Below are 144,179 nucleotides of genomic sequence, written 5' to 3' on the forward strand. Positions count from 1 at the left end.
TTCCCTGAAGGAAATAGCTCTAAAACCCTAATTTGAGAATAATCGCCTTTATGAGACTAAAAACAATGATGATCGGTTGTTTCACTTTAATTGACCTGCAATGGCATCAATCTGTTCACTTGTATACCTGCGATGATCCCAAAAAAGGAAATTTTCCCAAATAGGATGAGAAGCTTCGTGATCTAGAAGCTTCTAGAGCAGAGAGATGGAGGTTGTTCAACATAGATGAGGTCGAATTCTCCCAACTTGGTCTCTTGGTCTTACCCTTATGAGCTACCTCCTTGAGATAAGGGTCTACTCCTATCTTTGGAGAGATCCTAACTCCCTTTCCCAGCCTATATATTCATCCTCTCCCATTCCCAAATTGTTGGTCTATGTCTATTTGCACCCTTATGCTAAGATTGTGCCTATATTCTACTCATTTGGCTTGGAGAAGGAGTGCTTGGAGAAGGAGTACTTGGAGAGCTTAGCCTGGACTTGGATATTCATTCAAGGAGATCCTATTGACATAAAGGCTTGGTTGTATACTTCCTCCTTCATTCTATTAATATACAACTACCGGTTCATTTTCCATTGATGTTTATGCTCATGTATCATCTATCTTAACATTCCTTGATCATTTAAGTAGGTTTCTTTTGAATATGCTATTTGTATTTTCATGCCTTGTTGTGTCTTGGTATCTTGTGTAGGTGCATAAATGTTGTGAACAATAGGGAAAAGCCCATGACGCTAGTGATTCAAGGTCGTCAACAAAGGCAATTGAGATATCATCAGAATGAGGTAGGACATATTCTTCGTCTCTATTTTCAATTGTAACCTAGGAAAGTGTCTGGTAGATTTTCACTTAGTTTGCTAGTCCAACACATTGGGATAGAGGGATCGTCTCTGTCTGCAAAGAGGATTTACCTAGACAACAAAATGATCACTCTTGAATAGGCAGCATGTCGCTCTTGAACGTGACACTCATCTGTTTCTCGTGTCGGGTTTGGGACATCCTCACTTAGTCACTTGTCATTTCGGGTTTGGGTAATCCATTTTCCCTCTCATTTATGTCGAACAACCTCCAACTTGCTTCTCTGGAAGCTTCTAGATCATGAAGGTTCTCATCTTATTTGCGAAAATTGCCTTTTTGGGATCATCGCGAGTATAAAAAGTAAACATAGCAATGCCATCATGGGTCGAGTATGATACAACAAGTGACCATCACGGTTTTTAGTCTCATAAGGGTGATGACACTCAAATTAGGGTTTAAGAGCTATTTCCTTCAAGGGAAGCTCAAGGATTTTTCCAATCAATGTCTTAGGGAGGACCTGAGCTACATATATGAATGCGTACACTGCATAATGGTCATGTTTTGGGCACTTCAGGGTATGTCACAGGGAAGTGCAGGAGGTGTGAAAAAATAATATATAAGAGATTCCCCCTAAATTTGTCTAGGTAAATCCTCTCTGTTGACAAAGACAATCCCTCTAGCCCAATGAGTGGGTCTAGCAACCTAAGTGACAATCTACCAAACACTTTCCTAAGTTGCAATTTAAAAGGGAGACGAAGAAGATGGCCTACCTCTTTCTGATGCTATCTTGGTCTCCTTTGTTGAAGACCTTGAATCACTTGTGTCACAGGCTCCTTCCTACTTCTCTCATCGTTTATGCACCTGAACAAGAGATCAAGACACAACAAGGCATGAAAATATAAATAGCATATTAAAAATCAACCTACTTAACTGATAAAGGAATGTTAAGCTAAATGATACATGAACATACACATTTAGGGAAAATGAACCAATAGTTGTATATTAATAGAAAATAAGGGGAAACATACAACCAAGCCTTGATGTTGATAGGCTCTTCTTGAATGAATATCCAAGTCCAAGCTAAGCTCTCCAAGCCAAATGAGTAGCATATAGGCACAATCTTAGCATAAGGATGCAGAAAGACATAGACCAACCTTTTGGGAATGGAGAGGATGAATATATAGGTTGGTAAAGGGAGTTAGGATCTCTCCAAATAAAGGAGTAGGCCCTCATATCAATGAATTAGGTCATAACGATAAGGACCAGAGGCCAAGTTGGGAGAATTCGACCTCATCTATGCTGAAAAACCTCTAGCTTGCCACTATGGAAGCTTCATTATCATGAAGCTTCTCATCCTCATTGGGAAAATTTCCTTTTTGTGATCATCATGGGTATACAAGTAAACAAAGTGATGCCATCGCAGGTCGAGTATAATGCAACATGTAGCCATTGTGGTTTTTAGTCTCATAAGTGCGATGGTTCTCAAATTACGGTTTTAGAGCTATTTCCTTCAAGGGAAGCTCAAGGCATTTTCCAATAAATGTCTTAGGGAAGATCTAAGCTGCATATATGAATGAATACACTACATGATGGTCATGTTTCAGGCACTTCGGGGTATGTCACAGGGAAGTGCAGGAGGTGTGACAAAACACTGTGTAATAGATGCCCCCTAAAGCATGAAGGTAGAACATGGAGTGATGGATGAGATGCTTTACGAGCTTTTGCAAGGACGAGAACAAACACTATTAGGAGACCTGCAAATCAAGGATGCATATACATATACATATATGAGATCAAAACATGAATCCATGGTATGGATGCAACCATCCGAATAATAAGGACTATATGAAAGGATCCATGGCATGGGTGCAACCATCCAAATGAAAAGGATCATATATAAATCTATGATCCAAGGTATGGATGCAACTATCCAATATAGAAGGATCATCATAAATTTAAAGTCCCATGGTATGGTCACAACCATCCGCATAGCAGAAACATGCGTACAATCATGAATAAGAAATAACTTCACGCAGCCTAAGTCATATCAGACAAGACTTAGAGTCTTGCACTCCATCCCAACCCAATCAAAGTATGTTTTCTAACATGTGAATGAATCTGTCGAAGTCAAACATGCTAGAAAGCCCCCTAATTACTAGCTAGTGATTTGGACCATTAACAGGTACGAGAGAAGCCACCAATAATGATAATGGCTCTCAAGGTACGACAGTACAATCCATGAATGTGATAATGAAGCTAAAGTCGAACACTCGTGGAATCACCCGATCGAAAATCGATGATGAAAACCTTTCATTGGAGGTGAAGAAATTTGCATTAAGGAATGCAAGCTCTAAGGTATTGAAAGGGCGTTTCTAAGTCTTCTTCCTGGATAATGAGCTGAAGTCGACAGGAAGTGACCCATCGAAGGAGGGTCATAATGAGTCCCCCATCATTGACATGAAACAAGGAATAAAGTGGAATGAAATGAGTAGGATCCAAGACTATAGAAAAGAGTCAAACAATGTATAGGTAATAGACTGCAGATTGGACTTCTCTTGAACATATCGGCGACACGACTCCAGAGTGTGGAAACATTTGACTCAACATAGGACCAAGGGTCATAATGACGAAGTGGAATAATCAAATGAGAGGAAAAATGGATTACCCAAACCCGGAAGGACAAGTGACTAAGTGAGGATGTCCCAAACTCGACACGAGAAATAGATGAGTGTCATGTTCAAGAGAGACATACTGCCTATACAAGAGATGTTTCACTTTCACTTTTTCCCTTACTATTTCTATCGAGTACCTCTTTATTTTTACACAAGCTTGAAGAGGATACCATATTCTTGTCATATAAGTTCACCCTTCGGATGAATCCATCCTACTAAGTTTTACGAGTCCTAGGAAGGAGAAACTCGGTCTCATCACGGTGATGAGTCTTTTGTCATAAAAAATTTAATGAGTCTGACGAAGTAATAAATTGATATATTTTTCATATTTAGGGAGTTTGAAAAAGAGACAAAAAAGAAAACTCCATCACGTCCCTTTTCATAATTTGTTTCTCGAACCTGAAAAGGTAGAAAACAATATTCAAGAGAACCTCTTGACCATATTGACCAAGGTGTACCTTTTTTGTAAATAGTCAATATCAACCCGAAAAATGGGTAAACTTATACTGAGACGACGTAAATTCATTTACTTTAATGAGTTTGAAATGATAAGTACTCGGAAACCTTTTCATGTTTTAAGAGTCAGAAAAGAGTTGAAAGATGACTCTTCCTAGAGGAATGAGTGGTATAAAACAAGGGTAAAACAACCAAGTGAAGGCATATCATCGGCCAAAGAGATAGTGACGATGGATTGAAAGAACTAAGACTCATTTGGAAAAAGCGGTTGATAGAAATGGCAATCAAGAGATGTAAAATGGGAATGGTTTCATTTTTACACAAGATTGAAGCATGGAAAACTATGCTTGAGTATATTTGAAGATGGTTTCATTTTCCATAAGCTTGAAACATGAGAAAAACTATGCTTGGATTTGGTTTGCATGCCCCCTAGCATGATGACTCAATTCAAGGTACATGTCCCCCAAGATTCATTTCATTCACCTAAGTAGACTATTAGTTACTAATAGGTGGATGGAATGAATGTTTACTTACGAGATCAAGAGAAAGACTCGATTAGGATTTTATGAGATCTAATCAATGACTCGAATTGGAAGGGGATTTGTTTCATTTTTTAACGAGATTGACACAGGAAAAGAACGATGCTCATGACACCTTGTTTCATTTTTTAACGAGCTTGACACAATTAAAGGAACTATGCTCATGGGGACTTATTTCATTTTTTAACGAGGTTGAAATAGTAAAAAAACTACCCTCATGGTCTTTGTTCCATTTTTTATGGAATGTGACACAAGACAAGGAACTCTGCTCCATATACCTTGTTTCATTTTTTAAGGAGCTTGACATAGGACAGGGAACTCTGCTTCATGGTCCTTGTTTCATTTTTTAACGAGCTTGACATAAGACAAGGAAATCTACTCCATGGTCCTTGTTTCATTTTTTAAGGAGCTTGACACAAGATAACGAACTCTGCTCCATGGTCCTTGTTTCAATTTTCAAGGAGCTTGACACAAGACAAGGAACTATTCTCCACATCCCTTGTTCATAGAACAAAAGAGCCATGGATTCCAAGAGGTTATCATCAGATGGGATAACAACACTCTGGAAGGGATATATGTCTAGGGATCAAAATGAAAAATAAGGCTCCAATGCCCCCAGTAGATGGTGTACTACATCACCTACTAGATCATCTATAGATGAGGGTATGGAATAGGTGGCCACATAATTAACCTGTGGCGGGGGTGATACTGCTTGCATATGATAACCATTTAGGGATGATGGTTGAGTGGGAGTTTATTCAGGACCAATGAATGTAAGCTGATCAATGATCACAATGCTTCCTTCATGCGGGAAACACATCACTCGAAAGAGGGAAGAGACAAGATCTCCCATGACGTAAACATAGTCACGACTAAGGAGTAGATTAAAATCTAAAGGGCCTTGGAAAACCATCATGTCTATATAGACAATCTTTCCTCCCAAATAATAGGTAACTTAGGAAGGATCCCTAATGGTTGATTGGTTCCTATGTTAAAAGATAACATATTTTGGGTGACGGGGACAAGCTGAGGAGAACCTAAAGCCTACTAAGCAGTTGAGGATAGAATGCTAATAGATGCATCCTCATCTGTGACTATGGTAGGTAAAAACATATGGTAAACTTGTACTGTAATCTAGAAAGGCACATAAGAAAAAAGACGATATCATGCTAGTCAAATCCAATCAAACGAAGTGACCAAACTACTTGGAGGGGGCATTGTAGGAATGTGATAGATAACCTCTTGCTCGATAGGAATAGGATAAATGCTCTCATGCACCTTGGGAATGGGAGTATTTCCATCTAATTCATTTGAAACTGAATAAACCAAAAGAACCCAAGCAATATGAGGATCACTCTCTACAAGAAAGGTATGGTTAACTAAAGGTGGATTCAAGTCTATTGGTTTCTCAACCAATGGTTGGTTGAGGACGGACTCATGAGACTCACTTTCAAAGAGAGTGGGGTTAACCAAATATGACTTTTGATCTATCTCTGGATCAACTAGTGAAGGATCAGGGGAAAGCTTTCGATACCCGGTTGGAAGACGAGGTTGAGAACCTATAAGGTTTTCTAACTCTTTGGAAGCTTCATCCATAAGAGGACAAAGGTGAATGGGATGATTCCCTTACACAACTTATATGTAAATTTGAAGTTTCCCTTTTTCACATAGACCTTGTTATTACTAGTTGAAGGTTTATCACTGAAATGATCACTATAGGCTGATGACAAAGGTCGATGTGAACCTATAGACCACACTTTTAAGACCTTGGAAATACCGGGACAATTTCAAAGAAGGTGGTCACCCTTACATAACATGCAAGGGAATTTTACTTTCTAGGGCTATTTGGAAGTTTTTTCTGCATTAGTTGATCGGTGACAATAGTTGATTGGTATCCCCCTTGCTTATTTTTCTTCTTCTTCTTCGTCCTCTTCTTCTTATTCTTAGCTTCCTGGTTACTAGAATCTAGAATTTCACTGGGCGAAGAGGAAGAATGAGGTGAAGAAATAAGTGAAGAAGGCAAGGGGTCAACTTTATGATCAACATGTGGTTGATGTTGTTTAGGTGGAGGAGAACTTGGTTGAAAAGTAGTTTGGACACTTGGAACCACCAAGGTCACAAATAACCAAACTAGCATACCAATGGTCAATCAAGGAAGGGACAATGTTTCCATATAAGGAGCACCAATATTTTCAAAAGAAGGACAAGGACTAGGATTCCCAATAGAGACGTTTCCTTGACTAGTTGACTCAGGAAATGTTTCCATTGGTATCAACCTAAGATATCATAAGGAGTATTTCCACAAGAAGGATGTTGATCCGCAATCGATTAATTTTAGAATTTGAAAAAAAAACTTTGCCTTTTCATGTTTTAAGAGTTTAGAAAAGGACGAAAAGGTGACTCTAGTCACTTTTGTTGGTTTAGCGAGCTTGAAAGGATAAGTGCTTGATGATATTTTCAAGTTTAAGGAGTCAGAAAATATTGAATTGACTACTCAGGTTACTCCAGGAAAAAGGGATTACCAAGTAACCGTGAACTGCAATATACACCTTAGTAAATAAATTTACTAAGGAGTTGTGTACGTGCAAGCAATCTCCCTAAATGCTGTGTTCGACGTATCACGTTTACAGGGAAACAGACTCGACTTCCTATGGATAAAGGTTTGCAACGGATGAGGGTCTCCTTTTATATACTCGACTATACAGGGAGCACAAGTCCGTGCTAGCACTATCTAATGCAAGAGTATTGCGAACAAAAACTGTTGAGTTTTATAGACGCCGGAAGACGTCTCTAGCCTATACCACTAAGTATGAACATTAATGTTTCAAATGCTCCTTAGATTAATTGAGAGATTTTAACGTTTATCTTCAATTATATTTCAGTTTTAAGTCTCAAAATGATGTCACTTGAACACTTATGATGCAACTATATGAGAAAAAGAGAACTTTTCATTTCAATGAAATCTAGACTAACCAAGGGAAGGAATTTCAATCAATAATGCATCAAACAAAATGCATCATTCAAAATTCCTTCCACTAACTTTCACTTTTGTCTTCCAAATGCAATGCCAAAAGTAAAAAATATTTTCACTTTTCACTATCCTAAATGCAACTTTTTGAAAGGAAAACATTTTTGACTTTACTAAGATGCACTTATATGAATTATGCTTCTCTTTTCATTTTGAATGATTTTATGCACCTAATAAAATTTTTAGCTTTAAAATAGCGAAAAATGTGATCTATTTTCGATGATGAATCTCAAAAAATAACTTTTCAATGCAACTAAACGAATGCATTTTCATGAAAAGTAAATTTCAAAATACAAGCTAAAACAAATGCAAAACGATTTTCAATGATTTCCACATAAAACAACACTCAATCAATCAGAAAAACAAACATCTAAATGACACCAAGAAGCAGCAAGTGATGATCAATTGAATAGAAACCCTAGAACTCAATCAGATTTCATTTCAAATCTAATGAGACAATTTTTGCAAATTAATCAAGACAATCAATCAAAAACTGACAAATCCAAGCATACAGGATAGGAAAATACCTTAGGGGCCAAGACACACTGGATTCTAAGGAAGAAACCTAAAAAAATTCTCACATTCAAGGATCATCGCTACTTTATATAGGCAAACCTGCGATAGTCGGGGTCATCATCACTACTTTGTATAGCAAAAGTAGTGATGATTTCAGTGCGACCAAACAATGAAAATTTTGTTTTCCATCACGATTGTATAGTTAAAAAATCCATCGTGGTTGTAGGAGCGAAACCCGTGATGGGTGAGGAATATGAGAAAAAACAAAAAATATTCCAAGAAAAAAATCTAGACTTAGCACTCTAAGGCAGTAATCAGTGATGGTATAAACCCAAACTGATGCAGACAAGTCGAGAAATCGATGGTTGGTCTAACTCAATAAAAAGCAGAATGAAGGATTGAATGGAAAGGATCATAGGCTCCCTAGTGGAGTCACCATTTTGTTGTCTAGGTAAATCCTCTCTGCGGATAGAGAGGATCCCTCTATCCCAATGAGTGGGTCTAGCAACCTAAGTGACAATCTACCAGACACTTTCCTAAGTTGCAATTGAAAAGAGATACGAAGAAGATGATCTACCTCGTTTTGATGCTATCTCAATCTCCGTTGTTGAAGATCTTGAACCACTTGCATCACGGGCTCGTTCTTTTTGCTCTTAGAATTTATGCACCTGCACAATATATCAAGACACAACAAGGCATGCAAATACAAATATCATATTCAAAAGAAACCTACTTAACTTATCAAGGAATGTTAAGCTAAATGATACATGAGCATACACATTTAGGGAAAATGAACCAGCATTTGTATATAAATAGAAAATAAGGAGAAACATACAACCAATCCTTGATGTTGATAGGATCTCCTTGAATGAATATCCAAGTCCAAGCTAAGCTCTCCAAGAACTACTTCTCTAAGCCAAATGAGTAGCATATAGGAACAATCTTAGCATAAGGGTGAAAATAGGCATAGACCAACCATTTGGGAATGGGAGAGGATGAATATATAGGTTGGGAAAGGAAGTTAGGATCTCTCCAAAGATAGGAGTAGGCCCTCATCTCAAGGAAGTAGTTCAATGGGATAAGGCCAAGAGGCCAAGTTAGGAGAATTTGACCTCATCTATGCTGAACAACCTCCAGCTCACCACTCTGGAGGCTTCTAGATCATGAAGCTTCTCATCATTTTTGGGAAAATTTCCTTTTTGGGATCATCGTGGGTATACAAGTAAATAGAGAAATGCCATCACAGGTTGAGTATAATGCAATAGGTGATCATCGCGGTTTTTAGTCTCATAAGAGCGATGATTCTCAAATTAGGGTTTTAGAGCTATTTCCTTCAGGGGAAGATCAAGGCATTTTCCAATCAATGTCTTAGGGAGGATTTGAGCTGCATATATGAATAAATACACTGCATGATGGTCATGTTTCAGGCACTTTGGGGTATGTCATAGGGAAGTTCAGGAGGTGTGACAAAATACTGTGTAACACTCCGCTACGACCTCATTTACCTGCACAACCAAATTTGAATCCAAATAACATATGTGTGCAATTTTTTGAAATTCTGTAAAATTCGGATTCCCCCCCTTCATCTTTGGAATGTAATGAACTACGTCTAAGATCTAGGAGAACCATCTTTCCAGAATACCACTTTAAAAATGAAGAGAAACCAGGAAATGAAAAAACTGCTAAGGAGAAGTCTTCGAGAAAACATTATCACCCTACCATAATTATTGCTAAAACAGAATGGTCTAGTAAACCAACTAAAAAACATGAACCCATTGAGATTACTAAGACTGATCCTCCGTTCCTTGATAGGTTAGCCATAGTAAAATCACCTATCTACCCTGACTTTGATCTCTTAGGGGAATTACAAAATTTATGTATCAAAATCCCTCTCCTACAGGCTATTATAGAAATACCCATTTATGCTAAAACCATTAAAGAATTATGTGTTAAGAAGCCTGGTAGGAAGCCAAAAGACTCTCCTATAGTCCATGTTTTAGGGAAACTCTCTAATCTCATCTTGGGAAAACAAATATCCATTAAATATGATGACCCTGGAAATCTTGTAGTGATTGTCCAAATTCAGGGATATAATTTCCCAAACACTTTAGTGGACCTGGGACTGGCCATAAATATTGTAACACTTGAAACGTGTGGACTCCTTTGAATAACCAGATTTAAATTAACTCCAACCATGCTAGAACTAGCTGACAAATCTGTAGTAAAACTGGAGGGGACTTTAGACAATGTCATTGTTTCTGTAGAATCCTGGGAATACCCAGTGGATTTTTTGGTCCTCAATCCTAAAAACAAACTAGAAAGACACCCTTTTATATTAGGCAGATCATGGCTTTCCATTGCAGACGCATACATCAGGTGTTGAACTAGAAGTATGACAATCATAAAGGAACATATATAAAGAATCTTATCTTATACCCTCCCGCTAGATCTAGCATGTTGACTAACAATTTTATATGTTCCCCACCTGAATATTAGGAAGGAAATTTACGCTCTCCTCTTATTGTCGACAAAGCTCTTATCTTTAAAAGATAGACCGAGGATGATATAATTAATGGGTTTATTAATCAACCTTCCACTATTGGGAACCCAACTTGTCAAATGATGAAAGCTGTGCTTGAAAACGAAGCCCAAGGAGATCCACTAGAGGACTTGAACACTGAACAAATACACACCATTGGAGTTCACAATAAAATTCGCACTAAAATTGAGCCTAAAAAGACCCTAAATATTAATGCCAATATTAATGATCTTCAACGTGAAAGGTTGATTTAAATTCTTCAAAAATATAAATAGGATTTTTCTTGGGAATATTCTGATATGAAGGGCATATATCCACAACTCTGCACACATCATATTTATATCAAGAATGATGCTCAAACTATTTGATAACCTAAAAGAAGACTAAATCCAGACCTCAGGAGACATAGTAAAATAAGAACTTCAAAAACCTCTTGATGTTAATTTCATATATCTTATTTTCGATGGTTAATGGGTTTCACCACTGGTGGTAGTCCCTAAAAAGAATGGAAAATGGAAAATTTGTGTCGAATATAGAGAACTAAATAAAGCTACGCAGAAGGATCATTTTCCCCTTCCATTTGTGGACCAAGTCCTTGAAACTCTTGCTATAAATAAATATTTTTCTTTCTTGGATGGGTTCAACGAATATAATCAAATACAGATTTCCCCTGTAGACCAAGATAAAATCTACATTCACCTGTCTGCAGGGAACGTTTTCATATAGAGTCTTACCATTCAGGCTGTGCAATGCATCGACCTCTTTTCAAAGGTAAATTATTCGTGTTTTATCTGATTTAATTAATGAAATACTTGAACTATATATGGACGAATTTACTCCTTATGGTAATGATTTTAACCAAGCTTTTCATAATCTTGTGAAGGTTCTTTCACAATGCATAGCTACCAGGTTGTGCCTTAGTCATGAAAAATGTTATATGATGATGGAAAAGTGATAGTTCTAGGAAGTCTTATTTCTGCTACAGGAATTCAGGTAGACCCAACAAAGATCAAGGTAATTCGTAAACTCCCTACCCCTCAAATGCAGACTAAGGTACGCAGTTTCCTTGGTTTTGTTGGTTATTATCACTAGTTTATAGCAAATTTTTCATAATTTACAACACCATTGTGTGTATTAACTGGACATGTGGAATTTGAGTGGAATGATAAATGTTACATTGCTTTTGCAAACCTAAAAAAGTTGGTCTCAACAACTCTTGTGTTGTGAGGACCAAACTAGAATTTACCATTCCATATATCCTCAGATGCATCAAATATGTCGATAGGAGTAGTCCTTAGGCAAGAAGAGGATAACAAGCCTTATGCGATTTATTACATCAACAAAAACCTTAAGTTGACTGAGTTAAATTTTACTGTGGTGAAAAATTAATTTTTGGTCGTTGTTTATGCCATAAATAAATTTCACCATTATATAACAGGATACCCGATTTTTCTATACACTGATCATTCTACCATTCGTTATTTAGATAACAAACCTATTACCAATGGTATAATAAATCAATGGTTGCTGTTATTTTAGGAGTTTGAAATTACTATAAAGGATCGGCTAGGAAAAGAGAACCTTGTTGCAAACTTCTTATCAAGAGTTCCAGTTGTAGTCAATTCTTCCCTAGTTGAGGACCAATTCCCAAATGAAAAATTATTTGATGTAACAATCAAAACCCCTTGGTACGCTGATGTTCCAAATTGTCTGGAAGGCAGGAAATTACCATCACACCTGTTATCCCATGAAAAACATCTTATCATTCAATGCATCACACACTTTTCATGGATGGGCGATTACATTTTTCATACAGGGGTTGATCTTCAAATTCGAAGATGTGTTAGAAAATATGAAATTTATGATATCCTTAGGGCTAGTCATGATGAACCTTACAGAGGTCATTTTTTTGATCAAAGAACTAGATAAGGCATTATAGATGGGCTATTTTTGGACCACAATATTTAAAGATGCAAAGAAATATGTCCAGAGTTGGGATAGCTGCTAAAGGATGGGTCATCCCATTCAAGATGGCGAAATACCCCTTCAACCACAGATTTTATTAAAACTATTTGAAAGATGGGAAATGGAATTTGTAGGCCCCTTTAATCCACCTTCAAATAAAAAAACATATATTCTACTTTGTACAAATTATGTGACTAAATGGGTGGAAGTTGTAGCACTCGCAAGGGCCACATAAGAAGTAGTCATCAATTTTATGTTCAAACTATTTGTTTGATATGGGATGCCTCGAGAGCTTGTAACAAATGGGGGATTAGAGTTCTGTACTCATAAAATTTCAACCATGCTACAAAATTACCACATTAAATAGATAATCACTTCTCCTTACCATCCACAAGTGAATGGGAAAGTGGAAAGCACCAATAAAGTCTTAGAGGTAACTACAATAATATCTATAGATCCCCGATATTGGGATTCCAAGCTTCCAGAAGGCTTATGGACCTATTAGACAACCTTGTGCAATACCATTTTCTATTCACCTTATGAGCTTGTTTTTGGTAAGGAACCCATTTTTCCAATTGATTTCGAAGTTAAGACTCTCAGAACTACCAAGGAAGTTAGATTGGATCTTACAGAAGCACATAAATAGTGCTTACAACAGCTCAATGAACTAGATGAAATGTGTCTTCTTTCTTTACAATATACTACCATAATTCAACAATAGAGAGCTAAATGGAATGATCGGTTGATTAAAAAAATTGTTTAGAAAGGGGATTGGGTGTTGTTATACGACTCCAGATTCCAAGACTTTCTAGGTAAACTTCAAACAAGGTGGCTTGGCCCTTACAAAATTACCGAGGTTTATGAAAATGGAATGGTATGCCTTACCACAATTGATAATTATGGTATTTCGTTCCTTGCTAATGGGCATTGACTCCATCTATACCATCAACCACTTACTCAAGAATGTTTCCTTCACGAAACTGATAATGACGCTAATTTGCAGGTTATCACTGACTGGGGAAACTTCCCCGCGGTCACAACTAGGTAAATTTTTCTTTGAAATATTTTTTGTTTTGTACATAATGTAAATAATTTCATTTTGTTTTTATGATAAATATAGAAAAATCATTGATATTTCAATTACAGTCATTTTTTCTTTAGTCTTAGATGTTGTTTCCTTAGTTATAGTTGTTGTTTCCTCAGTCACAATCGTTGTTTCCTTTATCAAGTTTTTGTGTCCTTAGTCATAGTTGTTGTTTCCTTTATCATAGTTGTTGTTTTCTTAATCACAGTTGTTGTTTCCTTTATCATGATTGTTGTTTCCTTCATCTCAACTGTTGTTTCCTTTATCACAATTGTTGTTTCCTTAGTGTCAATCATTGTTTCCTTCATCTCAACCATTGTTTCCTTTATCACAGTTATTGTTTCCTTAGTGACAACCGTTGTTTCCTTTTTCACGGTTGTTGTTTACTTCATCTTAGTGGTTTTTTCCTTAGTCACATTGTTGGTTCCTTAACCACAACCGATGTTTCTTCACATGTGGTTATCATTTCCATTAGCTTATTAATGTTTCTATTTCTTTAGGGTAAGGAACTTTTTTTTAGCCTTCCTTTCGTATGATGGTGGAAAACTAACTTGTTTAATGGTTATCATTAGAGAATTCTTTATGAGAAATCATTATCAGAATTCTGAAATTTCCATGACTTTTAATCCCTTTTGGTATTATAGAAAATTCATAAAAATTCTCATGATTCATTCCTCCCATCGCCACTTAAGGGAATTCTTTCACTCCAATATTTAAATATTATACAATCATAAGTTTTGAGGACAAAATTAGCAAGCTAAAAAATTAAATATTATAATACTTTTTACACCATCCCTAGCTCTTAAGAAATTGATATGCCACCCCATTTACTAAGTAATCTAGTAAGATCAATAAAAATCACAATTTAACAGAGGATAGGAGGTCTCATCACGAACCGAGCTACCATGATCATGGGATCTAGTGTAGTGACATTACCACTCATGGTTACCAAGCTAGGGTGGTGGTCTTTGTCCTTCAGGTCAAAGGACAAGAGATCTCATCATGAGAAGGATTGTTCACCTCATTAGCTCTAGTGAATGGCATTGTTATTAACTGGTTACCATGCCAGAACAATGGCCTTCTATAAATTCCTAAATATATATATAATTTTTTTTAAACTTCCTTATTAAATGGGACAATGCCATATCAAAGGGTTAAAAAGAAAACGTTGTCGAGGTTATGGATGCCTGCTGGTAGCAAAGGACATGCCTGTGGTATTGAAGTAAAATTGGAAATGACATTATAGCTTGGATATTCTTTTACTTCAATTAATAAGGAAATATTGTTAAATTTATTACGGGCATCTATAAAATATTTCTACAAAGCAGTGATGTTTGGTTGTCCATGAGTAATTTATTATAATTCTACATACTAGCAATACTTTTTTCGAAATTCAACATTCTAAATTAATCTCATTTATTTTCTTTGATGATGTACTTGATGAAACTATTGTCTCCATCCATATGTTATTTGTATAAATATCTACATGCCTTTATTTTGTCAGCAACCTCCGTGGATCATAATAACTTGAGTTATCATTACATCACACGAGTCATAAAAATCTCAATGATTTCCTTGCATGTCACAGATACACTCTGATTTCTATATTTTCCTTTTGATGGTTACTCTGTTGCAATGCATTAATACACCCTTATCCTCTAATCATGCCAAACCTACCATCTTATTAAAACCTGATTAACGACTACGAATGACCTTTACCTTTACTGGGGGGACTATTTGGCACTGACAAATGACTTTTTATCCAAATTTTCAAATACCATTGCATATGATGATCACCGAGTCTCTATACTATGTGTAGAATTACTATTATCATATATCTTGAATTTTGTTGTTTCCAACTGCAAAATTGCATCATGTTGAATAGTAACAATGGGTGGCCACTTGGTCCGATATGAACTTAGTCAATTACAGGGTTTAAAATAGGTGCATAACATCTTGATTCAAGCTGGATGGATGGAGTATTTTGAATGGTTATAGGGTTTCAACAATGAGGTAGTATTATAATTCACAAAAAATTTGGACAATGGTACAATAATAGTGAGAAATATACAGATACAAGTAAGTGAAGGGGCAATAGAGGAAGTACCAGGTCTTCCAACATAAGGAGAAAAGTGGTACAAGATACACACTTCTCTCCAGAATTCGATCCTCTTGTTTCTAAACATCGTTGATGAATTGATCAGAAAAGGAAATGGGTATAACCTTAATTCATTGCTAGAACCATGGAAAGAAGTAGCAAGGATCATCCAACGATACATTACATGTGACAGAAGGTACGATGTGGTGAGAAGATGTCATCTCAAACTAATGGTTTCCCTAAGGTGAAAGGTAATTCTAAACCTTCCCTACTTTCTCAATTCACTGTTGCATGAGACCGTTTCTCAGTTAAGAAGGTCCAAGGACCAAGTCTCAGTCATAAGTCACCATGGAATTATCAAGTTATTAATCATAAGGAGTCTTAATGAAGTTCAACAAACTTAGGAAGGGTTCCGTGGAAACCCTGACATTGGTCAAGACATTCCTTTGGGGGATGAAACAATCACAGGAACATCTGAGAACATTTTAGTTAGTAATGAGCAACTAGAAAAAGGAAATGAGGAAAATTTAAACGAAATTCTAGAAATAGAAGATATCATACAGGGAATTACAGAAATGGTAAAACCTCAAAAACTTAGTAGAGCAGAGAAAAAAATGGCATTGATTCTAGCTTCACTACCTAAGAAAAGAGGGAGGTCACCTAGATTTGTTAAGCAAGGTCCAATTTCTTTGAACCCTCTTGAGTAGCGACTAGAAGAAAACTTGACTGAAGGTTTCATCAATACATAAGAGATGCAAGAAGAAACCCTTGGAGAAAAATCAGTTCAAAATTTACCAGCTTCAGAATAGATAGAGCAGGAAACAAAAATAGCTCAAGTGTTAGAAGGGATAGAGAGTTTACTGGAAACTACGAATTTCATAAAGGCCATGACCACTTTAGTAGAAGAACTGGTAGCTTATTCTAAAAATCCTCCTGACCAGGGGACTTCACCTAATTCACCAAATGTAACCTCTCCTGTTAATTCTTTAGCTATTGTTATTCTGGAATTGGATAATGACCCTGAAGTTGTTCCTTCTCAAGAGTGTTATGGAGACTCTGTTGCTACTTTACTGGAGCCCTCCTCTTCGGAGGGTACGATTCCAAATTCTTTTGAAGATTTGATTGATGAAGGACAAGATGATGGAACTAGATTTTTAGATAAAACTCAGACTAATTTTCATGATGAGGAATTCCTGAATTTTGGAACTGACAAGTTGACAAGGGAAGTTGATAATTCATTAACTGATACATTGACAATCGAAACTACTCAAGAAATTATTGTTGAAAAGCTTGAGATAGTAGTTGTTGTTTCTTCTCCTTTTATTCTAGACGCTTTGGTTAGTAGTTTTGATAGGAATACCACAAGTACCAAATCTGTGAGGAATAAGGGAAAAGGAAAATTTCATGAGGAGATTGATAAATTGAAGAAAGAAAACAAGAAACTGCAAAGGAAGGTACAACAACTAAAAAATTGGCTGCATGGTAGTAAGTAGTTTCATAAAGGTCATGAGAAGAGACCTAGAAGAAAGAAGGAAATTCAGGAGATGAAAGCCCAAAATGATTTCATATCTGTCTCTAATGAAGAAAGCACCTAGACGAACTTTGTTCTTATTTCTACTGAAGTAGGAACTCGGACTGACTCTAAGGTATAGATGATTTATGTTGCTTCTAGCCTTGTTGAAGTAGGAACTCATACTGATTCACCATTTACCATTAATGAAATAGGAGTACAAACATATGATGTGCCTCCATATATCACTTGATTGTAGAAGAAACCATTAAATTATTGCACAAAACTATGGAGAAACAACAAGAGACCATAACAAGATATCAAGGAGAAGTGGTGCCTTGGAGGGAACATCAGGAGTTGCTCCAATGATTTATAGCACTAACAACAATAGAATATGAGACCTATGTGCAACTGAGGGCATCTGAGAAGGAATTCCATAATTTAAAGGACCACCTTCACAAGGATGTAGAGAAAATGAAGGAAATCTACTCCATTTTTTTAGATGCCTTGGCATGCAGGTCCCCAACTCAAAATTATGCTTTGTATTTACTTGAGTGATATTCGTTTCTCAAAGATAAAGCTATAAAATTTGGAAAAACCATACGAGTTTAGAAATGTACTGGATTTTATTTCTACTTTCCACAAACAGGATGAGTATACACAGTATCTTCTATGTGAATTATATATGAATAATTTATTTTTAGAAGAGCATGTGGAAGAAAATCCTGTCCCATTTATTGGAGACTTTTGATTTCAGGATTTTATATCATTTTCTAGACAACAAGTGAAATGGGTAAAATATTTTTGCACCTTCCAAAGGAGAGAACATGGTCTTGATATTTGGGTCAGAGGGGAGCCTAATAACCCCTTTTGCACACAAATTCCTCATGGCATATTTATAGGAAAACATGGTGTTGCTTCTGCACTTGCACAAATTCATTATGATGTCTTTCATTTAGGGATGGAGTATTTGGAATATATCAAGGATGAGGCTCTTCATGGAGCTAAAGTGAGATGGAAGGCATCACATAATGAAGTCAAGAATAAAGAACCCTTTTTCTACTACAAATTTTAGTATGCCATGAACATACTAGAGGACTATGTTCACTTGGTATTGGAAAGAGGTATTAACTGGATAGGATGCATGTACATGTGTCCCATGATTGGGTGCCATCATTATTTTTATAAATCTGACTATGAATTATTAGAAGCAAGTAAGTATGTGGATTTTGAAGAACTACAAAAAATAAATGGATTCAGGCATAGAGGAGAGGAAGCTTATGAAGCTTACTCCTTGACTTCCTTACATGTTAATAATTTGTTTGCATGAGGTTATTCAAAAAGGTTAGTTGGGGGGGTGATGTTGGGCCTCATAATTGTCTTAAATTCCTTGCCTTACTTCTTAGCTTTCATATTATTTAAGTATTTTTTGTAAATAGCCTATGATAACTTACATAGTATGGATTCTAGTATTATTTTATATGCATTTATTATTTTTTTATTTTTATGAACAAATTTGACCATTAAAGTGTTATTTACTTACAAATGGATCCTTATTTTGGACAGGAATCTATTGACGCATTCACATTTGATGCTTCTTCTTGGAATGATCATAGGAGATAAGATAGCCTCAGAATGTTATACTTTGTTTGCAGAAAATTAGTTAAAGACAAGCTTCCGACGTGGTCCTCTGGATGCATTAAGATATTTGTAGCTTAAATGAACGTCAAGAGAATCTTTAGAATCTTAGGATTGCTCATTATCAAAAATAGATTCTTTGTCCTTATCTTTTATCAACATAATATAAAAACTCACATTAAGCCTCAAAAGGGGTTTTTCAAGTTGTAATATTGTTTTGACATAAGCTCAGACTTGCGAAGACATTGATTGTAATTGGTTCTTTGTAATTGAATGGAAGCGTTTATTACTCAAAGTTAATTTGTTGTGCTGATTCTTTTCATAAGGAAGTTCGATTCTGGTGATTTGGGCCCGATCTTAGAAGCAACATTATCTTCACTTGTATAATTAAATTAGTGTTTGATTCTCCTGTTTCACCTATCTCTCTTTGCACAATTATTCTCAATTTCTCACTCCTTGTTTATTAAATCAAATGATCTGTTTTGAATAAGATTTATCAAGATTGTTACAGAAACAATTTGTTGTAGTTAATATATTAAAAGCATTGTCATTTCTTGTCGTTTCCTGTAGATTATCATAGATCATTATCTTTCTTACTTAATCGCTTTTGATGTTATGATTCTTTAACACTGTTTTTTTATTTTGTAGTTGTTGTTACCTAATAAATAACTTGATGTCCAATAGGTTTTTTTTTTGTTTTTTCCTTAGAAGCATTTAGAAGTTAATTTTTTAATGGCTTGTTATAATTAGAAATTGCATTCTAAGTTGATTTCTTTGATATTGCAACTTTTGTTTTCAATAGGATAGCAGAAACTAGTCACATCAGCATTTGTCTTGCATAAATTGTGCTGATAACCTTGAAATAGGAAAATGAAACCTCAAGTTGATAGATTAATGTGTAGTAGTTAATTGATCCTTTCAGGAACAATTAATTGTCTCAACAATAACCAAGCACTCCAACTCCAATGACACCATCACATCAACCTTTCATGCCTCCACCACCTCTACCACAACAACAACCACCTCCATAGAGTAAAGTTTATGATCAATAGAGTGTTATCATTCCCCCCAAACCCAAGAGAAGAAACAAGGGTAAATGTAAATGGAACTAACAACTTCAAGGTAATCAAGGCAACCAAGGTAGACACCCTAATGCCAATGATGGTGACTAGCTTAATCCCGAAACCCAGAAAGAGGGTGTGTCAGGTGGAAAGAGTCGATTGTGCGGACACAACCAACCTCCCTAGGAGCCTAAGACTCTCTAGTGACAAACAAGACAAACAAGAGAAATCCTTCTCTAAACATGCATTTACTATACGGGAAATCAAGTGTTTAGATCCTACCTGTAATCCAACGTTGTTGTAGCAGTCCAGCTTCGCTGATCCGGATGAGCTCCTCCACTTTGAAACCTGCATACACTAACAATCAAACGATTAAATAGCACTTGATGATCTCATAGAATAAAACATATTTAACACATAGACCAAGGAATACATGAAACAACTCATAAATAACAAGTTATTGAGAAGAATGGACTCATTTGCATTAATAGGTAACAAAAGGAACAAATACAACCTGAGCCTTGGTGTTGTGCAAGTCCCTCCCAGGGTCCATCAAGAGTTCTCCTTTACTTTGACAAAGCTCACCCACTTCCAAATAGAACAAGCAAAGATGGCAATCTCTCCTCACAAGCTTCTAAATGGGAGTCCTAATTCCTGCAGCATTTACCCTTAGAAATGTATAGCTTTCAACCTCTTCTCCTTCTGGCCCAATGCCTGTACTTATAGTGCTCAAGAGGAAGTTAATCAGGTCCACCATCAATGGGATAATCCCCTCTTTGGATGGGATAGCTCCCCTATTGATGGGATAAGTTCCTCTTTGGTAGGAGTGCATGAACCATCTGGAGGCGCTCAATACACGTCGAACAACCTTCTAGAATGCTCTAGAAATGACCACAAGTGACTTTTTAAAGATGAAACTTGCACATTTTAACCTTTTCAGGGGGACGCACCTGCACCTTTACATACAGAGCGTCCAAAGACGCAGTTTTTGTGAACATTGGGTGCGTCCCCGCAGGTAAGGTTGAGAGAACCTGCATCCCCAGAGATAAATACATTTAGAAAGACTTTCTCTCTTTTTTGGAGTTTGACATGGAAAGCAGAGGCATAAGACTTGCCTAAGAGGGTAGCATGACTGTTGATAGAGTCATCCTAACTGTAAATGGTCATGGTGACATTTTTTAGTGTAACAGATTGCCCCCTAAAGTGCAAAGCCTGAAATAGATTAGGGTTTTGTATTATCTAGGAAGGGTGAAGCGCTTTATCATTTCAAGGATTATCTCGTGGAGAGCCTGGTCAGAACCTGCAATTTTAAACACAAAATACATGTATAAGATTATATCATCACTGAGGTAGGCATTCCCATACTCAGATTAAAACTTTATCTAACAGACTAACTACTCTGATACAGGAATGATCTTGCAGTACATCATAGTCATAGACTTTTGTAGACACAGTATGGGCGCAACCATCTGTTTGTGATTAGTCTACTTAGATAATGAATACAAAACTCCTCGCAACCTGGATGGTAGAAACTAGATCCAGGGTCTTCATTTCTACTTCTCGAATTGGTACGATTCTAGCCATGCGAATAAATGAGTTGATGTCGAACATGGTAGAAACCACTTGATTACCAGTCGATGATGTAAACTATTAACAAGCGTGAGAGAGACCACCAGTAATGTCAATGGTTCTCAAAGTACCCAGTACAATCCATGAGATGTGAATGAATGAGTTGATGTCGAACATTTCACGGAATCCTTTGATCGAAAGTCAATGATGTAAACTGACGTCAAAGGCGAGAAACCTGCCATTGATGCATGCAGACTTCAAGGTACTGACGATCTCTAAGTCATCTCTCTAGATAATGTGCTGATGTCGATAGAAAGCGACTCGTTGCAGGCAAGCCTGCAACGCGAAATCATTGTTCAAGTTGAAGAAATGTTGCTGTAAGGACTGACTCAGGGATGGTCAAACGGATGACAAGTATTTTGCAGATGAAAGTTTTACTTGCAGACCTCTTGAACACATAACGACACGACAGATGGCTTGGTGATGAATAATTCAAAGTTAATCCCCGGAACCCGGTTAAAGACTTTCAAAGTGGTTTGATCAACTGTGAGGTAAGGATTTCCCAACCCAGGTGAATGAAAAAGTGTCGTGTTCAAGAGTGGTAATAAAGTTTCTTCTGAGACAAAAGGTAACAAATAGGCTCATTCTTCTCTCTTTTCCCCCACCATTTCTGGCAAGTACCTCTTTATTTTTAACAAGCTTGAGGAGGATAACATATGCTTGATTATAAGCTCATCCTTCGGATGAGTCCAACCTAGTTTTGATTCGAACCCTAGGAAGGAGTGGTTCGTTCCTGTTTGTAATTGAACAGGTCCTTTACTGTGAAATGTTTAACGAGCCCAGTATAGGAGAAACTCGGCGTTTTTCAATTTTAGAGAGTCTGAAAAACTTAAGAAGACTCCAAGTTGAACTTTTTCGTTGATTTGTGTCCCTCAAGCCCGAAAAAGTATAAAATAATACCTGGGGGAACCGCTTGATCTTGCGACCAAGGAGTACTTTCATAATTAGTGTCACTGACCTGAAAAGTAAAAAGCGATCAAGGACACGTCGTTTTATTTCCGTATCGAGTTTGAAACGACAAAAACCCGGCAATCTTTTCCTGATTTTACGGTCAGAAAAGAGCTATAAGGGGACCGTCTTTTAATTCCGTTTTAACGAGTGTAAAAGAAATGCTCGGCAATCTTTTCATTTTTTAGGAGTCAGAAAAGGGCTTAAAAGATGACTCTGATATTTTGGTTCGTGAAAAATGACAATTTTCCCTCTAAGTCCCTTTGTCCTGCACAAAAGCAACACATTACTCATACCTGTTTAAGATAGGCAAAAATACATCGAAAAACATCTTTCCGTGGTGAAAAATGAACAAATTCATCCAAAAAACCTATAAAAAGACTTTTTACAATATCATTTTTACCATTTTACTGTTGAGGTTGAAAAAAGGGCTTTTGGCAAGAAACTTCCCGTGGTTGCTGCGGAAAATCCGACCGTCAGAATCGAACGCCGTCTCTTCCAGGTATTTTACAACATCCTACTCTTCAATTTCATCCGATTAAAATTGATTTTTAGGTTTTAGTTTTGTTTTTTGGGGGGGTTTAGGTTTCAAAATGCACCCCTCGGTGGACGCAGGTGCCCTTCGGGTGACCTGCGTCCCCCGACTTTTTCCTATACAGGAAAATGGTCGGGGGACGCAGCCCACCTTCAGGCCAGCTGCATCCGGACGCCTTGTGTTGTAAACGCGGGGTGCGTCCTCCGTGAAAGGCGGATTTTAAAACCCCAATCTCCACAAATAACCATTCAAATTTCCCCAAATCAGTTCTAATCATTGTTTCTTGGTGTGTAGGGCATTTACCATGTTGGATTGGAGAGAAAGAGAGCACGAGGACGTTGATTTAGCTGCAATTGAACATCAACCTTCCATTGATGCCCTAAAAGAATGCGGGCTATATAAATACTGGGCCATACCTGGCATGAGAGCTCAGGTGAGATTCTTAGAATGGCTGGTTGAGAGATGGAACGTTCAAGAGCAATGCTTTTACATAGGAGGGCACCAGCTCGAGATAGAGCCCTCTGATGTATACTTTCTCACTGGCTTGCCAAATAGAGGTGAGCAACTCAATCTAGCCAGGACTAGGCCGGGTGGCCAATCCCTTGTTAGTCTCCGGGAAGATTGGTGCACACCTGGTGCACACCATTCAAAAGGCGTGGAGATCAAACACATCTCTCTGCGTAAGCTCAAAGTTATAGCGTTCACGGTTACCAGAATTTGCGGCGCAGCCGCTTTACACATTGCTTCCAGGTCCCAAATGCGGATGGCAATTGACTGTTACCAAGGCACCATTTTCAACTGGTGTGATGCTGTGTCGGCTAATGTGAAGAGCCAACTGACTAAGGCAAAGAACGGACGACTGAAAACTTTTGGATATGGGCCTTTAGTCGTGAGCTTTGCCTTAGAGAGAGTTCCGATGCTGATCCCTCAGCAACTCACTGTTGATATCTTGGGTCCTCGGGAGCCAAAGCTGGTACGATGGGTTGCGGTGATGGCCCGGCATCCTGACGAGGGCGCGGCAGTTGTTCGATTTCCTGATAGTTACTTTCACTGGTTGGAGGACCAGGTTTTCTCTATCTAGGACTTTCCGTATGCCGGAGTAGATTTTCGACATGATCCGGACATGGTTCTTCCACAGGGAGAACAATGGGATGACAGAGGTACTTTATTTTTCACAAGTTTTCAAATTATGTATTTTTTTTGTTTTTATATATATCGTCTCAAGACTGACAGTAAAAATTTTCAAAATGCAGATGTTGGTCCACAGTGCCCAACCGACCTCCGGCCTTTTGAGAGGAGACATCCAGTTGCACCGGTACCGGCCCCACAGGACGCGGCGGCTGCAGAGGTACTGGCTGAGTTGGAGCATGATCTAGAGCGTCTGACGGCGGATATGCCTGAGACTACCATGGATGATATTCCTATCAGGCTTCAGCGCTATGTAGTCGCAGTCCCTGGACCGTTTAGGAGATTTTTGCGTAAGGTAGCCCGTGCAGTGGTGTCATATAGGGAGCACCACTAGTGATTGGCTAGTCACTTTGTAGACACATGTGACATTTTTGACTTTTTTGTACTCTATCATTTTTGCCGATCATAAGGTGTTTTTCAACCTATGATCGAAGACGATGTATATTTTTTGACACACTCCTATCTATATATATATCACTATTACCGGCTTATCTTGTTTAACATATGTGATGAAATGTTTTTAAATTTACTTGCATGATTATCGTAAATGTCTGTCCAACATTCGAGAAGCAATTGCATCTGCTAATGTATTTAAAGACCTTGGAATATGCTGATATTCAATGTAATCAAATTCACGTTCCAAGAGACGCACTCTCAAAAACAACCTTAATAACACAGGATTTCTAATGGCATAAACTCTATTAAGCTGTAATACAACAAGTTCAGAATCTAACCTCACTATCAAACGTCGAATTCCAAATGAAATAGATTCAGATAATAATTCAACCACTGCACTGTATTCTGCAATGTTGTTCGTTGTTTGACCGAGGCTTACCCCATGCATAGAAACTAACTCGTCAGAGGGTGAATAGATAACCCAAGCTGCGGAAGAGATATTCCGTGTACTACGACAAGCACCATCAACAAATCCAATGTATGTTTGGAGAGGCGTCGACATCTGCAATATCAAGAGTAAAACCAAGATAAGCCAGAATAACGACGAAAAACACACTCTCTAAGCTAAACACACTGACTAACTAACAAGCATACTAGCTAGAAAGAAAACCTAACCTAACTAAAAAATTCTCCATACCCACCATTTAAGCATAATACCTCTTTAGGTAAAGTCCATTTCTGGGTTTACCCAAAGAGTCCCCATCAAAATCAACCAGCTCATAAGCCCCTTTTGCTAGCTTTCGCTTTACAATGTAGGGTCCATGCCACATAGGAACGAATTTTCCAGCACCTAGCTTATCATTAGTTTGATCATATAATAGCACTAGGTCTCCCTCCGAAAAACTTCGAGGGGTCACATTTCTATCATACTGAGCTTTCATTCGCTTCGCGTGAGTCTCGATTGCTGATGTAGCGTCACGTCGAGTCTCATCTAATTTAGCTAAGTATAATAAACGTTTCTCCTCTTCGGAAGTAGCTGGGAGTAATTCGACAGCCATTTGAAGTGATGGGATTTCGCATTCAATGGGTAACACAACTTCCAAGCCATAAACTAGCTGGAAAGGAGTGAACCCTGTTGAAGTTTTCACTGAGGTTCGGTATGCCCATAGCGCCGAAAATAACATGTTGTGCCAATTCGACTGATGAATACCAATGGTTCGTCAGATCATGATAACTAGAACTTTGTTGATAGACTCAACCAAACGTTGGCTTGCGGATAATAAGGAGTAGAGCTATCGTGGCGCAAACCAAGCTGGCTTGTAAGCTCAGTCATCATGATGTTTCGAAAATGGCTCCCATGGTCAGTAATGATTGCTTGTGGGACACCAAACCTAGTTATAATATGATTGAATACGAAAACTGCAGCTGTTTTGCCGCTTGCGTCGAATGTAGGCATCGCCTCGGCCCATTTAGTAAAATAATCAACCGCGAGGATGATATACGCATGCCCCCCGGCCGAGTGAGGGTTACAAGTAATAAAGTCGATACCCCATTTGGCGAATGGACCAACGACAATTATAGGGTGGATAGGAGCAGGTGGTGCGCGCATCTTTCGATCAAACACTTGGCAGTTGTGGCACTTCCGGACTGCAATGATACAATCTTTAAACATAGATGGCCAGAAGTAACCAGCGCGCAACACCTTCTGAGCTGTGGCATACCCAGACATATGACCGCCACATGCTCCAGAGTGACAATCATTCAAAACCCTCTCAGCCTCTTCGTGAGTTAAACAACGTCGAAAAACTAAGTCTGCCCCCCGGCGATAAAGTGTATCTCCAATAATTTTATATTGCTGGGATTGAAACCGAATTTTTCGACGGTCCGCTTTGGAAGCTTCAGGCCGAAAGGTTTGGGTTTGGAGATAGATGATTATATCTCTGTACCACGGATCTACAGTACTGATAAGAAACAAATATTCGTCCACAATGGACTCCTCTGCCACAGTTTCCGTGTCAGCACACGGGAAATCACACATCAATTCCGCAAAAACTAAGGATTTCTTAGACTTGGACTTCTCGAACTCCAAGTCGAACTCTTGCAGGATAACGATCCATTTAGAGTACTTGCCCCCTAGCAGTTGTTTTGTCAAAATATAAATCATAGGGTTGCAATCCGAAATAACTGTAGTTTTACGGAGAAGATTGTAGTGACAAAAACGCTGGACAGCTTGAACGGCTGCCAGGGCCAATTTCTCCACATGCGAATATTTTAACTCAGTGGGATTTAAGGTCCTACTAAGATAATATATCACATGTTCCGCTCCGAATTCATCTTCTTGAACTAACACCATTCCAATGGTGGAATGCGAAGCTGCGAGGTATAAGAAGTAGTCCTGGTTGTAGTTGGGAGGATGCAACAATGGTGCATGGGTCAACACATGTTTTAGTGCATCAAAAGATTGTTGGGCAATCTCGTCCCAAGAGAATTGAGCGTTTTGTTTCAACAACCGTGTAAAACCTTTAGTGACCTCGGCGTAGTTTGGGATGAATCGGCGTAAAAAGTTCGCTTTCCCTTGCAAACTTTGGAGTTGGCGCAAACTCGAAGGAGGAGGCAATTTGATGATAGCTTCGACCTTCGAGGGATCGACGCGAATGCCGGCTCTTGAAACAACAAATCCCAGCAATCGACCTGTTTCTATACAGAAAACACACTTGTGGGGATTCAACCTAATTCGTTAATGCCTACACCTCATAAAGATTGCTCGTAAGTGGACAAGGTGATCAGCTCGATGTAAAGAATGAGCAGGCAAATCATCGAGGTACGGTTGCACAATGTGCTTGATGTCATGAAATGCGTAAGACATCGCCTGTTGAAAAGTGGCCCCGACATTCTTAAGCCCAAAAGGTAATTTTCAATAAGCAAATGTCCCCCATGGACAAATGAATGTCGTTTTTGGTTGGTCGGCAGGTAGAATATTGATTTGATTATAGCCCGAAAAACCATCCATAAAGGAAAACATTTCACTCCCGGCACAATCATCAATAATTTGATCGATATAAGGCGTAGGATAGTTGTCTTTTGGACAAGCTCGATTTATATCCCTATAGTCGATACAGATTCTTATTGTTCCTTGTTTCTTGTTGACCGGAACAATATTCGATACCCAATCCGTTAACGGGATCGGATATATGAAACCTGCTTTCAACAGCTTTTCGACTTCTGCTTTAATCGCAGCCGCTTTTCGAGGGTGAATCTGACGCAACCGTTGCCGGACAGGTTTAGCATCCGGGTAGGTCTTTATTTCATGAACAACAATGGCAGGATCGATTCCCGGCATTTCCTCGTAAGACCAGGCAAACACATCGCGGAATTCTTGGAATAGGGCCTTGTAAGTTTGGATTTCATCTTTTGTACATGCGGCACCTATATGAATGTTTTCCTTAATTCCGGGCTTCACTGAAATATCAATGGGAATAGGACAAGAAATATTCCCTAAATTCAACTCTGAATCAGAATGTTTCGTTGGATCCTGAGCGTCTTTGACATATTCAGCGGTAAAGATAGATGAAAAATCATTTTCAAAAGCATCATCCTTAGGTAAAAACGAAGATCTGTGATGGAGATCTTCCCATGGTAGATCGTCTACACTTAGGATTTCGCGAAGTTGTTCGTCAGATGACACGACTTCGGGAAACGCTATCCATTCTAAGGTTGAGGTGAAAAGTGATTCTTCACTGACCACATTCATTTGGTCGATTTCGGTTGAACGCGAGTCGGTAAAAGACATGACAGCTTCATAAGCAATTTCATATGGACTCAAAGGCATAGCATCACCGGATGAGTCTATCTCAGATTCAGATGGGACAATCCAAGGATCATCATAAATAATGTTTTCTGATGTAATCATATGAATTGTTGCAAATGAAGGATCTACGCTGAGTGGAGGGAGAGGAAAAGTTCCCAGTAAACCGGAATCTTTAACTAAACCTACACCAACGTCCCTATAAGGGATTGTCGTCTTACCGACATGCTGGATACTCTCTGAAGAGGCTGGGTCGGATGAAAAGTATGTCAGCTGATCAATAGTCACGATCTTACCGTTATGTGGAAACTTAATTACTCTGAAGACCGATGAAACGACCGCTGTCATAGCATATGACCAACTTCGACCCAAAAGAAGGTTGTAGTCTAGAGGGGCATCAACCACCTCCACATCCAGACTAACGGTTTTACCTTCTACCCCTATAGGCAATTCCTGTAGAATACCAAACGAACGGAACCCACGGCCATCGAAGGCCTTAAGGATGGTGGGGGATTGGTTCAACAAAGGAGAACCAAGAGATCTCCAACATTGAATCGACATAATACACGTAGAGGCTCCTTCATCAATCACAGTCCGATGAATAGGCCTGTTTTTGACTATCACTGGAATTTGGAAAGCCATTTGATGGGGGAGACGTGGTGTACTATTTTCTAGATCGAAGATTATCAGGTTCAGGTCCTGAACATCAACAGCTCCGATAGCCGACAAAAGTAATTTTCGTTGTGCTGGGCATGATTGCAGCACTTCTAACGCCGACATTGTTGAGGGTGAAACAGCTAAGTCCTCAACAATGTTGTAATTCTGGGCTGCTCTCGCATGTGGATTGAAAGCAGACCTTCGAAGTACACCCTTGGTGGGCGGTTTAATTACTAAGTCCGGGTTAGGTTTTTCGATCTGTAGTGGATCGGAACCAGGAGCTGAAGTTGATGGGTTAGAGTGAGAAGATTCTGCTTCCTTACCATCAACAGGAGCCTTACTACCATAATCTTGCGATCGAGTCGCAATCCGCACATGAGACATCATCAAAATGGGTTCTTCACTGGCATTTGAGGAAGAACCTATCATCTTATTCTCCTGCTCCGGAAATGGATTTTTTAACACAGCAGGAGTGGGAGAACCTTTGACTATTTTCACAAACCCCGATGAGGGCAATCTCTCGTAAAATGATCCTCTTCACAAATAAGACAAGGATATCGAGGTTTGCGTTTTTCGTCATTGGTTTCTGACTTTTCCGTTTTCTCCTTCGGAGCCTTGTCTGCTTTAGCCTTCTTCTTTCCTTTCTTCTTTCCACCGTTTTTTGATTTGGCCGTAGATGTCTCTACAGCGTGAATATCGGTGGTAAGTTCAGGAGAAGACTCTCCTGTCGGGGAATCAGGCAAAGTGATAATAGGAGTAGTTGAAGCCTTGGAAGACTTCTTCTTGCTCTTTGTATTCACGATACCAATCATACCATTAGCGGCATGAGATCCCGAAGGAGCAGCAGCAATTTGATTCGACTTTGGAAGATCCAGAATCTTCTCGTGTAACGTACCCGACTGAGTATAAACTAAGTCAAGGTATTGCGCCTGAGCAATGACTTGCTCCTCAGTAACTACTCCGGCCTTAGCTACATCTTCAGTAATCTTCGGTAATAATGATTTAACAAACCATTCAGCTAAGATTTGGCCCGGGATAAAAACTTTCACTAGCCTTCTTCGACGTCTCCACTCATGAATGTGATCAGAAATATACGTGGACGTTGATTGTTTTAGTGAAGTTAATAACTCCGTGCCGTTATCGTATCTGACCGGCAACTGAAAGTGAGTTAAGAACGAGGTAGCTAACTGGCTAAAATTGTAAAAAGAGGCCCGTGGTAACTCAATGTACCACTTGGCCACGAGACCAATGAGTGTACGCTGGAAAAGACGTAAGCGGATCGAATCATCCGAGATAGAATTTGAAGCACACCAGAGGTGGTAAGTCATCACGTGATTGGACGGATCCTCTCCAGACTTACCTTCGAACTTGGGTATATCACTGGGCAACTTATTTGGCATTGGCAGCCAGAACTGAAGATATTGAATTGGATCGTTCGTTAGGCGCGTCAAGTCTGGTAAATCCAAAGTTGCGATAAACGGTAACTGCCGGTTAGGATCTCTAAAACTCTGGGTCACAATACCGACCCCAGGAGGAGGATATCCAGGATAACTAGGAACAGGAGTCGCATTTGGGATATTATATCCTCCTGGAAAACCAGGATTAACTGGACCATACTGGGGTTGTTGAGGTTGTTGATAAGTGTACCCAGGATATGGTTGATACTGGTAAACCGGTTGTTGGACAGCTTGCCCAGGTTGGTACTGTCCCTGGTACGGTTGGTGAACAAATTGAGGTTGAGTAGTGACAACCGTACTTATACCAGGCTGACCTACAGGCATCTGGACCGTGGTTTGAATCGTAGATCCAGACAACGATAAAGATGTCTGAGGAGTGGTTACAGAGACAGTAGAAACCGGAGCCGTCGATACTCCAGAAGTAAGTATGGTAGATGTGGCGGTAGTTGCAGCAGCCGTTTGAGATGGAGTACTAGGTGCAATTGGCGGCTGAGTAACTACCGAAGTTATAGAAGTTTGAACATTTGACTGGACAGGTTGCGGTTGCTGGGGTGGACCAGAAACTACGGATTGTCCAGCTTGAGGTACCAACTGCATACTTGGCTGCAACACCTGTTGACCCTGTGACGGATCCCACACTAACATTCCAGGGTATTGACCCGTAACAGGTTGAGGATACTGAGATCCATAGCCGGATTGAGGATAGGATTGATAATTGTAAGGTGTAGTTCCCACATTTTGACCATATGATTGACCTTGAGGTGGTTGATAACCTTGACCTGAGTATTGACCTTGAGGTTGATAACCTTGAGGTAAATACGGATACTGGGGTTGACCTTGACCTTGAGGTTGGTACCCTTGAGGTTGATACCCTTGGGGTTGATACCCTTGAGGTTGCCATCCTTGAGGTTGCCATCCTTGAGGTTGATATTGATACTGAGGTTGACCCTGGGGTACATATTGAGGCTGGGGTTGACCTTGAGGTATGTATTGCACCATAGGCATGTACTGACCTTGAGGTTGCTCCCCAGACACAAATGATGTACCTTGAGGTTGCCCCCCAGGCGTTAACTGAGGCTGCCCCCCAGGCGGTAATTGGCCACCTTGAGGTTGGGAAACGGGAACTAAACCTGACATCATGTAAATGTCTCCTACACCCAATGGTATATTACCACTGTTTCCAACTAATAACCCATGATCAACGGGTTGAGGAGATGCCCCCGCAAAAGTACCAGAAAGAGATTGATACCCGGTGGGAACAGAAGGACCGCCGTGTAAGAAAGATTCAGGACTTTGAGTAAACACGGACGACTGACCAGACATATTTACAGGAGTATGAATAGCTCCAGGTGGAAAAGGAGTACGAGGTGTAGAAAAACCTAGCCCAAAGTTGTCTAAATAATTGGTTAACGAAAGGTACCAAGTAGTACTTCTAGGAGGACTGTAAAAGATAGATTCACGCTCCCTTAGATCAATAGTAAGTTGATCTTCAAGGTTAGAGACGCCTATTTCTTCCTCTGGAGCAAGTTCTTCAATAGCAATCAAACCAGTAGGAAGATTTTTGGTGATAATTCTTTCTATTCTCGGTGAATCAGGAACACTAGAAGTCGGAGTAACAGGTTCAGATATTTCTGGTTCTTCGTCTGTATCACTAGCAGACGAAAAACTACCAACAAGCTCAGAAACTGTAACAGCTTCGGGATTATAACCTGTCTCTAAACTTTGGTAATCTGGATGGACTACCAAGGAAGATTCTCCTTCAAGTGAACCTACTCTACTGCCACTAGGAGGAGTTACAAGGACCTTCAACCCTTCGTACTGACCCGGAACGTCTTCAGGAGATCCACCCCGCGATCTACGGAGTTTTCTTAACAAATCTGTTCCGGTAACAATTTCAGGTGACTTGCCCCGAAGTCTACGGGACTGTCTCGGTAATTCCGCCACAGCTAAAAACTTTTAACTACTACACACGAAAACAAAATAAAAATTCAAATCAAACCACCTAAAGTCTCTAAAGAACCAAACAAATTTGAATCACACGCCTAAAGAATCTAGGGCGTCAAACCAAGCACAAACAGTAGCCTTCCAGACCGAAAGCGCTAGTTGGTGATGAAGCCCAACATCGCTGGATTCAGTACAGAAGTGGCGGGTGGAACAGTTACCCCGGCAACCTGCTTAATGAATAGACTGGACCAAGTTCCTCCACTTTAACCGTCTCGAGTGAAGTGAACCCCCCAGAAAATCCAAGTGAGTCTAGCCGACGTCTGCTCCAGGTACAGTGGGACCTTCCCTCCACCGTCACCTCGGTAGAATCCTAAAGATAATGGTCACTAAGGTTACCAATCACAACAAATGCACCTGGGGGAACAGTCTAAACTCTGACAGCACGCAAGGGCAGAGTAGCAAGCTCAATCCCCTTGCCGGCTCCTTGACAATAATCCAAGGTTTACCGACAAGTGACCCCTGGCTCCTCGACAATGGTTAATCCGAGGTTTACCGTTTGTAATACGTGCGTGTCTGGCGTCGTTCCCAATGAGGGGGGATTGATCCCCTCACTGGTTCGGACACGAGCTCGTGCTTCTCCTTTAAGAGGAGCTTTCCCAGAGTACAAATGAGACAAATGGATTTAATCTATCACAAGATAAGCTACTTGTTTGGTTTTGTTGTCTTGGAGAGTTAATTACTCACCTACTCCAAGACACTAGCCTGATCTAAATTGGTGTTTCAGAGCCCTAGTAAATAAAAATTACTACGTCGATTTTACTTTAAGCGTTAATTTTATGGTTTTTCTTAAAGACAAAAGGTAGCGGAAGTGAAACCAATGGTGTGTAGACTCGACTCAAACCACTACAAAGATGCACCTAAGATGATTTACGCTACTTTTCCTTTTTTCAATGAAATTCTTAACTAAGAGAGTTGAGAGAATGCAAATTTTAGAGAAAACAACTTTCTTAATAAAGACAATCAAAGAAACAATTCTCTTATCTTTTCAAGCATACAAACATGACCACTCTTTACGTGCACGAAAAACTCTTTTTCTTTCAAAACTTTTCAAAGCTACTTGAAACAAAACTTTTCAAAGGAGATGTTTTTGTATTTTCTCTTTTTAATAAAGCATATAAATCTATTGTAACGAAAATCAATCTTAAAAGCTATAAAAACTATGAAAACTTGACTCACAAGCAAATCAAAAAGGAAATTACCCTAAGCAAACCTAACAAGGCAAAAGCTCACAAAGATGATTCTAGGTTGTTTTACTTGACCAAAATCAAATCAAGGACCAGCTAATGCAGAATCAAAAGACTAGTCAAAACAAAACTCAAATCTTTTTGTTCTTTTTGTAAAATGGAATTCAAGACTTAAACAACAAGCACTTCGAAATTTGCCCAAAGAGACAACTCAATAGTAAGTTTCTCACACAGGTAGACTTTACGAAAGGTCTGACTTCTTAGAATGCTGACAAAACAAGAGAGATTTAAGGCTTGACAACTTCTACCGCCAAAGTCACTACAAGACCTACTCAAAAATCAAACCCTAGGGCTTACACTTCGATGAAATCCACTAAAACACTCAATGCTATCGAAACAAGTTCAGGTGAAGATCTCTGAAAAAGGACTAATGAATCTGGGCAGTAAAAACTAAGAAAAAACTAAATCTAAGAGCAAAAATGCAAAAAATGGAATTTTCTCAAATTTTAGCAGGGGACGCAGGCGACCCGTTAGAACAGGTGCGGGCCCGCTCTGTGCGCACAACGACAGTGCGTCCAGGGACGCACTGTGCAACACTCAGAGGGTGCATCCTACTGAAAAACTCAAGAAAAACCAAAAAGAATCTAATCCTAAGCTAACCCACCCAAAGACAAAGTCACAGAGCCAAAACCAGAAAAATAAACCAATTTTCTCAGAGCAAAGTTCACACAAAGGAAAAGACTTTTCACATCAATGGTGTCCCCAGCGGAGTCGCCAATTTGTCAGGCGGAAAGAGTCGATTGTGCAGACACAACCAACCTCCCTAGGAGCCTAAGACTCTCTAGTGACAAACAAGACAAACAAGAGCAATCCTTCTCTAAACATGCATTTACTATACGGGAAATCAAGTGTTTAGATCCTACCTATAATCCAACACTGTTGTAGCAGTCCCACTTCGCTGATCCGGATGAGCTCCTCCTTCACTTTGAAACCTGCATACACTAACAATCAAACGATTAAATAGCACTTGATGATCTCATAGAATAAAACATATTTAACACATAGACCAAGGAATACATGAAACAACTCATAAATAACAAGTTATTGAGAAGAATGGACTCATTTGCATTAATAGGTAACAAAAGGAACAAATACAACCTGAGCCTTGGTGTTGTGCAAGTCCCTCCCAGGGTCCATCAAGAGTTCTCCTTTACTTTGACAAAGCTCACCCACTTCCAAATAGAACAAGCAAAGATGGCAATCTCTCCTCACAAGCTTCTAAACGGGAGTCCTAATTCCTGCAGCATTTACCCTTAGAAATGTATAGCTTTCAACCTCTTCTCCTTCTGGCCCAATGCCTGTACTTATAGTGCTCAAGAGGAAGTTAATCAGGTCCACCATCAATGGGATAATCCCCTCTTTGGATGGGATAGCTCCCCTATTGATGGGATAAGTTCCTCTTTGGTAGGAGTGCATGAACCATCTGGAGGCGCTCAATACACGTCGAACAACCTTCTAGAATGCTCTAGAAATGACCACAAGTGACTTTTTAAAGATGAAACTTGCGCATTTTAACCTTTTCATGGGGACGCACCTGCACCTTTACATACAGAGCGTCCAAAGACGCAGTTTTTGTGAACATTGGGTGCGTCCCCACAGGTAAGGTTGAGAGAACCTGCGTCCCCAGAGATAAATACATTTAGAAAGACTTTCTCTCTTTTTTGGAGTTTGACATGGAAAGCAGAGGCATAAGACTTGCCTAAGAGGGTAGCATGACTGTTGATAGAGTCATCCTAACTGTAAATGGTCATGGTGACATTTTTTAGTGTAACAGGGTGCACAACCCAAGAAAAACAAGGCTATTAGAACCAATAAACCTTGTACTTGTTGGGAGAATTATGGCCATTACACATGAATTTACCCTTTTACCTCATATGTGTTAGGAATGGGAAGCTCAAACAACTGCTTCTAGAGGACCTCAGCCCATTGCTCCACGTCCTCCATCTTCATCACTTCCTATAGTGTTTACTAACCCTTTCCCTCATCAAGGATATGTGGCCGCCCAACCCACCCAGAATACTCCAACCCCCCAACCTTCACAACCTGGGAATGGTAATTATCAAATTCTCATGATGAATTCTGAAGACTTCAACTTCTGAACTCGATCGTACCATTACAACAATCATCTTGATAAGTCAGTGACTAACTCTCAATCCAAAAGTTCCACTGAGCCTCTATTGTCACCAAATGGTACCTTACTGATCCCTCTGTCTAAGGTATAATTTCACCCTAATATCACCAAAGAACCATTATGTCGAATCTCTACTTCTTCTAAAGCTACCCACACTTATAGTATAGTAGATGACTTGGTGTAGTTTCCTTCTGCCATGTCAACGCTGGAAGTTCTCCAGATTTGTCCATCCCAAAGGAAAGCTCTACTACCTTATTTGAGAACTGTGGATCCCTCTGATGATCGTTTGATCATCTTTGATGTTGACAAAGTGGAAAATCCCCCCTCCCTTCATCTGTTTCCTTTTAGATACCAGTCTCAATAAAAAACTCCACTGTTCAACAATGTATAATTGACAAAGGAGCCTCTACCTGTGTGATGGCCTCCAGTGCCTGGAAGTAACTTGGTTCCCCTAACTTATCACCATCCACTATCACTCTTTGTGCTTAGGATGATCACCCCTCACAACCACTACATTTATATAAGAATATCCCCATCCCCGTTGTTGTCAAGATGCTCTTGATTGATATCGAAGTCATCGATGCCCCTTTAGATTATAACATCTTTTTGGGTCATAGTTACACATATGTCATGTCAGCTATCACATCCTTTGTCTTTCATAAGATGTTCTTTCCTTATAATGGAAAGATTGTCACTATCGATCAATTGACTTACTGTGACCCCCAGTTGTAAACCTATCCTCAAACCATTATTTCATTGATGGTATGAAATAATACCACCCCTTCCCTTACTAATGTTTCCCGAGGAGTCTATAAAGATTCCACATTGATTGGGGCTTACAAAGGCCCACTGCCTACTCCTTCTAAGCCTAGCTCTTTGATTGTTTGCATGCTTCAAGCGTCATGGGCCATTGGAAAGTAGTCTAGTACATCTTCCCAATAGCCATCTCTTCAACAATCCATCGCCCAAGACTCAAATCGTCCTTCAGGAATCATTCCTCCAGGCTAGTTCCCTTTAGATGGTATCCCTCCAGATCATCCTCCCTTAGAAGGAGTCCCTCCATGTCATTACCCTTGTGGTTAGTTACATTTCTTATTTCCACCACTCGAAATATTTTATACTCCTGTAATGGCCATGTTGAGTCTTCCAAACATGACTTTGGGGATCCTATTTTGGTACATAAATCCTACTACAAATACTCCTCCTGGATAGCTCAAACCTTACATGGTGTTGAATTTGGTTCAACCTGTTCCTACCTCCCCATCGTTTGCTTCAATTCCACAACAACCTCAATAGGAATCTAGTCCTATTGTGAAAGCATTTGGTGAGGGGGGAAAATCCCATAAAAATGGGGTCAAAGACAAGGCAACCCAAGTGCCTACCACTCCTCGGAAACTTCCAAAGCCTTCTCCTCCATGTGATTTATGTGATGTTCCTAGGCATGCCACCAATAATTGTCTTGAAGTCCCTCATATTAAGGTCATGGTTTTAAATACTCTACTCGATCCTAACATTCATGAGGTCCATGTCACCTTACTTGAGTTTGCCAAGAAGAACAAATTGTTATGCACAAATCACCCTTGTGATTTGTGCAATAAATACAAACATTATTCACATCATTATCCTCATCTTGAAGAATTTCGTGATACAATTCAAGTGCCTCGTGTTGAAATATGGTAACAAGAATATTCCAATTTAATTTTTCCTTGAATTAATTTTGAATTAAAATCGAATTTAGTCTTAACAGCTACTTGGAAATAATTAATTAATTTATTTTAAATTAATTAGTTGGAGAAATTCAAGTTAGAAGTCTTTTTGAAGTCATGCAAGAGTTATCCCTTAAATTAAGGAGATACGATTGAGTTATATTTGAGTTGTAATTTGTTAAATCAGTGTACTGAGTTAAGTCCAGTTAAATTAGTTCCAAACTTTTTGAGGAACTAATAGTGAGTTAACAGTCCATTGATGCATTAATGCAATCAACTAGTGCTACTCCAGTTAACTAAAGATTCCCTCATTAGAAACTCATGCATGTCTATTTTGAGAAAGAACCAATTAAGATTAATGTTCAAGGACAATGCACTATCAGTTGCATGTGTTTTCTCATGGAGAAAACTCATGCATGCAGTCAAGGATTCATACTTGAGGATTGTGCAGTTTTTAAGGTTTGGTTTTCCACTTGGTAATAGGCTAATCATCCATAAGGCACAACGCAAGGAAATAGGAGCTTGGAGAGTAGAGAGGAAGGCTGGAGAGAAGCCAAGATTTCCTGTGAGCATATGTGAGGATTGTACTGAGAGTTGGCTAGCTGTGAGAGCTAATGATTTGTATAATTCCTATGTATTTACACCATGTATGATAATACAACAGTGTGGGGTTTTTATCTGAGACTTTCCCCAAAGTATTTTCATGTGTATTGTGCTATTGATTCTTATTCTTCTAGTTATATTGTTCAGCTCGATCTTTAAGCTTCCGCAAATTGATAGTAGAAGTAGGTTATAGTATTCTGATTTGATTTATATTGCATTATCAGGTTAACCTATCACAAATTTTCTGCATGGTATCAGAGCTATGAACAGTATACTGAGAAGAGAATTCAAATTTTGAAGTTTAGGGTTGTAGGTGCAAATCGAATTCATATCATACTTCAAGGTTGGCCAATGGTGTTCTATGGCTTGAGACTCGAGTATGCCTTGGAAGGTAGCTTGAATTACATAGCATGGAAAGATAGAATGGAAGTTGTATTAGAAGACAATGGCTTGAAGGAAATCATTGATCAAGAAATCCCAAAGCCAACTTCAACTAATGCACAAGAGTTGGTTGAGTGGAAGAAGTGTGTGGCGAAGGTGAGACAGATCATCCTTGAGGGAGTTCGAGACCATATTGTCTCGAGTCTCCATGGGAAGGATACTCCATTTTCAATGTGGAAGACATTGAAGGACCTCTACCAGAACAGTAGTGACCAGAGGAAATTGGTGCTCAAGGATAAGCTTCGAAGAATTAAGATGGAGAAGGGTGATACTATTTCCACATATCTGAACGAGCTCACCACTTGCAGAGATGAGCTTGGCAGTGTGGGAATAAATACTACCAATGATGATATGCCGAGCCTCACTCTTCTTGGCCTTCCAAAGAGTTGGAATAGCTACCAGGACTCTGAGAAAGGAAGGGAGAAATTTCCGGATTGGGAATGACTATGGTTGAATCTTATGCAAGGGGAGATCAGGAGGAGCACACGAGATGGTTCTTCATCCAAGAATGATGATGAGAATTTGGCCTTAGCAAGTAAGGCAAGGAAAGAGAAGGGGAAGGCTTCCCATTTCAAATCGAATTCTTCTCATGGAGGGAAGAAGGGTGACATGTCTAAAGTAAGATGCTTTAATTGTCACAAGATGGGACATTATGCGACTAATTGCCCATCGAAGAAATCTAAGAAGGGATCCTCGGAAGGATCGGAAGGTGAGACATTAACCTCTCAGTTTGAAATTGAATTTACCCTCATCGCAGGCATGGTGTCATTGATGATGGGTTGTGTCTGTTATCTTGATAATGGAGCCTAATTCCACATGACTAGTGATAAAAATTTATTCAGTGCCTTGGATGAGAAAGACCTCAAGATGCGCCTAGAGATGGGTGATGATGGAAGGTATAGTGTTTCAAGGTTGGGCACGATTGCTTTTCAGAGGGAGCATGGATCTCCTCTCACCTTGACAAACATGATGTATGTGCCTGGACTGAAGAAGAACTTGGTACCAGTCGTAAGACACAAAGCCACGGGTTAGACCAAGAGGGTAGGGATTCGGGTGAAGAATCTCTATAAACTATAGGTAGATGATTGTGCAGCATTGAGTACGAAAGAAAAATTGGTACAAAGCCAAGACACTGACGAGTTGTGGCATAGGCAGTTGGGCCATTTGCATCATGGGGCTTCAAAGATAATGCAACAGATATCTACAGGATTTCCCAAAGGTAAACTTGAGCAAGTTGACACATGCAAAGGTTGTACCTTGGGAAAGTACACCAAGTCTTCCCTTCGTTATTGAGACAGTTGAGCAGAGGCTATCTTAGAGCGAGCTCATAATGATTTGTGTGGACCATTCTTGATGACATCCACAACGATAAAAAGTTATTATGTGATTTTAATTGATAACTATTCTCGTAAATGTTGGATTTATTTCATGCAGAAGAAGGATCAAACTTTCACAAAGTTTTGTGAGTTCAAATCTTTGGTCTAGAAAGAGTCAGCGAATAAGATCAAGGCCTTGAGAAGTGAAAACAATGGAGAATATGTCTTTCAAGAGTTTAAGGACTTATGTCCAGCGGAAGGAATTAAACGAGAGTTAACGGCACCTCATAACCCACAACAGAATGGGGTGGCCGAGAGGAAGAACAGAACTATTGTAGGGGAAACACAGGCAATGCTGCATGACCAAGGCCTACCACTTCACTTGTGGGATGAGGCATGCAACAAAATGATCTATTTGTAGAATAGAAGCCCACATAGCATACTTGTGATGAAGATACCAAAGGAAGCTTTCTCCAGTAAGAGACTAGATGTGGGTCACTTCAAGATATTTGGCTCATCGATATATTGCCATGTGACAAAGGATGTATGAAAGAATCTTGAGCCGACAACAGAGTTGGGGATATTTGTGGGGTACACTGATACACCTCACAACTATCGGGTGTACTTTCCTACCAGTCAGAGGACAGTGGTTCAAAAAGATCTCAAGTTTGATGAGCAAAAGACCATGTGAATTTCTCTTGAGAGGGAGCTCCAACTACAGGCTGTGGAGGAACTATTGGTTCCTAAGGAGGAGGAGCCTCAGACTGATGCGGAGCATTTGCATGCAGAGGTTCTAAGAGTGGAGACATCCACTCAAGTAGAGTCTTCCAGAGATGGGCGGAAGCACACAAGAGAAGTTGACAGATTATTGGAGGATGTGAGAGAGAATGTGGGAGCACTATATTCTCAGTGCAGACAAAGGAGTTCACCTGAGAGGTTCACTAGATACATGGCCCTTCCTAGGGAATGTGTTGAGACCGAGCCATCTTCCTTTGAGGAAGCAGTGTAGTAGCCAATTTGGGTTGATGGTATGGTGGAGGAGTGTGACTCCATAGTTCGTAACGGTGTTTGGGATGTGGTTCCGAGACCAGAGAACAAGTCAGTTGTGAGTTCCCGTTGGCTTTACAAGGTAAAGAAAGCTGCTGATGGTAGTGTGGAGAAGCATAAGGCAAGATTTTTTGCCCATAGCTTTTCATAGGTCGAGGGAGTGAAGCTACAAGGATTCACTGATGCAGATTGGCCAAGGAGTCCATCAGATCGGAAGGGCACATCAGGAGGGATTTTCAACCTTGGGTTAGTGGCAGTTTCTTGGTACATTAAGAAATAGAGGTTAGTTGCACTCAGCTCGGCAGAGGCAGAATACATGGATGCGAAAAATCCTAGTTGGTTTGTTTGATCAAAGGATGGATCCAACTGTGATCTATTGTGATAATCAAACTCTTTGAGAATCCAGTATTTCATGATATGTCCAAGCACATTGACATTCCACATCATCATCTCAGAGACTGTGTAGCGAGGAGGATCATGTTGCTGCAGTATATTTCAATAGAGGAGCAAGATGCTGACATTTTGACAAAGACATTGTTAAAGTGTAAATTCGAGTTCCATAGAGACAAGATCGGGGTGGCAGATAATCTCTTTCTTGTTGAGAGGGAGTGTTGAAATATGGAAACAAGAATATTCCAATTTAATTTGTCTTTGAACTAAATTTTGAATTAAAATCAAATTTAGTCTTAACAACTATTTGGAAATAATTAATTAATTTATTTTAAATTAATTAGTTGGAGAAATTCAAGTTAGAAGTCTTTCTAAAGTCATGCAAGAGTTATCCCTTAAATTAAGGAGATAAGATTGAGTTATATTTGAGTTCTAATTAGTTAACTCAGTTTACTGAGTTAAGTCCAGTTAAATTAGTTCCAAACTGTTTGAGGAACTAATAATGAGTTAACAGTAAGTTGATGCATTAATGCACTCAACTAGTGCTACTCCAGTTAACTAAAGTTTCCCTAATCAGAAACTCGTGCATGTATATTCTGAGAAAGACCCAGTTGAGATTAATGTTCAAGGATAATGTAATATTAGTTGCATGTGTTTTATAATGGAGAAAACTCATGCATGCAGTCAAGGATTCATCCTTGAGGATTGTGCAGTTTTGAAGGCTTGTTTTTCCACTTGGTAATAGGCTAATCATCCACAAGGCACAGTGTAAGGAAATAGGAGCTTGGAGGGTAGAGAGGAAGGCTGGAGAGAAGCCAAGATTGCCTGTGAGCATCTGTGAGGATTGTAATGAGAGCTGGCTAGCTGTGATAGCTAAGGCTTTGTATAATTCCTATGTATTTCCACCATGTATGATAATACAATAGTGTGGGGTTTTTATTTGAGACTTTCCCCAAAGCATTTTCATGTGTATTGTGCTATTGATTCTTCTTCTTCTGGTTATATTGTTTAGCTCGATCTTCAATCTTCAGCAAATTGATAGTGGAAGTAGGTTATAGTATTCTTCTTTGATTTATATTGCATTATCGGATAAACCTATCACAAATTTTCTGCACTTCGCAAGTTAGATGCCACTTGTACTGATTCTAATTATCCTCTATTGGTAAGTTCCAGCCCGAGTACTTCACGAGGACAAGAGGTTTCTCAACCCACTATCATGATTCCCCCTTCTGATGTCGAGATGATGGATAATTCAACACCCATTATTTACCTATTATCATCCATGGGATTTATATATTCAGACTCTCTTGGAGTTTCCTATTGTGCTTCCTTCAAAAAAAAATTGGAAGGCACTTCGGTCTCAAATCGGTGGATGTCACACCCACTAGTCATCAGTCTCCCACCATAGACGTTGCATATGTGAACCATGTCTCCCATGATGATTATTGGTTCCATCACCCCTTACTTCAAAACAAATATTTTGAACAACATACACATTATGGCCATTACATAGCCACATAATTTTTGGGTAAGGGCGTATCCACTTTTGAGAGTCTAGTAACTCTAGTACCATTTCCACCATTTCGAATCTAGTAATGGAAACAACATCATAAAACCATGCATAATCATATTATGTATACAAACATCCATCATAAGTGTTTAGAGTCCACTATGCTAAATACATATGACATGTCCTTAGCATGTTATAACCATACATACAAATTTGGGGGGACTTGTGCCCCTACATCTACTTATCATTCTATAAAGGATCTTGTTCTTGTAGGGTTGAATGCTTGAATCCCTTATTTGAGCACTTGGAACACAATGGTGCTCCACAAAATCATCTAGCTAGGGACATCATTCCCACCTTTCCATACACAATAAATCCCTTCCATCATGATATGTTGGGGGACAATATATCATGCTTGGGGGCATGATGGCCCCTGGCCACCTTCTCACTAGATCAATATGAACCTTGACCTAGATCTCAACGATATAGGTCTAGTCGATTATCCTTTCATTCCTTGGATATTTTGTCCTACCAACCTCTTTGGCAAGCCATATACACATTGCATATCGTAGATGCTTGATACCATTTCTTCAAATATTCTGCTTGATACCATTTCTTCAAATATTCTACTCTATGTGATAGCACACTTACCACTTGGTCCCCATGTTTGACTTGCTAATTAGGGATGATTCTAGACCTCTTCTAGTCTCCTCTCTTTCCTTAATTATTCACTAGGAACCATCCTTCCAAGAATCATTAAGGCCATCCTTAGAAAAGTAAGGCCACCTACATGAAATTCGCAGATCCAAAGTCCGATGGTCGGTTTTCTACCACAATCTTGCGAAGATTTAGGGCTCTCTCCCTCTCTCCAGATTATCCAATGACTCAATTCGCAAATGAAATAGAATTGGGACAAATAAGTCATTTTATAGGAAAAACCCTAGTTTTTTCCATTGGCCATTACCAGAAAAATGTAGTTCAGTTTGACAAATCATTAAAACCATTGGAAAGGTCTCCCCAAGCTTTATAATGGGTCTCCATTTCTGGTAATTTGAAACTTCACTAGGAAGTCATTTTTCCACGAGGTCTCACTTTGTCGCCTACCAAAATCAAATCTCTTCATATGAGTCACCTCTACTCTAGTACCACTTTTCCTTTGCATTTGTTGACTTTCGTGTCAAGTTTTGTTGTGAGTAACCAATATTTACTCATGTTTTTATGGCCCCCTATGGGCCTTTCCCATGTGGAAACATCATAGAGTCACCCTTGTTCAGAGAATCAGAGATGAGTCACCCTTGCATCCATGGAATTTGTTCAAAGTTTCATTGAGTACTGTTATAGTACATTATCCCTCTATGCATCAAATTTATCCCATTTTTCTCGCATTTGGCCTCCAAATATTCTGATCTGTCTTTGAAAAGCCTTTGTCTAAGTAATTGACCATCCCCTTTGGAATCGAGTCAGTTGTTTGCAGGTCAACCATGCATATGTTGCTCTAATAAGGGAAGTCATAAGTCCATCGCCCCTATTATTCCCCCCCTCATCAACCTTAGTGTCCGTCTATCAGTCACATGACTATATGCCTCATGCCTTTATTTAGGAATCCTTTTTGCCTCAACTCAGGTAGACCCTCTTCTGTCGACATTGACACATCCATCCTTGTAAAGAAATCTAGATGGAAATGTAAGTTGGTCCTAGCCTTCATCATTATTTGATACCTTGGATCAAGAAATGAGAATCATTATTTCCCTTTAACTTGATTTTTCCTTGCATACTCTACTTTAGCACATCATTGCACATTCGAGAATCATACAATCAATAATCCAGTGATCTAGTAGATTGTACCAGCGTTTACCAGGTGTGTGTGAGATTTCCTAGAACTCATGAGGGGTTGGCCCTTCACGTAGCCCCCCACATGCCAGGATGACAACATATTATGATCCAACCTCAAATGTTGTTCTATTTATTTCACTGGCTTAGTTCCACTGATCACAGAGGCCACAACATGCATGTATCCTTCATATGGTCCATTCATATCTTCAGAGCCCTTTCCTATTCAATAGGGATTCTTTGGTCGTGATCTCCCCGTCCTCTTAGTTTTGGGGTCATTACGTCTCATGTAATCAGATCAACAGATGCTATTTTATCCATACCTGCCCTCTATCTTCTAGGAACTTATGTATATGGGACTCATTGTATCATTGTGTCACTTTTTAGCCCATCACTGACAGCATACCATGTATCATGTAGTTTGTTTCTTAGACCCACATTGCTTGGCATGTCATTATCATTTTTACTTAGTCATCTCGACGGGTATGGATATGCCTACCCTGTCTTGTTGGCTTAAGGGGGCTTGACCCAAGTTTAGAGTTGTTCACGCCAACCAACAAAAACCTAACTTCTGTCATTTTCAGAAACAACCCTCATAGCACGGGTTGCAGTCTCACCCGAAGCAGTATTGGGAGATGCTAGAACCAGGTTTCCGCATCTAGGGATATGTGATAAACAATTCTTAGGCTATGAAAAATCAGATATTCCTTCGCACAGGTTGGTATCCTTCTAGGGCTTATCACTATAACTAAGTTAAAATGGCTTCCAGACCTTTGTGAAGGTCTACGATCAATCATTGCATACCTTAAATAGACGATTTATCTATTTTCGTGCATCAATAAAAAAACCCTAGATCTGAGTTCACGCAGATCTATCTAATTCATTAGAAAACATACCAGAAATAACTTTTAACTTCATGAAAGTAGATAACTACTCATATCATGCATCATTAAAATAGATTCAGTGATTTCGCGCAACGTTCATTCATTATTTCATAAAACCATATCATTAAGCGACATAATATAACATAAACATATTCGATAGAAATTAACAATAAGTCTTCAAAATCAGTCTTTATTGATCTTCAATGTTCAGATTACAGACTCTTCTACCCCGCGCACTCAGTTGCAAGGGTCCACGCACTCAGCTGTAGACTTGCCAAGGCCTCTTGCACACTTTGCTAGAGGAGCCTTCCCCTTCTCGCCTAAGTACAAGAAGCAGAGCCTTCCTGCCTTAGCACTCACCCAAAACAATTCCTATCTTGACTTAGCTTACTTCTCTGCTATTAAGTTATCTCTAAGACTTGCTATGACTCGAATATATAGACTTTTCAACACAATACCATGTTCCACGGACCATGGGTGAGTCTCAAAATTTACTTAGCTATCTATCTAAACAAGGGGCTAAGGCCCCTTTGAATTCTATCTATCTGCGCATTCCACACCCACATTTCATGGAGACTTTGCATCTTTTACAAAAAATTATACAACATTTGGGTTAACTAACCCCAAAAATGACCCTAGGGACCCTATCCCAATAGGCCCCCAACACAAATATCATGATCTGCCTTCGAGCCACTTAGCTAGCACCTCGATCTTGCTATGAAGACCACCTAGCTCAACCTGCATCATTGCAACTTCAACATCACTTTGTGCCACAGCCTGGTGTACCTATTCGACCAATTTCTCAAATTTTGATCCCTCCACTGCTAGGCACGTTGTCTGTTGTGTCTGCTATAACCCCTTGATCTTGTCCCAAAGTGATAGAGTAAGCTAACAAGATTTTTCTAGCCATGGTTGTAATCGGGATTTTAGCACAAACTCTTTCTTTTGCAATTCTTCCACCTGTGCTTATAGCTGCTTACTCTCTTATAACTTCACGAGGCATTGCATTGGTGCCAAGGCGTGCATAGTCACTCGAATCTCATCATACTATCTGTGTGTTTCTTGAACATTGGTAGTCAGCTTCTGTAGGTTCGGGTTCTCCTGCAGGTTTTTCCATATTTCCATTGTTGCATCAAACATCGAGGAGTAATGATTGAATGCAATATCTAATGTGTTCATTCCATCCTTGATTGCTGCTCTGCGTTGCTCCCGAACCTCTCGTGGAGTCATTGGCTGTAACTTCAACTGTAGCTTTGATATCTTCATCTAGAACTTGAAGGTAACCCTACCAACTTCATCCTTCGATGCGAAAATTGTGACAACCAACTTGCTTACTTTCGCTGAGGCTTCAACATCCCCCGAGAAATGAAATTTAGGCACTATTTTGTAGGCTTGCTCTATCGTCATCTCTAAGTTCTGAATGCATTATTGTATCTACTCCTTGGCCTTCAGTACCTAGGTTTTCTTTGCAAAAATTTTCTCATTGTTTACCTTGAACTCGCTAATGACCATGAGGGTGCATTGCTCTCAGATCCAAAACTCTTTTGAAACCCCTTGATGCAATGCATGGAGGGTCTAGAGCGGTAGTGCTGCTACATTCAGGCTCATGTCCTTTACTATGCTAATCACAACACGATCCTCATCCACCTCTACATGGACTAACCCCTCTAGCAATGGTATGAATCTGAGGTCTAGAGTCTTTTCTAGCTCTACCATTGTGCTACTCCCTGTGTCAGGCTTGCTTGTGCTCTGCTCACTTTCTTGACACCCGCCTAGATCCTATTAGCCTAGATCTATAGCTCATGTAGATCCTTTTGGATGCTCCACATTGTCTGCATATATTGTTGCTCAAACTGCTACAACAGTTCAGTTGTTGTGTCTCTCACCTTGTCCCCGCTCATCGAGATCACCTTCCATCAGCACCATTGGGTCAATATGTGTCTGCCTACTAGACTTGTGCTTTTTGTGTTGTCAAAAAATCTTCTCCTGACCTCGCCGCTTCAAGGTGAATAGAGTGCTTTTCTCCTCACCCCACCTCCTTCCTGTATGGACAACTCCTGTTCGTTTGTGTGCTTGGAAGTAGACTTTTCACCTTCATTTGTTTCCTAGTGTTCTTTTTCAGTCTGCTCCTTTTCAACTCACTCTTTTTCCATTCGTTCCTTCTCCATAGCTACCTTAGTAGCTTCCTTCTTCTTCTGCTTAGCCAAGGTACACGTGGCCTTCTGGGCTGCATCCTTTCACTTTTGTGCAGCAAATCTCTCTGTGCCTTTGCTTTTTCCCACATCAAACGTCGTGGGTTCGCACCACTTTGCTAGTCAATACCCCACAATTTCTTGCACACTTGTCTCAAATACCAAATAAGGCAATTGATGCCATGTGTGCTGTGGATCATTTCGTGCTTTGATTGAAAAACTGTGGAAATCGGCCTTGATCTCCACGTAGGCCATTAATTGCTTGAACAATGTTGGTGACAACCTCAACCTCCGATTAATAACCATGCGAAGTTCCACCTTCGTCAGGATCCAGAAAATCTTTGACTCCTTAACTCATGCCAGATCCTTTGTAGACCATAGTGAGGTGAATCGTGCTGCCTTGTGTAAATCTTCCTTGTGTGGGGGAAACTGACTGTCCTCTAGAAACCTCCAAGCAACTAACACAATAGACAATAAAAGGCAAGCATAATGAAATGGCTTGATTTCTTCTTGGTCTTCTCGGCAGTTTACGAGGAACTCGTGGCATAGATACTTTGCCTAATTGTATTGGACACCCTTCGCGCATTGTGCTACAAGTGACACTACCAACGCCGAAACTTCATCCACATGACACTTCCTCATGATTTTTCCCGCAAGAATATGGGTAGCAAACTATACTGCCCAGTCTTGAATTGAGAGGGTAGAGTATCGCGCGACTTTTTAACAAGGCCATACTCTTTCTTCATTTTGTTCACTAAGTATTTTTCTCGGTTTTCCCTCCAAACACCTCAGCAAGGTCCACTCTGTAAGGAAACTTTGTTATCCTGTGGGTCAACATGTCTGTAATTGGGATGGGCTCCCTAAGCCATAGACCCCCATAGTGCACTAGCGTGAAGAGCTGGCACACACAGGCTATGTTGATAGTTGAGGGATGATAATGTGACACATAGAGCATATGCAGTAGCCTTGCCTACTCAAAACCGCAGACCCACTTCATGGGCTCCAACTGCATAACCCCTGTCTCCTCCTAGTATATCTTTGTCATATATTTATTGGTTGCTAAATGTAGGAACCTCTCATGGTCCACGAGGTCCTAGTCCTCCATTTTCAGTATTGGAATGCGTGCTAACCTAGGACCTTCAAATTCGACCTGCTCAGGCAGTAGGGGTGTCGAAAATGTGAATTTCCTAGAATCAGGATCCTTGGTTACTTTGTTTCTTCCCTTCTGTGAATAGATATACTTAGGAAGCCTAGAGATAGGTTCGATCTCTTCGACATCTACTTCTTCGACACCGTAGTATTCCTCCTCTTCTAAATCCATCACTTTCTCTGGTTGTTTGTCTTTTTTCTTCTTCTGCCGCACCTCCCGATTCTTCCTCGATGACATTCTCACAGAAACCTACTTCTTCTACTTCTCCTTTGCGGCATGTTGCTTCTCTTTTGCGGTTGGTTTCTTCTCTTTTGCGGCTAGTTGCTTCTCTTTTGCGACGGATTTCTTTGGCCTCAATGACCTTGGTACAGTAGGTATAGGGGTTATAGCTTCCATACTTGATATTTCAGGGCCTGTCATGTCAGAAACAACGGCTTCAGAACTCATGGCTTTGGCGGGGTTGGTGGCAGTCATTTGTTGAAGAATGACCTTCTGGTTCCTCGTAGGTAAGGCAACAAATGCTCAACTTGCCATGAAATCCTCCCAGAATTGACGACTCATAAAACTCAAACAACAAATCACCTAGACATGTATCAGAATGTAAAGTGTTCTTCGGTGGTCCAACATGCGAGATTTATAGGGATTTTTGAATTCAAATTTGACCATTCCCCCAAGATTTTGATAATAAATGCCTTTTTTGTAGCATATCTTCCCTTATTTTTTCATAAATAACACACACCCGATCCTCTTAATTTTTTGGAAATCAAATCATGAATATTAACCTCAATGACTGTGACACCATCCTCTCTGGCACAACTAATGCATCACAGCTTCACCTGTTGCACCCCTGTCATCCATCGCACAACCTTTCTTCCATGTTTTCCCCTTAAGCAGGTAGTGTAGTTTATATTCCCAAAATCCCTTGTAGCTGCCTGGATCACTGAGACTGTCCTGCTTCCATATAGTCATCAAGCAGGGGAAGGATCCCCTATGTACAAATTAAATCTACTTCTGTTCACTTTTCCAGGGAATGGTTCCCCATTCAGCTTCACGAGTTGAACTGCACCACCATTTGTGATCTCCTTAATGACATATGGCCCCAACTAGTGCATTTGAAATTTTCTTGGAAACTTCGTGAACTTGCTATCATACAATATCACCAAATCATCTACTTTGGATGTGTGCAACTTAATATATCGATCATGCCATGCTTTCTCGCACTCCTTTTGCACTTGCTGATGAAATCCTACAAGGAAGAAATATTTTTCTAACTCCATGATTTACGCGAGTCATTCTTCCAAGGTCTCGTGGTCCGCCATCTCAGTCAAGGCTACAATCCTTAAACTAGGCATAATATACTCCATCGACATGACTGCTTCAATTCCATAGACCAACCTAAATGGCATTTCTCTTGTTAAATTCTTGAAGTTCGTCCTATAAGTCCATAATACGATAGGTACGTGCATGTCCCAGTCATTCCTTTACACATTGCATAACTTTGTCAATGCATGCTCCAAAATCTTATTAAAATCTTCCACTATTCCATTCACCTGTGCGTGATAGGGCATGCTCTTCTAATGATATACCTGAAATTATTCCAACATCGTGTTGATCGTTTCGTTCAAAAAATGCATACCCCTATCACTCATCAAAATCTTTGGGCATCTAAACCATGTTAAGACATATTCAAACAAAATTTTTGCAGCAATGGCCATTATACAATCCCTCACTCGCAATGCTTCCATCAATTTGGTTAAATACTCTGTTGCAATAGTAATATACTGTGTGCCTGTATTCTTTCTTGGTGTTTGTATCAGACCTATAAAGTTAATGACCCACTTATCAAATACCTACAACGAGACTTGAGGATTTAAAGGCAATTCGTCCCTTCACGAAGGCTTCTTCATCCTTTGGCAAGCATCGTACACTTTGCAGTATGTCTTAGAATCCTTGTGTAACATAGGAAACCATAACCTAGTGCGTAAAATATTTTGTGTGGTCCTTTCCCTGCATAGTGGCCTCCTTCCACTCCTCCATGAGCTTCAGCTAGGATACAAGTGCATTCAAAATTTGGAACATACCTACACAATATCTCATACATTCCCATTTTATATAAATGACCCGCAATTATGGAAAAATCTACAGCGCAAACTACTAGCTCCTTCTTCTGTTGAGTGGAATTGCTTTCTGGAGTTGTTCCCGTAGTTAAAAACTGAATAATATCGGCAAAATGATCGTCTGCGATGCACATCGCAAAGAGCTACGCGTTGGGCAGTCCTTCCTCCAAGCTATTGGGTTCCTCCCCTATTTCAATTCTAGATAGATGTTTTGGGCCTGCATTCAGCCTTCTAGGCTTCAAAATCACCTCAAAGTCATACTCCTGGAGTAATCAAAACCATCATCTTCAGTTATAGGAGGTCCAAATGCATCCTTGATCCTGAATCACTCAAGCTAGTTCTTCTCTAAGGAATCAGGGAGGACATGCTGGAAACCATCAACATGCTGTGTGGGGGAGATATCTATCAATTATCCTATGATGAGATTAAAACAATGTTAAAAAATCAGTTTAGGGCTACTAGAAAGAAGGACGGGGATAGTCAAGGCTTGATCAGATTCTCTCCCTCCAAAACGTCCATCAAGAATGAGATTGGGAACATGTTGGAAGACTTTAAAAGCGAAATGATGCATACCTTTTCTTTGCAAATGGATAGCACACATATCAAGAGGAAACAAGAGGAAGCAGAGAGAGCCCTAGCTATTTTTTACCCTAAATGCACTAGAAGGCACCCCAGAAATGAATGCCCACTAAATGTCATAGAGGTTTGCTCAGTTTGTGGTGAAAACCATGCCACAGATAAATGCCCTTATTTTCCCGGTTTAAAATTTTTATACTAAGTGGCAGAAGGTTGGGCTGAGAAACTCTACTTTATAAATCAAAGGAGGCCTCAAGGACCTTGACCATACTAGAAGGAAATGCAAGGTGCATCTTATTCTTATTACCATCCCAACTGGAATGCATGCTTTCCACCCTGGTACTCTTCCACTCATCCATCATGGTCTACACTTCCTTCTTGGCCTTATGTTCCTCAATATCCTCCCCAACCTTCCAATCAACCATTTCAGTCATATACTTCTCAACCTCCTCAATAGAATAACCCATCACAAGGGTAGAGGCCTCAACTTAACCAACCCGTGCTTTACTACCTCCACCTCCACTTCAACCAAAACTCACTCATCCTGCTCCACCCAAACAACTTCATATGCTTGCTCAACCCAATTTGAACCTAAATAACAAGACAACATCTCTACAATGGAGAGACATCTTACCTTGATTATGCTGTGGACATCCAATAAATAAACCTTAGGTCTAGAAGAGTGCTTCTAGATAACCAACTTCCATATCCACCTGAAGAACTTGAAGAGGAAAAGGAAGAGAGTACCCCTCAAGTAAATCCACCTCATTTTCCTGACAGATTGATCCATCCTAGCCAACACACCCCAGAAGAGATTGAACTTCGGGGAGAATTGAAGAATATGTGTGTTAAAATACCCCTCTTCCAAGCTATTAAGGATGTTCCCATCTATAATAATCTTATCAAAGAGAAATTTTTCAAACACCCTAGGAGGAGAAAAAGAGACACCCCCACCATCAATGTTATTGGTCAATTATCTGATTTAATTTTGGGGAGAGTGATTTTTCAAAAATATTTAGACCCTAGAAGTCCAATAATAGATGTGCATATTGATGGAATCATTGTCCCTCATACCCTGATTGATCTTGGGGCTGCCATCAATGTGATGAATAAAGAAACCATGCTAAAACTAAACCTCCAAGGAACCTTGAGAAATACCACTACAATGTTGCAACTTGCATATATATCCACAATAGCTACTAAAGGAGTTGTTGAGGATGTAATGGTGTCTATTGACTCCTAGGGGTATCTTGCTAAATTCTTGGTTTCTCCAACCCAAAGCCAAATTCAATGGCTATCCTCTCATCTTGGGAAGGCCATGGTCAGCCACTATTGATGCTTACATTAGTTGTAGGGTCAGGAACATGACCATTAAGAATGGGCATTTGTCCAAATAATTGGTATTGTATCCTCCTACTTAGCCATCCATTGAGCATGGCTTACCCTTGTGGCTAGAAGAGGAGGAGGAAGAGGAAGTGTATTATACAACATCCCATCCAATCTGTACCCTAGATGTTGTTATAGGAGGGGGGCAACCTGATGAAGATGAACTTATTAACCAAATCCTCCAGAACCAAACCTCCAATACCATGCCTCTTGATGAGTGTGTGAAAGAGTATGATTGGAATGAAATATGATTAGTTGACCCAAGTCTTGTCCATGTCAAAGTTGTAGAATTTAGCCCATCTAGAACCTTGAATATTAACCCCTCTCTCTTGGCCAACCAAGAAGAGAAATTTTACAAGATGCTGAGAGAGCACTTAGATTTCTTTGCTTGGAACTATAAAGAAATGAAGGGGGTGCATCCATCGGTTTGTACTCATCACATCTACATCAAGGAGGGATGAAAACCTATGTGCTAACCTCATAGGAGAATGAACCCAACCCTCAAGGACATAGTAAAGGAAGAATTGCAAAAGTTTTTGGATGCAAGTTTCATAGACCCCATTTCAAAGAGTGACTGGGTGTCCCCTCTAGTTTTGGTCCCAAACAATAATGTAAGTGGAGGATCTATGTGGATTACAGAGAATTAAACAAATCCACTAAGAAAGACCATTTCCATTTTCCTTTCATTGAACAAGTTTTAGATAGTCTTAGAGGGAATAAGTTATTTTATTTCCTGGATGGATTCAATTGTTACAATCAAATCTAGATCAGCCTAGAGGATTAAGAAAAAAACTAAATTCACATGTCCTTGGGGTACCTTTTCTTATAGGGTCCTCCCTTTCAGTCTATGTAATTCCCCTGCCACTTTTCAAAGGGAAGTTCTGAGCATCTTTTCTAAGCTTGTCCATGACTCTATGGAAATCTACATGGATGATTTCACTCCCTATGGGTGTGACTTCCTAGAGGCTCTCTCTAATCTGGGAAAAATCTCGAGGAAATGCATTGAAATGAACCTCTCACTTAGTCCTGAGAAATGTGAATTATTAATGAATGCAAGGATCATTTAAGAATATATGGAAAAGTAGTGTAGTGTGATTCTTCGTTACTTGATAAAAATTTGTGAAGTCTTTTTACTTTTCTTATTAGCTTAATCTTCTTCTTTTTATTATTAATGCATGTGCGTGTACTTCATCTTTGCCAGGGTCAAAACCTCTCTTCTCTCGAGAGGAAAACCCTTTAGTGAATTTCTCTTATTGAAGCTTATATTGATGAATGCCAAACCCTAGACCTCTGACTAAGAGATCCTCTAAGCACAAGTCAAGTTTTTGATCCTTCCTACACCATATACCCCGACACTTCTTCTGGCACTTTTTCTAGCACTTTGTTCTCTGGCACTTTGTCCTCCTTCTTATGACACTTTGTTACTATGAATATTGTTCCTATTCTTCGAGTCTTCTAGATGATATGTTCTTCTTTGATCCCTTTCTCAAGTATACTTTAACTTTGACCAACCAAGATCCTTCTTGAGTGCATGGTTGTTTATTTGTTCTATTGCCCTAGTTTCTCGCACATGTGGAGAGTATCCTTAGTGTATTAGGTATTTATTTCTTCTTTAGAGAGAGGGTCTCCTTCGCTTGTCTTGAGAGACCTTGTGAGTATAGTATCAAACCCAAACAACACAAAATTATGTCCTATTTTTCCCTGCTGTAGCATCCACAGATTTCTCCTCCTCTTCCTCGAACGTGTGACTGTTTCTAGCCCAAGGAATAGTCCTTTATCTTCATTGTCCCTTCTCCTTTCTTCGTTGCACCTTGTATATCCTTTCTTCTTGTCTTTGTTTGTTCTCTAGTCTTATTTTCCTTGCGGATTTCAGAGCACAATTTATGTGTTTCATTTGGAGTGTGTTATCACCAAAAAATTGATCATCTAACCTAATTTAATAGATGGATCAAAGTACACCATGTAAGGCAAATTTTACCATAGTAAAAATTCTTTCACTGTGAGAAATTACTTAATAAACCACATTTGTTAAGTAATTTATAATTAAACCCACGAAGAATAATTAAATAAATAACTATTTATTTAATTTTCTTCTAGGAATAATTAATTTAACCATTGATTAATTAATATTCCTTGTCATATTTGACCCAGTTATGAAAAATAAACAGATAAATTATTAATTATCTTATTTTTCTCTAGGAATAATTAATTAATTACTAATTAATTATTATTCCTTGTCAAATTTGACTTAATCCATTAGGAATAATTAAATAAGTGATTATTTGTTTATCATTCCTTAAACCAATTTCTTGAGATGATAAATAAATCATTTATTTATTTATTATTTCTAAATAAAATTTTAAATACTTTTCCCTCCTAACCAAATATAATAAAATATTCCAAGTGGTTATTCCTAGAATGGGGTTAATAATATTTTATTATGGCCCATTATTCAAGGATAACTCAATTTTTTGTTATAAATAGAAGGGTTTTCCATTCATTATTCAATTTTGATTATTTTCATTGCTGCACCCACTGTTGTAACTCTGATTATTATCACTAATGCACACCATTTTTCTTCCATTTGAGTTCCCATTGAGCTCAAACATTTTATTTGCTGGGTTTACACATTATAGAGGAGAGAGACTCTACACAAGTTGAAGGCATTTGAGGATAGTCAAGTACCCATCCCATTGAGGGGGACTTGTAAAATTTATTTTTCCCCTTCATAGGTGTTATAATAAAATATATTCTTTGTAAATCTAGTTTCCATTGGATTTTTGGAGTTATTATTATTGTTTCATTTTGTTGTTTAACTATGATTATGGCATAGATCGGGGATTTGGCAGGTTTTGTTTCTATCAGTTGCTAAGATCTATAATGTTTAGCAACCATTTATATTGTTGAAACTATTTTTCATTCACAGTCTTAGGTTATTTCTTTTCGTACACCTTTGAGAAGAAAACATTATAGCAAAATTGGTGACTCCACTGCTTTTTACTTCAGATCCAGAAACCTGGGTGACCTTCAGTTTTTAGCTTAGGGTTTCTTCTTTTTTTAGTCTCTTAATGTTGTTTACTATCTTTCTAACCCTAGATTTGTCAAATTTCTAATTTTCGGAGGTTTTCTGGTCTTTTCCGTAGGTCACAAGACCCAACCGCGATAGAGATGACATTTTTTCCGAGACTTTTTGACCAGGAATCAAGGAGAAAAAAGCACACTTTTTTGCCCAAAAAGTGAAATATGGAGGTGCAGAGCGCACCTTTCAGCCCCAAAAAGTGCGATCCCCCTAAAATCAGGCCAGTTCCTGCGATTTTAGGATTTCCGGGCTTTAGTCAGACCTGTTTCTGGCTTTTTTTGAGAGCTGTCTATTGGGTTGGTTGACCACTATCCTATATTGATTAGGCCTTGATCTACTATAATTTACTCGTCGAAGTGGAATTTAGCCCCTTAGGGCTCCTAGTACACTTCCAACTTTATAGGATGATTTTAGCTGAGTAAGAAGTCTGAGTTTCTGCAACACTTTCAACCATGTTATTTAGATATGCACCCTTCTGTTTCAAATCTTCAAAGATAGGTTGTTTCCATCCATAGTTTCATATTAAACCTTGTTTGATCATTGGCTTCAGGGTCCCATTGGTTTCCCTAGGTTTTACACCCATCTCCCTATCTTTTTGCATTGATCTTCCTCTCTAGTTTTTTGTTGTTGTTGCACCACTTTCTAGCAGCCTAATCTCATTTGATCCCAGTCACACCAACACTTAGATCTCTTTACCTTTTTAGTGTGTTTTCAGTTGATTTCACCACTAGCTAGCATAGTGTTTGAAAACCTAGTTTGGGTGGGGTTTAGTTAATTGATTTTTTTGTTTTCAATTCCAGTTTATTTTCAGCAATATTTTTTTTTTTCAAACACGATCTAGGCTTAATTAATAAACACACTTGCAGACACAAGCACACCTTAAGTGAAGGGAGCTTGGTTTACACCACCAAGCCAAGACTTAACATAATAAATTTATCTCCCCACACAGAGACACATGTAAATTATTGATCTCCCTTCACCATATTATGTCACTTGTGTCTTACCACCATTGTGCCACCGAGGCATTTGTCACAGAGACTCTTAGGCCTTTGTCCCAAGTTTCCGCTTGGGAATATTACTCCTCCCCATAGGGTTCGAGTTCATAGTCCCCATACCGACTCCTCTCTTGGTTCATTTGATTCCTCATCTGATTTTGAGCCTCCTTCATTGCATATGGTCACCATGTCTGGACCCACTGCTAGTGCAGGAACTTAACCTGGTTTTGGTTTCGGTTCTACCCCGGTGGTCAGATCTAGCGGAATTGTCTTAGGAACCATTCCGGCATCCCCGATGCTCCCTTTTATGGTTGGGTTAAGTCTCCTGAATTTTATCCAGTTGATAAATGAACCTATACACCATGATGCTAGTTGGCCTATTATGCTGACTAAGCTTCCCTTTGACATCCCAAAGTTTGAGGGTAATTCTAGATAACACCCTACCAATCACGTCTGCTCGTTCCACATATGCTGTTCATTAAAATTTCATTACTGATGAATCCATTCATCTTCGGCTATTCCAATGAATGCTCATTATAGATGCTGCAAAATGGTATGTAGACTAGCCCGCCACATCTCACTCCATTTTCATGATGCTTGGTAAAGCGTTCCTTTCATATTTTCAGTTACCTCTCTGATACAACATTGGTACAGAGCTGTTGACCTCATTCCATCAGTCCTTTGCCACTCATCTTTCCGATCATGTTCAGGAGTGGCGTAGAAGGAGGAGCACATGTCGTGCTCCCCCTCGAAGACCGTGCATATCTAGATTGGTTTCTTAGGAACCTTTTATCACCCATTGGAAAAAATGTTGCATCCCATTTTCCTCAAACAGAGGAATAATCTATCCAAATTTCTCTAATATATGACTTGATTTATGCACAATCCAGTTATGTCTATACTGTCATTCCAAACCTCTCCCATCCTAGGGGTGCCAATGCACTGGGGCCATCTCACGTTGTCGACGGTATTGTTGGAACCCTTTCACACCCATTTCCATATACTCAACAAAGTTATGGTTATCCACAGGGGGCACTAGTTCCTCCAACACTTATGCCCCTCTTGCTAGCAACATGTTTTCAGGGCCAACCAATGCTCAAACTATCTACCAAACTATTTCTCCTCCTTATGCACAACCGAGTGCTCCAACCCCTCAAGCATTAGCGTCGTAGACTCCCATGCATCCTTAGCCCCAACAGCCACCACCCCCTGAGGGTCAAGTGTTTTCGCACCAAAGTGTGATCAATACCCAAAATTCGAAGAAAAAGAATAAGGGGAAGGGTAACAAGGGTAACAAGGGTAACCAGGGTAATCAAGGTAATCAACCTAGTGAACCCCAGGGGAACCAGCCTAACAATAACAACTAGCAACAGAGAAGTCAACCCAAAAAGAACAAGGTTATTCGTACGAACAAACCTTGTGTATGTTGTGGTGTACATGGCCATTATACACATGAGTGTCCTCTCTTACCTTAGATGTGCCAAATGTGGGAAGCTCAAGTAGCTTCTAGAAGTCAACAATCACCTCAGAATTCTGTGCCATCTCAACCGGCAGTGCTTACAAATCCTTTCCCTTAGCAAAGTATTTGTTGCTGCTCAACCTCAACTAGGTCAAGCAACCCATCCCCCCAACCTTTTGGTCATGGTGACTACCAAATCCTTATGATGAATTCTTAAGAGGTTAATCCCTCCAATATCAACCTTCAAACTTGGTTGTGTCAATATGACAAGCGATAGAATCCGTCCGCCACTGAGTCCAAAACCAAAGCATCTACTGAGCCTCTTACGACACCAAATGGTCCGCTACAGATGCCTCAGCTTAAAGTTGAGGCAATTCCAAAGATACCAACGGGAACATTACGATATAGCGTGACTTCTAACCGAGCTACCCATACATATAATATAGTAGACGACTTGGCACAATCACCTGCTGCCATGCCGACGCTAGAGGTACTCCAATAGTGCCCATCTCAAAAGAAATCTCTACTAATTGCTTTGGGCACAGTAGATCCTTCGGACGATCATTTGATTGTCTTCCCAGTTGATACATCATAACATCCCCCATTACCTTCATCCGTTTCTTTCCAGATACCAGTGCGAGTCCATAATGCCACCATCTCTCGATGCATTATTGACGAAGGTGAATCTACCTGTGTGATGTTCGCTGCTATTTGGAAACAACTTAAGTCACCTGAGTTGTCCCCATCCACCATCACTTTGCGTACTTGGCACGGTCACTCCTCCTAGCCTCTTGACATGTATCGCAATTTTCTAGTGATGCTTGTGGAAAAGACTGTCCAGGTAGACATTGAAGTTATTGATTCCCCTTTAGATTACAACATTCTCTTGGGTCATAGTTACACATATGCCATGTCAGCCATCACATCTATGTTTTTCTGCATGATGTGCTCCCCCCATGAAGGGAAGATCGTCACCACCAATAAGTTGACATACTACAAACCGACATCGGTGACCTACCCTGAGTCCATTGTCTTGTCGATGTTTAAAAAATAGTCCTCTACCCCTCTCACCAGTGTTTCACCCAAAGTCTACAAGGATTCCTTATTGTTGGGTTCTTTCCCTGGTCCTCCCCCTCTCATCCTTGAGCCTAACTCTTTGAGTGTTTGCATATTAAAAGCGTCACAGGATGCCCTCAAGCAGTCTGGTACATCTGATCAACAACTAGCTCCTCAACACCAAGTTGCTACCCTCTAAGCTGAGCCATCCAAATCCACCCCCAAGAACCTCCGTCATTTGTGGGTGCCTCTCTTATGTTCCCACTAGGAATGGTTCCTCTAGGTCTCAACCATATAGGATTTGTTCTGCTAGGACATTACCCTACAAGCCAGATACCTTTATTGTTTCCTCTTTCGGGAATCTTTTTTGTCCCTGTCATGGCTTTGTTGGTTCTCCCTAACATGACTTTGGGGATCCCAGTATGGTACATTTATCCCCCTACAAGCACTCCACCTGGTTAGCTAAGACCTTATCATGATTTAACCCTGGTTCAATTGGTCCCTACGGCCCCTCTACTACTCTAGTTCCATCAAAATCTAAACAGGAACCCACTCATGTTGTAAAAGCATCTAGATAGGGGGGAAAATCCAAGAGGAAAGAACCTAAGGACAAGGATCCCTAGGCTCCTCGAACCCCCAAGACCCCAATGCCGTCACTTCCATGCACTTTGGGTAAAGTTGTTGGGCACACCACCAATAATTGTCCTAAACTCCCTCATCTCAAACCTTTGGTTCATGAAACATTCCCTGAGTCAAATATCCCTGATGTCCATGTTACCTTATAGGGTCTAGCCAAGAAACTTAGAATGTTATGCACAAATCACCCTTGTGTCTTGTGTGATCATCATGGTCACTATTCCCATTGTTGCCCTCATCTCGACAAATTTTGCAATTTCCTTGAGGCACTTCGCGAATACGAGACCAGTCATAGTGGATCACCTACTCCTCTATTCGTGGATTCTGGTATCACTAGTAAACTAGAAAAGGGGGACTCTAGTCCCTCCATCATGATCCCTCCACTCGATTTCGAGATGATGGACTCCATGGGCCATTTCATTTACCTATCGTCATCCTTGAGTTCCTCGTAGGAAAACCTTTCTAAGGTTTCCGCGTGTGCTTCTATCGAACCCCTTTCGACAGAATACCAAGTCTCAACATTCATAGATCCTCCTCTATTCGCTCGTCATCTACCATTCTAGATGATGTGTATGTGAACCTTCTCTCTCAGATTGATGCACCGCCTCCACATCATGTAGTCAGTCCTCCCTTCCGCCCATCTGCCATTCTAATAAGGACATCATGGAAGCTATGTCTACCCATGATTACCCTTGCACTTAGGCAAGGGGCATATTTTTTGGAGGATTCTAAAGGCCATTTCCTTCTTAATTTCTCCTAATGCACTCTACCTCAAGAAATTTTTCTCATGGCATATCCCATTGATTTGCATGTATTTATTTCTATCATAAATTTATGTAGGTTTCATCATCTCATCTATTGTCTTTTGCACCTTTAAGATGGATCCATCATCCACACCGTGTATCAGTTATGACGACAGTGTGAGTCGCTTCTCCAGGAATCTAACCTCGGCAACCTGGGCCATTTTTACCCCCTTGCATACATTAGTCCTTTAAAATGGTGTGTGCATTGGATATTCCACCAATAATTGGATGAATATGACACAGTGATAGGTTTGTTAGTCGATACCCTCGCTCATTGCATCCTTCATCTTCATGTTCGTTTAGATTCCTTGGTACTTGTCATGCAATTGAATGGTGTGTATCAAGTGCATAACCAAGTATTATTTAGAAAATATCTACAAGTTAGGATGTTGGTACGTGAGTTTGAAACCATCACTTTTAGTCATGTTCCTAGAGCCCAAAATAACTATGTAGATACCATTTCAAATAACATTCTAGATTGGAATTTATCACATGTATACCACATAATACAACCATAAACACAACACAAGGTGAACCATCATCGTCATATAAAAGATGCGTCATATGTATCACATAAAACATATAATGTGTTTGGAGTCTACCACTCTAAATACATCCAGTATGCCCATAACATACTGGGGGATCTTGTGCAAAGTTGGGTCGAGATGATTGAATCCCTTTTTCGAGCACTTGGAACACAATGGTGCTTCACAAACTCCTCCTGCTAGGGGGCATCATTCCCACCTTTGCATACCAGATCAGTATCCCATGATTGGGGGCATGATGGTTTTCCCTTGGCCATCTTCCCAATTGATTAACATAAGTCTCGACCTAGATCACACCGGATCTAGGTATGGTCAATTATCCTCTGATTACTTGGATATTTTGTCATACTGACCTCTCTGGTGAGCCATATTCACATTGCATATCATAGACATTTGAAACCATATCTTCAAATATTCTACTCTATGTCCACATAGTTCCCATGTTTGACTTAGTGGATGAGAATGATTCTATACCTCCTCTAGTAGTTCATTCCCATTTTCCTCTTCCCTAGATTCTTCACTAGGAACCATTGTTCCAAGAAACATTAAGTCCATATTTAGACAAGTAAGGCCAGTTTCCTGAAAGTCACAGATCCTGATTCCGATGGTCTGTTTTTCCACTACAACCTCCACAAGATTTAGGGCTTTCTTCTCCTCTCAAATTGGAGGGAAAATTCCCTTTTATAGGAAAATTGTTGGGCGCGGGATCCCCCAAGGAGAGTTTTGGGGCTAAAAGCCCATATTTTTAGCAAATTTTGTAATCCAAGTGTAAAGACTCCGCATTTTGTGGTCGTGGAGCGCGTAGATGTTAAAAAGTCATAGGGTTGTCCAACCTTATTTTGAAATGTAATGTCGGTTGTAAAAGATCCACCCATGGTCCGCAGACCATGGGAATTGGATAAATAGAGCGAAGCTCTAAGTAGTTTAAAGGGGAGATCGAACATGTAAGATAGTCATTGTCTAGAGTAGTAATTCTAAGTCTAGGATCATAGCGTAGGTAAAGGCTTTGCAGCTGAGTGCGTAGAGGCCTAGAGTAGAAGTTTGCAGCTGAGTGCGTAGAGGCCTAGAGTAGAAGTTTGTAGCTGAGTGCACAGACCCCCGCAACTGAGTGCATAGGGCGGGTCAAGTTTGTAATTGTCTAGAATTATAAATAAAGAGAAGTATTCTACAATTCCTATGTCTTTACTTCCTATTTATGCATCTTGTTACATTGGGTATGAAGTTCACTTATAATGTTGGTATGATGCGTGAATATATGTAAATGTGTTGGTTAAATAAACGCGAGAACATCTATTTACAAGAAGCTAACAAGATAGGTTAATAAGATAAGTGAAACACTTAGGAAAATTAAGGAATCTGCGCGACCCACTGCCATATCAGTGCGAAAGTACCTAAGCCCCAGATTAGGGTTGTGCAAGGGTTGATCATATACTTCCATGAAGGTATTTAAGGACAGAATAAAGGGTTTGTCCTACAAGCCCTAGAGCAAGATCACCTACGCAAAGGTAGGGATAGAAGATATCAACTACATCACAACCATCTCAAGGGTGTGGAAACTTGGTTCCAACATCCCCCCATACTACTTCAGGTGAGACTTTAGTCTGCACTTTGTGGGATGATGCCGAAAGGGCCAGTAGTATAGGGATCTGTTTGGCTAATTAACGCTGAACCTGGGTTAGGACCCCTCAAGCCAAAAAATGGTTCCATTGCCGGGATCAGAATCTGCATAAGAGATGTGAGATGTCGTATTACTGGAATCCAACTAAGAAAGAAATCAAAGGTTGGTTGGACATAAGGATTCATGAGTTTTCGGCACAAGAAAATAAAAACCCACGATTGTCAAAAGAACAGTGGTTGGACCGATACCCATATACAGAGATCCACAAAATCTTTTTCACCTCCTTTCCTACTAAGCTATACGAGTGGATTGTGAAGCTAGTAGATAGCTAAGGAAGGTGGAAACCTGACGGTCCTATTGTGTGGACCCTAGAGCTCATGCGATGGTTGGAAGCCTCAGAGGATAAGATCACCCATGCTGTCGATCATGGGCTCAATCACATCATAGGAGGATTTGTTACTGAATTCACGGTCGACACCTCAGTCAACTATAATGAGGCAGAGCGACACTTTGTCAAAGGACCGCGAGGTAAGTACGTAAAATATTTCAATACTTGGATTAAAATGTTGTTTTAAGAAAAAGGGTTATGAAGCTACCTTGATGTTTAGGACTACGCGAAGTAGAAAAAGTTACAGAAATGAAAGAAATAACGGTTCAGAGTATATCCCCTTGATTTGACCTTCGTGAAGAGATGAAGAAGGAATAGCGAAGGTTTCTCCACGAAGCACTATTTAGTTAATAAAACAAGGATTCTTGCAAATACCACCTTCACCCATGCCACCTCCGACTTCACTGCCATCGCCTCCAACTTCACCCATACCACCTCCACCTCCACCATGGTTCAGTATGGAAAGCATAATGAAGTTTCCTTTGTTCAAAGGCTTGCGAAATGAGGACCTCGACCAATTCTGGTTCATTGTGAGGATTGTATGGGAAGCTCAAAGTGTTATAGATGACCACATAAAGAAGGCGACACTGGTTAGTGCTTTGCAATATCGTGTGCTAACTTGCTATATTAAGTACTCTAACGATAACCCGAATGCTGGAGTAGCAGACATCCAGATAACACTAAATAAGGAATTTAGTAGGCATAAAGCAGAGGCATAGTCGATCATGGGATTCAAAGAGATTGCAATGCAACCAATTGAGACACCTTGGGAATTGGATCAAAGATTGAAGTGTCAAATCCAAGAAGCCAATATGAATTTGACAGATGGACAACATCGCAAGTGGTTTGTGGCTTCACTACTACCCCACTTAAGGAGTGCACTATCGCAACAGAAGATAACAACTTAGGCCAAGGCCTTGGAGATTGCCATGAGACTACATGATACTCTGATGTAAGATCCTAATCTAGGAGTTCAATAGATACATGTGTAGCTACAGAATTTGTGCCTAGAGATGCAAAGTCTGAAGCAGGACAGGAGGTACATGAGGAAGTATGGTGCTTGAAATGCAAGAGTCAGGGTCATGAGAAAGACAATTTCTCTGTCTTTGCGAATTACCTTGCAGGAGGAGGACCGATGCCTTTAAGGCCAAAAGCTTAAACAGGACCTAGCGCGACGTCTGCTCTATGGTGTGTTATCTGTCAGGTAGCCGGAAAAAATTCCACAGATAACTATCACTTGCTACAAAAGTATGTACAAGCACCGCAACAGCTATTCTGCAACTTTTGTAAGTCGGTAGGACATGATGAGTGTACTTGCAGGAGTTATGTATTAATGATGGATAAAACTCCTACCTATAGGGTTTAGGCTGAAACGTGACCCCTTGAAAAAAATGCAGGGATGGCGTGAACAAGATTTCAGGGGCGTGGATGAGGCCGAGGTGGAGGAGGACCTGGTAGAGGTCGTAGCCAGTTGATTTGCTACAATTGGGGAGGACCAGGCCACTATGCCCATGATTGCACTAATCCAACGTGCCCATCATGAAATTATTACACATTGTTTGATCATGAAATAGAAGACTGTCCTATGCTGATAGCTAGGATACGAGACAAAGGGGCACTACCAACTCCATCAACTTAGAACCTTCAGATGATGAGGTTTTAGCCGTGCGAGGAAGATTCAAATGTAAATATAGTGCTCAGGACTGGGATCACAATAGGGGATGACAAGGGAAAACAACCCAAAGATAGTACATGGGTTCGCAAAGCTCCGACGAAAGAGGTTGAGTTCGACTTAGAGCATGCTCATGAAACCTTCATGGAAGCTAAGAAGAGCTTTGTTGAGGCCTCCGACTCAGGAAGCAAGGATAAGATAGAGCCGAAAATGGACCCCTCTATGCTCAAAACTTTCCTGGGAACCTGTATGAAGTTACTACACAACAGTAAGGCTATAAAAGGGTTACAAGAAATAATCAACAGATGTACTGGGACCACACTAGGTGAACCGTGTGTAGCTCGAAAGATCAGTAAGCATAAGACATGGACGGGGCATGAAATGAGACTCACCACGTAGATTAGAGAATATGAAATGGATCAAGTAATTCTGGATTTAGGGTTAGATGCGAATGTCCTACCAAAACAGACATGGGAATGAATAGGGAGACCTACACTGCAATGGTCCCCAATTCAGCTAAGGATGGCAAATCAGCAAAAAATCATCTCCATGGGGTGGCTGTAGGGGGTGACTGTGGACATTGAGGGAGAAAGCGCGCTGGCGGATTTTGAAGTAATAGAGATAGTGGATGATAACAATCCCTACCCTGCACTCCTGTGAATTGACTGGGCTACTGATATGAATGGGGTAATCAATTTAAAGAAGCGAAAGATGATCTTTGAGAAGAAGTCACTATGCATAATAATACCCCTTGATCCTGCTGAGGGATCACGCTATACGAAACTAGTCAGTGATTATGAGAGTGATGATGATCTAGACTGCATCTCTAAGATAACGGCATGAGACCAAGACTGGGTGAATCCCACCATGGATGGATAGATTACATGTGATAGCGAGAGTTCCTACACTTCAGATTCCGATGAGGAGATGGAATGCTGGCAAAATTGGTTACACGAAGTAACTACACTGAATTGCAACATGATGACCCAGTCGCTGCACTGTGTATCATCAGAGGTAAGAACTCTACCTACTTATGATGGATTGAATGAGGTAGATATCTTTCTGTATGTATTTGAAAGGGAGGTACCAGAAAAGTAGTGCTTCCAAGCCTTGGATTGGGCACTATGCGCTACACTTGCAAGATGGTGGGGTACGCACAAAGGAAGCTTTGATGATTGGCACAACTATAGGAGGATGATGAGAACACGATTTGGGAAGCCTAAAATGTGACTGATAGACAAGTATGATGAGAAGAATTATTTGTGCACGCATCTGGCCAAATGGATGGAGGCTTATGGAGAAAAGACCCAACCTGAGTGGGTGCACATTTTCTGGCATACCCTGGATGTTATCCCATTGAATTGGTATATAGAAACATAGCTCCACCATGGGACAGGTGACTGGGATATCTTATTCGAAGGATTCATGATGACATTCATTTTTGAGGACGGGTTTGACAGTATTGATGAGGCGCTACAAGAGGTGAAAGCAACCATATTTAAGATACCAAAGGATCCTTTAGACCTAGTCCAGCCTGAATGGGATGCTTAGTTGAGTGACAAGCTTGAATGTTATAATGTAATTGCTGAAGATGAGGATGAGTATCCATGGAAGATTAACATTCTAGAAACAAAAGGCCACCATGGGGTTCAAGGACCGCAGATTGAGAACCCTGATATAACTGTGCTGGTGAAAACAAGACAAGTGAACATTGGCACAGAGGCATAACCCAAATTCGAAAAGATTGGGGATTACTGGGATGATGTGATGGTGGATAAGGTCGCTGAATTACTCCGCAAAAAACAGGACTTATTCCTGACCAAGTTTACAGATCTGAAAGGAATAATTGAAAATCTAGGAGTGATTAAGATCATGCTAAAGCCCGACAGAAAGCCAGTTAAGCAGAGGCCTTACTGCCTCAATCCAAAATACAAGGAAAAGGTCTGCTTAGAGCTAGACAAAATGATAGCAGCAAGCATCATTGAGCTTGTGTAGGAATCCGATTGGGTAAGCCCAATGGTGGTGCAAGAGAAGAAGTAGAAGGATGAGATAAGGATATGCATGGATCTCAGAAAACTAAATGACACTTGTGTGCATGATCCTTTCTCGACTCCGCTCACGCATGAAGTTTTGGAAAATGTAGGTGGCCAAGAAGTGTATTCCTTTACTGATGGGTTCTCTGGGTACCACCAAATCAAAATCGCACTAGAGGATAGGAGCAAGAAAACCTTCGCGACTTAGTGGGGTTGTTTTCAATACACTGTAATTTGTTTGGGTTGAAGAATGCGCCTGCTATCTTTTCGTGCGTGGTTTTTGCGGAATTCAAGGAATTTATTCATAAGTTCCTGGAGGTCTATTTTGATGATTGGACTGTATTTGGGATGGTTAAGTACCATGTAGCGAGCTTGCGCTTGATGCTGGATACCTGTTGAAGATACCAAATCTCACTCAACCTCAAGAAGTGTATGTTTTGTGTTCCTTTTGGGAACTTATTGGGGCATGTGTTTTGCAGACAATGGTTGATGGTAGACCTTGTGAAGATTGCAGTGATTCTGAACTTGGAAGCATCGAGGGGTGTGAAATAGCTACATGCTACTCTGGGACATACGAGCTATTACATAAAGTTTATCCAAGGCTATGCCCAGATCACCACACCAATGAAAAAATTGTTGAAGAAGGATGTCTTGTTCTGTTGGAACAATGACTGTAAGAAAAGCCTGGATATATTGAAAGAAAAGATGGTTACCGCGTCGATTATAGTCTTCCCGAACTGGAAGAAAGAGTTTCATGTACATGTTGATGCGTCATGTATAGCGCTGGGAGAAGTACTAACACAGGACGATGGAGAAGGCTTGGACCACCATATCGTGTTTGCAAGCCACAAATTATCCAAAGCAGAGAAGAACTATTCCACCATTGAGTGTGAGGGCCTAGCTATGTTGTATGCACTCCAGAAGTATCGACACTACTTGCTAGGAGGCCACTTTAACATGTATACAGATCGCTCCGCCCTGAAGTACCTGGTCAATAAGCCTGTGTTGGGGGTGCTGATGAGCCCCATAAATGGGTAATTATATGGGCTCATTTTGCCTCCTAAAATAGTTAAATCAACCATTCTCTTAGCTTATTGCATGTTTTTTGATTATATTTATGCTTATGGAGTGAGTTGGGTTAGTTATGATGCCATGAGGTCTAATATGTGTTTAATGCAAATTTTTGTTGAATTTTGAAGACAAAGTCAAAGATTTAATGGACAATTGGTAGCAATAATTTGAAATGAACAAAGGAGAGGATTTATAGGAGGGAATCCCCCTCATTTATTACTCCCCACTTCGAATTCTCCTTCATGCAGCTCGGAGCACAGACATCCAAATCCATGCACTGGGAGGTAGCCAAGCAAGTGGAGGATAACTTATGTTTATCTCGAGTTTTGGGAGCTGAGCATCCCTGATTTTAAGGAAGCTATTGGGAGCTTCAATTGTATAAGTAGAGAGGCCTAGGGCCTCACTAGGGTCGAATTTTTGTTGCAGTTTTTCTCTGCTCAACTTTGAGCTTACTTTTGGTGACAGTTTCATGTAATCCTATTACTATTTTGATAATAAGGATGAGATTCTTCTTGAGCTAGCACTGAGTTACCTCATAGGGCTAAAGCTCTTGGGTTAGGGCCCAATCCAAGTAGCCAAGCTCCTTTTGTTTGTATTTATATGCTTTGTTTTAGTTTATGGATTAGTTGTTGTTAGATGAATTTCTTTCTTGGTTAAGAATAGGTTGCTTTTGGTGATTTCAAAGTTTGTTTCCATTTGTGTTTTCTATAGTAGGGTAAACAGTGATAGAAAGAAGATACAAAAGGCTAGCAGTAGTGCCTTGTCCTCCTTTCCTCCCTTTGGGACCATGAACTGAGGCCAAGACCATCTTGCTGCCACAAAACACAACTTTTCCTTCTCCATAGGATTTCTAGTGTTGCAGTTTGTTAGAAGGTTAATGCTTTGGTTTAGATATCTTTCACCAAGCTCATTTCTGTCTTTACAATAAGTCTTCTTCCATGCTTTCTCTCATTATAACATTTTTCAACATTTCTTTCCATAGCTCATAATGTAGATTAGCTTGATGCAAAATTCTGTCTTTTTTTTTTATGTACTTAATTTCCTTGCTTGCTTGATTTCATTGTTTGACTATCAGTTCTTTTGCATCAGATTTCTTCTCACAGTAGGTCAGCCTATCAGCCATCACATTCTCTCCCTGATCTATGCCTTACAGGTCGCCCAATGTTCACCTCAAATCTACCTTAGTTTTCTGCATTTTTCCATAGGATTTCTTCCTCTCTCCCAACCATCTTTCCCTCTCTTAGTGATCCTTATGTAGAATTTTTCTAAAAATCATATAGCTCTAATACCATGTAGAACTTTTTCTACAAATCAGCTAGCTCCGATACCATGTAGAAATTTTTCACCTGTAGATCAACTTGGTAATGCAATGTACTAAAGCAAAACACTTGATCTACTTCCACAAACAATTTAGTGGAAGCTTAATCAACCAGGAGCAACATCAATAAGAACACATATAATTGATAAGAAGGAATTGATCAAACATAAAACATAAGAATTTACCCAGGGAAAACACCTGCCTAAAACCCCATCTCTGTATTATCATACAAGTGGAAATATAGTTTGGATTACACAAAGCCTTAGCTCGGAAGCTATCCAGCTCTCAGTAAAATACCTCTGCTACTCATAGAGAGTCAAAGGTTTCTCACAGACCTTCTCCTCTGCCCTCCAAGCCTCCTATTTCTATGCACAGTTTTCCTGGGTCCTCCAGCTGCAACCTATGTGATTCTCACCTCACACACAACACTGACCTCTGAAATAACTGCACAAACCTGAAGGAGATAAATCCTCATCATGGATGAGCTTCCTTTACAGGAAAAATATTCACCCAACTGATAGTACACTATCCCTTCTCTGATCTCAACCGGGTCTCTATCTGAACTGCCATGCATTAGTTATCCATGAGAGAATACTCAGTTATCTGAAAATAATAGTTGTCACATGCATGCAAGCATTAACAAACTATATCTCATTATTTTAACAACTTGTTAAAATAATCTAACTGGACATGACTAAGGTAAAATAAGTCAACTGATTCTCTCATTATAGAACTCATACTTAATTCCTCCATCAGTGGAGAGAATCAAGGATAAATTCCTCAATCAGTAGGACAACTATCTGAATGTTCTCACAAAGACTTCTAGTTTAATTTTCCATAACTTAACTCATGGAGATTAATTAATTAATATTTTAAACTGTTGTTAAGACCAAATTCATTTTTACTTCCTATAGTTAGACCAAGGAATCTTAAAAATAGGAATGGACCATGAAATGCTATTTTTAGAAGATGCTATTTTTAGTAGTTTCACCTCTCACCCAAGGTGGCCAAATGCTCATTGGCCAAACTGCTATTTTTAGACATGATATTTTTAGTAGTTCTATTTCTATCACTTTCAAAATTTATCATTTCTTGTTGCACACTTTTCAACACTCCCTCTCAACAAGAAAGACTTCCTCTCAAACCCGATCCTATAACTCTGGAATGTTCTACATGCAACACATCTACCAAGTGCAATTGCTCCAACAACACTCGGAACAAAAAAACTCCCAACTGACCAGTTTGTTGGGCTAGAAACATACTCTGATGCTGAAGCTCTACTTGCTGCTGACAAGTACTCCCTCTCTGACCTCTACACTACTGCAACATCTCCATGCATCTCACACTATTGCACCCTTCTCTGTGCTACCCTGCACAGTGCAACACACTTGTGCCTCTCGCATTTCTGCGGCTTGCATGCTTTGCGCTGTCCTGGGATTCCCTGCACTGTAGCTCTCTCTTCCACTTCATCTGCATCTATCTCTACCCAATTAGTCAGTTCCTACTACTCCACATCGAGGCTCCCATAGCAAGGTCTCATCCAAGAGGTTGGGTACCTCAAGGATCCTGCCCCTCCTCCTTGGGACAATGACTCTACATCGCCCCACCTCCTACCGGGAGGTATGGCTGCATGTGATCCGTCTGCCACTTGGCTCGAAGTTTCCCCCTACTAGAGTTCTTTGCATGAGTAGATGTCTCTACTCAATCTCCTCTCAGCTTCCTTAGTTGTGGCTGCTCCACAACGTCTCGAAGCTGCTGCAGCAATCATGGCTCCTCCACAATCGTCTGAGACTTCCTCTGGCGCTGCATGTTGAGAGGTGATATACTTTCCCTCTCAACCACCAAGTATCTAACCTTTGCCTTGCTCCTCAAGGCTTTGCATGCATCTTGTACTTCATATAGGTTCTTAGCTAGCACACCAATCTATTTCCACTTTCCCGCCGTCACAAAATTTTCTAGAAAAAGAGCTAATTTTAAATCAACGATATCTCCCTCATCCGAACTCCGATTCAGGTGATATTTTTTTTTTTGATTTTAGGTATTTTTCTGCAAGGAATCCAAATCTGCTATTTATTTCTGAAAATTTTGTACAAAAATTTTCATATATGATCTGCAAAATCTCGGCCTAAAACTCAAAATTTTGAAATCTCCTCTCAATATACTATTCTCTCCTTGATTACCTGTGCTCTGATACCATGTAGAATTTTGTAAAATTTTTCTACAAATTAGCTAGCTTTAATACCATGTAGAACTTTTTCTACAAATCAGCTAGCTCTGATACCATGTAGAAATTTCTCACCTGTAGATCAACCTGGTAATGTAATGTACGAAGGCAAAACACTTGATCTACTTCTACAAACAATTTAGCAGAATTTTAATCAACCATGAGCAACATCAATAAGAACACATATAATTGATAAGAAGGAATCAATCACACATAACACATAAGAATTTACCCAGGGAAAGCACTTGCCTAACACCCCATCTCTGTATTATCATACAAGTGGAAATATAGTTTGAATTACACAAAGCCTCAGCTCAGAAGCTATCCAGATCTTAGTAAAATCCCTTTGTTGCTCATAGATAGTCAAATGCTTCTCAAAAACCTTCTCCTCTGGCCTCCAAGCCTCCTATTTCTATGCACAATTTTTCCTGGGTCCTCCAGCTGCAACCTATGTGATTCTCACCTCACACACAACACTGACCTCTGAAATAACTACACAAACCTGAAGGAGATAAATCCTCATCATGGATGAGCTTCCTTTATAGGAAAAATATTCATCCAACTGATAGTACACTATCCCTTCTCTAATCTCAACTGGTTCTCTGTCTGAACTTCCATTCATTAGTTATCCATGAGAGAATACTTAGTTATTTCAAAATAATAGTTGTCACATGCATGTAAGCATTAACAAACTATATCTCATTATTTTAACAACTTGTCATAATAATCTAATTGGACTTGACTAAGATAAACTAAGTCAACTAATTCTCTCATTATAGACCTCATACTTAATTTCTCAATCAATGGAGAGAATCAAGGATAAATTCCTCAATCAGTGGGACAACTAATTGCATGTTCTCACAAAGACTTCTAGTTTAATTTTCCATAACTAATTAACTCATGGAGATTAATTAATTAATATTTTAAACTGTTGCTAAGACCAAATTCATTTTTACTTCCTATATTTAGACCAGGGACTCCTAAAAATAGGAAGGGACTATGAAATGCTATTTTTAGCAGTTTCACCTCTCACCCAAGGTGGCCAAAATGCTCGTTGGCCAAACTACTATTTTTAGCACTTTCTAAATTTAACATTTCTTGTTGCACACTTTTCAACACCTTGGTGAACCCTAGCCTCCCAAAAAGATATTTTTTGCTCATTTACTTCTAGAAATAGCTTGAGTAGATGTTGTTTACTTCCTTGAGTAGGCAATGGCATTCATTTCATGGTTTTCATAGTGCTTTCTGTAAAAGTAGGATTAGTTGGTCAAGTGGGGTTTGCTAGGTTTACTTTACATTTCAGTCTTTTTCCTTTCTGCAATTAGAGTAGCCTTTGTAGAGTAAGCTTTCCTTTCTTTCATCACTCATAAAGCTTCTTCTGGAATCCATAGAAGTTGGCTTGAGCTCCTAGTGATCTTGCCCCAGCTAACCAAGTGATAGTCTGCAGTAAGAACTAGTACTTGTGCATACAACACCATCGCTTCCAAGTTTGTTACGAACTACCGGGTTGATAAGAGTAAAGTAGGTAGCCCAGGAGTTGCAGCATTATTGCTACAATACTGGTGCTCACCACTTTTTGGCGCCATTTTTTGGGAGCATCAGAGTATTTTGTGATTACTGCTTTCTTCTATTTTCTATCACAACATTCTGCTAAGTAGTTTATTTCAGCAAAAGTAGAATAGTTGTTTCTTTCAGTTTCTGCATTTTCTTGCTTTCCTTCTCAATTCTACAAATTTCATTTCAGCAAAAGTAGAATAGTTGTTTCTTTCATTTTCTTCATTCCCTTGCTTTCCTTTTCAATTCTACAAATTTCATTTTAGCAAAGTTCATTTCAGATAGTTTCAATTTGTATTGTTCAATCCATTTCATTTTTGTAGGTACAATCAGTGAAAAAAACAAAAACCAACTAAAAATATTTCCTTTCATGCCTCGTAGGAATAGAGATAATTCAGGAAAATTCTTGCCCAACACCCCCACTACATCACATAGCCAACCTTATCTCTTCTTCGGTGGCAATGATCAACAAGAACCTTTAGGTGAACAACTAGAGATATTTGAAGAACCTATAGGGGAATAAGAAGAAGAAAACATCCCTCCTGAGCCAATGGCTGAAAACAAAAATGCTAGGGGAAATGGAGAAAGAATAGAGGGTACCTTTCCCATTAGGGAGACCAATGGAGACACCAAAATGAAGAATATAAGCCTTTCAACCATACCTCACTTCCATTGTTTGACTACAGAAGATCCTGACACCTTCTTGTTTGAGTTTGTTGTCATCTGTCGAACCTATGACTGTGTAGAAGATGAGAAAAAGTTGAAAATATTCCCTTCTATGCTCAAGGATGTAGCATTGCACTGGTTCATGGGGTTACCTGGCAATAGCATCACAACTTGGGCTCAGATGTAGTATGCCTTTAATAACAAATATCAAGACTACTGTAGGTCAAAAGATAACAAGGAAGAAATCTACCGAATGGCCATGGGAAATAATGAGTCCTTGGAATATTATGAAGAGAGGTTCCAGTTCAGTTACAAAAGGGCTAGGTGCACACTTGACCCTGAATCTCTAAAGTTGGTTCTGATCAGGGGAATTTCAGATGACCTTCTAAACACCCTCCATCTACTGGCTGGGGGAGACATCTACCAACTATCTTATGAGGACATAAAGACTGTCTTTAGAAACCATTCTACAGTAGCCAGAAAGAGAGGTAGGGGGAGTCAACCCATAGCCAATACCTCCTCTTCCAATTCATCCATCAAAGGTGAACTCAGAAACATGCTAGAAGACTTCAAAAGTGAGATGTTGCAGACTCTTTCCATGCAAATGGATACCTTTCATATAAAAAAGAAACAAGAGGAAGCAGAGAGAGCTTTGGCCATTTTTTGTCCTAGATGCACCAGGAGGCATCCTAGGAGCGAATGTCCATTGAACTCTATAGAGGTTTGTTTAGTTTGTGAAGAAGATCATTCTACAGATAAGTGCCCTTCCTTACCCGGACTTAAAGCTGTATACCAGGGGGTCGAAGGAGCCACTGAACCACTCTATTTCATGAACCAAAGGAGACCGCATGGATCCAGACCATACCAACAGGGGATGCAAGGGAAATCTCAGGCATACTACAACCCCAACCAAGTCACTTCCATACCTTCTTGGGGCCCTCCTGCTCATCCTTCCTGGTCCACGCCTCCTCCTTGGTCCTTTCCATCTCAATATCATGCCCAACCAGCCACTCATTCATTTCAATCCTATGCTCAGCTGCAACCTTAGTGGAATGCATCTCATCAGGGGTGGAGGCCCCAGTACAACTCTCCTCCGGCTGTTTTTCCTCCAACACTTGTTCAACCGCAACCATTACCTCTTGCTTCACCAAGGCAACCCAAAATGCCTGCCTAGCCGAACCCGAACCCGAACAACAGACAGGCTCAACAAGTATATAGTGGGAAACCATCATGCCCCACCTATGATGTGGAGATTCAGGAGATTAACCTGTGATCTAGGAAGGTTCTCCCAGATAGCCAGCCTTCACCTAGGGAGGTTGAGGAAGATAAAGAGGAAAGTGAACCTAAAGCAATTCCACCCTTTCCTGAGAGACTATCCAGGATAACACAACCTACCCCAGAGGAAAATGAACTTCTGGGAGAACTGAAATAGTTATGTTGAAGATACCACTTCTCCAAGCCATAAAAGATGTGCCTATCTGCAATAGGTTGATCAAAGAGAAGTGCTTTATGCATCCAGGAAGGCGCAAGAGAGATGCCCCAACCATCAATGTCATAGGACAAATGTCCGACCTAATGTTTGGGCAGGCAATCTGTTCGAAATATCTGGACCCTGGAAGCCCAGTAGTGGATGTCCACATCAATGGCACCGTGATCCCACATACCTTGATTGATTTGGGAGCTACCATTAATGTGCTGACAAAGGACACAATGCTCAAACTTAACCTCTAGGGCTCCTTGAGGAAGACCACGACAGTGCTGCCGCTAGCATACTACTCCATTGTGACCCTTGAAGGGATTGTGGAAGATGTGATGGTCTCCATTGATTCTTGGCAGTACCCTACTAACTTCTTAGTTCTCCAGCTGAAGGCAAAGCTCACTGGGTATCCTCTCATCCTGGGAAGACCTTGGTTGGCAACTGTCGATGCCTACATCAGCTGTCGAGTTTGGAACATGACCATCAAGAACGGGCTTATGTACAAACAGTTAATCCTACACCCTCCTACCCAACCCTTGCTAGAACATGATCTACCCCTCTGGTTGGAGGAGGAGGATGAGGATGAAATCTATTCTGCACCACTTTGTGCATTAGAAACTGCCATGGGGGGGAACTGCAAGATGAAGATGATATCATTGAAAATTTAATTTAGAATCCACCACCCAGTATCTTACCATTAGAGGACATAGTGAGAGAAAACCAAAACAACCCCTTAACTGATCTCTATGTGGCTGACTCGCCCTCTCTCCATGTTAAGAATATAGAGTTCGACCCAGAAAGAACCTTGAAAATCAATTCATCCCTATCCACTTCCCAAGAGAAGGAGCTGTGCAGCTTATTGAGAAAACATTTAGATGCCTTCGCCTGGAGTTATAAGGAGATGAAGGGAGTGCACCCTTCAGTATGTACCCATCATATATATATTAAGGAAGATTGCAAACCAGTTAGGCAGCCTCAAAGGAGGATGAATCCAGCACTTAAAGACATTGTTAAGGAAGAGGATGCAGGATTCATCTACCCCATCTATGACAGTGAATGGGTCTCTCCTTTGATGCTAGTGCCAAAGAAAAATGGCAAGTGTAGAATCTGTGTCAACTATCGAGAATTGAACAAAGCCACTAAAAATGACCATTTTCCTTTGCATTTCATAGATCAAGTGTTAGATGATCTGGCAGGCAAAAAGTTTTGTTCCTTCCTAGGTGGGTTTAGCGAGTACAATTAGATTCAAATCAGCCTAGAAGAGCAAGATAAGACCACTTTCACTTGTCCTTGGGGTACCTTTGCATACCGGGTCCTTCCTTTTTGTTTGTGTAACACTCTAGCCACTTTCCAAAGAGCGATATTGAGTATATTTTCTAAACTGGTTCATGATGCAGTGGAAATATATATGGATGATTTTACTCCTTATGGTTCTAACTTTCAGGAAGCTTTATCTAGCCTAGGAAAAGTTTTGGACAAGTGTATTGAGATGAACTTGTCTCTCAATGGGGAAAAATGTGAATTTTTTATGACTGAAGGGACCCTGCTAGGTCATGCAATATCTCAACAAGGATTGGAGGTGGACCCCAATAAAATTGCCATCATCCAAAGGGTCCCACCTCCTCAAAAGGTGAGAGATGTCAGAAGTTTCATAGGCTTAGTTGGGTATTACTGAAGATTCATTAAAGATTTCAGTAAGCTAGCCTCTCCTTTGTTTGGTGTTCAAGGCAAAGATGTTGAATTTTTATGGTCGGAACATTGTCAAGAAGCCTTAGATACCTTGAAGAGTAAACTTGTGAAAACCCCAATTTTGAGTTTCGGCCCTACCTTTCCACATTCACATAGATGCCTCGAAAAAAGAAATAGGAGCAGCCTTAGGACAAATTGATGAGAAGTTACCTTATGCCATATACTTTATAAGAAAAAATTTGTCAAAGGCAGAGTTAAACTATACAGTGACCGAGAAGGAACTCCTAGTTGTTGTACATTCTTTAAACAAATTCAAACATTATATCACAAGCTATCAGACCTTCATGCACACTGATCATGTTGCAATTATATATTTAATGAACAAACCAGATGTAAATGCTCGCATTATTAGGTGGTTGCTTTTATTGCAGCAGTTTGATTTGACCATTGTTGATAAGCTGGGTAAAGAAAATGTTGTTACTGACTTTTTGTCTAGAGTACATTTGCCTGCAGGTGAAGAAGGAATGGTGGATGAGAAAATTCCATATGAACACCTATTTGCTATCTCAATACTCTCTCCATGGTTTGTTGATATAGAAAACTACTTGGTTTCAGCACAGTTCCCACCACATCTGTCCTCGAAGGAGAAGAGAAAGATAGTGAGGAAAAGCGCCCCTTTCACCTGGATTGGGGGTAATCTCTTCAAGTTGGCCCAGATTAGATCTTGAGAAGATGTGTCAGGGAGGAGGAAGTTTTTGACATCCTCCTAACCTGTCATAATGGGCCATGTGGAGGTCAATTTGTAGCAAAGAGAAATGCATTCAAAATCTTGCAAGTAGGCTACTATTGGCCCACTCTTCATCAAGATATGAGGAGATACACCAACCAATGTGATCGGTGTCAAAGGATGGGGAAACCTACTCCAAAGGATGAGATGCCCATGCAACCTCAAGTGACCTTCGAGCCATTTGAGAAGTGGGGCATGGACTTTGTGGGTCCTATCAACCCTCCTTCAAAACAAAAGCAATACACCATTTTGTGCACCGATTACTTGACAAAGTGGGCAGAAGCAAAAGCAACCAAAGTAGCAACATAGGAAAATGTAGTTGAGTTTTTGAGAGAAAACATATTCTACATGTTCGGGTATCTAAGAGAATTGGTCATAGATCAAAGCAGTCAGTTCACTTCCAATTTGATTGAAGACCTGCTCACACATCATAAAATCAAACACATGACTTCCACCCCTTACCATACATGAGCCAATGGGAAGGTGGAAGTCACTAACATAGCTTTGGAAGGAAATCTGACCAAGGTAGTGAGAAACAACAGAAAATATTGGGCAGACAGATTAGTTGAGGCCACCTGGGCTTGCAACACAACATGGAAGACCACCACAGGGTTCACACCCTATGAACTGGTCTATGGGAAGAAGGATTTGCTGTTAATATAATTTGAATTCAATACACTAAGGATGGCAGCTCAGCTGGACCTAGACCTCAGCCATGCACAGAAGGAAAGACTACTCTAGCTCAATGAATTGAATGAACAAAGATTGCAGAACTTCTCCACACAGAGGCAGTTCAGCTTTAGAGGAAGATATGGAATGACAAAAATATCAAGGAGTAGCAATTCTGAGAGGGAGATTGGGAACTGCTCTATGATTCAAGGTATAAAGACTTCAAAGGAAAGTTGAGGACAAGATGGCTGGGACCTTACACTATGGAAAAATGCAATGACAATGGTTCAATTCTAATCAGAACCATTGATGAGGGAGCCATCCCTCATCAATAAGATAGTGATGGCAGTGGAGCATGTCTTAGCCTCCACTTTACCCACTCACTGAAGAAACAGAGAAGAGAAATAAAAAATAAGGACTCAAGTGAAAACCTCCACGAGGCGCTTGAGTCCCATCATTGAGTTGAAAACTTCTTCTGAGGCAGCTCATTGATGCAAAAAAAAAGAAAAAAAAAAGAATAAGATCCCTGGGCGAAAACCTCCCTTGGAGGTGCCTAGGGCAGGTAATTAGGGTGAAAACCTCCTTGAGGCGCCCTAGTTGTTTTCAAAAAAAAAAAAAAGAGAAAAGAAGAAAAGGAAAATTGAATTTAAATGTGTGTGGCAGGTTACAGGAGGACCTGAGGGGGCAAGAGAAGATGCCAGAGAGCCTATTTCACCTCCTCCACACTCTTATCCATCATTTATGACCTTTCCTCCACCCCACTATGTTTTTTTTCCAGAAATTGTGTGTTCTACAAGAGGCCCTGTGTTTTCTACAGGAGGTTCCTGTAGGAATCACATAGAGCCATAAATGGTTCCAAAAAGCAGTTTGAGGGGCTGGGAAGCTTTATGAAGAACATGTAAACCATCCTATATCTATCAAACCTCCTTGCCATCCATTCCACACCTGCATCACATCATCATCATCACTTTTTTCCCTTCCTGTCATAGAAAAATACAGGAAACTAGTTTTCAGAAAAAACAAAAAATAAAGGAAGCAACACCTCAAGTCTCACCTGCAGCTTACCTAGTACCTCTCCATCTCTAACAGCATCTCTGGCATCATCCTCATAGCTTCTAGTACAAACATAAGCTGAAATTTTAAAGGGATAAGCAGCTACAGGAACTCCTATAGGAATTCCTGTAGTAGCTGATCCCATTAAAATCAAGCCACAACAGAAAAAGAAGTGCAATCATGGGATTGAAGGAGACATTTGAAGCTTAGATCCAGCTAGAGGATACCTGCACAAGACAAACGGCCATGCATCAGAAAGAAGAGAGCATGTAGCAAAGGAAATACAAGCATGCAGTAGTAAAAGGAGCCAAAATACCTCACAACACATACATTCGACTAACAGGTAAGTGACTAACCCTCTCCTCTATTGCATTTTTTTAATTGAAAGATATGCATAAGCGAATGAGATGGTTGGGATTGAACAAAAAAAGGTGGTCAGTTAACTTGGCCACCTTCATCCAGTTGACTGCACTCATTTGAAGATGTCATAACATGTGCACATAGTCAACTCATAGAAAGATCCCAAGGATAGGTGGTAGAGGGTTTGCAAACTCTAATGCAATGATGAGAAGTGATTGTAGGAAGAAACACTGATGACAAAGTAGGTGGGGACCAATGGTCCAAATATGGCCAACGTACCTTTTTTCTAGTTCACCCCATCACCGGAAATATCTAAAAGAAGGAATAAGTACTCCTCCTCGAAACACTCTCACCACCTTTTCTTTCATTCTATCCTTGTCCACTTAGCTGCAGCAAGCTCCTTGTCATCCCACAGCCTCGAAACCATCGTTCTTCATCGCTCTCATCCATCCTCCTGCTATCGGTGTTCTACAGGAGCACTTATAGGTTCTATAGGAGCACCTACATGCAGTTCTACAGGAGGGGTAGTGAGCTGTTTTTAAGAAGAAAACATGGGTTTTTTGCTCGATTTCTGGCTTGAGGAGGTAGGTTTCATGCATACCCACCTTGATTATCAATATGTGCAAGGAATGATATCATTTTAAGGAGGAATTGAGTCCATAGAAGAAGAGGAATTACATAAAAAAAATTTGCCTGTTTTCTTAAAAAAAACACAGTTTTCCTTTGTTTTCCTGTTTTCTTCAAAATTGTTGTCTCCATCTCTGCATTTGGTGTTCAATAGGGGTATAAGCACAATGATAGGAGGATTCATGAGGAAGGATCCCACTAATTCAACCAGACTTCATGAACATCCCAAAGTAGTAGCCATATTCACTAGGGAAAATTGGATGACATTTTTTGAGAAATTCCGAGGGTTTGATGATGAAGTTGCTCAGGAATTTTCCCTTTCTTTAGTCCCTCACTCAAGAACCCATGCCACTGTCACTCTTAGAGGTCTTCCCATGGAAATCACCCCAGAATTTATCACTAGGGTTACTACCCTTCCTCTTGGATTGCCTTGGAGAAAAGATGAAAAACCAATTGGACAAGTTGCTAAGAAAAATTTCTTCCAAAACAATGAACATTCTGTATAAGATAAAAATGGCATTAGAAGGACAAGCATACCCTACCCTTGGGATGAGTTTAGTTACCAAGTAATCAGATATGTTTCCTGTGAAGGGAGGTATAGCATAGTCTATGACTACCATTTTAGAATCCTTCATGAGCTGAGATATGGCATGGATACTCCAACACCCCATAAACTCAGCATCCCCTATTTCCTCTTGCAGTCCCTCATAGACTCCAACATTAAGTTCAAGGCAAGGAGTCCAGATCAGCTGGCTCAACATGGGTTAATTAAAATTTTAGTGGAAGAAGCCATCCTTACAACAGAAGATGACATAAAGGCCCTCACTTATGATATCAGTCCTTCTGATAGTGAGGAGGAAGAGCAGCAAGGGGGAGAAGGGGAAGAAATTGAGGAACAAGAAGGGAAGAAGGAAGAAATCAAGACAGAGCAGGAAGAAACAAAACAAATAGAGACAGAGAAAAAGAAAAGAGGAGGAGAAAGGAGGGTAGAAACGACAGAAGTGTCTCCTGAGACCCTAGAAAGAGAGGCAGCAACTGCTCTCACTACCCTCAACACGCCAATTAAACCAAAACAAAAGAGGAAGAGGCAGACCTCAATGTATCAGGGCTAGGAAGAGCACAAGGATCAAAACAGGGAAACCCCAACATTTTTCTAAACTACCTATTGTTATTGAAGATTCACCCTCTGCCCAAGGAATGGAATCCCCTTCCAAGGCACCTATCACTTGTGAAATGGGGACTCCTAGGTCTCCCACATGCAAGGAAAAAGTAGAACTACAGGATTGAAAAATAGTTCTATAGGAGGCATAGACTGTTCTACAGGAGACTCTGTCAAGACTATAGGAGACTGAAAAACTTGAAAAAAGGATAAAATGACAACCAAAGTGGAAGGAGGAAGCAACAGAGGCACAAGAACCTAATCCCCAACCTAGTCTTGGCTCTTACTACAATATTCTTGGGGGGGGGAAGAATCATTCCACATAAATTTTCAATCCCACTATTCTTTGAGTTGGAGAAAGAAAGAATAAGGACCCATAGGTGGATGCAAATAGCCAAATCCAAGGGAGTTGAGGATATTGGCCATATGGAGAATAAACTTAGAGAAATGGGCAGGGAGTTAAGTGCTGTCAGACACAAAGAAGCAGTTGCAAGGAGCCAACTTGAAACAGAAAATGAATTTCTAAGGAGGCAACTGCAAGAGAAAGAGGCCCAACTGGCATGCATGGCCAGCTAGTCCATAGAGGTTGTTACACAAAATAATGTCACCATGACTATTTGCAGTCAGTATGGGTCTATCATCACTTATACTATCCTCCTAAGCAAGTTTCAGACCTCAGCTCTTCATGTCAAGCTTTGAAAATGAGAGAAAGACCTTAAAAATCATTAAAGTTCTAGTTCCGCACTTTCTCTCACTATTGTCTGTGGTCCCGCACCCCATGTTCATGTTACCTATGGACCTGCCCACTCTGTCTCTAAAGGAGTGGGTGCGGACCCCTATGAAAGTCAAAAAGGTGCAAGTTTATTCTAAAAAACTCACTTTGGGTTAATTCTAGATGATTCTAGAAGGAATTTTGACGTGGATGCTTCACTCCTAGGTGGTCATGCATCCCAAAAGAGAAGGAGCTAATCCCTTGATGAGAGTAGCTATCCCTTTGAAGGAGGGCTTTATCCCTTTGAAGGAGGACCTAGTAACTTCCCTCCATTGCACTATAAATTAAGGCATTGGGCTAGTTGCTAGGGAGGTTAGAAGCTGAACATTTTTTAGGGTAAATGCTGGTGGAATTGAGACTTCCTAGTTGAGCTGGAGAGGAGAGATCACATACCTTTTGGCTTCATTGGGAAGAGAGTGAAACTTGTCAAAGTAGAGGAGACTTCTTGTTGGACCCTGGGAGGAGCTTGTACAACATCAAGGCACAGGTTGTAAAGTTCTTCTTTGATTTGAATTAATACAATTAGATTCATTTTTCTCAACAAATTGTCTTATGTCATTTGTTTCATGAATTCCTTGATCATCATGATAAGTATGCTTTATGATATTGGCTTTTCAGGTGCTATTTAATTTGTGTGCTTGTTTGTGTTTGTAGATTCGCTACAAGGGAGCTCGTTTGGATCAAAGGAGCGAGGCTTCCACAAACTTGCATTGGACCCAAGGTAGGCCTAAAACACTTGTTTGCTTTTGTTTATAAATTGCATACTTAGAGAAAGATAGGATTTGATTGGCTTGCTTGTCACTAGATATCATTAGATACTAGGGAGGTCGGTCTTGTCCGCAAGGACGACTCATTCTGTGTGACAGAGGCATTGCAATGTAGGAAACCAGAAAAATCCTATGCCCTGTATCTCAAGGACCAATGGATGCAAATTTAGATCAAGACCTTGGCACAAAGAGGCACAATGCCTTTTCAAGATTACAGACAATTTATGGACTTGTGTGACCAAAGTACAACAGAAGATAAGGTAAAAATGGTAGAATTTTACTTGCATAATATGGCCCTCATAGACATGAATGTGTGGGACCCTAATGCTAGGGTAGGGGACCTACAACTAATGGCCATGGCTTCCTGGATGAACCATGAGGAGTTAAGGGCAACTGAAGTAAAAAGGTTGATGATCAGAGAGCAGAATGAGCCACTAATGATCGGATCTGAGCCATTAGATCCCATGGCTCTCATCAACACACATCAGTTGCTTGCAAATAATCCTCAAATTGCCCCTAGATATATAAGTGATCAAGCACAGGCCAATGAACATTTTGAGGACATGGAAAGGTTACTTGGGGATGACTGTGTGCATGCATGTATGAGGAGATGGAACGACTTACCACACAGTCTGAAGATCAGGGAATATCATTCCCCAATGAGGATGGAGGCACTAAGGAGAGTGCCAATGTATAAGCACTCAATGCAGAGGCTTCAGGTCAATTGGATTGGCCTCAAACTGAGTCCACCACTACTGTTAGGCATGCTAGAAGGGAGAACTGAAGAAGAGGAGCAGAGGTAGTGAGAAGAGATAGACAAAAAAGCAGGCTTCTATGACAAGGAAGAGGAAACAACATCAGAAGCTTAGGATGCTAGAGAGGCCACCAAGGCCATCAAAGATGAGGATATGGACTAAGTTTCTCAGAGGATGAGCAACACCTTCAGTAGGGGGTGATTATGAGCCCCATAAATGGGTAATTATATGGGTTCATTTTGCCTCCTAACATAGTTAAATAAACCATTCTCTTAGCTTATTTCATGTTTTTTGATTATATTTATGCTTATGGAGTGAGTTGGGTTAGTTATGATGCCATGAGGTCTAATATGTGTTTAATGCATATTTTTGTTGAATTTTGAAGACAAAGTCAAAGATTCAATGGAAAATTGAAAGCAATAATTTGAAGTGGACAAAGGAGAGGATTTATAGGAGGGAATCCCCCTCACTTATTACTCCCCACTTTGAATTCTCCTTCATGCAGCTCGGAGCACAAATAGCCAAATCAATGCACTAGGAGGTAGCCGAGCAAGTGGAGGATAACTTATGTTTATCTTGAGTTTTGGGAGCCGAGCCTCTCTAATTTTAAGGAAGCTGTTGGGAGCTTCAGTTTTATAATTAGAGAGGCCTAAGGCCTCACTAGGGTCAAATTTTTGTTGAATTTTTGTTGCAGTTTTGCTTTGCTCAACTTCGAGCTTACTTTTGGTGACAGTTTCATGTAATCCTATTACTATTTTGATAATAAAGATGAGATTCTTCTTGAGCTAGCACTGAGTTACCTCAGAGGGCTAAAGCTCTTGGGTTAGGGCCCAATCCAAGTAGCCAAGCTCCTCTTGTTTGTATTTATATGCTTTGTTTCAGTTTATGGATTAGTTGCTGTTAGATGAATTTCTTTCTTGGTTAAGAATAGGTTGCTTTTGGTGATTTAGAAGGTTGTTTCCATTTGTGTTTTCTATAGCAGGGTAAACAGTGATAGAAAAAAGATACAAAAGGCTAGCAATAGCACCTTGGCCTCTTTTCCTCCCTTTGGGACCATGAACTGAGGCCAAGACCCTCTTGCTACCACAAAAACATAGTTTTTCCTTCTCCATAGGATTTCTAGTGTTGTAGTTTGTTAGAAGGTTAATGCTTTTCTTTAGATCTCTTTCACCAAGCTCATTTTGGTCTTTACAATAAGTATTCTCCCATGCTTTCTCTCATTATAGCATTTTTCAACATTTCTTTCCATAGCTCATAATGTAGATTAGCTTGATGCAAAATTCTGTCTTTTTTTTTATGTACTTAATTTCCTTGCTTGATTGATTTCATTGTTTCACTGTCAATTATTTTGCAGCAGATTTCTTCTCACAGAAGGTTAGCCTATCAACCAACACATTCTCTCCCTGATCTATGCCCTATAAGTCGCCCAAAGTTCACCTCAAATCTGCCTTGGTTTTTTGCATTTTTCCATAGGATTTCTTCCTTTCTCCCGACCATATTTCCCTCTCCTAGTGATCCTTGCTGAACCCTAGGTGCCATAACACATCATCCGAGCCTTCATCTACCCTTTCCACCCACTCTCACACCTTCAAAACTATCAAAACTACTCTTGGCATCCTCCTGTAGACCTCTTGTAGACCTCCTGTAGATCCCTTGTGTCCTCTTGTAGATTTTCCTGTAGGCTTTCTTTTGAAGGCTGAGTGTGGGAAAAGCCTCTAGAAGGCCACCCAAGACCTCCTAGGAGCAATATACACCATCCTACATCTCCTCAAACCCCAAAGTCGCCCTTCAACACCACCTATTCGCTTCCACCTTCACACATAATAAAATACATGCATGTCAATTTCACATAAAAATACATAAAAATCCAAAAAGATGTTTGTTTGCTCATTTACTTCTAGAAATAGCTTGAGTAGATGTTGTTTGCTTCCTTGAGTAGGTAATGGTATTCATTTCATGGTTTTCATAGTGCTTTCTACAAAAGTAGGATTAGTTGGTTAAGTAGGGTTTGTTAGGTTTACTTTACATTTCAGTCTTTTTCCTTTCTACAATTAGAGTAGCCTTTGTAGAGTACTCTTTCCTTTCTTTCATCACACATAAAGCTTCTTTTAGAATCCATAGAAGTTGGCTTGAGCTCCTAGTGATCTTGCGCCAGCTGACCAAGTGATAACCTGCAGTAAGAACTAGTACTTGTGCATATAGCACCGTCACTTCCAAGTTTGTTACAAACTACCGGGTTGATAAGAGTAAAGTAGGCAGCCCAGGAGTTGCATCAATATTGTTGTAATACTGGTGCTCACCAGGGGTGAATCTGCAGATGGCTCTTATTGTTCCAAAAGCGAACAACATGCAATCAACTAATGGGACAAGTCCCTTTTAGGCTTGTCTATGGTGTGGAAGCCATAATGCCTATGGAATACATCATTCCTAGTCTTCATAGCGGCGCTCATGGGTATGACAGATTGCGGAGCCTTGGAAGAGAGGCTCGTGTAGTTGGATGAGCTTGAAGAAGATATATTTTTGGCTAGATTTCATCAACAGGTCCAAAAGTAGCGCGAAAAGGCATGGCATGACTGACATATTAGGCTGTGTACCTTTAAGGTGAATGAATTGGTGCTATTGTATGACAATAAGTTTGATAAATTTCCAGGGAAATACTGAATGCATTGGCTGGGGCTCTATGTTATTAAGGAGATTACCAATGGCGGTGCGGTCCAGTTGGTTAAGTTGAATGGAGATCCCTTCCCAGGAAAGGTGAATGGCAATCGATTGAAGTCATACACAGGTGGCCTAGCCATCTAACTGTGTGACAGAAGCACAATATTAGCACTTCAAAAAGCTAAAGGAGGCGTGGGACTATAAACTACACTGCTCGGGTTGGGGAGCTTTGCGATTTTAGGACTGCGCGAAGCAGCGAAGTGTCACAAGGTTCGCGACAGCGCGAAGGCAGTTGTGTTACTCGTGGAAATAGCACGCAGGTCCATTAGAAAGTGACTGTTAAAGTCACTTTTCACTATGTGATGGTCAGATTATGGCCAAATGGTGTGGGCGGTAGGCATTTAAGGCGAAATTTATGGATTAGATTCTTGAAAATATGCCACAACTCTAGCATTAATGGGCTGAATGTGGGGGGAACGATTGGATTTGAATTCAAAAGGCCCTATAAATTACAAGTGGTTGTCTAGTGAAAAACACTTGGCATTTTGAAAATTCAGTTGTTGCACTATTAGGTGTGTATGCACCTTACGAATTTTGAGGCTTTGAGAGCAAGTTCAACATTTGAGAGATTGCCGAAAGAAACGCAGGACCTCCTTAATAGAATGATGTCGACACTCGAGGAAGCTGCGCAGGAAATTGCGGGAGTAGAAGCCCCAGAAAGTGCCAAAGTGATAGTTGAAGTCCCTAAATGACCCAGAACACCAAGAAAAAAGAAGGATAAGTAGACAATGATCCTGGTGTGCGTCTCACCAAGAAACCCACAGAGGACCAAGCTCACTTTGTAGGAAAAGTGGAAGGCCATTAACCTGGAAACCGACGAGGAAGAATATGAAGAAATCCTAGTGGATGAGGAGGACGTGTAAATTGAAGTTGAAACCTAGGGTGTGGACCCTATTACTAGGTTACCCAAATATGCTCCTCCACGCAAGGGCAAATCCAAGGTGCTGCATGACATAGACGAGAGCAAGAGCTCCCTACAAACTCCGTCGCTCCCAAATGACATTGTTTTTAAGCGACCAAACTTAAGGCGGGTTCCTATACTAAATTTTGAATATTAGGACCTTGCGGATCACGATAAATTCCCTCATTTAGCGACTGAGTAGCTAATGCACCCCGATGGGTTGATGAGATAGCTAGAATGATTGAATTGGAGCCGCAGACATGGCTCAAGGGTGAAGAGAAAGTCAGGTTGCTCAACCTGCTCTGGGTGCTGCATTACTACCACACCCTAGTGACTGTCTTCGTCATCAGGCAGCTGCTCTGCTTGGTGAACAATGGGTGTTTGTGGGTGGAGGAGCCCATTCCCATCACAGACAACTCGATCCATCAGATCACATGGCTACCTTACTCAGGAGAGGATCCAGCCAATATATCAGAAGGAAAAGGTGGTGATTTGGCCCTCGCGAAGGCTATGAAGAAGAAGTTCAAGTTGGAGAAGAAGAAGCGGGGATATGCCATCTCCAACATTAACAACCCTGCTGTCGGCCGGATAAGTCGTTCTTGCGGACAAGACCGACCTCCCTAGTATCTAATGATATCTAGCGACAATCAAACCAAACAAATTCTATCTTTCTCTAAATATGCAATTTATAAATAAAGGCAAACAGGTGTTTTAGGCCTACCTCAGGTCCAGTGCTAGTTTGTGGAAGCGATGCTCCGTTGATCCAAATGAGCTCCCTTTTAAAGAATCTACAAACACAAACAAGCACACACATTAAATAGCACTTGAAAAGCCAATATAATAAAGAATATTTATCATGGTGATCAAGGAGTTCATGAAACAAACCATATAAGACAATTTATTGAGAAAAATGAATCTGATTTTATTAACTATAATCAAAGAAGAACTTTACAACCTTGGTGCCTTGATGCTGTACAAGCTCCTCCCAGGGTCCAGCAATAATTTCCTCTACTTTGACAAGTTTCACTCTCTTCCAAAGAAGCCAAAAGGTATGTAATCTCTCCTCTCAAGCTTAACTAGGAAGTCTCAATTCCAACAACATTTACCCTAAAAAATGTTCAGCTTCTAACCTCCCTAGCAACCAGCCCAATGCCTTAATTTATAGTGCAATGGAGGGAAGTTACTAGGTCAACCTTCAAAGGGATAAAGCCCTCCTTCAAAGGGATAAGCTCCTCTCATCAAGGGATTAGCTCCTTTAGTTATGGGATGCATGAACCACCTAGGAGCTAACCATCCACGTCAAGATTCCTTCTAGAAGCATCTAGAATTAACCACAAGTGAGTTTTTAAGAATAAACTTGCACCTTTTTGACTTTCACAGGGGTCCACACCCACTCCTTTAGAGACAGAGTGGGCAGGTCTGTAGGTAACATGACCAAGGGGTGCGGGACCACAGGTAACAGTAAGAGAAAGTGCGGAACCAGAGCTTTATTGATTTTCAAGGACTTCCTCTCATTTTTAAAGCTTGACATGAAGAGCTGAGGTTTGAGACTTGCTAAGGAGGATAGTATGAATGATGATAGACCCATACTGACTGCAAATAGTCATGGTGACAATATTTTGTGTAACAAATTGCCCCCTAAAGTGCGAAGTCTATAGTAGATGAGGATTTCATTTATCATCTAAGAAGAGTGAAGGACTTTATCATTTCAAGGATCATCTTGTGGAGAGCCTAGTTGGAACCTGTAAAAACATTCAATACAATATATATATATATATATATATATATATATATATATATATATATATATATATATATATATATCATCGCCGAGGTAGGCATTCCCATACTCAGATCATAACTGACTAGAAAAATAACTAAACTGCTCTGATATAGGAATGATCTTGCAATACATCACAAATATAGAAACATGTAGACATAGTATGGATGCAACCATCTGTTTATGAATAGTCCACTGTATAATGAATACAAAATTCCTCGCAGCGTGGATGGTGGAAACTAGATCCAGGGTCTTTATTTCTACTTTCCGAAATAGTACGATTCTATCCATGTGAATGAATGTGTCGAAGTCGAACATGGTAGAAACCACTTGATTACCAGTCAATGATGTAAACTATTAACAAGTGTGAGAGAAACCACCAGTAATGTCAATGGCTCTCAAAGTACTCAGTACAATCCATGAAATGTGAATAGATGTGTTGATGTCAAACATGTCACGGAATCCTTTGATCGAAGGTCAGTGATGCAACCTATCATCGAAGGCGAGAAACCTGCCATTGAGGCATGCAGATCCCAAGGTACTGACGATTTCTAGATCATCTTTCTAGATAATGAGCTGAAGTAGATAGAAAGAAATCTATCGTAGGCAAGCCCACAACATGAAATCATAGATCAAGTTTGAAGAAATATAGTTGCAAGGACTAACTCAGGGATGGTCAAGATGGATGACATATACTTTGCAGATGAATGGTTTATTTGCACTGACCTCTTGAACACATAATGACATGGTAGATGGTTTGGTGACAATTGACCCAAAGTTAATACCCAAAAAATGGCTGAAGACTTTCAATATGGTTTGATCAACTGTTAGGCAAAGGATTTCCCAACCCAGGTGAATAAAAAGTGTCGTGTTCAAGAGTGGTTAAATGTTTTTCTGAGACACAAAATATGACAAACAGGTTCATTTTTCTCTCTTTTCCCCCACCATTTCTGGCAAGTACCTCTTTATTTTTGACAAGCTTGAGGAGGATAACATTTGCTTGATTATAAGCTCATCCTTCGGATGAGTCCAACTTAGTTTAAATTCGAACCCTAAGAAGGAGTGGTCCGTTCCTGTTTGTAATTGAACAAGTCCTTTACTGTTAAATTTTAATGAGTCCAATATAGGAGAAACTCGGCGTTTTTCAATTTTAGGGAGTCTGGAAAAAACTTAAGAAAACTCCATGGTTGTCATTTTTCGTAAATTTGTGTCTCCCTGTTACAGGGAAAAGTGTCTATGCAGAACTGCTAATCCCACTAAGGCGGGTAGCTACCTTAGAAACAAACAAAGTAAAGCTACTTTTGTTTTCCTTTATGAAAGATAGATGAGAGAAGAATGAAGGAGACCAACCTTTGTCTTGCGCTTGGTTCCTTGCTCGATTCCTCTCTCTTCTGATAGTCCTTTGCTACTCACTTTCTCGTATACCCAGCTTCACAGAGTACCTGTAGAATCAAAGCAGCATAACACTATACGAGACCATGGATCTATTATAATAAACAATCTAGGATCAGATGTAGATTGACCATACAAATGCATAAAACATAAATGACACAAGAGTATGGAGGAAAAATTGAATAGCTTTATTGATAATCAAGAAAGAGCCAAGGGAGTTACAACTAGTTGTTCTGACCCAGCATCATCCTCTCAGCAAGTAAGCCCTTCTTCAACTCATGAAAATCTTAGATCACCCAACACTATGATGTTACCTCAAGAAACCAACAACAATTCCTTACAAGATGCAAAATTCCAGCCTCTGGATCTCTAGGATGAGGGATCCATATATAGATGTCTGTAAGGGAGATGAGTCAGCTTGTGATTTGATTAGTGTCTTCCCTCTGATAGTTCTTGCTTCCACTTGGAGATTGATGATCTCTTACTCATCCTTGGTCGAATTCAGAGAGGCAAGTGTCACAGGAGAAGTTTCTAGGAAGATTCCATGCTTCTCCACCTCGCGGATTGACACTGCCATTTGTCTCTTCTCGCCCATCGCACCCCATAGGAGGGCTTTTTGAAATGCAACGCACCCACTGTGTGTACTTAGGTGAGATGCAACGCACTTTTCCTATGGAGCAGGTGAAATGATCCAGTTTTGACCAGTTCTGAGTAGATTTTCGTGGAGAACTTCTGGGAGAAGCTGTAATCAGTTGACCTTGTTCATTTAGGGGTTGGAACAACACTTTTAGGGACTTAGGAGCCCTTGGTTTATGGACATTTATGCTTGGGGTTGCAGTGCCCAAAAATGTCTATAACAGTTGCCCCCTAAAGCATGAGGTCGTTAATCTTATTTGATGTCGGGTGAAATGCTTTATCATGAGGATCCGAAGTTCTTTCAAGCTGGAAGGAGACTTGTAAAAAGATACAATACAATACATTATCTTCATAATATTTTCATGATCTAGCTGAGGCGGGCATTCCCATGCTCAACTTTATAAATTCATTTTCATGTACATAGGACAGACAATCGTTTGAGTGTAGACTAATGATTCCGGTAGAGCCATCATCCCTTTGATTGGATGATTATCTGTGCAGCAATGATGTACATTTGATGTCTTTATTTTCCTGAATATATATCGCAGCCCGGATGGATGAAACTAGATCTGGGGTCTTCAATCTTGTACGATCTTCATTCAAAGTACAAGTCGATCCATGTGAGAGATGTTTTGGAGTCGAACATGGAAAGACATCGCCTCATTACCAGCCAATGATGTACGTTGTTAACAGGCGCGAGAGGAATCACTGATAATGATAATGATCCTCAAGGTACTACAGTACAATTCACGTGGTGTGAATAAGGGACTTGGCGTCGAATACCACGCAAAATCTTTCGGTCGAAGGCCATTGATGTAAACCTGTCGCCGGAAGTGAAAAACTTGCCATTGAGGCATGCAAGCTTCAAAGTACTCAAATGGGTGTTCCTAGATCGACTTCTTGGATAATGAGCTGATGTCGACAAGAAGCGATCCGTCATAGGAGGGCCTTAATGAATCCCACATCAATGACACGGAATGGAGCAAATTATTTTAATGGAGGTGAAAATGATTTGGTGATATAAGGTTCAGGGTGGCGGTCATGAAAGAATGGAGCGTAAATGTATTGCAGTGGGTGAGACACAGGTGAATTCTCTGAGTGACTTCTCTTGAAAATATCGGCGACACTGACATGATGGATTGGTAGCATTAACCCCAAATGTGGATGGTGTGATGTGACCATGGTGATGTGACCGGTGAATGAAACAACCCAACCCGACTTGGATGCGGAGTGAAAGTGTCATGTTCAAGAGTGACTTGCTACCAACAAAGTTTCTTCAAGTTTTCTTCCCAATTTTTCCCCAGTCATTGCTGACCAGTACCTCTTTATTTTTGTCAAGCTTGAGGAGGATAACATATGCTTGTTCTATAATTTTCCCTTCGGGCAAACCCATCGCTATGTTTTAACGAGCCTAGTGATAGTGAAACTTGTTCTTGTATAATACGGACAAGTTTGTCGCTATTAGGTTTTAACGAGTTTAACGACAAAGATAACTCGGTCCTTTTCAATTTTAGAGAGTCTGAAAAGGGACGTAAAGGAAACTCCAAAAATCCTTTTTCGTCATCTAATCCCTTAAGTCCAAAAAAGTATAAAACAATATAGAAGGGATGAATTTTCAATACTTTTAACGAGCCGAACAAAACAAGCGCTCGATCTTTTTGTGTAATAATTCCTCAGGTCCTAAAAGATTAAAATCTAAAGGAGGGATAGCACTTCCGGTCCCTTTAACGAGCTGGAGAGGCCAATGGCTCGACAATCTTTTCATATTTTACAAGTCAGTTGAAAAGAGCTTAAAGGAGACTCGTCTTTGAGGAACGAGTGATAAATTTGGGTAGCAGCTGATTCTAGGTAAGGTTTGGAATTTCCCAATCACGGCAGTGTTACAAGGATGGCTAATAGGATCACTCTTCACAGCTGTTACTCACTGTTCGCAGGATGGAGGTGAATGATCAGCCAATACGGAGTGGAGGTGATGATGAGAACACGACCAAGGCTTTAAAGGCTGAAGTACTACATTCACGATGGTTATTTACCGGAAATTGGTTCATTTTTTATTGAGCTTAAATGCTCGGGGAAACATTTGCTCATTGCTTATGTTTATTTTTTAACGAGCATGAAGTCCGCGTTAAAACTGCTCAATGTAACGGTCATTTCTTAACTTTACCATTAATAGCTTTGTTCCTTCAAAGATTGTACTGCATGCTCAATTGCTTCATCAAACTAGTTAGAAATGAACAATATATGTTTGAAAAATGAGTTAGGACACTAATATTTTACTCGAATTACGTAAAAGTAATTTAAAAGTGTTTTTACCTCTCATTTTACCATTTCATTTGAACTTTGGTTTTTTGGAGCTTTGGAGGTGCTTTCCCCCTTTGATTTTTCACCAGCTGATTCTGGGAGATTCTGTGGACGATTTTTGGTGCCGTCTGGACCAGGTAGGAGCTAAACCTGAGCTCTTTCATTTCATCCTTTCCATTTTGCATTCTGAACCTGATTTCTTGTTTTTTTGAGCCTCTGGGGTTTGAAAAACTCACCCTGGCTCCATCACACCCTTTATGCATTGAAAGGTGCATCGAATGTTAGCCTGTCCATTGGCCAATTGACATGCAATGTACCCAGAACACTACTGTAGGTGCGATGAGCGCAAGGAAGGAAATGTATGCACAGTTTTCAATGGAAAATTTTGCTTGTTTCTCACCAAATCAGGATCTAACTCTTCTCTTGTTTGCTTTCAGAGATTTATTGGAGTAAGATGACTATTACATGGCGAGAACGTGAGCATGAAGAAGAGGACATGCTTGCTTTACATGATCCGGTTACAGTAAATGCACTGCGGAACTGTGGCCTGTTGAAGTTTTTCCGCATCTCTAGCATGAGACAACAAATCAACTTGCTGCAGTATTTGCTCGATGCTTGGGATCCTACCAGCCAAGTGTTTTAGATTAGGGGCAAATCCATCCCCTTGACTGTAGTGGACATCTATTTTTTGACCGGCTTGTCGAGGCAGGGTGCCCTTATCTCTTTATCAATTTCGGCCTATGGAGGTGAATCTGTGAGAGATTATGTTCGCAGGTATTGCAGAGAGGGATCTCAGCCGAGTAAAGACGGCAAGATCATCATCTGAGATGTCACTGATAGGTCTTTGAGGACCATTTTGTTCACTTTTGGTAGGATGGCTGGTGGTGTGGCTCTTCATGTGGCCAACTGGTCTTATATGCAGTACGCCTTGGAATGTCTCGAACTGAAGGTGTTCAACTGGTGTGACGCAGTACTCCTTGTGATGAAAGAATAGTTGACCAAGGTGAAAAGCGGGAGACTGAAGAACTTTGGATATGGTTCTATTTTGACCACCTTTTCCTTGGAAAAGATACCACTGGTGCAGCCGCAGTATATTGCACTCGGTTTACCTCCACCGACTGAACCACGTATGCAGAGATGGGTCGACCATATGTCTAGGCATGTTGGTCAGTCTCAGATTTCCTTTTCTGATACCTTCTTCGGGTGGTTTGATCATAAGGAGATGGTTTATTCCGAGTATCCATATGCTGGTATGGAATTCCGGGGTGACCCAGATTTGGTACTGCCGGCTGGCGAATAGTGGGGTGCCATTGGTAGATTCTTGACCATTTTTCTGTTTATCATTTTTCCTTTTATAATGTCCTTGTGCTTTATTCTATCAAGACTAATCAGAACTCATGTGCTCATGCAGATGTTGGTCCCGTTCGGCTAGTAGTATGCCTGAGAGTGCCAGTTGCCGCTCCAGCAGGAGAAGCTATGGGAAGGGCTATCCTTCGCGACCTTGATGTGGCTGAGACTCTTTCAGCATTACAAGATCAGGTCGAGGGCCTCACCCTCGGTATTCTAGACGTGAGGACTGACGAGATGCCTTTGAGGTTGCAGCGACATACTACTGGCGTGCCAAGTTGATGGACTAGGCTTTTACGCATGATTGCATAGGCGGTGACTTGTTATCACCAGCATCATTAGACTAGGGTGCCCCCTAGCGTTTTGAGTTTTGGTTCACTTGACCAATTTTGTCTTGGTTACAGAACATTATGTGTAAACCATAAATAGTTATATATATATTTTTTATTTTTGGATTTTTATTTTGGTTAAGTTACATGATCCCAATGCAAATATTGATGAGATGCTTCTTTTTATAAATGTTGCAAATGTCTATCTAACACATAATTTTCCAATGAGTCAGTTAATGTGTTTAAGCTTCTGGAAATATGTTGATATTGAATAAAATCAAATTTCCTTTCCAAAATCTTGACCCTTAGGAACATGCGATAGATAGCTAGATTTCGGATCGAGCAGATACCCGTAAGCTGTAGTATGACGAGCTGTGAGTCTAGCCTGACGACCAGTCGGCATATTCCATGTGTGATGGCATCAGTGAGAAGTTCTATCAACGCGCTATATTCAACGATGTTATTCGTTGATCGACCAATACATACCCCTCTGAAAATTACTAACTCGCCGCTTGGATCAAAAATGGCCCAGGCTGCAGAAGATAGGTTCCGCGAACTACGACTTGCTCCGTCGGCATATCCAACAAGTGATTCCAATAGGTTCAACATCTGCGACAAATGTAAAAAGTGGATTTACTTGACCAAAACAAATACTTTAGCAAAAACAAAAATGTAACAAAAGAATATAGGTTACCACACTGAATCATGCATAGTAATGCTTAAGGTACAACCCATTACGAGGTTGTGCCAGTGGAATCCCCTCATAATCCATTAACTCGTAGGCTCCTTTTGCTAACACTCACTTAACAATATAGGGGCCCATCCATAAAGACTTGAATTTACTTGCTCCTAATTTATCGGATTCTTGGTCATAAAGCAAGACCAAGTCACCTTCTGAGAAGACACGAGGTTTGAAATTCTTGTAGAACTGCGCCTTGACTCGTTTCTTATGGGCTTCATTGGCCAAAGCGGCATCACGACGGGTTTCATCCAAATGGATTAGTTCCAAGAAACGAGCCTCCTCTTTTGAAGTTTTGGGGAGAAGGTCGATTGCGATTTTGAGGGACGAGATTTCACACTGAACAGGTAAGATTACTTCTAGGCCATACACCAGTTGGAAAGGTGTAAACCCGGTTGCATTCCTTACCAATGTTCGGTATGCCCACAAGGCCGAGTACAGGATCAGGTGCCAACTCCTTTTATGAACTCCAATCATCCTTTGCAGCATGCGCTTCCGGACCTTGTTGATTGCTTCAACTTGTCCGTTGGCTTGCAGGTAATATGGAGTAGAGCTGTCATGGGACAGCCCTAATTTGGCAGCTAATTCGACCATCATGTGATTGCGAAAATGTGATCCATGATCTGTGACTATAGCCTGTGGGACGCCGAATCTAGCGACTACATGATTGAAAAAGAAGAGGGCAGCTATTTCACCAGTGTTATCAGCTGTTTCACCAGTGTTATCTAATGTAGGCATCGCCTCGGCCCATTTGGTAAAATAGTCCACTGCGGCTATGATATACCCATGCCCCCCGGTCGAGGTGGGGTTACATGTCATGAAATCGATGCCCCATTTGGAAAATGGCCTAACAACAACTATTGGCTGCAGAGGTGCGGGTGGTCTTTTGGTTTTTCTATCGAAAATTTGACAGGCATGGCAACTTTTGACTGCGGTTATGCAATCTTTGAACATTGTTGGCCAGAAGTATCCTGCTCGTAAAATTTTTTGCGCCATAGCATAACCAAATTGATGCCCCCCACACGCGCCTGAATGGAAATCATTCAAGACTTTTTCGGCCTCCTAATGGTTGAGGCACCTCCTCAAAACTGTATTGACAACACGACGATAAAGTGTATCACCGACAATCATGTAGTCTTTTGATTGGTATCGAATACGTTTTTGTTCGGAATGGGAGGTATTAGGCCTATTTTTGGGTTTGGAGATAAATGATTATATCTCCATACCACGGATTGCTTGAAGATATCAGAAAAAAAGATTCATCTACGATTATTTCTTCGGATGTTTCATCGTTGGATGGCGATGGGAGATCGCATAATAATTCTGAGAAAACCAGGGCTTTCTTTGACTTGGATTTTACAAATTCCAGATCAAACTCTTGTAGAATTGCTATCCATTTTGAATATTTGTCCCCCAGCAACTGTCGCGACAATATATAAGTCATGGGGTTGCAATCTGACAGAATGGTAGTTTTTCGAAAGAGGACATAGTGTCGAAATCTCTGTATCGCTTGAACAGCTGCGAGCGCTATCTTTTCAACATAACAATATTTTATTTCTGTATCATTTAAGTTCTTACTCAAATAATATATAGGATGTTCAATTCCGTTGTCTTTTTGAACTAAAACCATTGCGATGGTTGTATCCGCTGCAACCAGATACAGGTTAAAGTCTTTTTGATAATCAGGAGCGTACATTAATGATGCTTTCATTAGGGATTCTTTTAAAGCATCAAAGGAAGCTTGTGCAACCTGATCCCAGATGAAGGGCACTTCCTTTTTCAGTAGACATGTATAACCTTTAGCAAGTTCGGCGTAACTTGGAATGAACCTCCTCAGAAAGTTTGCTTTCCCTTGGAGTTTCTGAATCTGAAGCAAATTCGAAGGTGGAGGCAAATTTATGATTGCCTGAACCTTACATGGGTCGAGACGAATCCCGTCATTTGAGACTACAAAGCCAAGTAAACGACTAGAACTGACACAGAACACACACTTTTGTGGATTGAGTCGTATCTTGTAGTGTCGGCAACGTAGAAATATCGCTCTTAAATGTTGTGGATGATCAGTCCGCTTTCGCGAATGAGCCGGAAGGTCGTCGAGATATGGTTGAACAATGTTTTTGATGTCATGGAAGGCATAATTAATTGCCCTATGAAATGTTGCCCCTGTGTTCTTTAAACCAAAGGGTAATTTTCGATATGCGAATGTGCCCCACGGACAAATAAATGCAGTCTTTGACTGTTCCTGTGGGCGGATATTTATTTTATTATACCCGGAGAATCCATCCATAAATGAAAAGATTTCACATCCGGCACACTCATCAATTATCTGGTCAATGAAGGGTGTAGGGTAGTTGTCTTTTGGACAAGCTTGATTTACATCCCTATAATCGACGCACACTCTAATTGTTCCTTGTTTTTTCATAACAGGAACAATGTTCGATACCCAATCGGTTAGAGGAACCGGGTAAATGAAACCATCATGGAGGAGCTTTTCAACTTCTGCCTTGATGGCAGCGACTTTCTTGGGGTGCACCTGTCGTAGTCGTTGTCATACTGGTTTGACATCTAGATACATCTTGATTTCGTGTTCAACGATACTCAAGTCAATGCCTGGCATTTCATTATATGAACAAGCAAAGACATCTCTGAATTCGCGAAAAAGAGCGTTATATATTTCCAGTTCTGAAGGAAAACAACATTTGCCAACATAAATATTCTCTACAACATCTGTTTTGGTCGAGATATTTAGGGCAATAGTCTCTTCAATGTTGGACAAGTTTCACTCAGAATCCACCGTGTTTACAGTATTTGATAGGAAATCAAAAACTGAGGGATGATAAAGGTCGTCAGGAGTATCTTCTTCACAATCCGGAAGAAGGGAATGATGGTGGTAATATTCCCATGGTGCCCCTTCAATTACCATTGATTGAACAATTCCTTTGTCGGTGTAATGCACTCGCGACCAAGGGTCTGAAGGGGTGCCATATTCCTTAGACCTATCGATCCAAACGCTTGATGAGCATTGATTTGGGTTTGCCTCCCATGCTAGGAACATTGATTTCTACAATATTTCCATTGGGCTTGGAGGCAATACTTGCGTATGATCCATGTTTATATCATTTTCTGAGATATTTTTAACCGAAGATATCATACTGTAGGTTCCTACCAATGCTACTTCCGCCAGATTTATTGGAGGTGGAAGGGAAAAAGTTCCCATTAATATAGGGTCTTTTAGTAGGCCTACTCCGATATTTTGAAGTGAATGTGGGCTTCCATGGATCATTGGAATGCTTCTCGTAACTTGAGAACCATTGGGGAGGAAGGTTTGTTGATCGATGATTGTAATCCCTCCTTGAAAGGGAAATGCAATCTTCCTAAAATAGGTCGACACAACAGCTGCCATAGCATATATCCATGGTCTTCCAAGTAGGATGTTGTAATCGAGGTTTCCGTCGATTACTTCGACATCTATTTCTACTATTTTCCCTCCTAGTTCAACCTGCAAGTTACTTAGAATACCATATGGGGTATATGTCCGTCCGTCGAATGCTTTTAATGTCGTTGAAAATGACGACAAGGTTGGAGATTCTAAAGTTTTCCAACAACTCATCAACATAATACATGTAGATGCACCCTCATCAATAATTGTTCGATGAACAATTTTGTTGAGCGCTTTCACTTGAACGAGGAAAGCTAGTTGGGCTGGTAACTGAGGATCGTATCCTTTATGATTAAAGGATACAAGGTTAGAATCCTTTGGGTCTATCCCACGGATAGCTGATAATAAAGCTTGCTTTTGGGATGGGAAATTTTGCAGTACCTCAAGTGTCGACATAGCGGATGGCGATTGGGCCAGATCTTCCACTATATTATAATGCTGTGCTGCTCTAGCACGAGGATTAAATGTCAACTTGTGTACTACTCCCTTTGGCGGTTTTATTGTCTGTTCAGGAATGATGGGTGGTGCAACTTCTGTCGAAGTTGTTGTAGAACTACTAGGTTGATCTTTATCCTTGTTGTTCGACAGCTGTGGATTTCCATAATCTTTGTTCCTTGTCGATATCAAAGCATCATTTTGCTGTTTGGAAACCGACAACATCAGCACTTGAGACGGGGAAGCATTTCCACTATCAACCAATTGTCCCTGGGTTCGGAAATGGATCAGTTAATACTACCGAGGTTTTTTAATTCTTGAAGAATTTCTTAAGCTCAGCTCTGTGTGGACAATCTGCTGTCTAATGATCCTCATCGCATATAAAGCATGGATTTTTTCATTTCCTATTTCCAGGAGGGTTTGCAGAAGATTTTGCAAGTGATGATTCCCCCTGTTTCTTCTTCTTCCCTTTGGTTTTCTTCTTGCCTCCTGGTTGCTTGGTTTCTTTGCCTTTATCTGTCGAGACAGCATTTACTTCCGAGGCAAGAAGTTCCTCTTTGGCATTTTGACCGGAAATCTTACGGGCCTTTTTAGATGTAGCCTTTGTCGATTTCGCGTCTGTCATGCCAATCACGCCATCGCCGGCATGAGAGTCATTGTTTGATTTAGGAGGAGGAGGGATTGAGAATTCCGGTCTGGGAGCGTCAGGTATTTTATCGTAGAGCATTCCAGACGGAGTGTAAATCAAATCTAAATATTGTGCACGAGCAATAACTTGCTCTTCGGTGACGACTCCCCCTTTTGCTACATCTTCTGTAATGGAAGGTAACAAAGACTTAATAAACCATTCAGCTAAAAGCTGATCAGGAACATACGTTTTTACCATTCTACGACGATGTCGCCACTCATGAATATGATCAGATATGTGAGTGGTCGTTGTTTGTTTGAAATTGGTAAGAAGTTCTGTTCTCGTTTCGTACTTTATCGGTAACTGAAAATGGGCTAAAAAGGTTGTGGCTAGGGTACTGAAGTTTTCAAACGATGCTCTGGGCAATTCGATATACCATTTGGCTGCCGGACCAGTTAACGTCCTCTGAAAAAGGTGAAGCCTAATCGAATCATCGTTTAGGGTGTTTGATGAACACCACAAATGAAAGGTCATCACATGATTCGAAGGATCTTCCCCCGGATTTCCATTAAATTTAGGAATATCTGATGGAAGTTTATGCGGAATCACTGGCCACTAAGGAGCGTAAGAGATTGGATCGTTTGTTAACCGATTTAGGTCCGGTAACTCTAAAGTCGCCACAAAAGGTAACTGTTGATTCAGGTTAGGCGAAGCATACCCGGGATAAGATGGAATCACCTGAGCAGTTGGTCTTTTCATACCAGCATAATGCATTTGATGCTGGTAACTTTGGTAAGGTCGGTGGGCATAACCATTGTAGAATGGTTGATTTTGACCATTTTGAATATACGGCTGCCCACTATTTGCAAAGATTTGTTGCTCAGATCCTTGGTATACTTGTTGGAATTGCGGTTGTTGGTATTGCACCAGCCATGGTTGTGAAGCCATGTGCTGTTGCCCGATACTAACTGTTTGACCAAGATGAGGGGTAATTGTACCCGTTTGGGCCTGTGTCATTCCACCAGTTGGTGATTGTGGTTGAGTCACAGGGTCAAGAGGCTATTGCATTACAACCTGAGAAATCTGAGGTTGGCATACAACAGGTTGCGCTTGTACTTGCGAAACCGTCACAATAGCTGGCGTGGTTGGTATATTTGACATAGGTAAACATTGTTGCATCAAATATACAACTCTTGGTTGTTGAGGTAGTATCGGTACCCAACCGCTAGATGTAATTCCAGCATAACCTAAATTTTTTTATGAACTCCCGTATGGCTGTCCTCCCAGAGGAGACAATGAAAGGGTATACTGCCCCCCATACAGCGGTAATCCAGTACTTAAAGGAATGGTTTTCCCTTGAGGACCGGACTGCCCAAATTGACATCCTGAAGGATCAATTTGTTGAGACTCAACATAAGAGTTTCCGGATACTATTCCAGATGAACAAACAGGAACGGACCATACTGTCGAAATAGCCCCTGAGTGGGCCCCTTCTAGCGATTGAGAGCTAGTTGGGAAAGATGGTATACCGGTGAATATTTTTGGAGTGATAGCGGGAAGTTCTGTCATCGCTGTGTTGGACGATACAGTCCTATATGTCGACGATTGTTCAGACATTTCTAGTCTATCCAAAAGATTACCTGGAAATTCTATAGGAGCTTTCGCTGGCGGTAGACTAATTTCTGATGAAGAAGGATACAGAGTGATCTCGACTCCAAATTGCAATGGAGGATCCTCCACAATCTCTTCTATAGCAATCCAACCAAGTGGAAGAGGTAGACCGTCAGGTCCGTAAAATATTTCTGGTGCCGAAGAAGGTATGGAATCCGCAGTGACAGATTTTTGGGGAATAACACTCTCTGAACTGGTTGTAGATGAAACTGGTTCAGTCACACAAGTGTTTACCTTCAAACTAGGATCAGAGCTACTGTCCCTCGGTGGCTGCTGAAATTCTTCTATAAAGGCAGGGATACCAGAAATGTTTGGAGTAACTGAAGCCTCTGATGGTGTTGGAACACTTGTTCTAACTTTACCAGGAGATTTGGAACCGGTTAAACAAGTTCGCTTTGTCCATAATAGTTTCGATTCCAGAGACAAAGACGGTTGACTCGTAAGCCTCCGTGAACGACGAGGTTTCAATTGACTTTCTTCCATGATTGCGGATTACTCGATCAACTAAAAATCAAGGGGAAGTATGTTTCCGAATTAGATGAATTTTAGACGCTTTGAAACAACTTGTTTTTTCAATTTTTAAGAGTAGAGAGAAAACAAAAGATGACTCTAGTCGCCTTCGATTTTTAATGAGCTTGAAGTGACAAGTACTCAGATGGACCTTTTCCGTTAAGGAGTCTGAAAAGGAACGAAAGGGACTGCTCTGGAAATTTAGGTAGAGGGATTACCAAACCAATTGCAAAACTGCAGAATACTTTTTATGCTACGGCAGTCAATCTTCCTGAATGCTGTGTTCAATGCATTGTGATCGATAGGGCGACAGACACAGCTTTCTATGGATAAAGGATTAAGCCTATTGTGGTTTCCCAAAATATACTCGACGGTACGTGGGAGCAAAAGTCCGTATTGGCACTTATCGTCTCAAAGTGGAGGAATCACCCAACCAACAGTGAGAACAACAGTTACTAGGCTTTACGACGCCGGAATACGTCTCTAGCCTAGAATTCTAGATGTTGTGCGTTAGGTTCCAAAGTGTTGTTAGATTCATTAAATTTATTTTATAGTTGATCTTGCTTAAGAAATTTTCCTTTTAGGTTCACCGCGTGATGTAGATGTATAATTCCTAAAATGCAATCTAAGATGATAAACAGTCTTTTTATCTTCTTTGTGCAATGAAAATCCTAGCTACTAAGGAAAAGATAGTATTTTTTCAGCAAAGAGCATAGAGCACACACTATATGCATCGTCCTAAATCAAACCAATCAAACAATCTAAATGCAAATGCACATGCATGTATTTTTTTCAGCCTTCTTAATATATGAATGATAAAAAGAAAGCTAATGCGCAAATTTGAATTACTTTTCAAAGCGAAAATTACTAACAAGTTTCTTTTCAAAATCAAAATGAAGACAATGACGACACTTTGCGATTTGGAAATGAAAACTTGCTTTCGACACTAGAAAAACTACTAATTTAGATCAAATACAATAATAAAGGGTAATTGACTATCAAGAACAATCAGATTCTCTTCTATGACTGAAAACGACACTTGCGACACTGTCAAATCAAGAAACGACAGTACAATTACGTTACTTCTTTTCAAAGGAGAATTGAAAATGACTCAACAAATACACAAAAACATTTACAGTTCTTTGCACAATGGAGGCGGAATAACAGCAAGGAAAGGGGTTTCAAACAGAGGTGTACTGACTATAGGCAGCAAAACTCCTGAATAGATCTGAAAAGAGTGAACACAGAAACCAAAATTTAGGAACAACGCTTAGTCTGATCAGCGCACCTGTAACATAGTGAATTTGAAATGCAGCGCACCTACTACACTCGGGAAGTGCACTGAATTTGAGATTCATAGAACAGACAGTGCGTTGGACCAGGGACGAGACTTTGCCTGGGTTCCGGGTCACAGTTTGCAGTTCAGTTCAGGGATTTTGGCCGAGAAAGTGGTAATCAATAAATCAATCACAGGGGTAGATCCAAGGAGGTTACTATAGCCACCACAAGGGAAATTAGAGAGTTTGTAAATTAGTTGTTTAATTCATAAACAAGACCCAGAGATTGACTGAAGCGACATTTATCTACTTTGCATTTGCATAGCAAATGCAGTTCGAAGGCTACCTGGCTCAACTTCAGGCTCCGTCTGTAAGTTTATAAAGTAAACAATTGTAGATAAACAAACAACTTTGTCGCTCCCCAATGGAGTCGCCATTTTGTTACAGGGAAAAGTGTCTATGCAGAACTGCTAATCCCACTAAGGTGGGTAGCTACCTTAGAAACAAACAAAGTAAAGCTACTTTCGTTTTCCTTTATGAAATATAGATGAGAGAAGACTGAAGGAGACCAACCTCTCTCTTGCGCTTGGTTCCTTGCTTGATTCCTCTCTCTTCTGATAGTCCTTTGCTACTCACTTTCTCGTATACCCAGCTTCACAGAGTACTTGTAGAATCAAAGCATCATAACACTATACGAGAACATGGATCTATTATCATAAACAATCTAGGATCAGATGTAGACTGACCATACAAATGCATAAAACATAAATGACACAAGAGTATGGAGGAAAACTTGAATAGCTTTATTGATAATCAAGAAAGAGCCAAGGGAGTTACAACCAGTTGTTCTGACCCAGCATCATCCTCTTAGCAAGTAAGCCCTTCTTCACCTCATGAAAATCTTAGATCACCCAACACTATGATGTTGCCTCAAGAAACCAACAACAATTCCTTACAAGATGCAAAATTTCAGCCTCTGGATCTCTGGGATGAGGGATCCATATATAGATGTCTGTAAGGGAGATGAGTCAGCCTGCGATTTGATTAGTGTCTTCCCTCTGATAGTTCTTGCTTCCACTTGGAGATTGATGATCTCTTACTCATCCTTGGTCGAATTCAGAGAGGCAAGTGTCATAGGAGAAGTTTCTGGAAGATTCCATGCTTCTCCACCTCGCGGATTGACATTGCCATTTGTCTCTTCTCGCCCATCGCACCCCATAGAATGGATTTTTGAACGCACCCATTGTGTGTACTTAGGTGAGATGTAACACACTTTGCCTATGGAGCAGGTAAAATGATACAGTTTTGACTAGTTCTGAGTAGGTTTTCGTGGAGAACTTCTGGGAGAAGCTGTAATCAGTTGACCTTGTTCATTTAGGGGTTGGAACAACACTTTTAGGGACTTAGGAGCCCTTGGTTTATGGAAATTTATGCTTGGGGTTGCAGTGCCCAAAAATGTCTATAACAATCCCAAGCCTGAATAAGTATAAAATAATACTTGAGAGAACTGCTTGATCATTACGATCAAGGAGTACTTTTCGTAATTAGTGTCTCTGATCTGAAAAAGTAAAAAAGTGATCAATGACACGTCGTTTTATAACTAATATCGAATTTGAAACGACAAAAATCTGGCAATCTTTTCATGTTTTTATGGTCAGAAAAGGGTTGTAAGTGGATCGTCTTTTTAATTCCGTTTTAATGAGCTTAAAAAGAAAAACTCGACAATCTTTTCATATTTTAGGAGTCAAAAAAGAGCTTAAAGGTGACTCTAATATTTTTTGTCAAAAATGACCAATTTTACCTGAAAAATCCATTATCCTGCACAAAAACTCAAACATTACTCATACCTGTTTAAAATAGATAAAAATGTTTCAAAAGTTACCTCTTTAAAGTGAAAAATAAACAAATTAAAAATTCATTTATTCAAAAAAGATTATAAAAAGGGCTTTTGTAAATTCATTTTTACCGTTTGACTTCAGAGTGAGAAAAGAGAGCTTTTGGTCAGAAACTTCCCATGAAGATTACAGAAAATCCGTCCATTGGAATCGAACACCGTCACCTCCAGGTAATCCACATCATCTTACTCTTGCATTTCATCTGTTTGAAATTTGTTTTTAGGGTTTTATTTTGATTTTTAGGAAATATTTAGGTTAAAAACCCGCGCGTGGGGTCCGCAGGCATAGCATAAGAAACCTGCAGACCCTGACTTTTTCGTAAAAGGAAAAAAGTCAAGGGCCCGCACCTGACGTTAAGGCAGAGTGCGGACTTACGCACTGTCTCTAACATATAGGGTGCGGTCCCCACAACATAGGTTTTTAAACTTGAATTTTTCAAATTCCGCCCCAAAAATTTTGATTTAAATGTTTTAATCCGCCTTTTTATTGAATGTAGGGTATACATTATGCTTGAATGGTGGGAACGGGAGCACGAGGATGTGGATCTCGCCGCGATTAATCATCAACCTTCGATTGATGCATTGAAGGCATGCAGTTTATTCAAATTCTAGGCCATACTTTGCATGAGGGCGCAGGTGGACTTTTTGCAGTGGTTGGTAGATAGGTGGAATATACAGGACCAGTGTTTCTTTATTGGTGGCCACCAGCTCGAAATGGAGCCAGAAGACATTTACTTTTTGACTGGTTTTCCTAAGAGAGGTGAACATTTGACTCTATTCGGGGCTAAGCCAGGTGGCCAGTCTGTCGATAGCCTCTGGCTAGAGTTTTGTAATGACCAAACTAGAGACAAAGGGATTGATATCAAAACCATCTCCCATCCTATACTCAAAGTGATTGCATTTACTGTTACCAGGCTCTGCGGAAGTGCAGCACTACATGTGGCCACTGGATCCCAAATGCGGATGGCAGTAGACTGCTTTCGAGGCACCATCTTCAATTGATGTGAGGCTGTGTTGGCTAATGTAAAAGGCCAAATGAATAGAGCAAAGAACGGAAAAATGAAGAACTTTGGATACAGTGCTTTAGTTGTGAGCTTTGGTCTAGAGAGGGTCCCAATGTTGGTCCCACAACATCTCACCATTGGAGTTGGAATTCCCCGAGAGCCCAAACTGATGCGTTGGGTTGCAGTTATGGCCCGTCATCTTGAGGAGGGAACAGAAGTTGTTCGATTTCCTCTTGAGTATTTTCATTGGTTGGAGAACCAAGTTTTTGCTATTCAGGATTTTCCTTATGCTGGGATGGATTATCGTGGTGACCCAAACATGGCTCTTCCACCAGGAGAGCAGTGGGACGACTCAGGTAAAATCATTTTCAACATTTTCTAATTAAACTTTTATTTTTGTTTTTAAATCGTCCGAAAATTGATAGTAAAAAGTTTCAAATGCAGATGTAGGTCCACAGCGACCAGCCACTCTCTAGCCCTATGAGAGGAAACAGCCGGCTGCAGCAGCACCAACCCCATAGGACGAATCTACAGAGACCCTGGCTGAATTGGAAAACCATCTAGAGCGTTTGACAGCAGACATTCTAGAGACCAGCATAGATGACATTCCTCTTAGGCTACAACGCTATGTGATTAGGGTCCCAGGACCTTTCAGGAGGTTCCTTTGTAGGGTGGCCCGTATAGTGCTTTCTTATCGTGATCATCACCAGTGATAGGATGATCGCCTGTTGTAGACTCATATGACATTTTTTCTTTTTGTACTATCATTTTGCCGATCATAAGGTGTTTTTCAACCTATGATAGAAGACGATGTATATTTGACACACTTCTATGCTATGCTATATCACTATTACCAGCTTATCTTGTAAAACATATTATGGAATGTTTTTAAATTTACTTGTATGATTATTGCAACTGTCTACTTAACATTCAAGAAGCAATTTCATCTGCTAATGTATTTAAATATCTTGGAATATGCTGATATTCAATATAGTCAAATTCACGTTCCAAGAGACGAACTCTAAAAAATAATCTCAATAACACTGGATTTCTAATGGCATACACTCTATTAAGCTGTAACACAACGAGTTCAGAATCTAATCTCACAATCAAACTCCGAATCCCAAATGAGATGGATTCAGATAAAAACTCAATCACTGCACTATACTCTGCAATGTTGTTCATTATTTGACCGAGGCTTACCGCATGCATAGATACCAACTCATCAGAGGGCGAATAGATGACCCAAGCTGCGGAAGAAATGTTCCGTGTATTACGACAAGCACCATTAGCAAAACCAATGTATGTTTGGAGAGACGTCGACATCTGCAATATCCAGAGTAAAATCAAGATAAGCAGGAATAATGACAAAAACACTCTCTAAGCTAAGCACACTTTTTAATATAAAACACACCAGCTAGAAAGAAAACTATCCTAACTAAAATCTCCACACCCAGATTTAAGCATAATATCTCTTCAGGTAAAGACCATTTCTGGGCTTACTTAAAGAGACCCCGTCAAAGTCTACCAATTCATAGGCCCCTTTTGCCAGCTTTCGCTTAACAAAATAAGGACCATGCCACATGGGTACGAATTTTTCAGCGCCTAATTTTTCATTTTCTTGATCGTACAATAAGACTAGGTCTCCTTCCGAAAAATTATGAGGGGTAACATTTCGATCATACTGAGCTTTAATACGCTTGGCATGAGCTTCGATTGCTAGTGCAGCATCACGTCAATTCTCATCTAGCTGAGCCAAGTACAACAAACATTTTTCCTCTTTGGAAGTGGCTGGAAGTAATTCTTTGGCCATTTGAAATGACAGAATTTCGCATTCAATGGGTAACACAGCTTCCAAACCGTAAACTAGTTGGAAAGGAGTGAAACCGGTTGACGTTTTTACTGACATTCGATATGCCTAAAGTGCTGAAAATAGCATGTTATGTGAATTCGACCTATGACTCCCAATGATTTGTTAGATCATGATGACTAGAACTTTTTTGATGGCTTCAACCAGACCATTAGCCTATGGATAATATTGAGTTGAACTATCGTGACGCAGGTCAAGTTGGTCTGTAAGTTCAGTCATCATAATATTTCAAAAATGACGCCCATGATCAGTGATAATCGTTTGTGAAACACCAAACCTAGCAATTATATGATTGAACACGAAAATTGCAGCAGCTTTGCCATCTGCTTCAAATGTAGGCATCGCCTCGGCCCATTTGGTAAAATAATCTACCGCAAGGATGATATACGCATGCCCCCCGGCTGAGTGAGGGTTACATGTAATAAAATTGATACCCCATTTCGCAAAAGGACTGATGGCAATTATAGGGTGGAGAGGAGCAGGTGGAGCGCGCATCTTTCGATAAAAAATTTGGCAGTTGTGGCATTTTCGGACTGCGTTAATACAATCTTTAAACAAAGACGGCCAGAAATAGCCAGCGCACAATATGTTTTGGGCTGTGGAAAACCCAGACATATGACCACCACATGCTCTAGAGTGACAATCATTTAGAACCCTTTCAGCCTCCTCGTGAATTAAAGAACGTCGGAAAATAGAGTGCGCCCCACGACGATAAAGTGTATCTCCAATAATTTTGAATTGTTGGGACTGGAATCGTATTTTCCGATGCTCTGATCTTGAAATTTCAGGCCAAAAGGATTGGGTTTGGATATAAACTATGATATCCCCATACCATGGATCTAAAGTGCTGATTAGAAACAAATATTCGTCCGCAATGGGCTCCTCCACCATAGTTTCAGTGTCAGCACGCGGGAAGTCACACATCAACTCTGCAAAAACTAAAGATTTCTTCAACTTAGACTTTTCAAATTCCAAGTCGAACTCCTGTAGGATCACAATCCATTTGGAGTGCTTTCCCCCTAGCAATTGTTTGGTCAAAATATATATCATAGGGTTGCAATCGGAAATTACTGTAGTTTTGCGTAGTAAAATGTAATGACGAAAACATTGGACAACTTGAACAGCTGCCAATGCCAATTTCTTCACATATGAATATTTTAGCTCAGTTGGATTTAAGGTTCGACTAAGGTAATATATCACATGTTCACTACCAAATTCATCTTCCTAAACTAACACCATTCTAATGGTGGAATGCGAGGCGACGAGATATAAGAAGTAGTCCTGGTTGTAGTTGGGAGGATGCAATAATGGTGCATGGGTCAATGCGTGTTTTAGTGCATCAAAAGATTTGTCAGCTATCTCATCCGAAGAAAATGGAGTATTCTGTTTCAACAACTGGGTAAAACCCTTTGTGATCTCGGTGTAGTTAGGAATGAATCGACGTAAAAATTTTTCTTTCCCTTGCAAACTTTGGAGTTGGTGAAGACTCGAAGGAGGAGGCAATTTGACAATAGCTTCAACCTTCGAAGGATCGACACGAATGCCAGCTTTCGAAACAACAAACCCCAGTAACCGACTCGTTTCTATACAAAAAACACACTTGTGTGGATTCAACCTAATTAGATAATGCCTACACCTCATGAAGATTGCTCGTAAATGGATGAGATGATCGGCTCGATGTAATTAATGAGCAGGTAAATCATCGAGATAGGGTTGCACAATGTGCTTGATGTTATGAAACACATAAGACATGGCCCTTTGAAAAGTTGCACTGGCGTTCTTGAGCCCAAAAGGTAATTTGCAATAAGCAAATGTCCCCCATGGACAAATGAAAGCCATTTTTGGTTGATCGGCAGGTAGAATATTTATTTGATTGTAACCGGAAAAACCATCCATGAAGGAGAATATTTCACTACCGGCACAATCAGCAATGATTTGATTGATATAGGCAGTTGGGTAATTGTCTTTTGGACAGGCTCGATTAATATCCCTATAATCGATACATATTCTTACTGTTCCTTGCTTTTTGTTAACAGGAACAATATTCGATACCCAATCTGTTAACGGAATTGGATAAATGAAACCTGCTTTAAGTAATTTTTCAACCTCTGCTTTAGTAGCAGCAACTTTTCGCAGGTGAATCTGATGCAAACGTTGCCGGACAGGTTTAGAGTCCGAGTAAGTTTTGATTTCATGAAAAAAAATTGCTGGGTCAATTCCTGGCATTTCCTCATATGACCAGGCAAACACATCGCGGATTTCTTGAAATAGGGCCTTATATGTTTGAATTTCATCTTCCGTACAAGAGGCACCTATTTGAATGTTTTCAACAATTCCAGGCTCAACCGAATGTTAATAGGAATAGTTCGAGAAATATTTCCCAAATTTAACTTAGAATTAGGATTTTTCATTGGATTCTGAGGTTCCTTGACATAATCAGTCGTAAAAATAGATGAAAAATCATTTTCAAAGTGATCAATCTCAGGTAAAAATGAAGATCTATGATGAAGATCTTCCCATGGTAAATCATCAACACAGGATTTCACGAATTTTCTCATCAGTGTGAACAAGTTCGGAAAAATTTGTTGAATCTGAGTTTGATGTTGAAAGTGATTCTTCATGGACCACATTCATTAAGTCAATTTTGGTTGAAGAAGGGTCAGAAAATGACTGTACGGCCTGATACACAATTTCATATGGACTCAAAGGCATAGCATCACCAAATGAATCTATCTCAGATTCGGAAGGTACGATCCAAGGATCATCAGAAGCAATCGTGTCTGATGAAATCATATGAATGGTTGTAGTAGAAGGCGATACGTTGGGAGGAGGAAAGGAAAAAGTTCCTAGTAGACCAGAATCTTTAACTAGTCCTACTCCAACATCCTTATAAGGGATAGTTGTTTTGCCGACATTCTGGATACTTTCAGAAGAAGCTGGGTTGGATGAAAAGTAAGTTAGCTGGTCTATAGTTACGATCTTTCCATTATGAGGGAACTTTATAAGCCGAAAGACCGATGAAACAACACCTGTCATAGCGTAAGACCAACTACGACCCAAGAGAAGGTTGTAATCTAGAGGGGCATCAACCACCTCCACATTTAGATTAACAGTTTTGCCCTCAACCCCTATAGGTAAATCCTGTAGAATTCCAAAAGGATGGAACCCACGGCCATCAAAGGCCTTTAGAATCGTTGGGGATTGATTAAGTGTAGGAGAACTAAGCGATCTCCAACACTGGATCGACATAATACACGTTGAGGCTCCCTCATCAATCACAGTCCTATAGAAAGGCCTGTTTTTGACTAACACTGGAATTTGGAAAGCCATTTGATGAGGTAAGCGAGGCGTACTATTTTCTATATAAAAAATTATAAGGTTCGAGTCCTGAGTGTCAACAGCTCCTATAGCCGACAATAGCAATTTACGCTGTGCTGGACATGATTGCAGCACCTCCAAGGCCGACATTGCTGAAGGTGAAATAGCCAAATCTTCAACAATGTTATAGTTCTGAGTAGCTCTCGCATGTGGACTGAAAGTTGACTTTCGAAGTATACCCTTAGCGGGCGGTTTGATTACTAAGTCTGGGTTAGCTTTCTCGATCTGTAGCAGATTAGAACCAGGAGTTGAAGTTGATGGGTTCGAATTAGAAGATTCTGCTTCCTTACCACCAACAGGTCTTTTACTTACATAATCTTGTGTTCGCATCGCAATCCTAACATGGGACATCATCATTATGGGTTCTTCGGAGGCATTTGAGGAAGAACCTATCATCTTACTGTCTTGACTAGGAAAAGGATCCTTCAAAACAACAGGTGTTTGGGAACCTTTGAAAATTTTCGCAACCTCAGCGCGATGAGGGCAGTCTCTTGTAAAATGCTCTTCATCACAAATGAGACAAGGATAACGAGGTTTGTGTTTCTCATCAGTAGATTCCGTTTTTTCTGTTTTCTCTTTCGAATTTTTATCTATTTTATTTTTCTTCTTCCCTTTCTTTTTACCACCAGATTTTGATTTGGCTACAGATGACTCTACAACATGAATATCGGCAAAAATTTCTGCGGAAGAATCTCATGTCGGGGAATCTGGTAAAGTTATGATAGGAGAAGAATTCTTGGAAGATTTCTTCTTACTTTTGGTATTAACCGTACCAATCATACCATCAGCGGCATGAGACCCTGAAGGAGCTACAGTTATTTGATTTTGTTTAGGAAGGTTGGGAATTTTCTCATGTAATGTACCTGACTGCATATAAACTAGGTCAAGGTACTGAGCTTGAGAAATTACTTGCTCTTCAGTAATGACTCCTGCCTTAGCTACTTCCTCAGTGATTTTTGGTAATAAAGGTTTGACAAACCATTTAGCTATGATCTGATCCGGAATAAAAACTTTCACTAAACACCGTCGACATCTCCATTCATGAATGTGATATGAAATGTAAGTGGACGTTGACTGTTTTAATGAAGTTAATAATTCCATGCCATTGTCATATCTGACTAGCAACTGAAAATGAGTTAAAAACGAAGTAGCTAATTGACTAAAATTATAAAAAGTGGCTCGCGGTAACACAATGTACCACTTGGCTGCAAGACCAATTAGAGTGCGTTGAAAATGATGTAAATGAATCGAATCATCTGAAATGGAGTTAGATGCACACCAGAGGTGATAAGTCATCACATGGTTCGACGGATCCTCTCCTGATTTACCTTCAAACTTAGGAATATCACTAAGCAACTTATTCGGCATTGGCGGCCAAAACAGAAGATAATTAATTGGATCGTTCGTAAGGCATGACAAGTCAGGCAAGTCCAAAGTTGCAATGAACAATAACTGACGATTAGGGTCCCTGAAACCCTGGGTCATGAGACCAGCCCCAGGAGGAGGATATCCAGGATAACTAGGAATTGGAATTGCATTTGGGATATTATATCCTCCCGGAAAACTAGGATTAACCGGACCGTACTGGGGTTGTTGAGGTTGCTGATAAGTATATCCAGGGTACGTTTGATACTGATAGACTGGCTGCTGCACACCAGGACCGAATTTGTACTGTCCCTGGTATGGTTGATAAGTAAATTGAGGTTGACTTGTGACAGTCGTACTTGGACCAGGTTGTCCTACAGGATTTTGAACTGAAGTCTGAATTGTGGGTCTAAACTGAGGTGAAGATGCTTGAGGAGTTGATACAGGAACAGTAGAAACTGGAGCTGTCGATACTCCAGAAGTAGGTGGGGTAGAAGGAACATATGTTGCAGCAGTCATTTGAGGTAGAGTTTGAGGTGAACTAGGCCCAGGCTGAGAAACTACAGAAGGTGCAGAAGTTTGAATAGTAGGCTGGACAGGTTGCTGGGTTGAACCAGAAACTAAGGGTTGTCCAGATTGAGATGACAACTGCACATTCGGTTGCAAGATCTGTTGTGATTGAGATGGATCCCACACTAAGTTCATTCCGGGGTACGGACCCATAGTAGGTTGAGGATATTGAGGACCATAACCGAGTTGAGGGTAGGGTTGATAATTCAAAGGTACATTTCCATCTCCTTGGACAAATGATTGACCGGAAGGTGGTTGGAAACCTTGGGTTGGGTACTGACCTTGAGGTTGATAACCTTGAGGCACGTACTAATACTGGGGTTGACCTTGAGGTTTGGTCTGCGAAACCAGAGATTCTGGGTTCGATCCCCAGTGGAGTCGCCATTTTGTCAGCTGGATAAGTCGTTCTTGTAGACAAGACCGACCTCCCTAGTATCTAATGATACCTAGCGATAAGCAAACCAAACAAATTCTATCTTTCTCTAAATATGCAATTTATAAATAAAGGCAAACAGGTGTTTTAGGCCTACCTTGGGTCCAGTGCTAGTTTGTGGAAGCCATGCTTCGTTGATCCAAATGAGCTCCCTTTTAAAGAATCTGCAAACACAAACAAGCACACACATTAAATAATACCTAAAAAGCCAATATAATAAAGCATATTTATCATGATGATCAAGGAGTTCATGAAACAAACCATATAAGACAATTTATTGAGAAAAATGAATCTGATTGTATTAACTTTAATCAAAGAAGAACTTTACAACCTTGGTGCCTTGATGTTGTACAAGCTCCTCCCAGGGTCCAACAAGAATCTCCTCTACTTTGACAAGTTTCACTCTCTTCCCAAAGAAGCCAAAAGGTATGTAATCTCTCCTCTCAAGCTTAACTAGGAAGTCTCAATTCCAATAGAATTTACACTCAAAAATGTTCATCTTCTAACCTCCCTAGCAACCAGCCCAATGCCTTAATTTATAGTGCAATGGAGGGAAGTTACTAGGTCCACCTTCAAAGGGATAAAGCCCTCCTTCAAAGGGATAAGCTCCTCTAATCAAGGGATTAGCTCCTTTAATTATGGGATGCATGAACCACCTAGGAGCGAACCATCCACGTCAAGATTCCTTCTAGAAGCATCCAGAATTAGCCACAAGTGAGTTTTTAAGAATAAACTTGCACCTTTTTAACTTTCACAGAGGGGTCAGGTCCGCAGGTAACATGACCAAGGGGTGTGGGACCATAGGTAACAGTAAGAGAAAGTGAAGAACCAGAGCTTTATTGATTTTCAAGGACTTTCTCTCATTTTTAAAGCTTGACATGAAGAACTGAGGTTTGAGACTTGCTAAGGAGGACAGTATGAATGTTGATAGACCCATACTAACTGCAAATAGTCATGGTGACAATATTTTGTGTAACACCTACAGTCAAGGTAGAAACACAAATATTAGTAGGGAAGGTGATGCGAAAGTTCTGCGTGGATGAGGTGCCCGCGGCTATGATTCACTAGCGGCCCCATGCATTGAGGGAGTCTAGTTCAACTGGGTGAATTATCTATGCAGTGAGTTCCTTGCAAACTGTCACGAGGAATAGGAGCAGGGCAAGATGTTTCAATATGCGTGGCTCCTTCTGTCGATCGTACTAGTGGCATGGGAGATGCCAGAAGATAGTTAATTCCCTTTGGTCACATTGAAACTTCCAGAGGCAGCGAAGTACGCTTCACTATGGGCGACCAAGTATGCACAACGCATAAAATAAAGCAAGATCTTTTGGATCTTGATGGGGATGAGTATTGTTGAGTCCCAAACTTGCATCTTCCCTATACACCTTTTCAGCTTTCTTTTCCATTTACTTGACCCACAAAGTTGTCAAATCATTGCATATTAGTTTAAAAAGAGCTTATAAAATGGTTTCCTAACTATGTCTTGTGACTACTGTTTGATTTAGATTTTTGTTCAATCAGCTGTGGAAACTTGTCACTTTCCGCAGCCAGCTTAAGTTTTTGCAGCCATTTTTTTGAAGACTATGTTACAGGTGTCCACTGGAGAATCCGGCCACATGGGCAAGCTGCAAATGATGTGTACATAGAGCGTGTCCCCTTGGTTCAGCCGAATCACTCACAAACAGCCATGGTAAAGGGCAGTCAAAGCAGTGGTCAAACCAAGAATTTTGTGGTGGCACGACTCTGTTTTTACCACGTGAAAATTTGCGTTGCAAGTTCTTCAATCTTCGGAGGTGTGCTAACACCTGTGGATCGATCTGTGAACCAAATCGAACAGCCACCACTCCTTATATTTAATTGTCACGGCTACCATACTGCTAGATCTCAGGACGTAGTCATTCACATGTCTGTTTGGTAGCGCAGAATTTAGGAATTAGTTATAGCATTCTCAGTTATAAATAACGCATTATCATATGCTTGATAGATAGCTTTTTATATGTAATCTTGACTTTTTTTACAAGCCCACTGTGTCGTGCTCTATCTTTGTCTTATGACTGCATTTTAATATATGAGAAGACAACGTTCTTAAGTTCAATTCGTGACTGAGTATTGATTGGCCGAGGTTGCAGAGGGCCCCTGTACACCAAGGCTCTGTAACTATTGTATAGTTTCTTGCTTTCTTTCATTATGTTACTGCTTTTATAATCATTTGCTTGTATATATTACACTGTTCTGATATTCATGTTAACTGTTGTCCATCTTTTCTTTTATGCTTTCTCATGATTGTTAACTGATCAGTGTTTTCTTTCAGGTTCTTGTAGACAGCCCGGGCAATTTACATAGTTTTTAATGACTAATGACATGAAATCATCTTGTCCTTCTGTTGACTTATGTTCTAAGTTTTAATTCCATCATTGTCACTCCTTTCAGTTCTGTTTTGCTCATTTACTTTCATGTAATTTAGATATCATATTAGTCCATTTGTTTATGATTACCTCCTATAGCCAAGCGACTCAAATAGTGAGGAATCAGAATATTAGTTGATGTAGTATGATTTAGTTCACTTTTCTGCAAGTTAGTGATTAGATTACTCATGTCATTTTCAGGAATTGAAATATGAATGTGTAGTTTAATCTTAGTTTCATTTTATGCAATTTCATTTCCTGCAATTTAAATATCAGATTACTCAATTTGTTTATGATTACCTCCTATAGCCAGAGCGAGTCGAAAGGTGAAAGGTCAGAATATGAGTTGAAGTAGTGTGATTTAGTTTTCTTTGCTTATAGTCTTTGAATTGCTTTGAGTTCAGTTTTTATTTTCTTTTTACACAACAGTAAGGATACTGGGCTTCATTGTCACTAGCTCACTGTTTTGGTACATTTTTATTTTCTTTTAGGAATTGAAACCTTTTTGAGAACTTTAAAGTTTGGAAAATCATTGTAGAAGTCATCATTGCCATCCATACTTGACTTTCAATTCTTCCATCTCACATTAGGGAATCATCAGAAGATAAACCCAAAAACAAACCAAAAGCTCAAAAACGACAAAGAAATAAGAAATCGGTTATCTTGCATATACAAGGCACTTCACTTCAGCAGTTTACGACTCTCGGATTGACATTTTTAAATAGCAATTTAGAACACACTAAATTGACCAAACATTTTGGCGTCGTTGCTGGGGAAGTGAAACTAGGTAGCCAATTTCTTAAAAAAAAAACAAGAAAATTTCAAGGAAGGTAAAAATTGATAACTTCTCAATGTATGCTCTCCTCTTGCACCCAGTGTGATCTGGAGGATCAGAAAAGAGAGTTATTGGTTTAATAATTTCTTGAGTATTCTCTCTTCTTGCACCTAGAGTGACCTGGAAGATCATAAAGAGAATTATTAGCCCGACTTGAAGAAAAATAAAAAATGACATGCACAGAGCAAGAGATTCTAGGGGAAGTTTTTTAGCTAGGGCCAAGAGTTTAATTTTTACAACTCCATCTACTTCAAGGAATAGACAAGAAACACCTCCATCATCTCCAACTCACACTCCTAGCCTTAGGATTCCTGGAATTCAAGAGGCAGTAGTTGAATTAGGAGACTCTCCCACACTATCCACCGAATCTGAGTTAGGAAAAGACCCTTTCGTCACTTCTACAGGAAAACACATTGTAATTGAGGAAGTAGAATCACCTGAAGAAGAAGAGGGAGAAATTCCTCCTTGTTTGCCATTGGTAGAAGAACCAGAGGACTCTGTGGTCTCTGAGGAAACTATCATGGCAGAGGAAGTAGTAAATGGATTTGGTAGAGGTAGAGGTAGAGGAGGAGGAGGAAACAATGTAGGAGGTAGAGGTAACAATGGGGGAAGTATGGATGGAGATAACTCATTCGGATTTCCTATAGTTGATGAGGATTCTCGACCAACAATGAAAAACATCTCACCATCTGTCCTCCCAAACTTTCATGGGTTACGAAATGAGGATCCTGAAACATTTCTATTTGAGTTTGAAGTCGTGTGTCAAACTTATGATTATCTGGAAGACTCTCAAAAACTCAAATTGTTTCCTTCAACATTGAAGGGATCTGCTTTGAAATGGTTCATGGGATTAGTCACTCAATCCATTAGGACTTGGAATGATATGAAACAAACATTTTTGGATAGATACCTGGACTATTGTATGCCCACCAATCACAAGTATGAGGTATTCAAAATGGTGCAAAGAGAAGATGAAAACTTGGAGGATTTACTTGAAAGATTTCAATGCAATCTAAAAAGAGCAAAAATGAATAATTTAGATGAGGAAACTTTGAAAGCTCTTCTATTAAAAGCCATTAGAGATGAATGGATAGATATTTTGAACATGATGGGGAAAGGAGATATATCTCAACTTCCACTTCATGATATAGCAGAGCTATGTGTCCATCTCTCAAGGGGAAAATCTAAAACTGGAAAAGGGCCTATAGATCCTTCTCTCATTAGAGCAAACAAATCTGCAATTGGATCAGTAAGTAGGGCTGAGATTGGCAACATGCTTGATGAATTCAAAACTGATATTTTAGGGAGTCTTAGTGAGCAACTAGACACCCTTAAGATACAAAACAAGCAGAAAGCAAAAGCTGAAGCTTTGGCTATCTTTTGTCCAAAATGTAGGAAGAAACATGCTCTAAGGGAATGTCCCTTGGATGCAAAAGTTGTAGAAACATGTGTGATTTGTTCAGAAAACCATGAGACCAAGGATTGTCCTTCAATTCCTGGGCTCAAAGCTGTCTTTCAAGAAGATCCAAATTCAATTGAGTCTCTCTGTTTTGTTTCAAGGAGACCTTGGCAAGGGCAAAAAAATCAAGGGTTTAACAACTCTATGAACTTTCAACCCCCACCAAATTGGAATCCTTGGAAACAACCTTGGTCCCAACCTCAAAATCCATTTCAATCATTGGTACAAGGTATGCAAAATCCTTATGGGAGATTTGCTCAATTTTATCAATATCCTCCATCTTTTCAAAATCAACAAGCTCCACAACTTCCAAATCAAAATGCACAACTATCATTTCCATTTCCACAACAACAAAAACCTTCTCAACAGAATCCAAATTCTCAACTCTTGCATCCATTCCAACAGAAGACGACTCAACTACCTTCCCAGCCATTACCGAACCCCAACAATAAAAACCCTCAAAATGCTTACATGGTAGAAGGAAAACAATTTCCTACCTATATGATTCTTCCTCTTAATGATGTACAACTCAGATTTGGTAGAGTTTTAGACAAGCCTTCTATAGATGCTCAAAAGCAAAGAATTTCTGAGGAAGATTCTCTTGAAGCCAATAAAGGTTTTGAAGCACCTCTTCAAAACCCAAGCACTCAAAAAGAAAAAGAAAAAGAGTCAATCCCCACAACTCCTATAGTTGAGCAGCCTGCATCTTCATCTACACCTCCTTTTCCTGAAAGATTGCAAATTGACAAAGGGGTAGAAAAATAAATCTTGTTGCCTGATTATGATTTTCTTGATGAATTAAAGAATGTCTGTATCAAGATTCCCTTGTTACAAGCCATTAGAGAGATTCCTATTCTAGCAAAAACAATAAAGGAGTTGAGTCTCAAAAGACCAGGAAGGAAACCAAGAGATACAAGAAGAATCCACCTGGTACGAAAAATTGCAGATATCATGATGGGAAAGATTACCATGCAGAAGTATGTAGATTCTGGTAGTCCAATTGTCAAAACACATATCAATGGGGTAGAAATTCCAAATGCTTTGATTGATTTAGGGGCTGCTATCAACATTATGAGTAGACAGACTATGGAACAGCTAAAACTTCCTAATCTTCTTCTTACACCTACTTTACTGCAACTTGCAGACCGATCAATTATCAAACCAGATGGTGTATTAGAAGACATTTACGTCTCCTTAGATTCGTGGGAATATCCAGTATATTTCATGATTTTAACTCCTAAGAGTAATCTAGGGGGACACCCACTCATTTTAGGAAGACCTTGGCTAGCCACAGCTGATGCTTTTATTAGTTGTAGATCTGGGGATATGTATATTTTTGATGGTAGTTCGACAAAGAAATTCAATCTGTATCCTCCAGCAAAAGCAATTACAGAAGTAGGAGATAATGAATGGGTTGATGATGAGGACACTATACAACCTGTCTTTACCATTTCTGAAATCAGTGAAGATAGTCAAATTCTGAACACATTAGAAAACTTTGAAACATCTTCAGAATATGACCACACACAATTTCAGTTAGATTCTAACATTGAGTATCTATCATCTAGACAAATTTCTCTTTACTTTATGGAAGAGTTTGGTAGTTCCGCCATTGAGATCTTTCCAGGTAAAACATTGAATATCAACAAAAACTTGGAAAAATCACAACAAGGAGAGCTAACCAAAATCTTGCAAAAACATTCTACTGCATTTGCATGGGAGTATACTGATATGAAAGGTATTGACCCTAAGACTTGCATTCATCACATCTACATTGAGGAAAACAGTAGACCAATCAAACAACGTCAGAGAAGGATGAATCCAAACCTTAGGGAGATAGTGAAAGAAGAGCTCCAAAAAGTACTCAATGTAAACTTCATTTATCCAATTTCAGATAGCCGATGGGTTTCTCCTTTGGTTATAGTACCTAAAAATAATGGTAAATGGAGGGTATGCATTGATTACAGGGTATTGAACAAAGCAACTTTGAAGGATCACTTTCCTTTACCCTTTATCGATCAGGTATTAGATACTTTAGCAGGCAAAAAGTACTTTTCATTTTTGGATGGTTTTAGTGGCTATAATCAGATTCAGGTAGCACTTGAAGATTAAGATAAGACCACATTTACCTGTCCATGGGGAACTTTTTCCTACCGAGTGCTTCCTTTTGGATTATGTAATGCACCCACAACATTTCAAAGGGCAGTACTAGGATTTTTTTTTTGATCTAATCCATGATTGTGTAGAGGTTTATATGGATGATTTTACAGTTTATGGTGATTCATTTGAAGAGGCATTAGAGAATTTGGAAAAATTCCTTATAAGCTGTGAAGAAACAAACCTTTCATTGAGTCATGAAAAATGCTTTATGATGTTTACTGAAGGTATTGTTTTGGGCATCATATTTCAGGGGATGGGATTAAAGTTGATAGATCAAAAGTTGAAGTCATCTCCAAGTTGCTGTAGGTTTTAACCCTGTACAGAAATTACCTGCATACGAATTCTTAAACAAAGAAAATAAACAATGCGAGAGCATAACCCATAAAACACATATGCACAGAGATTTTTCCCTGGATCCCAAAACCGGGACTACCAGCTTGATTTTTCATTATGTTCCTTTCAATGTTACAATACATATTTATACATGCCGAAGCATCCAATACCATGGACCGAAAAACCATCGCGTCCAATACCATGTGCGAAAAACATGCACAAAGCCATAGGTAGGTTCGCCCAACCTAATATAGGGTCCAAAATTTTTTTTTCCCTGGGCGCTGCCCCGGACCCCGTAGAGGGGGGCTACCCGCCCCCCTCAAACCCCCCGGACAGAATATAACACAACCCAACAGTTGCCTATTCCAAATTGTCAAAAAGATGTTAGAAGTTTTCTAGGATTCACTGGGTACTATAGAAGATTTATAGAAAACTTTACAAAAATAGCATCTCCCCTCTTGAAATTACTTACAAAAGACTATGAATTCAAATGGGATCTTGATTGTCAATTTGCATTTGAAACTTTGAAGACAAGAATATCTGAAGCACCCATTTTGAGATGACCAAATTGGAAACTTCCTTTCCATATTTCTACAGATGCTTCAGATACAACTCTAGGAGATGTGTTGTGTCAAAAGGATTTAGTTCCTTATGCCATTTACTATACCAGTAAAAATTTGACTCCCATTGAGTTGAACTGTACTGTGACTGAAAAAGAGTTCTTAGCTGTTGTTCATGCAATCAATAAGTTTAGACATTATATAATAGGCTATGAAACTTTTGTCCATACTGATCATTCTGCAATTAGATATCTAATGAAAAAACCTGTTACTAATGGCAGAGTTACAATATGGCTCTTACTTTTACAAGAATTCAATATTACTGTATTGGATAGACCAGGGAAACAAAATACAGTAGCTGATTTCTTTTCTAAGATCCAAAATACTAATGAAGATTATCCTGTAGAGGATAAGTTTCCAGATGAATATTTATTTGCAGTAACTACTAAGACTCCTTGGTATGCAGATATTGCTAACTATTTGGTTACAGGGAAGCTACCTCCACATTTATTTCCTAGTGAAAAAAGAAGAATTATTCAGGAGAGTTCAAATTATTCATGGATTTCTAACTAATTGTTTAAAACAGGGCTAGATTGTGTGATTAGAAGATGTGTTCGGGAAGATGAAATGCCTGGCATTCTCAAGGCATGTCATGATGAACCATGCGGTGGACACTTTGCTGACAAAAGGATGGCCTATAAAACCCTTTCCTTAGGATATTATTGGCCTTCCCTCTTCAAAGATACAAAACAATATGTTAGAAGGTGTGACAGCTGCCAAAGAGTAGGGAAATCGACTCTTTCAAATGAAATGCCATTACAACCACAGGTACTCATCGAACCCTTTGAAAAATGAGCTTTAGATTTCAATGGACCCATTAATCCACCATCTAAACGGAAGAAGTATATATTGGTATGCACTGATTATGTCACTAAATGGGTAGAATCCAAAGAATTACTTTCTGCTACTGAAAATTCAGTTGTTAATTTTCTTTATGAGGATATTTTTACTCATTTTGGTGTTCCAAGAGAAATTGTGACAGATCAGGGAAGCCAATTTACATCCAACATGATGTAGAGGCTGATGGAAGAATACAAAATCAAGCACAGAAAATCTACTCCTTACCATCCACAAGCAAATGGTCAAGTGGAGTCTACAAACAAGGTTATTGAAAGCATCATCACCAAAACTGTTCATCTACACAGAAGAGATTGGGTAGAAAGGCTTCGTGAAGCCTTGTGGGCCTACAGGACTACATGGAGGAATATAACAGGACATTCTCCCTATGAACTCGTTTATGGGAAAGAAGTCCTGCTCCCCATTGAGTTTCAAGTCAAGACTTTCAAGATGGCAGTTCAGTTGGGGATGAATCTATCAGAAGCCCAAAAGCACAGAATGAAGCAGCTGAATGAGCTAGATGATATCAGACAAGAAGCAATCTTAAGAACTGATCTAGTTCAATATCAAAGAGCTAAGTGGCATGAAAGATGCATCAAAGAGAAAAAGTTTCAAGAGGGAGATTGGGCACTACTATTTGATTCCAAGTTTAAAGACTTCAAAGGTAAATTTCAGACCCATTGGCTTGGGCCATATGAGATTGACAAAGTCTTTAGCAATGGAGCAGTAAGAATCAAGACCATTGATGAATTTCAAACTCCTCTTATTGTGAATGGCTACAGATTGAAAATTTATCATAAGCCACTCTCAAAAGAGGAATTTGTCAAAATGTTTCAAGAGAATTCTACAATAAGGCTGGTGAAGAAGAATCCTTCTTCCCCACCAGCCTAACCTTTGTTTCTTTAAGTTCAAAAAAAAAATGTATAAGCCTGAAAACCAATCACTGATTGGCGGTCTTATACAGAAAATGTAGAGTGAAAATCAGGGGCACCTAACACTCTATATTTTCCAAAAAAAATTATCCCCTTCTTTTTCATTTTCACTCCACTTCATTTTCCATTCCACTCCATCTCCATTTCATTTTCATTTCACTTCATTCCGCTTCATCTCACTCCATTTCATTCATTTCATTCCATTTCATCAATAAATGTCTCTTTCAGGACCATTTCCATTCAGTTATTTATTATCTAACTATGTTTGTTCAGCCAAGTGGGTGCTGTGTCAGTTTCTGCAGCTGGAAGCAGTTTCCGCAGCCAGAAGCAGTTTCCGTAGCCACCACTCTATTTTTCAAATTTACAGTCAAAATGTTAGTACAATAATCATGAAAATGCAGGTGTGACTGAGCATATGCTATGAAGACATGGAGCATCTCCAAAAATCAATAAAGAGCAGTTGGTTAAAGGCTAATGGACAAAAAATGACAAGGATTCCAAAGGTATGAGCAAAAATTTCTTTCAAATAGCAATTAAAGGCACAATTTTGCATAGTTGTCAAACCATAAAAGCTCTACTATGTGCAATGATTATCACGATAGCTCCATTACCCATTAGAATCCCACGAAATTATTCCACAAACCATGCATTTATTCCTTAACGGTCTCATGATTGATTTTCGGGTTTAAACTCATAGTCGACTGCACTTTCATATCCCACTTGTAATCATGAGATGTGACCTATTTCATTACGGCTCCTCTCCACCGCATTTTCCGCAGCCATTCATTAAACATGTAACATTTCATGCGCAGCTGTTCAATTCAAAATCTCGACTCCACTCCATTTCCTTACCATTTTGTTAAAACCATCTTTTTCACATACATCTGCACTTTATTTTGTGAACTCACCTCGGCTGCTCATCCTCTGTTTCCATTTGCAGTTCCGGAACATTCCTGTTACCTGTTATCCTCCAATTGCAGCCACTGTATTTTTGCCATAAACCATGCAACCGAGCCACCTTACCTCTGTTAAACCCTCACACTCAATTGAATTTTCAGTTGAATTTCAAAACAGAGGAAAGAATGGGACGATTACTAAGGGCAGAACCAGAAGGACCTAAATATTTAGAAGGTTACCCTCAAGCAAAAGATTTGCTGAAGAAAGCAAAATGGTTACACTTCATCCAAAAATTTAAGGGCCATAACAAGGAGGTAACAAAAGCCTTTGCATAGTCTTTCGAAGGCCAGATGGTGGAAATTGGAGACTTAAAGCTCACGGTCATTGAAGCCTCCGTAGCAGCTGCCACAGATTTTCCCCAGGAAGGTGAGCGATGGTTTAAAAACAAAAGCGTGGATGACCAGGCATGGAGAATTATGTTACGCAACCCAGGGATGGACGTTACTATGTTTACAAAAGGAATTCTTGTTCATGCATTGAAAGAAGAATGGGCCAGCTTACTGTTAATCATCCAAAAGTTTATCACTTGTGAAGGACGCTTTGGTTCAATGTACATGTATCATGCTAGGCTATTTATGAACTTCTTAGAGAGTCAAACTCTTAATTTTCCTTATTTCTTACTACTGAGTTTGAAAAAGATGAGTACTACAGTCCAAAAGAACATAGGAAATATATAACCTCATTTATACCATCATGGACTTATAAGGATTCTCATTGAAGACCAGCTGAAGAAAAACAAAGATACCTGGGAATGGTTCTTAGTAAGAAATTACTTTCAAGATCCATCTGAAGCACCTGAAAGTAGTACACCAAAGACACCGAGAAGGAGTAGGAGAAAAGAAAAGAGTGCCATATTCCAAGACTCTCCTACTACCAAAACTCAAGAAGTTGGTCAAAAAGAAAAGGAGAAAAGAACTAAGGATAGAAAACAGAGAAAATTGAAAGGCAAAAGAAACATAGAAGAAGTCTACCAATCACTAGAGCCATCTATAGAGGAGGACTATCAAACATTGTCTGAGAGATTAGTGCATCTTCAAAAACAAGCTACTACAACAAAGAAGAAGGAAAAAGGAAAACAGAGCATAGAAGAAGGGAGTACTAGTCCACCGTATTTAAGAAGAAGCAACAGGCTTAGAGGAAAGGGGAGTAAAACACAAGTAAAAGGACTCCACTTCATCGACTTGGGTGGGGAAACACCCGCGAAACCTCCAGCTGGTCATAGTCCACCTCGTCCTCAGCCAAGTATTGAAACTAGTCCTCCACATGTTGATGAAAGCCCTTCTTGGCCAGAGCTAGAAAGAAGTCCTCCTCCTCAACAAGACTTTGAAGTCAGTCCAAGAAAAACACCTGAAATAGATCCAAGTCAACAGGAGGTGTATGATTACCTTGAATCGTTAGAAAAGACAGCTGCAGGCCCGAGTACATCAACCACTCTGCCCCACATGACACAAGGTGCACAAGTCCAATCCTTAAAGCAAGAAGTGTTTGAATTAGAGGTTCTAAATAGGCATATTAAGCAAGAAAATGAAGCACTTAAGGAGCAGAGCAAAGTGGACAAAATTATTCATGATAATACTATGCTTCATTTGGGACTATGGCAAAAGAAGAACAAGAAACTAAAGAAAAAGTGCAGAAAGTTGAGCAGAGAATTAATTAATCTCAAATTCAGATGTCTGATAAGGAAACCCAGGATGGTGGTAGGACCAAGAAAGAAGAGAAGAGGACTGGATGTCTTAGCAGAGGCTTCAAAACATATGGATTAAAGGGGAATGACTAAAATTTTGGTTGCATGAGGACATGCACCACCTTCACAGTGGGGGTATGTTGAGTCCCAAACTTGCATCTTCCCTATACACCTTTTCAGCCTTCTTTTCTATTTACTTGACCCACCAAGCTGTCAAATCATTGCATATTAGTTTAAAAAAAGCTTATAAAATGGTTTCCTAACTATGTCTTGTGACTTCTGTTTGATTTAGATTTTTGTTCAATCAGCTGCGGAAACTTGTCACTTTCCGCAGCCAGCTCAAGTTCCAGCAGCCATTTTGTTGAAGACTATGTTACAGGTGTCCACTGGAGAATCCGGCCACATGGGAAAGCTGCAAATGATGTGTACATAGAGTGTGTCCCCTTGGTTCAGCCGAATCACTCACAAACAGCCATAATCAAGGGCAGTCAAAGCAGTGGTCAAACCAAGAGTTTTGTGGTGGCACGACTCTGTTTTTACCATGTGAAGATTTTCTTGACAAGTTCCTCAATCTACGGAGGTGTGCTAACACCTGTGGATTAATCCTTGAACCAAATCGAATAGCCACCACTCCTTAGATTTTAATTGTCACGGCTACCATACTGCTAGATCTCAGGACGTGGTCATTCACGTGTCTGTTTGGCAGCACAGAATTTAGGAATTAGTTATAGCATCCTCAGCTATAAATAACGCGTTATCATACGCTTGATAGTTAGCTTTTTATATGTAATCTTGACTGTTTTTACGAGCCCACTGTGCCGTGCTCTATCTTTGTCTTATGACTGCATTTTAATATATGAGAAGACAACATTCTTAAGTTCAATTCTTGACTGAGTATTGATTGGCCGAGGTTGCAGAGGGCCCTTGTACACCAAGGTTATGTAACTATTGTATAGTTTCTTGCTTGCTTTCATTATGTTACTACTTTTATAATCATTTGCTTGTATATATTACACTGTTCTGATATTCATGTTAACTGTTGTCCATCTTTTCTTTTATGCTTTCTCATGATTGTTCACTGATCAGTGTTTTCTTTCAGGTTCTTGTAGACAGCCCGGGCAATTTACATAGTTTTTAATGACTAATGACATGAAATCATCTTGTCCTTCTGTTGACTTATGTTCTGAGTTTTAATTCCAGCATTGTCACTCCTTTCAGTTCTGTTTTGCTCATTTACTTTCATGTAATTTAGATATCATATTAGTCCATTTGTTTATGATTACCTCCTATAGCCAAGCGACTCAAATAGTGAGGAATCAGAATATTAGTTGATGTAGTATGATTTAGTTCACTTTTCTGCAAGTTAGTGATTAGATTACTCATGTCATTTTCAGGAATTGAAATATGAATGTGTAGTTTAATCTTAGTTTCATTTTATGCAATTTCATTTCCTGCAATTTAAATATCAGATTACTCAATTTTTTTATGATTACCTCCTATAGCCAGAGCGAGTCGAAAGGTGAAAGGTCAGAATATGAGTTGAAGTAGTGTGATTTAGTTTTCTTTGCTTACAGTCTTTGAATTGCTTTGAGTTCAGTTTTTATTTTCTTTTTACACAACAGTAAGGATACTGGGCTTCATTGTCACTAGCTCACTGTTTTGGTACATTTTTATTTTCTTTTAGGAATTGAAACCTTTTTGAGAACTTTAAAGTTTGGAAAATCATTGTAGAAGTCATCATTGCCATCCATACTTGACTTTCAATTCTTCCATCTCACATTAGGGAATCATCAGAAGATAAACCCAAAAACAAACCAAAAGCTCAAAAACGACAAAGAAATAAGAAATCGGTTATCTTGCATATACAATGCACTTCACTTCAGCAGTTTACGACTCTCGGATTGACATTTTTAAATAGCAATTTAGAACACACTAAATTGACCAAACAAGTATCTAGATGGGGATCAATCGCAAGCCATGGTTTTCGCCCACAGTATATGCTAGTTTGCAAAGCTTTGTAGAGTTCAAAGTGGATTTCCACCATGTCTTTATTAGGGCGGAGAAGGGGCCCATGAAGACATGGCATAACTTACCATATATGGTGACTGATGATGTTATTTTTGCAGTCCTCGTGTCTTGGCCGTCAGAGTGGCACACTCCAGCAGGTTCTGCGGTGGAAATAGAAAAGTCTACTGTGAAGCATAAGAAGAAAGAAACAAAGCTCTGAATGGTGCAGCTGGCTGAGAAGTGCAGAAAAGAGGAAGTGGAGGCTAAGGCCTAGGTAGCATGCGATGCCACGAAATTGGTGGACAATAAGAGATAGGAGGATAAGAGAACGAAGGACAGAAGCCACCTTCACCTGGGGCTGAGGAAGAAACAAAGGAGCCAACAGAACAAGGTGGCATGGACCTGCAGACGACATCCACCCAACTCAAGTGTTAATGCCCACAAGAGAAGGTAGCATCACAGAAGAAAACCAAGGCTTCAAAGACATCATTGGACCCAATCACCCTCACTGAGGGGGATTTGCACGATATTGGAGAAACGGTGAGGGATGTCACTGCGGAGGCTCTCCAACAGTTGGAAGAGCAACAAAAGTTGGTATTGGGGGCTCTCCGAACAAAGTTACAGGGGTTGCAAGTTCGCACTCCATAGGCTGGCATAGTGTCCACCAACCTCACGATCGGCACTTCAGCTGCCAAGGAGATGTTGTGCGCAAGGGTGACCAATGTGATACCACTACTAGATGGGGAAGTTACTATAGAAAAGGAGGCTGATAGGCCCATGGTTAGCAGTATGAAAGGGGTGGGATTGAATCTGGTCATGCTCCCTCGAGAGACGCTCCACCTCTTGCAAGATGGAGTCACCGCGGAACTTATGGCCTAGGAGAGTCTTGATCTATAGGTGATGAGTGAGCAGCACATGAACATTGAGCAGTTGGGCCTGCAGCACAATGAGGCAGTGGAGTAGAATAAGAAAATAATGCAGGTAGTGGAAGAAGCCTGTTGAATGGTCCCGGAGTTGGACATTTAGGTAGAAGAATCAGTTGAGGCACGCATCCGCAAGTTAGCCATAGGGGTGCGTGACGCTTGAGCAAAGATGGCCAGGATTCAGCCAGAGCTGAACCTACAGATCACATAATTGTAGTTGAGGACTCAGCCTTCAAATCCACCAGAAGTCAGGGAACAACATACCACTGTTGTTACAAAAGCATTAGTAGCGGTCAAAAGTGTAGTAGCAGACTTCACGTAGCTTTTCAAACAGTCACTTGAGGTCCTAACCACCCTGTAGGACGACCCCAATGTGGAGCACCTAGAAATAGAGGTGCGCGAGCTACAACAAAGGTATGATGAGGTCAAAGGGACTGCGTAGACTGTTGCCGTTACATAGAGGCTCGCATAGATGCAGGAGGCAAAGGCGCTTAACGAGTAGGTGGATGCTGCTCGGTACAAAGAACCGATCTTAAAAGTGCACCTACGGATAGACGAGGCATATAATATCACAGCCTCCATTGAAGGGAAGCTCGCGACACTACATGAAACTTAGAAGAAGGTTCAAGGTGGCAGTTCAGTGGCAGTCATCGATAGAGAGTGGAAGAAGTCCAGTAGGCAGCTGCTCATTGTGCTACTGAGGTTGCAGCCATCCAAACAAAGCTAGGAGGTCTTCACGCTCAGATCCCCATGCCTACATAGTGACTCAAGGGCAAGTCATGATGTTTATGTTGCGGGCCTATTGGGCACGGGATCCAACAAGAAGAGTTTTGGGGCTAAAAGCCCATATTTTGAGAAAATTTTGTTGGAAATAATACTGAGAGGGGGGGGTGAATCAGTATTATCAAGACAAATATTTCCTTTTTCAACTTCAGATAATATGCGCTACTTCAGTTAATAAAAACCGCGTATATACGCAACTTTAGATAAGGAAAACCGCGTATATAAAGCAGACTTATAATTTGATTTATCTTTCAGATGTCAGTTATTAATCTGTGAATCAGAAGCAAATAAACAGTACTAGAACCAGTGAAACAGAGTAGAAGATAGTCACACACATGAACACAAGATATAAGGAGGAAACCCAATGTGGGTGAAAACCCCCTGCTGCAATTTGTCTCTATCTTCTTTTTAATTAGAAACTTCTCTTTACAATGTTTTGCACTGGTGCAGTCTTTACGAGTACGCAGGCTGCAACCTGCAGAGAGCTACAACTCTCTCTCATTCTCTAGCTTTCCTGGAAGGGAGCTCCAACCCCCTTAGTTCTTATACTAGCTTGAGATATTAGTACGCAAGCTCCTACCTACAGAAGGATGCAACTTTCTTTCTGCTTTCAGGGACCTCATTTCATTAATTTTCAGACTGGATCCACAAGTAATATCAATCAAACATCAAGTATTTCTGCATCAACCAAACCCTTTTCACCAATCAAAAACTGAATCAGATAAACACTTCTATGTCAGCTGTACCCAGAACACAGTAACTGTAATCAAACACTAATTTTGAACCCAGAACACTGCAACAATAAAACAGAAGCAGCTAGAACATAAATCAAGATATGTACGCTACTTCACTATTCATCAATATGCGTGTATACGCTTCTGTACCACAACCAACCTGTGTATACGCTTCTTTCATTCACAGAGAAAGCGTGTATACGCACCTGCACTTCACTGAACCTGCGTACAGAGCTATAAAGGATAGTTTATTCTTTTAAACATTCAGACATTAGTTAACCCAGATTTATAGGTCAAGAGTGCGCCACATATAACAATCATATAGAGATAGCAATGTTCAAGCGTTGAGATTTTGAGCCATCAATAGTCCTTATTCTTCTCGCGCTCAAGTTCCTCCTTCATTCAGATCTAGATCTGCACCATAACCCAATCACTAGTATTCCAGATCTAGCACAATATCAGATATTTAATTAAATCAGATGATCCTTTGCCACATGATCTCCTTCCTCTTTTATAGTTTTAGCCCTTCCACAATACCACGGTCCAAAACCATAATAAACCAATACCATGGGCCCAAAACTTGGGGTCAACACTTCTGACGAGATACCATGGTCCAAAATCATAGGTTCAAATTCCAAGGACTAACAACCACAGACCAAAAATAAGTTTCCCACCATGTACGCGCTTTTCTGTGCAAAAAAGTGTGTGTATATGCAGACACAACTTTTGAACGTATAACCCACGCGTATACGCGTCTTTGGCAAGGTGAACCTGCGTATACAAGATTTCCTTCATTCTGAGCGCCTGAACTGAGATCTGTCACCAAAGTGAGTTGCCATCAAGGACAACACCTGTACCATAGCGCCACACCGGTGCCTAAATGCCAACAATCTCCCCCTTTGGACTTGATGGAAATCCCAAGATCCTCAAAGTCATTCTCCCCCTTTGTCATCAAGGGTAAAGGGTTGTGCTACCCCTAAGTACATGCTGATATCTCTGCTCTGCTGTGCTAAACATGCTCCCCCTGACTGTAGGAAAGATTTGCAAAAAGGTGTTCTTCAAGAAGAACCATGACTTATACATCATAAAAGACCTTCCTATCACCAAAAGACTCAATACATACAACCATCACCCAACCAAGTGGGGATACATCAGAAATTTACATATGACAACCAATTGCATCAATCATCCCAGGCATAGTGGGGAAACCAAAATAGGCTGTTACATGACCTTGATAAAAAAAGATATACATGACATAGAGACGAAATATCAAGACTATGCAAATCACCAATAACTACTATCAGCAGCATCTGACAATCACTGTATATATCAGCAACCATGTTCCCCTTCTGTTCTTCTTTCTGCAGTTGATCCACCTGAACCAAAAACAACTTCTAAGGTAATGCCAACAATGCATTATTAGAAGATTATCTGCTCCCCTTGAACCTGTGCTTGATGGTCTCTGACAGACCCATATCAAACTCTTTTCAACCAGAGTCTGTCCTTGCTGATTTTCTTCAGAACTCCATATAAGCGACTGCACCTGCATAAATCAGCGTATGTATGCGGATTCCCCTCATCCAACTCGCGTACACCAACTTTTCTTTGAAATAGACAAGCTTCAACAGCAGGATGAAACATCAACTACTCCTAGCTTCTGTCTGAGATATTCAAAAGTTTCCCTGGGTAGTGGTTTGGTGAGGATATCAGCAATTTGTTCCTTAGAAGGAGCATACTCCAACTTGACTTTTTTATCAAGCACTTGTTCCCGAAGAAAGTGATATTTGATAGGTATGTGCTTGGTCTTTGAATGCATGACAAGATTCTTTGAAATTCTTATTGCACTTGTATTATCACATAAGATAGAGACAGGTGGAGTACAAGTGATTTGAAAATCCTGCAAGGTTTGCATCATCCAAAGAAGTTGAGTGCAACAAGATGCAGCAGCTACATATTCAGCTTCAGCTGTAGATAAAGCAATCGAACTCTGTTTCTTGCTGAACCAAGATACTAATCTGGAACACATAAAGAATGCACCACCACTTGTGCTCTTCCTGTCATCCACGCTTCCGGCCCAATCTGCATCTGTGTAAGCATGAAGTGTGAGATCTGTATCTCTAGGGTACCATAAGCCATAGTTTTGAGTTCCTTGAAGGTACTTGAAGATTCTCTTGACTGCCTGAAGATGAGTTTCCTTTGGATTTGCCTGAAATCTTTCAACTATTCCCACTGCATGCATGATGTCTGGTCATGTTCCTGTCAAATAAAGTAGACTTCCAATCATAGATCTATAGGTTGGTTGATGCACTGCTGCCGATTCATCATTTTCACTGAGGCTGCATCCTGTAACCATGGGGGTACATACTGGTTTTGAATCTTCCATGCCATACTTCTTCAGAATCTGCTTGAGGTACTTGGTTTGAGACAAGAAGATACCGCCTTCATTTTGTTGGATTTGCAATCCAAGAAAGTATGCCAGTTCTCCAAGCAAGGACATTTCGAATTCTTTCTGCATCACCAAGGCAAAGCTTTGACTCATAGCTTCTTCATTGCTTCCAAAGATAATATCATCTAAATACACAACAAGTATTAGCAATTTGTTATTTTCAATTTTTATATAGAGATTGCTATCTGTTGATCCTTTTGAAAAACCTTGTTGATGAAGGTATTTATCCAAACGATAGTACCAAGCCCTTGGAGCTTGTTTAAGCCCATAGAGAGCCTTTTTAAGTCTGCATACAAGATTTGGATCATTCCCAAGGATGAAACCATCTGGTTGCTCGATGTATACTTCTTCTTCTAAGTCTCCATTCAGAAAGGTTGACTTCACGTCCATTTGAAATACTTTGAACTTCTGAAAGCTTGAGAGAGCAAGGAACATTCGAATGGCTTCAAGTCTAGCAACGGGAGCAAAAGTTTCTTCAAAGTCTATTCCTTCTTGTTGAGCATACCCTTTACAAACAAGCCTGGCCTTGTTTCTAATAACTTCCCCATTTTCATTCAACTTGTTCTTGAAGATCCATTTTGTTCCTATGGCATTCTTACCTTTTGGTCTAGGAACCAACTCCCAAGTGTTGTTCTTTTCGATCTGCTCAAGTTCTTCATCCATTGCCTTGACCCAACATTCATCTTTGCACGCTTCTTTTACATTTTGTGGTTCAATGGAGGAGATTAATGCCAAATAGCTTGAGGCTTCTGCAATTGTTCTTCTAGTTTGTACACCTGCTTCTTTCTGCCCCAAAATCTGAGATTCTTGATGATTCTTCTGAATGTACCTGGATGGATTCTTCTCTTATATCCTTGTTTGTCCCTCTAGTGCCTCTTGAGGTTCTTCTTCATCATTTGTCTGATTTGGAGAGTAGTCTTCATCCTCGTTGATATCTTCATGATTTACTTGCCTAGGGATGTATCCTTTTTCATCAACCACTACATCAATGCTGTCAACAATTCTTCCAAGTATTTTATTGTAACACTTATATGCTTTGCTGTGAGGAGAATAACCAAGGAGAATGCCTTCATCTACTCTATGTTCAAGTTTGCCAAGCTGCTCATCAGTATTCTTACTATAGCATTTGCTCCCAAATTTTTTGAAATGCTTTACCGAAGGAGTCTCACCATACCAGAGCTCATGAGGAGTTTGAGCGCTGTTCACTTGGACATTTATTTTGTTGAGAATAACAACCGCAACATATGCAGCTTCACCCCAGAAGGTTGCGGGAGTTCCAGACTCATCAAGCATAGCACGAGCCATTTGTTGGACTGTTCTGTTCATCCTTTCCACCACTCCATTTTGTTGAGGAGTCCTAGCCGTAGAGAATTCCCTTCTTATTCCATGTTCTTCACAGAAATCGAAAAATTCATTTGAGGTAAACTCCCCACCTTTGTCGGACCTGAGGCACTTAATTTTGTAATCTGATTCATTTTCAGCCAAGGCTTTGAAGGATTTGAATTTTTCGAATGCTTCGTCTTTGTGCTTCATAAGTCCTATCCAAATAAACCTGGAGAAGTCGTCAATGAATAATATCAAGTATTCTTCTCCTCGAGGTGACCTTGTCCTAAATGGACCACATACATCTGTATGGACTAGCTCAAGAGGTCTGCTAGCTGATCCTTCCTTCTCAGGAAAGTTAGTTCTGGTTTGCTTACCAAACTGACATGATTTGCATATGGTGTTGTCTGGTATTTTGATATCTGGAAGACCACGAACTGCCTGATATTTGCATGCTTTCCTTATTTGTGAAAAGCTTAGATGCCCCAACCTCCGGTGCCATAACCAGTGTTCATCATCTTTGCTCAAATAGCATTGTTGTTGTCCTTCTTCAAATATGTATAGATTATTTGGAGTTCTTCTGCCTTTGATCACTGTTTTTCCTGTGTCAAGATCACGAGCACTACATCCATTTGATCGAAATATTACCTTAGTTCCTTGATCGCACATCTGGCTAACACTTAGTAGATTATGCTTCAAGCCATCAACATACAAAACATTTCCAGCTTTGACCTTTTCTTTCAACTGAGCAGTGCCTTTTCCTTTTATGGCTGCAGGGGTATCATTTCCAAAAGACACCTTCTTTCCCTTTTCTAATGCAGTATATGATTCAAGTTTTTCTTTATCCCCTGTCATATGCTTCGAACATCTACTGTCGATATACCATATATTTTCCTGTCCTTCTGCATAGAAAGCTATCCCACATCTTTCTGGTTGTGGTTCCTTCATTCTCCATTTTCTGGCACTTGAGGTATGTTCCTTCTGAGTTGTCTTCCAAAACCTGCTCTTGCATTCAGAATCTTCATGACCAAAGTTATTACAAATAGAACATTCAACTTCATTTTCAAGGGCCAAAAAGTTGTTATAAGTCCTTTTCGTGATTCCAGTCATATTCCTTTATTTTTGAGCTTCTCTAGTCATGATTGTCTTATAGGCAACACATTGAGCTACTTTGTGACCACAATTATGGCAAGAGAAACATTGGCCATTGAAAAAACTCCTGCAATTATCAAATCTATCATCCAACCGATTGACATCCATTCTTGAGGCAAATTGGGAAGATTTTACCTGTGGCTGATTGTAGCTTTTGTTTGTCCTTAAGGTACCTTGTCCCCAATTTTCTTGATAGTCTTTATTCATTCTTGAGGTAAACTGTCCCTGATTTACCTGATGTTTTCTATTAGGCCTTTGATCGCTCCTCCTTGCTGCATCAAGATAACTTTTGGAGGTAGAAGCTTGAGATGTTTCTCCATTATATACCAGACCTGTCTTGATTAGTGGAGAACGCTGCACATTGATAATCTCATCCAGAGTTTCAGATCCTTTAACAAATTTAAGATTAATAGCTTTTGTTTTCTCAATCTCCTTTCTAAGAAAAACAATTTCAAATTCCAATTTTTCAAGATGTTTTTCCCTTTCAGCCAGTTGACATTGTAGAGAATCAATAATTGCATTTTTCTCTTCTAAGCAGATTTTGAGATTAGTCATCTCTTCACAAAAACCTTCTACGTCTATAGCATCCATGTAGTCATCATCTTCAAAAGCCATTAAAAGTTTATATTCATTACCTCATTCATCTTCGTCACTATTTGAAAGACCATCACTATCTTCATGAGTGTAATAGCTTTTCTTAATTGCATTCTGTTTCTTGTTCCATCTAACAGGTTCCTTTCCCTTGTCAATCTTATCCTTATGAGGAAATTTGGCAGCATAGTGACCTACTCTTCCACAAGTAAAGCACTTGAAAGGTAACTTACCTCGGAATCGTTTGGCACCCCTTTGAAGATTTTTGACAAAATTTGATTCTTCTTCTTCTTCTGACATGTGTCCTGATTCATAGTATTCTCCTTTGCCTGAAGCCTTGAAGGCAGCTTCTCTCCTGTCTGATGGACCTCCTTTCCTCATTTCATAAGCAGTAAAAATTCCATGCAGTTGTGACATTTTAAGACTTTGTAGATTCTCCTTTTCTTCTATTGCAGAAACTTTAGATTCAAACCTAGGTGACAAAGATCTTAGAACTTTTTCAACCACAACAGCCTCTTTTATTTCTTCTCCCAAGTTTTTCATACAATTAACAATCTCATCTACACAAAGAAATAGTTAGCCATACTTTCATCATTATACATCTTGAGATTTTCATACTGAATCCTGAGGGTTTGAAGTGTTTCTCATTTTACCTGATCATCTCCTTCATAGCTTAGGACAATCTTGTCCCATATTTATTTTACTGATTTAAATTGCATAACTTTCACGAATTCTGATTGAGATAGACATCCTAGAAGAGTATTGACCGCCTTTGCATTTGTTTCATATTTCTTCTTCTCAGCTGGATCTGTAGGGGTAGCTGATGGAAAAGTATGCCCTGTTTCTATGATGTCCCAGACTTATGTACCCAGAGATTGAAGATAGGTAGTAACTCTTACCTTCCAATATACGAAGTTTGTCCCATGAAAAACCAGTGGCTTGATTGATGATTCCCTCTTGTAGTTGCTCATGCTGAAAGATCTTCCTTCAAGCGATCAAGCTTCTTTAGAAGGACCTGCTCTGATACCAATTCTTGGAAATAATACTGAGAGGGGGGGGGGTGAATCAGTATTATCAAGACAAATATTTCCTTTTTCAACGTCAGATAATATACACTACTTCAATTAATAAAAACCGCGTATATACGCAGCTTTAGATAAGGAAAATCACGTATATAAAGTAGACTTATAATTTGATTTATCTTTCAGATGTCAGTTATTAATCTGTGAATCAGAAGAAAATAAACAGTACTAGAACCAGTGAAACAGAGCAGAAGACAGTCACAAACATGAACACAATATATAAGGAGGAAACCCAATGTGGGTGAAAAACCCCTGCTGCAATTCGTCTCTATCTTCTTTTTAATTAGAAACTTCTCTTTACAATGTTTTGCACTGGTGCAGTCTTTACCAGTAAGCAGGCTGCAACCTGCAGAGAGCTACAACTCTCTCTTGTTCTCTAGCTTTCCTGGAAGGGAGCTCCAACCCCCTTAGTTCTTGTACTAGCTAGAGATACTAGTACACAGGCTCCTACCTGCAGAATGCTGCAACTTTCTTTCTGCTTTCAGGGACCTCGTTTCATTAATTTTCAGACTGGATCCACAAGTAATATCAATCAAACATCAAGTATTTATGCATCAACCAAACCCTTTTCACCAATCAAAAACTGAATCAGATAAACACTTCTCTGTCAGCTGTACCCAGAACACAGTAACTGTAATCAAACACCAATTCTGAACCCAGAACACTGCAGCAATAAAATAGAAGCAGCTAGAACATAAATCAAGATATGTACGATACTTCACTATTCATCAATCTGCGTGTATATGCTTATGTACCACAACCAACCTGTGTATACGCTTCTTTCATTCACAGAGAAAGCGTGTATACGCACCTGCACTTCATTGAACCTGTGTACAGATCTATAAAGGATAATTTATTCTTTTAAACATTCAGACATTAGTTAACCCAGATTTATAGATCAAGAGTGCACCACATATAACAATCATATAGAGATAGCAATGTTCAAGCGTTGAGATTTTGATCCATCAATAGTCCTTATTCTTCTCGCGCTCAGGTTCCTCCTTCATTCAGATCTAGATCTGCACCATAACCCAATCACTAGTATTCCAGATCTAGCACAATATCAGATATTCAATTAAATCAGATGATCCTTTGCCACATGATCTCCTTCCTCTTTTATAGTTTTAGCCCTTCCACAATACCACGGTCCAAAACCATAATAAACCAATACCAAGGGCCGAAAACCTGGGGTCAACACTTCTAACGAGATACCATGGTCCAAAATCATAGGTTCAAATTCCAAGGACTAACAAGCACGGACCAAAAATAAGTTTCCCACCATGTACGTGCTTTTATATGAAAAAAAGTGCGTGTATACACATACGCGACTTTTGAATGTATAACCCGCGTGTATATGCATCTTCGGCAAGGTGAACCTACGTATACAAGATTTCCTTCATTCTGAGCGCCTAAACTAAGATCTGTCACCAAAGTGAGTTGCCATCAAGGACAACACCTGTACCATAGCGCCACACCGGTGCCAAAATGCCAACAAATTTTGTAATCCAAGTGTAAAGACTCTGCATTTTGTGGTTGCAGAGCGTGTAGATGTTAAAAATTCATAGGGTTGTCTGCCCTTATTTTGAAATGTAATGTTGGTTGTAAAAGATCCACGCATGGTCCGCAAACCATGGGAATTGTATAAATAGAGGAAAGCTCTAAGTAGTTTAAAGGGGAGATCGAACAGGTAAGAAAGTCATTGTCTAGAGGAGGAAGTCTAAGTCTGGGGTCATAGCGTAGGTAGAGGTTTTGTAGCTGAGTGCGTAGAGGCCTAGAGTAGAAGTTCACAGCTGAGTGTGTGGACCCTTGCAGCTGAGTGCGGAGGGTGGGTCGAGTCTGTAATTGTCCAAAATTATCAATAAAGAGAAGTATTCTACGATTCCTATGTCTTTACTTCCTATTTATGCATCTTGTTATATTGGGTATGAAATTCACTTATAATGCTTATATGATGCACGAATATATGTAAATGTGTTGGTTAAGTAAGCACAAGTAAGAACATATATTTACATGAAGCTAACTAAGATAGGTTAATAAGATAAGTGAAACACTTAGGATAATTAAGGAGTATGTGTGACTCGTTGCCATAGTAGTGCGAAAGTACCTAAGCCCCAGATTAGGGTTGTGTGAAGGTTGATCGTATAATTTTGCAAAGGTATTAAAGGACGAAACAAAGGGTTTGTCCTACAAGCCCTAGAGCAAGATCACATGCGCGAAGGTAGGGATAGAAGAGATCAACGATATCACAACCATCTCAAGACTGTGGAAACTTGGTTCTAGCATCCCCCCATACTGCTTTGGGTGAGACCTCAATCCACACTCCACTGGCTAATGCCAAAAGGGCCAGTAGTGTAGGGTTTTGTTTGGCTAATTAACGTTGAACCTGGGTCAAGCCCCCTCAAGCCAACAAAAATCCATAGTTTTTTCTATCATACATTACAACCAAATCATAGCTCAGTTTGACGAATCATTAGCACCATTGGAAAGCTCTCACCAAGTACTATAATGGCTCTTTCTTAGTTTTTGATGATTTGACACTTCACTCGAAAGCCATTTTTCCAAGAAGGGTCACTTCGTCGCCTCTTAAAATCAAATTTCTTTGTATGCGATGCTTGTACCTTAGGGACCACCTTCCCTTAATTCTTATCATCTCAGGAGTCGATTCTCATCATGGGTAACCATTATTTACTCATGATTTCATTGTCCCCACTGGGCCTATTCTGTGTGGCAATGTCATTGAGTCACCATTGTTCATAGCATTCACGATGAGTCACCTTTGCATCCATAGAGTCTTTTTCACGTTCCATTGTATCATGTCACAGTATCCCATCCATATTTTCATATCGTTCATCCTGTGTTGCCCATTTTGGTCTCCAGTCATATTGTCCCCCATCCCCTCTAGAGTTGAGTCAGTCACCGCTAGGTTAACCGTGCACTTTATGGTCTGACAAGGGAAGTCATTTGTTTGTCCCTTAGTCCCATTTCTTCCATTGTCCCAAGTGTCATTCCATCAATCACATTACTATTTCCCGTCATGCCTTAGTTGAGGATCCTTATTGCCTCACCTATCGTAGGCCCTATTCTGTCGATGTCAGCTCATTTATTCGAGAAGAACGACCTAGAGGGAGGTGTATCTTGGTTCCAACTTCCATTCTTGTTCAGTACCATGTATCGAGTAGAGGGACTCATTTTTTCCCTTTTACATGGTTGTTTCATGCTCCTAATTCATACACATGATGGTCCAGTGATACAACAAATCAGTGATTCACGAGTGTGTGTGAGATGTTTCAGATATCATAAGGGGCTGGCCCTTTAGGTAGCCCCCCACATGCATGAATTCCTTCATATTATGCTACAACCTTAGATGGAGTTTTGTAGATTTTATGGGTTCGGTTCCTACCAATCGCAGTGTTCATAGCATGCACGTCTCCTTCAGATGATCCATTCAATTTTTCATATCACTTCCCTGTTTTGTAGGGCTTCTTTGGTTGTTATACCCTCCCTCCCACCCATTTTTTGAGGGAAGGGCCATTATATCTCATGTACTCATATGTTATTATATCCAGTCCTGGATCATGTTTTTCTAGGCATAGTATGTATATGGGACACATTGTATTATTTTCTAGCTCATTCATGCCAGCGTGTCATGTACCATTCAACATTTACTACATTGCTTAGTTTTATGTTTCTGGGTGCATCATTATTTTTGTACTAAGATATCTTAGTGGGTATAGGTATGCCTCCCCCGCCTCACTGAGATTTGGTACCACAACATAAAAGTAGACTTGCATTGGTCTTGCCCCCTCTGTCCCTATCCTCTTTTGCTTTAGCTCTATTGGTCTCTCTCTCCCTTTGACTCCACTTTGTTGTCTAGAGATTGTGTCTTTACAATGTACTTCGGTCATACATTTTGCTCCTAACACTCGTACGTTGGGGGGAAATCTGTTATCACCAAAAAATTGATCATCTAGCCTAATTTACTAGATGGATTGAAGTACACCATGTAAGGCCAATTTTACCATGGTAAAATTTCTTTCACTGTGAGAAATTACTTAATAAACCACATTTTTAAAGTAATTTATAACTTTATCATGAAGAAAAATTATACTATTTATTTAATTCTCTTCTAGGAATAATTGATTAAACAATTGATTAATTAATATTCCTTGTCATATTTGACCCAATTATGAAAAATAAACAGATAAATTATTAATTATCTTATTTTTCTCTAGGAATAATTAATTAATCACTAATTAATTATTATTCCTTGTCAAATTTGACTAAATACCTTAGGAATAATTAAATAAATTATTATTTTTTTATTATTCCTTAAACCAATTTCTTAAGATGATAAATAAATCATTTATTTATTTATTATTTCTAAATAAAGTTTTAAATATTTTTTTACCTCCTAACCAAATATAATAAAATATTCCAAGTGGTTATTCCTAAAATGGGGTTAATAATATTTTATTATTTCTCATTATTCGAGGATAACTCAATATTTTGTTATAAATAGAAGGGTTTTCCATTCATTATTCACTTTTGATTATTTTCATTGTTGCACTCACTGTTGTAACTCTAATTATTATCACTATCGCACACCATTTTTCTTCCATTTGAGTTCCCATTGAGCTCAAACATTTTATTTGTTGGGTTTACACATTATAGAGGAGAGAGACTCTACACAAGCTGAAGACATTTGAGGATAGCCAAGAACCCATCCCATAGAGGGGGATTGGTAACATTTATTTGTTCCCTTCATAGGTGTTATAATAAAATCTATTCTTTGTATATCTAGTTTCCTTTGGATTATTGGAGTTATTATTATTGTTTTATTTTGTTGTTTAACTATTATTGTGGCATATATTAGGAATTTGACAAGTTTTGTATCTATTAGTTGCTGCAGATCTACAATATTTAGCAACTATTTATATTGTTGAGATTGTTTGTCATCCATAGTCTTAGGTGATTTCTTTCTATAAACCTTTAAGAAGAAAAAACTATAACAGAGTGGACAACCTCTATAAATAGAGGATTGTCCCTCCATTTAAGCTGACTTATAGGATGAATTCATTGACTGTTAGTAGGCCGACTTGGAGGGTTGTTTGTAGGCTGACTTGGAGGGTAGTTTGGTGGCTGATTTGCTGAGTAGACGTCACACATTTTCTATGGTGGTGTAGCATGCTTGAAGGAACTTCTTGAATGTTTCATTACATAGGATCAGACTTGAGTTGCTTGGAGGTTTCCCTTTGACTTTAATATATATTTATACATAGTGTACCATGCCCTTAAGGCCTTCAATATTTTCTCTTGACTATTTGACTCACGTATAGCACTTTGATATGTGCTAGACCTAATTCAATGAGAAAGAAACTCATTGACATATATTATAAAAAGAATATTTCTTTTTCTTGAAAAGTACAAATATCAAAAGTACATCTATGAAGACCGAACCTAGTTCCACTTCCTTCAACAATCCCTCTTAACTAGGGAGGTATTCATACAACATTACAAGGTGTTTGGTTGTTATCCATCTTGAATAATTCACATAAGAGAAATCGGATTTGCAATCCATTTATTATATCATCATGTCCATCAACATTGTCATAGTGCAAGGCCTTGACGAACAAATCCATCTCTTTATGAGACCATGAGCTACAATGCTTGTAGACCATTGATTTATAGACACCCTCATCATTGTCTCTCAAGTTACATACCCACTCGGGTGTTCTCCAAGTATGACATTCTAGGAATATTCTTATCTTTGGTTCCCAACCCTCAAAGAATATCGATCCTCTTGCCTACTATTCTCTTGGATTCCCTACACATCCTTAAAGAGTACCAGATGCCAGATAATTACATAATCCTCTCATTCTTTCTTCTTGAATGAAGACAAGAATGTTGTCTCTACCTTGTGTCTACATTTCCATTCATGGCCTTCATCTAGACTTACGACTATTAGTCCTAGTCTAGTGCATGACCCATGAAATGGAAAACAAAATTGTCACTCCTTTGTAATTAGG

Source organism: Pinus tabuliformis, chromosome 7, assembly GCF_031772625.1.
Source record: "Pinus tabuliformis cultivar Carrire ecotype Pingquan chromosome 7, CPIR1, whole genome shotgun sequence".
Taxonomy (NCBI): domain Eukaryota; kingdom Viridiplantae; phylum Streptophyta; class Pinopsida; order Pinales; family Pinaceae; genus Pinus; species Pinus tabuliformis.